General features: G+C 40.2%; 1 protein-coding gene across 4 annotated transcripts; it reads right to left on the minus strand.

The window, feature by feature from the left end:
• Positions 1–40,808: 40,808 nt before the first annotated feature.
• LOC149182876 (uncharacterized) lies at positions 40,809–105,066 on the minus strand. 4 transcript variants are annotated; one of them, XM_089416977.1, is made up of 6 exons: positions 101,902–105,066; positions 101,008–101,165; positions 100,720–100,826; positions 41,353–41,414; positions 41,155–41,243; positions 40,809–40,874 (listed from the first exon to the last, which is right to left on the minus strand). In XM_089416977.1, exon 1 carries the CDS (start codon positions 104,872–104,874, stop codon positions 102,433–102,435), a length of 2,442 nt encoding a protein of 813 aa, XP_089273103.1. In that variant the 5' UTR covers positions 104,875–105,066; the 3' UTR covers positions 40,809–40,874; positions 41,155–41,243; positions 41,353–41,414; positions 100,720–100,826; positions 101,008–101,165; positions 101,902–102,432. The 4 variants fall into 4 exon arrangements, with proteins under 4 accessions (XP_089273103.1, XP_089273101.1, XP_089273102.1 ...); XM_089416975.1 differs by having other exon boundaries at positions 100,715–100,826; XM_089416976.1 differs by having other exon boundaries at positions 100,678–100,826.
• Positions 105,067–144,179: the final 39,113 nt, after the last annotated feature.

The raw sequence follows: 144,179 nt of genomic DNA on the forward strand, positions 1-144,179 counted from the left end.
ATTGACATAGTTTCTATCTTAAAAATTTTGTTTACAAACAATTTATTAACAATACAACTCTAAATATAAACATTGACTTTGTTGCTTACAAACTCACATTGAGAAATGGTTAAGTATCTCTATAGGGAAACATATAGACGATGCCTTCAAAGAAGATGTTTATGAATTAATGTGTTGAGAACATTATGAAGACACTCTTAAAAGTGAGGGCATAAAATTATGAATTGTTTTTGGCCTCTAATACTTGAATTGGCTTAGAATACTTGAATGAGATTGAACATTGAGTTGCAATGAAGATAAGGAATACACAATGGCTAAAGGGAGAAAAGGTATTTGATGTTGTAACATAATCGTGTGCACAAGTAAAACAAGGAAAATTTCAATTGAAATTTTATGTATGGAAAACATAATCCTACATTTTAATTTTTTTTACTATAGGTTGTTAAAATATGCATAACCTAGGTGATGGGTTGTGGTGTGGGAAACAAATGCATATAGTGAAAACTCCTAGAATGGTGAGGGGCTTGCTCTTTATATGAGTAGTGGAAGGTGTTTCAAGGTACTTAATGTTGATTTCAGATGCATAAGTCTCAATAATTTCCCTTCATGGATCCCCCAAATTTATCATTATAAAGAGAAAACCATATTTGCTTTTGTAGCATCTTGCACTATTATTGTTTCATCTTTCTTATTGTTGGAACAAAGGTTGTTTCTTGAAAATAAAAGGCTACATCTCCCATAATCTTTTAAGATGAATTTCACTAAAATGTTCTTTCCAATTCCATTAAATCATCATCACGAGCTTTCCTACTTGTGTGAACCTGGTGTTGTAGTGGAACTCCTACAAATATGTAACTTGCCTCAAAAAGAGTTTTTTTTTTTTGATATATGGTGGGGGGTGAAGAGAAGAGTATGAATATGAGCACTGCCTACGTTAGCATTCATTAGTGTGATGATATCGAGATACTATAAAGAATCTTTCTTGAAATCTTTACCCTTCATCCCAAGTCCTAATCCAAGGATTTGATTTTGAATTTAATCATTTATATACATAGTTGCTTCATCCACATGTTCAATATCCTACAACACAAGGGTAAAATAGCATGAAATTGACTATCTTGTCCTTGTTTTGCACTACACCTATGGAATCTCCTTCAACAATAACAATCTCAACTTCACAAGAATTTGAGATAGTTAAAATCAAGCTTCATGAGGATTTTGTAACTTGAGGTTTACATTTTAACTACTCTGTATGATATTCTTGAATAACTTGGTCCACAAAACCCCTCACCTTTGAATACTACTTCTTTTTTCCCTTAAACTGTGGTTTGGAACTTAGATGGAAACTATGACTATCCACCCTTCCCTCACATGCTCACCAGTAGGATTCCCATCCTTGTCCGTGACAAAACATGACTCACCAATAAGATACCCATCCTTGTTCTTTTGTTTAGTGACCAACTGGAAGAATGGGTTGAAAGTATCTCTTCCAACTTATGAATTTCAATGAAGAGTGTTCAAACACTAGGTTAAGAAGCCTTTAGCTCGCTTTCCAAAATTGAGTTTAGGAATTGGGAACATAAGCTTTTGGAGTTTTGATGATGGAACATGGAGCTTATAACAATGATGTAAAACTATTTTAAAATGTGATGCATCTAAATCACAAAATAAAAGAAAAGATAGATCAATGACTTGAGAAATAGCCTCTTCGAGGGGGCAACCTCCTTTACATCACATAAATGAATGATTTTTGGATGATACAAATGACAAGACCTCCTATCTATATATAGGATTCTAAGGGGTCACAATATAATCAGAGCCTACATAACAATAATAATGTAAAGGCATAACAATAACAATAATGAGCTTCTATGGGGCACAAGAATAACAATATGGGGGCTGCATTAACAATAACAATAAGGGGACTACACTATTATTATAGGGACCTAACGTAAAATGATCGAGAGGTCTTTCAATGAAGTTTTCAAATTCAAGTTTCATGACTTCAAGAAATAGGTTGAAGCTCAATTTGGGGTATATCTAGAACTTGCAATGTAACGTGTTTATGTAATAGTCTAAAGAGGTTTTTAGCATAAATCTAAAACTCCAACTTAGTTGACCTTTTAAAATGGACAATGAATATTTCAAAGCATATTTAAAATATGAAGTGTGTTGAGTTATGAAATTAGTCAAGAGACTTTCATTGTAATTTGAAATTTACTTTGAATACTATGAAATTAACCTTGGCTTATTCATGGACTTTAAATAAAACGAATATAACTTCCCCATATGGAATTTGATTGAGAAACTATTTTTCTAATACGAAGAGGATGGAAAAAAATTTAACTGAGTCATCGCACAACACAAGTGTAAATCTTGTGTCATTCATAATTGATGAAATGCATATTGCCTCATTCAATAGAAGGTCAAATTGCATGTTTTCATGCATGTGGGTGTCAAAACTGAGTTACAAAAGTTGCATTGAGTTTGCAATGCAAGGAAACCTACAAGAGCCCATTTTAGAGGTAAAAATTGCATATTTGGTCAAAAGAAAAAACTCACCAAAACATTTTTTAATATAACTTTGAGCTCCATTTAAAGCATTACTGCGAAAATTATATTATGCATGCTCATCCAACAAGTATGTTATATAGGCTTCTACAATGATAATTGACATTAACAGAATTCAACGACATTTGAGATATTTTAATCCTTGAAAATTTACAATTGACATCTAAAAATACGAATACCAAACACCTAGTGAACTTGTGATCCTCGCTAGAACGCAATTTTGACTAAATTAGAGGTGAAAATAAATTTATTATCCCTAAATAACATACACTATTACAAAGTCAAAGCTACTTAGATACATTAGGTGCAACATCAAGGTTATGATATGTAATATACCTATGGCACACTACATTGATCAACATAATGTAATAAATACAATGTATTAGTAGTCATATGACAATCATTACGTGATTTAGTAATTAAAATGTGATAGTGATAAGTCATGCCCTTTGCCAATGTCACGATATATCATCCCCACGTGTATTTATATGCACGCCATTTTACCTCACGAAGATGTCAATAGATAATGAATAATAATTTGTGTCTCTTAAGGAATATATGGATTCGTCCTTGTCATAATGGATCTTCACTCCATAATCCATGGAATACAATGATTGCAAGAAAGTGATCTTGTGACATGAATATACATCTCATAGTGAAACTAAAACAAGTTTTCATGATTGTGTATTAAAGCAGGAAACGAAAATGTCCATTCAATACACAATTAGGTTAGTCAACAACACTAAATTGTTAATTAGTTTTTAAATAATGAAGCCCAAAAAGTAGAACTTGGATGAAAAGACTTGATTGAAAAAAATAGAAGGGAGTCCCCCCATTTAGTTGACTCATAGCATGTTAATAGCTCAACAAAAGGTGAATCATCAGTTGAAACCATGAAAGTTTGAAGTGCAATGCTAATTTGTTGAGGTAATGAAGGTAGCCAAGGAAGAGGCATGGTCATACTTTAATACATAATTCCCACAAAGAATCTCTTTAGAGTTGAAACCTCATCTTAAGTTGATTCCCAATTTTAGACAACTTACAAGGTAAAATGAAGGGAAATACTGATGGATTTTATTCTTTAAAATGTGATCCCAAGTCTCAAGTTAGAACCATTATCATAGAGTTAATTTAGATCAAAGGTTTTTTTCTTTATGTTAAAAGACCATTCTTTCAACTTCTTGTAATATCTTTTGTGGATGCATGTAGTTGTCCTCTCTCTCTCTCTAGAGATAGCCACCACCATTCTAGTCAGTTTGTGTTCTACAATACTTTGTTGTTTTATTTATTAATAGAAGTTGGGTTTTCATTATGTTACTATGTTTTGCATCATATTTCTCTAGGTGTGTGTTTCATTTCCATTGTTTTCTTTCATTTCATTCATTGTACAAACTAGATTTAGGTACCAACATTGGGTTAATGCTATGGAAGAAGAACTAAATGAATTTGAGAAAAATGAAACCTGAAAACTTGTCCCGTTACCAAAAGATAAAAATGTAATTGGGACTAAGTGGGTATTTAGGAACAAGATGAATGAAGAAGGAAAAACTATCATAAATAAGGCAAGACTTTTTTGTAAGGGCTATGCACAAATTGAAGGAATTGACTTTGAATAATTTTTGCTCCAGTTGCCATATTAGAAGCAATAAGATTGTTCTTGGCATTTGCATGTTCAAAAGGCTTCAAAATATACCAGATGGATGTTAAACCAACATTTCTAAATGGAGATTTAAAGGAATAGGTATCCATCGAACAATCATAAGGCTTTGACTTGTTTGAAAACAAAGGTTATATGTGCAAATTAAAGAAAGTTCTTTATAGGTTAAAACAAGCTCTGAGAGCTTAGTATGCCAGGTTGGACCATTATATTCAATAATAAGGCTCCGAAAGAGGGGTAGTTGAAACCAATCTCTACATCAAGATGTAAAATGAAAATTTACTAATTACACTTGTATATGTGGATGATCTAATTTTTGGAAGCAATAAGGATTATATGAGCCAAGGATTTGCTCTGAAAATGTAAATAGAATTTGAAATGCCAATGATTGTATAATTATCCTTCTTCCTTGGACTAGAGGTTCCATCAAAGAAAATACTGAGGATTCATCTTGTTTTGTCTTCCAAAACCTTTCTTTTGTATTTATAGAACAATCTCATGTCTTATCTCCAAAATTGTTGCATATGCAACACTCTATACTATACTTGAATAAAAGAGAAAATGAATTGTGATTTCTATCATTGAAGCCATTAGTATCTCTAATTCTTTTGTCTACAAACTTATTCATAAAGGTTTGGTGAGAACCTCTGTCATTATCATCACTACAACAAAAAAGGTCATTGGTGAGGGTCATGCCTCTGACGTACCTTTAAGGTCTGTCACCAATGTCGCATATGATGACGGTCCTTAAAAAACGTCGTTGTAAGTGTGTATAGTGATGGTCCTTTAAGGTTTGTCACTAAAGCCATTTTCAATGACACTTTTAGTGAAGGTCACTAAAGGTCCATCACTAATTTTCTCTTTCGTGACATTTCTAGTGACGATCTTTTATTAATCCTCACCAATGCTATTTTTGGTTATTTTTGGTGATGGTCAAAAATGTTCGTCAGCATTGATCATTCCAATGAGTTTTTGATGACGCTATGTTCCCATTACTATATTTTTTGTCAAAAGATAACAATTTAAGACCATTATTGTGGAGTATTTTTCATTGTGTCCCGGGCCATAGTGGTTAGAGTCAGTCAATTTGTTAAGAAGTAATTAGTGTGTATCATTTCCCTCAAGTAATGAGAATAGAGTTTTCCTATGAGTCAACACATGATTAATCTCTATTAGGTTTATTATCTAGCAAATTCCCTTTAGATAAAGTTCCACTAGTGTGTGTAGGAAATATATTATTTAATACATAATCAAGCTCTGTAAATTCTATTAATGAGAGAGACCTAACACTCCTCAACAATCCTGACACACCTTAAAATGCTTTGGCACACACTAACATTTCTTAGCACCTCACATGTCTTGGAACATATTTGTACCTAGAACATCTTGCCATGACTAGGATGCCCAAGCACATGTTGGCATTCCTTAGCACAACATAACACTCTCCTAACATGTGTTGGCATGCTTGTAGTCCCTAGCATTCCCTGGAACACCTTGGCATGCATTGACATACATTAGCATGACTTGGCACACATTGGCACTTGGCATGTAATGGAACCTATTATTAGTGTGCCTAGCATGCCCTTTTTGAAAAAGATAAAGTCTGGACTTATTAACCCTCTCATGTGTTCATTTCCTTGCATTTTAGCGTGGTTCTTCCTTTTGTTGCCTTAACACTCCTTGACACATATTGACATACCCTGGCACCCTACACATACTAGCATGCCTTGGCACCTGGCATGTCTTGGTATACCATGGCACTATTTGGCACATGTTAGCACACCCTCAAACTCCCTAACACGCTCTGGAACTTCTTGACATGCCTGATATTCCCTAGCATTCCTTACCAATTATTAGCTTACCTTTTCACTCCCTCCTTAGCATGATAGCTAGCACCGATTAACACTTTGTGACACACCCTCATATTCATTCATTTCCATCAATTTTGACCTAGTGCTCCCTTGTGTTGTCTTAGTACTCTCTAACACTCCTCAACATGCATTAGCACTCTCTAGAACACCTTAGCACTCTTCGACATGCCCTGCCACTTCATAGCATGCATATATCTCCCTGACACATATTGGAACTTAGCAAGTCTTAGCATGTCTAGAATCCGTTGAGATGCCTTGGTATGATTTGGCATGGTTTAATATTAGATTTATTTGAGATCAATTATTGGAAAGTAGATGAGAAGCAAGAGATGAAGATTTGGCACTTAGAATGCACTAAGACTTGGCACCTATTGGCACCTAGTGTTGGCGTGTCTAGCATAACCCTCTTGGAAAAGGTAAATTGATGCCTTACTAACCCTTTTGTGTGTTTATTTCCTTGTAGTTTAACTTGTTTCTGTTGAGAAATGGCAACAAGAAATTCCAGTTTAATTTGTTCTTGAATTAAACTGAGAATTAAAATCGAATTCTATTCTCATAGCAACTTGTAAATAGTCAATTAAATTTAATTAGCTTAATTAGCTTATGAATTTCGAGTTGGAAGTCTTTCTGTAGTCATGTATATGTTCTCCCTAAATTTTAGGGGTCTAGTATGAGTTTAATTGTGAGTTGTAATTATATAACTCAGTTGATTGAGTTATGTTCAATTAAATTAGTTCCAAATTGTTTGTGGAACTAATAGAGAGTTAATAGTCAATTGGTGCACTAATGCATCCACTAGTGCTACTCCAGTTAACTGAAGATTCCCTCATCAGAAACTCATGCATGTTGATTCTAAGAAAGACCTAGTTGAGACTAGAGTGCAAGGACAACGTACTATCAGTTGTATGATTTATTGAGTTATATAGATCATGCATGCAATTAGGAACTGGACCTAGTTTGGATGGCATACTTTTGCATGCACTGGATTCCCGTTAATATGGGCTATTCAACCATATGAATTGCGCAAGGAAATAGGGGCTTAAAGAGCAGCATAAGAGGATAAGGTTTGGCTTGAGCTTGCTTGTGAGCTGGGAAATCGATCATACTAATTGTTGGGATTGTTCTTCTGAGAACAAGCATTGTATTATCATCTTGGATATCTAATATATGCAATACAGATAATGGGGTTCTAAGTTGTGGCTTTCCCTAGATAAATATTGTGTTATGTGTCTTTGATTATCTTCCTCTTGTAGATTATTGCTTTCATTGATCTTTACAGGCTTCCGTTGTAAAGAGTAGAGTAGATTCTTGTCTTGTGTTTTAATACATTACATGAGCTGTTGAATCTACAGGAAAATCCACATGGTATCGGAGCTAAGAATAGTATACTAGAGGAGATTTCGAAGTTTTGAGTTTTGGGTTACATGTGAAATTCAAATTTGCAATACATACTTCAGGATCGGCAGATGGCGTTCTATGATTTGTGGTTCGAGTATGCCTTGGAAGGAAACTCGAATCTTATAGCCTGGAGGGACCGAATAGAGGTTGTGCTAGAGGAAAATGGCTTGAAGGAATCCATTGATCAAGAAGTTCCTAAGCCAACAACATTAGATGCACAAAATTTGGCCGAATGGAAGAAGTGTGTGGCAAAGGCAAGGCGAATAATCCTTGAGGGAGTTTGAGACCACATTGTCTCGAGTCTCCATGGCAAGGAAACTTTGTATGCTATGTGGAAAACATTGACAGACTTGTATCAGAACAACAGTGACCAAAGGAAATTGGCACTGAAGGACAAACTTCAAAAAATCAAGATGGAGAAAGGTGAGACTATTCCAAAATACTTGACCAAGTTTACTCAATTTCGTGATGAACTTGGAAGTGTTGGAATCACGGTTGCCGAGGAAGATATAGTGAGTCTTGCTCTGCTAGGAATCCAAAAGAGTTGGCATAGTTATCAAGACTTTGTCAATGGTCAAGAGAAGCTGCCAGATTGGGAACGACTATGGTCAGATTTGATGCAGGACGAGATCAGGAGGAACACCAAGGATGGATCTTCAAAAAACATTGATGATGAGGAGAATTGTGCCTCGGTGATTAAGGAAAAGAAGGGGAAAGGGAAAGCCTCCCATTCCAAATCAGATTCTAATCATGGACGTAAGAAGAAAGACATGACGAAAGTTAAGTGCTTTCATTGTCATGAGATAGGCCATTTTGCTACAAATTGCCCACTCAAGAATTCCAAGAACAAGTCCTCAGGAGGAGCAATGGGTGAGGGTTTGGCCTCTCAATTTGAATTGGACTTTTTCATCATTGCATGCATGGTGTCATCAATGATGGGAAGTGTATGGTAATAAGACAATGGAGCTTCATTCCACATGACTGGCGACAAATAGTTATTCAATGACCTCGAGGAGAAAGATCTTGAGATGCATATCAAGATGGGTGACGATGGGAAGTATAGTGTTACTGGATTGGGCACGATTACTTTTCAAAGGGAGCATGGGGCTCCAATCACCTTGAATAATGTTATGTATGTGCCTGGGCTGAAGAAGAACTTGGTATCCGTTTCCATGCTTGAGGATAGAGGCTATGATGTGATCATCTCGAAAGGAAAGGTGTTCCTTCGACAAATAGCCACGGGTCAGGTAAAGAAGATAGGGATTCGGGTGAAGAATCCCTATAAGTTGGAGGTAGAGGAGTGTGCTTCTTTGAGCACAAAACAGAAAAGGTGCAGGCGAGTTGTCGCATAGGCGATTGGGCCACTTGCATCATGGAGATTTGAAGATATTGCAACAAATCTCTATCGGTCTTCCCAAATGTATGCTTGAGCATGCAAGAGGTGTACTTTGGAAAAATACACCAAGTCTCCCTTTCACGACAGAGACAGTCAAGCAGAGGCTATTCTAGAGAGAGTTCATTAAGAATTATGTGGACCATTATCGACAACATCCACGGGAAAACACAGGTATTATGTTATATTTGTTGATGAATATTCTCGTAAATGCTAGATATTTTTCATGCAAAAAAAGGATCAAACTTTCACAAAGTTTTGTGAGTTTAAAGCATTGGTGGAGAAAGAGTCAGGCAAGAAGGTTAAATCTCTATGGAGTGATAACGGTGGTGAGTATGTCTCAAATGAGTTTAAGAACTTCTGTGCAGCGGAAGGGATTAAACGGGAGTTGACGGCACCCCATAACCCTCAACAGAATGGGGTGGTCAAGAGGAAGAACAGAAGCATAGTAGGGGCAACAAGGGCAATGTTGCATGATCAGGGCCTACCACTACACTTGTGGGCTGAGGCATGCAACACAACGGTTTATGTTTAGAACCGTAGCCCACATCGGATATTTGAGATGAAGACACAAGAGGAGGCTTATTCCAGTAAGAGGCTAGATGTTGGTCACTTCAGGATTTTTGGGTCATCAATTTATTTCCATGTGACCAAAGATGCGCGGAAGAAGCTTAGTCGAAAACAGAGTTGAGATATTTGTGGGTTACACTAATACACCTCACAACTATACCAACAGGATGACAGTGGTTTGCAAGGTTGTCAGATTTGATGAGGAGAAGGACATGTGAGTTTCCCTTGAGAGGGAGTGTTACACAGTAATTTGTCACCATTGATCACCGTCCCTGTCACCCCTGTTCCCGTGCATTGGAGGACGCATTTTGGGACCTGTGAGCAGTGACATAACCTGAAAACACTTGCATTATGTTCCCCTGAGTATGTACTTCATGTTCCCTGAAGACACCTTCTGCAAAATATCCCTGAAAAGTGCCCTTTTTCCATTGGCGCGGGTCCACAGTGTCTTACCCGCGCCAATCACTGAGATCCTCAAAGGGGGTGCGACCATTGGTGCTCTGTCTTAGAACAACACCCGCGCCAACCAAGTTTGGTAATGATTTTTGACAAACGCGCACCCATATGTTTTTTCCCTTCAGATCACGAAGTCTTTTGAGGATAAAATCCATTTGATAGAGGTCGAGAGTCATCATCTATCCTTGACATCTATCCGCAGCGGCTTTTCAGAGATAATGTCAATCCACATTGGGTGTCCTGATGCATTGTATCTTCCTCCCTTCTCCATCTATAAAAGTCTGTCCTCATGCATTAGACAAGCTAGTTTTTGGAGTAATGCTAGTTGTGATTATGCTTGTCTTGAGTAATAGTAAGAGTCTTGAAGCATAGGGAGGTTATGCTGCCGGAAGTCTGAGAGAGAGAAGGTCCATTGCAAGATATACATAGTTGCTCGCCCAGCCAGAGGAGAGGTTCAACGTCAGAACCTTGGTTGTATCTTTCTTTGTTGATTATTCATTACTAAACGACTACTGTTATGGTTCCAATCTCATTGTTCATCATGATAATGTTTGGTTTATTTCTTTTCTGACTGAAATATAGTTGTATTTTAGTGGAATTTACGCTTATATTTGCTTCATTCTTTGCATGTGCATGTATTCATAAGCGGGGATCGCAAGGATTGTGACCTGCCGGAGCAAGGGAACGGGAGTATCAACTCTTCTTCGACATTAGCGTTGGACTCCAGGTTGGTTCTCGTAATCCAATTTCAGTATGCAACTAGGAACTTGCATAGTAGCGTGATTTGATTGTTGCTAGACCCATTTTGGGCTAGTGGGATCGCCTCTGTCCGCAGAGGGGATTTACCTCTCCAACAATTTGGCGACTCCACTGGGGAGGAGCTATTTGTTGTTTGATTCATAAACCTTGGACGGAGTCTGAAGCATGGCCAGGCAGCCTTTGAAACGCTATTGCTTTGCATTAGCGGAGTAGATCAACGCCACTTCAGTCGATCTCCGGTTTGGTTTATGAACCGAACGGCTTGGAGTTTGTCTTGCATGTTAGTTTTCTCTTGCCTGCTTGTATAACTGAGCTTTCTGGGTCAGCTTTGAAGTTGTTTTCTGCTCTTAGACCTGTCTGAGTACTGTTGACCAGACCCCGGGCTGTTGTATTTATTTTTTTTTTGGGTCAGCAAACGCGGTTGGCACGTTTTTTCCTCTGACAGTCGCGCCAGTTGGCGCAGGTTGCACCACAGCAACTCGCGCCAATTCCTTGATAGCGCAAGTTGCAGGCTGACAGTCGCGCCAGTCCTGTGAACTTTGCCAGCCTGTTTGTTGGAAGCTCTTTAAACTCAGATTTTTATCTTTGTATATCTTTTACAGCTTCTGGGAGTGTGTTGGACCTCTGTTTGACTGGTTGTTACTTTTATCCTTCAGTTGTTTGCTTATTTCTATCGGTTTTGTATCCTAGCCCTAGATTACCTAGTGGCTTTGCATGTCGAGCCTTCTGTGGGAAGTTTTGATTTGATTATCCAGTCAATTTTTTTGGTTGTTTTCCACACCCGTCTAGTAGTTGTTTAAGCTTGTTGTTCTGTGCTTCGGGCAATTCACTTCTAGCTTGTTTGGATTTTGTTTGACTTCATTTGAACTTAGATCACATGGTTCATTGAAGGTCTGTGTTCTTTTCCTTGTTTTAACAGTTCATCTTGGTGTTTCAGATTTGGTTCTCTTTGCATTGAGTGAATTTTGTTTGTTCATGCTTGTTAATATCTCTTGAGATTTGTTTAAATGCATTATGCCATTTTAAAAGAAGAAAAAACAAAAGATCTTTTTGCATTATATTAGTTAGCATTTATTGTTATTTGTTGCTTTTAAAGAGAAAAGAAAAGAAAAAGTTTCATTTCTTGTTATTAGCTGCATTAGGATCTTTGTTGCTTGTTTATTGTTCATTTTGTTTGTTTGAAAATCTCAACCCTTCTGTAGTTAGAATTCATTGAACGAAATGATATAATTTTGGCATGTAGTTTGCATTTAGGAAGTTTTGAGAGATCACATACGGTAGGACCAAAAAACTGAAACTTAATTGAAGATCAACTGTAAAATAAACCGAATGAACCTAACAACGCATTGGAACCTAACGCACATATTCTAGAGGTCTAGGCTAGAGACGTGTTCCGGCGTCGTAAAACCTGGTAACTATTGCCTCACTGATGGTTGGGTGATTCCTCCTGAGAGACAACAAGTACCAGTACGGACTGAGCTCCCACGTACCGTCGCGTATAAAAGGGAGACCCCACTAGGCTATCATCCTTTATCCATAGGAAGCCGAGTCTGCCGCCTTACAAGCCGTAATGCACTGAACACAGCATTCGGGAAGATTGACTGCAGTACGGGAAGTCCTTGGTTTTCATCTGATTGTCGAGGTGTATAAGCAGTTTTACGGATTGTTTGGTAAACCTTTTTCCTAGAATCTCCAAAGTAGTCACTTTTGATCCTTTTCGGACTCCTTAAAAGAAAAGGTGCCAGTGAGCGTCTTGTCACTTCGTGCTCATTAAACATTCGAAGGAGACTAGAGTCATCTTTTTGTCCTTTTCTCGACTCTTAAAATATGAAAAGGTCAAGTTGTGTCTTTGCGTCCTAAAATTTATTCGGCCACGATAACATTTACCCGGTTAAATTTTGTTTGCGTTAGTTTGAGTAGGGACTTTTGTCTCGGTAGATTCCCTAGGTTTTGTGAAGTTTCATCCTGGCGGAATTACCAATTTCGTCTTCCGAGATACCGGTTGTGAGTGCAACTCTTTCTCTGGTTCCAAGTATACAACCAATTAGTTCTCGTGCCCCCGGCGACGAGACTTACGAGTTTCATTGGAACCCTGTTTGGGAACCTTTTGAGGACAGTGTCCCTTTTTGGGACTATACTTCTCCTCGTGTGTCAGTCCCAACTTCTTCCTCTGACATGGAAGACTTGTCCCCTACTACGACTGACGAGTCCGTTGCGACGAGCGGTGAAATTCCCACCGCAACGGGCCCTACACCTATCAGTAGTACTCCTACTACTGGCGACCTACCACCAGGGTATAAAGCATTGAGGGATACTATGCCCTCTGGAACTCCTTTCACAGGTTCTATCTGGTCACCACACACTTTTCCCACCACGGAGCCTTTTACTCCGCAAAATCGCAGTGTGTCTGTTACCTCAATCACAACCGCTCCAACGGTATGTGCAGCCTCTTCGACTCCTATTTTTAGTCATCCGTCGGCTTCTTTATTCGGAGTCTTTGATCCTATGTCAAATGTCCCAACAGAGGGGCCATACGAGCACTATTTGTCGTCTCAACCGATTGTTGAGGTATCAGTTCCATTGTCAATTAACTGGGGTTCCACCTCTTTTCATGGTGGCCAAGTGTCGTCTGCCCAATCTCCCAGACAACCTCCTCAAGACCAACAAGGGCAGTCCTTCCATGGAAACCCTTTTGCTTCTGGTGGTCCGTTTTTCTCTTCTTATGTTCAACCTTCTGGTAACTCAGGTCAATCTTCTATTCAACAAGCTCAACCTGGTATCCAGCAAGGTTACCCTACTGGACAAATTGGTCAATCATCTGTTAACCCAAACCAACCCAATGTCCAGTATGGTCCGATATCTGGACAAGCTGTCCAACCACTTGGTCAGCCCACCGTCCAGTATAGTCAACCTTCTGGGCAAGTCGGTCAGCCTCAAATCCAATCAGGCCAACCAACTGCCCAGCCCACTCAGCCATCTGGTCCGGTGGGACAACCTTCAGTTGGGCAACAACAACTCCTTTCCCAGCAGGTACAACCTTCTGGGCAGGGAGGTCAACCTCAATATCAACAAGGTTATCCTTCCGGCCAGATAGCCCAACCAACAGGACATCCTCCTGGCACTGCTCAACCTGGTTTTTTCCCCCAGGCTGGACCCCAGACCCCATCCGGTTTTCAAATGCAAGCTGGAGTTCAATCTCAACAGACCTATCAAACTCAGCCTGTTTCTCAAACTCAGTTTGGAGTCCAGCCACCTTATGGTCACCAGCAACCTCAAGGGCAACCGTTGTTTGCCCCGTACCAAAATTACCAACAACTGCAGACAAATCCTTATCAGACTTACTCGCAACCATATGGTGCTTCTGCAGGACCGTTTGGTAATCCATGGACCGCTGGGGGGCAGAACCCAAGTCCCTATGGACCAAATCCTATGGGGCCAAATCTGTCCGGACCAAGCCCTTGGGGGCAACCGCCACCTGGTTGGAACCCTGGTGCTCCATCTCAACAGCAGCCCCAGATGTCCTTTAATCCTCAATTACCTTTCTTAGCAACTTTAGAATTACCGGATGTGTCTAAATTGACTAATGATCCTATTCTTCATAACCCATATTGGCCTCCGGTTCCAACGAAAATTCCCGGTGACTGTCCAAAATTCGATGGTAAAGCTAATGAAGATCCACAAGCCCATGTTATGACTTATCACCTTTGGTGCTCATCCAATTCATGGCTTGACGATTCAATTCGGCTTCGCCTCTTTCAGCGGACTCTCACTGGCTCTGCAGCTAAGTGGTATATTGAGCTCAATCGCGGATCCTTTCAGGATTTTAACTCCTTGGCTATGGCATTTCTCACGCATTTTCAGTTACCCATTCGATATGAAACGGGTACACACCTCCTCACATCCTTAAGACAAACGACGGCTATGCATATCTCTGATCATATCCATGAATGGAGACGGCGTAGACGTATGATTAAATTTTGGATTCCCGACCAGCTTCTTACCGATTGGTTCACGACTTCGTTCGTTCCTCCAATAGCTCGGGACATTGCCATGGGGGCGTGTGTCACTGAAGAGCAAGCTATCGCGCGCGCTCAGTACCTTGACTTGGTTTACTCTCAGTCAGGTACATTGTATGATTATTTGCCTGATGCCCCAAGACCAGGAACATCTAAAGCCCCGCCAACACCAACTGTTGACGGTATTATTGGTTCGGTTAGTTCATCCTCAAAAAAGAATCCCGCGAATCCTGGGAAGCAAAAATCGACTGCTTCGAACGAACCACCTTCCCAGGTAGCACCCATTCCGAATGTTACTTCCGAGGTTAATGCCGTCCAATCCACCACGGCAGACAAAGCCTCGAAAGGAAAGAAGAAAGGGAAAGCGAAGAATAAGCCAGATCAACCCAAGCAGGAAGCCCCTAAACCTCCGCCCGAGGACGGTGCCAAACGCAAACCCAAGTATCCTTGTCTTATCTGTGATGAGGATCACTATACCAAGGACTGCCCGAGGTGGTCCGAAGTTAGTCGTTTGTTGAAAGGTGCTCCAGGGACTCCTACGGTGCTTAAAGAACCCTTTCCTACACAACAAACTCAAAAAACTAAGATGGTGGCTGACCCTTCTCAGCCTCCCTCTTCTTCGGTTCTCAAGTGTTTATGGCTGGCACGATACCTGTTAATATCAGTACTCGAACAAAAGATTATCTGCCATCTACCGGGAAGGAGCCTGAGATACCCTCTAGTGCTCCTCTGTTCAGTTCGGGTCCGCTCCACATTGAGAGACCTACAACTGAGACGCCTCTTCGACCCCCTCCAAAAGGAGTACTCCGGAAATCTTCTTACAACCCAAATGCTCGTGCTGCACAGCACTACAATATCGTTGAGGACTTAGCACAGACTCCGTCGGCTATGTCCGCTTTAGAAGTTCTCCAGAGTTGCCCTTCTCAGAGGAAGTCCTTGCTATCCGCTATTGGTGGCATAGACCCGGCAGATTCGGATTTAATTACTTTTGACTTAGAACGCCATACACAGAGACTGCCTCCCCAAATTGCTTTCCTTATACAGGTTATCATTGATTCCAAAACAATTCATCGAACAGTCATTGATGAAGGTGCTTCTACTTGCATCATGTCTGTTGCCTGTTGGAAAGCCATCGGATCCCCGACGCTGAGTCAGTCTCCCACAACCTTGGAAGCTTTTGATGGAAGAGCCTCTCGTCCTTATGGTATACTCCAACGTTTACCCATCACTTTGGAAGGGAAGACGGTCGAAATGGAAGTTGAAGTCGTTGACGCTACTCTTACCTACAACCTCCTTCTCGGACGTAGCTGGATCTACGCAATGAAAGTTGTTGCTTCATCTCTGTTTCGTATCATTCGATTCCCTCATCAAGGGAAGATTGTTACAGTAGACCAGCTATCATTCTTTGCTTCCTCTTCTGAAGGTAACATCCCTTTTGTGGAGCATACCTCGCAATTATCTGAGAGTCTGGGAGCCGGACTTTTCAAAGATCCTGCCCTTATGGGTGTTTTTCCGCTCCCACCTCCTAACGTCGCCTCGGTTAATATGATTACTACTTGTTCTGATCCGTGGATTATTCCTCCCACCGACCAAGTAGATTCTTGGGGCGACCAGATGCCGTTGAGTCCTGCGGAACTCAACTATGTTGAAATTGTTGCTGCATCGACTCCCTCTTCTGAACCTGCTCCATCTTCAGGGCTTCTCGAAGACACTTCTTCGGACTCTTTAAAAGAAACATTCTCTTCCGATGAAGCTATTATTGAGACTATGTCTCTAGAGGAACCTCCTTGGCATGATTTTCACCATCGTTCCTCGTTTCTACCTGCCCCGCAGAATTTTCTCACTTGTCTCGAGCGGTTTGCTCCTTGTCTCCCATCTCAGATCCTTCAAACACCTATTCAGATTTATCAGGTGTCTTCTGAAGGGAATATGGCAAACATTACGCAAACCCAGCCCATCGACATCTCTGTGAAACCAGGGATTGTCGAGCATCTTCATATTGGAGTCACTTGCTCTCCCGAGGAGATTCAACTTTATTCTAACCTCTTTCGCGAATTTCGTGACGTTTTCGCATGGTCCTACGAAGAAATGCCCAGCATTGATCCTAGCATAGTGGTGCATGAGATAATCACGTACCCAGGTGCTAAGCCTGTTCGTCAACGTTTACGCCCTGTACACCCCCGAAAGGCTGCAGCGATTAAGGCCGAGGTAGAGAAGCTTCTTAGAGCCGGTTTCATTTATCCTATTCCGCTCACAGATTGGGTTTCAAATATCGTCCCTGTCACTAAAAAATAGGGTACAATCCGTGTTTGTGTCGATTATCGCGATATAAATCGAGCCTGTCCTAAAGATAATTTTCCCACACCATTCATTGATCAAATTATTGACGAGTGTGCCGGAAGTGAAATGTATTCTTTTATGGACGGTTTTTTTGGCTATAACCAGATCAATATTGCTCCTGGTGATCAACACAAAACTGCCTTTATCTGTCCATGGGGCATTTTTGCCTATAAGAAACTCCCTTTCAGTCTTAAAAATGTCGGTGCTACCTTCCAGCGTGCAATGTCTTATGCGTTCCATGACATTCGACACATTGTACAGCCTTACCTGGATGATCTCCCTGCTCATTCGGCCAAACGTCAGGACCATCCTAAGCACCTTCGCGAAATCTTTCTTCGCTGTCGATACTACCGAATTAGGCTTAATCCTCACAAATGTGTCTTCTGCGTTGAATCTGGCCGACTTCTCGGGTTTGTTGTTTCCCGAGAGGGCATCCGTTTGGATCCCCTTAAAGTCGAGGCTATAGTGAATCTTCCTCCCCCTGCTTCTTTACAGCAATTGCAAAGCTTGCAGGGTAAAGCAAATTTTTTACGTCGTTTCGTTCCAAACTATGCCGAGGTGGCCAAAGGTTTTACACGATTACTAAAGCGCGATGTCCCTTTTCATTGGGATACCATTGCTCAGGAATCTTTTGAGCGTCTCAAGGGCCTCCTTGTTTCTGCTCCATTGCTCCGTCCTCCGAATTATTATCGCGACTACACTCTATATTTGGCCGCCGCCGACACCACTATCGGCATGGTTCTCGTTCAAGCTGACGATGATGGCACTGAACATGTTATCTATTATCTCAGCCGCAACCTTTTAGACACGGAAACTCGATATGCCTATGTCGAGAAGTTGGCTTTGGCCGTCGTTTGTGCCGTCCAACGTTTCCGTCATTATATTCTGTTGCGTACCACTACTGTGATTTCTGACTGCAACCCCATGACGTATATATTGTCACGCCAGTTGCTGGGGGGCAAGTACTCAAAGTGGATTGTTATCCTCCAAGAGTTTGACTTGGAATTTACCACTGCCAAGTCTAAGAAATCCCTTGTGTTTGCTGAGTTAATTTGCTCTTTGCCATCTTCTTCCCCGACATCTCACGTCGAGGATCAAATTCCGGATGAGTCCTTATTCCTCATTAGCACCCTCGATCCATGGTACGGAGATATAATTATATATCTGCAGACGTCCTCATTTCGTCCGGGCGTGTCTAAAGACGCTCGGCGAAGGATTCGTCATCAATCTCAACCATACCGTATCATTGGAGATACATTATATCGTCTCGGTGCCGATTCTGTTCTCCGCCGTTGTCTTACTCTTGAGGAGGCTGAGCGGGTCTTGAATGACTGCCACTCCGGTGCCTGTGGCGGTCACATGTCCGGATATGCTACTGCCCAAAAAATCCTTCGTGCTGGCTACTTTTGGCCCTCTATCTTTAAGGATTGCATCCTTGCCGTCCGCTCTTGTCATGAGTGCCAGATATACCAGCGGAAGATGCGAGCGCCTCCTGCTCCATTGCACCCTGTTGTTTCCGTCGGCCCTTTTGCAAAATGGGGCGTTGATTATATGACCTGTAACCCTCGCTCGGCCGGGGGGCATGGGTTTATTATCGTTGCCGTCGATTACTTTACTAAATGGGCCGAGGCGATGCCTACATTAACCGAAGACGGTCACACAGCGGCGCAATTTTTATTTAATCATGTTATTTCGCGATTCGGCGTCCCTCAAGCCATCGTCACTGATCACGGGAAGCATTTCCGTAATCATATGATGTTGGAATTAACAACCCAGCTAGGCTTGCAGCACGATAGTTCAACTCCATACTACCCTCAGTCCAATGGCCAAGTTGAAGCTATCAATAAGATCTTGGTTACGATGCTTCAACGTACCGTTGGCATGCATAAGTCTAACTGGCATTTGATGTTGTTCCCTGCCTTGTGGGCCTACCGAACCTCGGTGAAGGATGCCACTGGTTTCACTCCATTTCAACTAGTTTATGGACTAGAGGCTACCCTTCCAATTGAATGTGAAATCCCTTCATTAAAATTAGTTGTCGAGCTACTTCCCAACACCACTCCGTTAGAAGAATGTCTTCTTTATTTAGAGCGGCTAGATGAGACTCGTCGCCTAGCCTCTTTGGCCATCGAAACACAAAAGAAGCGAGTCAAGACTCACTTTGATCAGACCGTACGTCCACGTTCTTTTGTTGAGGGAGATTTAGTCCTGCTCTACGATCAGGCAAAGGATAAGCTAGGAGCAGGAAAGCTCGAGTCTATGTGGCTAGGCCCTTACATTGTCAAGAAAGTTCTGCAGAAAGGGGCCTACGAGTTGATTGATTATGAAGGAAACCCTCTTGGGAAGCCCCGAAATGGGCTTTACCTGAAAAAGTACTATGCGTGATGCTGGTACATTTTATTTTGTACATACATGTACTCTAGCAAGTGTGTTGTGTGTGTGTGTGTGTCAGTTTTCAAAGGCGTAACTGCCACTTATTGTGTTTTTTCGCTTCTTGTGCAGATGTCTGATGCACCTTATGTTGGTTTCGCTGATGGTGCCTGCCGCAGTACTCGCAACTTGTCTTCTGCGGCGTGGGTGATCTACGATCCTCATGGCGAGCTGATAGATTGTCAGGGTGTGTGTTTGGGTCGTACTACTAACAATGTCGCCGAATACTGTGCTGTAATCGAGCTACTTGCTGAAGCAATTAATCTCGGCATTCGTGCATTGGTAGTGAACCTGGACTCTCAACTTGTCGTCCACCAGCTCAACGGGCAATATTCCGTCAGAGACCATCGCATTTTAAGGTTGTATTTACGTGTGAGATTGTTAGAAAGGAACTTTGATTTTATCACATATCAACATATTCCACGACAATTAAACACATTATCTGATGCATTGGCCAATCATGTATTAGATAGACATTTGCGTAATTTGTAACTAAAACATTATACAAGCAAGCACATGAAAAACACAATAATGAACCATAGGCATATGTATATATATACGTGTGTGTCATAATGTTTGCGCCACGCGCATTACATAATCCAAAAAATAATACATGTCCAAAACTCATACAGCCGCTGACAACATGTCTCTCAAAAACGTGCAAAAATGAAACCTAGGCGTCTAATCACGGTGATGCTCATGATAGCATGTCACCGCTCGCACCAAACGTCTCAACAGACGATGGACGCGAGTAGATACTCCCACCGTGTGCCTCTGGTACGCTCTAGGCACGTCTGCCAATCTGGCATAATCTGGAATCCCTCGAGTGAGTGCCTCAAGGTTCTGTACTAGATCGTCACCCGCATCACCCTCTGCCTGAGGGTCGACTGCAGGTTGTGCTCTCCGTGCGTTATGAGGCAAGTCAGCTGGTCGCTCTGCACCAACATCTGCATACATATATATAGCTGTTGTCAGAGACAGGCATGTATTGTAAAAAAAAAACTTAAATACGTAAAAACATCAAAAACACAAAGAGTTCTTACCTAGCTCCTCGTCCCAGTCCTCTCCTGCAGGCAATGGGAGATCTGGATCTCCAGTAAAATCCGTGCCCGCATAGGGCCAGTCCTCGATGACGATCATCTGGTGACGGAGCCAGATAAAGAACTCGGGCCTCCAGGCCATCTGCTGGCCCCCTCCTCCTCTGGGCATGAGTTCTGCCCATCGATTCAATCTCGGCTCCCGTGGCACTGGATCTGCCACTATACCCCCCTGTACCCGGAATATCGGCAGTCGCTCCAGGAAGAACGATACCACGATAGATCCGTATCCGAACTGTTTGTTCCCATCACGCTTACACTTGGTAAGCTGCCTTTTGATGTTTGTCGTCACTGTCGTGGCCCAATCGAACAGTGTAGGTTGGAGACACTCAGTTGCCAGCAGCAAATGATTCTTGCTGGCCTCGTGGGGCGCCTGTACCCCAGCTGTCCGGGTGATAGTGAACAAAATCACTCGTAGCACCAGGTCGGGAACCGTGATAATATCTACTTTGGCACTGTTTGATCCAAACTGTGCCCCAGGACAAACTCTTTCCATCACCTCTCCCATCTTCTCCCCGGAAGGCCTGCTACCAGTCAAGATGGGTCGTGCACCTCGCCGCGATAGACCAGTGATAAAGTAGACATCGGAAACATCTAACTCCAATGTCTGGTCTTTCAGGCGAAATACCTGATCCTCCGTATCCCAAGCATCCACGATAAATCGCAGCAACTCAGGTTGTGCACGTAAGTATGAGGTAAGGAAGAACTTTTTCAAGCCACAGTCTCTCAGAGCATCCATGCATGCATCATCCTCCATTGCCATGGCATCCACGGCATCATGCTCTCTTTCTCTCCATTCTATAGCCATTCTGACGAATCCCTGCAACCACAAAGTCGAAATTTCCATCATTAGATCATTGGTGAAATTAAAACTGAAGAAAATTTGCAATTTCAACGGCTAAATTCATGGCAAATTAAGGTCGCGCGGTTGGCGCGACTGTTTCTAAAATAGTCGCGTGGTTGGCGTGACTGTTTCTAAAACAGTCACGCCAAGGTTGCGACCCCTTTGGGTAGAAAACCCCATTGGCGCGATCCCGAGCGGGAAACTCGCGCCAATGGCGCAACCCTATGAAATTAAAATCCTCTTGCAGAGGACTAATCTATGGATGAAAAACTGAAAGAATGGAATGAAAACAAAGCTAAGGATGAGGCCTCTTACCTGCTTCAGACGACGGCTCGAATGATCTCCTGGATTGATCGCAATCAGCAGTTGAAATTTGCACCCAAAACCCTCCAATGGTAAACTCACAAGGTAAAAAGTGAAAAGTAAATTTATTTTTTACCATTTCACTATTTATAGCATTTTTTGACCTAAAAATACATTAGAAATGATATTTTTTGAGTATTTTTGGAATCTATTTATGTCAAAGTGGGTTTTACGCTATTTTTGTATGATGACAGGGATTGGTGCAACTCAAGCAAATGAAATGAGCTCCTTTTTCTACTTTTTCAGGCTCAGTAAAACATGTGAAAAGGTTATTTTTAAGGTCTGCTTTTAGCTCTTTTCTGACCGTTTAAAGAGGAAAAGATTGCCGAGTTACTCCTCTTGACTCGTTAAACGTTAATAAGGGGCGGTCGTTTTAAGTTCTTTTTGTCGACCGTTAAAACATAAAAAGATTACCGGGTTTTTGTCGTTTCAAACTCGTTAATGGTTACGAAACGACGTGGTTTTGATCGCTTTTTTACTTTTTCAGGTCGAAATCACTATTTATGAAAAGTACTCCTCGATCGTAATGGTTGGGCGGTTCTTTCGGGCATTATTTTATACTTTTTCGGGCCCGAGAGACACAACTTTACGAAAAAGGATACCTCTGGAGTTTCCTTTTCCGCTGTCTTTTCAAACTCTCTAAATGTGAAAAGGCGCCGAGTTCTTCCTTTGTCAGACTCGTTAAAACCTGATGACATCGGATTTTGTCGAAATGACACACCACAAGCACATGTTATCCCCATCAAGCTTGTTAAAAATAATTGGGGTACTCGCCAGAAATGGCGGGGGGAAAAATAGGAACCGTAATAACCGTCGTGTCGGCAGTATGTCGCTCTTGAACATGGCACTTCTCTGCTTTCGTGTCTGGGTGGGGATATCTCATCTCATTTTTTCACTTGCCTCCGTGGATTTGGGTAATCCTGTTTGACCGCTCATCTGCTCATTGCCTCGTCACCATGACCTCTGATGCATTAATGTCAAATACTGCCAATTCCACTGTCGTGCCGCCGATATGTTCAAGAGAAGTTGACCTCTGCAAAGAAACAACCTCCCTCTGACAGCTCGCACAATCTTGATTCACAACATTATCTCTCTGTCTCGTGTCGATGATGTGGGAAACATTATGGCCCACCTTCGATCAAGGTCACTTCCTGTCGACTTCAGCTCATTATCCAGGAAGTTGATCTAGAGACTCCCTTCCGGTGCCTTGGAGCCCGCATGCCTCAATGGCAGGTTCTCCATGTTCGACGAGAGGTTTTCATCATTGGCCTCCGATCGAATGATTCTACGGGTGTTCGATGTCAGATCACTAATTCGCACGCTGTATTTTGTACCTATAATACCTTGAGGGCCATTGTCATTATTGGTGGTACCTCTCGCGTTTGTTAACAGTTTCCAATATTGATTGGTAATCAGACGATGTTCATGCATGTTCGACTTCAGCTCATATATTCGCATGCTTGAACTTGTACTTTTGTTCGGGTCGAGATGGAGCGCAAGACCCTGGATTGTGTCTGTTGTAATCCAGGTGTGATTCTTGATACATGACTCATTCATTGGATGGCTGCGACCATACCTGAGTCGATTCATTGATCCTAACCAAATGGTTGCGTCCATACTATGGATCTAGATTATTATGTACTCTCTTATGGATGGCTGCGATCATACCACGTACATCATGTATTTGAGCTATCAGTTGTATCTCTCAATGCAGATTCTCGGCGGCAGCTACATGTATTCTTGTAAAGCATTTCACCCCTCTCTCTCTCTCGGGCCTCATGCTTTAGGGGGCATCTGTTACACAGTAATTTGTCACCATTGGTCACCGTCCCTGTCACCCCTGTTCCCGTACATTGGAGGACGCATTTTGGGACCTGTGAGCAGTGACATAACCTGAAAACACTTGCATTATGTTCCCCTGAGTATGTACTTCATGTTCCCTGAAGACACCTTCTGCAAAATATCCCTGAAAAGTGCCCTTTTTCCATTGGCGCGGGTCCACAGTGTCTTACCCGCGCCAATCACTGAGATCCTCAAAAGGGGGTGCGACCATTGGCGCTCTGTCTTAGAACAACACCCGTGCCAACCAAGTTTGGTAATGATTTTTGACAAACGCGCACCCATATGTTTTTTCCCTTCAGATCACGAAGTCTTTTGAGGATAAAATCCATTTGATAGAGGTCGAGAGTCATCATCTATCCTTGACATCTATCCGCAGCAGCTTTTCAGAGATAATGTCAATCCACATTGGGTGTCCTGGTGCATTGTATCTTCCTCCCTTCTCCATCTATAAAAGTCTGTCCTCATGCATTAGACAAGCTAGTTTTTGGAGTAATGCTAGTTGTGATTATGCTTGTCTTGAGTAATAGTAAGAGTCTTGAAGCATAGGGAGGTTATGCTACCGGAAGTCTGAGAGAGAGAAGGTCCATTGCAAGATATACATAGCTGCTCGCCCAGCCAGAGGAGAGGTTCAACGTCAGAACCTTGGTTGTATCTTTCTCTGTTGATTATTCATTAATAAACGACTACTGTTATGGTTCCAATCTCATTGTTCATCATGATAATGTTTGGTTTATTTCCTTTCTGACTGAAATATAGTTATATTTTAGTGGATTTTACGCTTGTATTCGCTTCATTCTTTGCATGTGCAGGTATCCATACGCGGGGATCGCAAGGATTGTGACCTGCCGGAGCAAGGGAACGGGAGTATCAACTCTTCTTCGACATTAGCATTGGACTCCAGGTTGGTTCTCGTAATCCACTTTCAGTATGCAACTAGGAACTTGCATAGTAGCGTGATTTGATTTTTGCTAAACCCATTTTGGGCTAGTGGGATCGCCTCTGTCCGCAGAGGGGATTTACCTCTCCAACAGGGAGTTTGAGCTAAATGTGGATGAGGAGCTTTTAGCTCCTAAGGTTGAGGAGCCTCAGATTGATGTGGAGCAACCACATGCAAAGGATCCAGGAGTGGAGACATCCACTCAAGCGGAGTCTTCCAGAGAGGGAAGAAAGCACACCAAAGAGGCTAACATATCGTTGGATGATGCACAAGAGAAAGTGGGAGCACCCACTTCTCAACGCAGGCAGAGGAGGTCACCTGAGAGGTACACTAGATACATGGCTCTTATGGGCGAATGTGTTGTGATAGAGCCATCTTCCTTTAAGGAAGCAGTGCAATAGTCGGTTTGGGTTGATGCCATGGTGGAGTATGACTCCATATTTCGTAACAATGTTTGGGATGTGGTTCCGAGACCGGAGGAAAATTTAGTGGTGAGCTCCCGTTGGATTTACAAGGTAAAGCAAGCTACAGATGGTAGTGTGGAGAAGCATAAGGCTAGATTTGTGGCCCCTGCCTTTTCACAGGTAGAGGGGATTGACTATGATGAGACATTTGCTCCTGTTGCAAGGTACTCATCAATCAGATCTATGTTGGCACTATCAACACAGATGGGTTGGAAGATACATCAAGTGGATGTGAAGACAACCTTCCTTAATAGCATGATTGAGGAAGAAGTGTACATAGAGCAACCTGAAGGTTTTCAAACCTTTGACTGTGAGTCACATGTGTGCTAACTCAAGAAAGCGTTGTATGGGCTAAAGCAAGCACCTCGTGCTTGGTACACCTGGATAGATAGCTACTTCATCGGGTTGGGCTTCACAAAGAGTGAAGTAGATGCGAACCTGTACCACATCATGGTGGAAGGTAATTTTTTATCATTGTACTTTATGTTGATGATCTCATACTAACAGGTGATGAACAACTGATCAAATCTTGCAAGGAGGACCTTGCAAGAGAGTTTGAGATGAAGGACATGGGGATCATGCATTACTTTCTTGGCATGGAGGTATGACGGGGAGATGGGGAGGTGTTTGTGTCTCAGGGAAAGTATGCCAATGAGATACTTAGGAGATTCCACATGGAGAGCAACAAACCCATGGAGACTCCTCTAGCAGGTAACTTGAGGAAGGAGGATGCTACTTCATGTGAAGTAGTGGAGGCTACTGTTTACAGGCAGTTTGTGGGTTCACTCATGTACTTGGGTGAACACACGATCAGATATGTGCTATGCAGTTAACCAGCTTAGTCAATCGATCGTTAGGCCTACCAAGTTGTATTGGAAAGCGACAAAGCATGTGTTGAGATACCTTAGGGACACTTCTCAGTATGGATTATGGTACAGACGAATAGAGGGAGTGAAGCTTCAAGGATTCACCAATGCAAATTGGGCAGGGAGTCCATCTGGCAGGAAGAGCACATCAGGAGGGATCTTCAGTATTGGGTTACCGACAGTTTCTTGGTACAACAAAAAATAGAGATTAGTTGCACTCAGTTCGGCAGAGGCAAAGTACATGGTTGCCAGTTAGGTAGCATGTGAGGTCATCTGGATGAGGAAGATCCTGGTTGGTTTGTTTGGTCAGCAAATGGATCCAACTGTGATTTATTGCGATAATCAGAGTTGTATCAAACTCTCTTAAAATCTAGTTTTTCATGAATGGCCCAAGCATGTTGATATCCGATATCATCATCTTAGAGATTGTGTATTGAGGTGGATTATGTTGTTATAGTACATTCCCACAGAGGAGCAAGATGCTGACATTTTGACAAAGGCATTGTCAAAATGTAAATTTGAGTTTCACGGAGATAGGATCGGGCTAGTTGATAATCCCTTTCTTGTTGAGAGGGAGTGTTGAGAAATGGCAACAAGAAGTTCCAGTTTAATTTGTCCATGAATTAAACTGAGAAATAAAGTTGAATTCTATTCTCATAGAAACTTGTAAATAGTTAAGTAAGTTTAATTAACTTAATTAGCTTAGGAATTTCGAGTTGGAAGTCTTTCTGTAGTCATGTATATGTTCTCCCTAAATTTTAGGGGTCCAGTATGAGTTTAATTGTGGGTTGTAATTAGATAACTCAATTCACTGAGTTATGTTCAATTAAATTAGTTCCAAACTGTTTGTGGAACTAATAGAGAGTTAATAGTCATTTGGTGCACTAATGCATCCACTAGTGCTACTCCAGTTAAATAAATATTCCCTCATCAGAAACTCATGCATGTTGAATCTCAGAAAAACCCAGTGGATACTAGAGTGCAAGGACAGTGTACTATCAATTGTATGATTTACTGAGTTGTATAGATCATGCATGCAAACAGAAGTTGGACCTAGTTTGGATTGCGCAGTTTTGGATGCACTAGATTCCCAATAATATGGGTTATTCAGCCATAGGAATTGCGCAAGGAAATAGGGGCTTGGAGAGCAGCATAGAGGCTAAGGTTTGGCTTGAGCTTGCTTGTGAGATGGGAGATTGATCATACTGAGTGTTGGGGTTGTTCTTGTGAGAACAAGCATTGTATTATCATCTTGGATTTATGATATATGCAATACAGATAGCGGGGTTTTGAGTTGTGGCTTTCCCCAGATAAATATTGTGTTATGTGTCTTTGATTATCTTCCTCTTGTCGATTATTGTTTTCATTGATCTTTATGGGCTTCCGCTATAAAGACTAGAGTATATTATTGTCTTGTGTTTTAGTACATTACATGAGCTACTGAATTTATAGGAAAATCTACAGTTTCTCCCTTTTGTCACCTTGACAGTCCTTGGCATGCATTTTCACACCCTTGCACATCTTGGCATGCCTTAGCACTTGGCACAACTTAGCATGTTTGACATGCTTTCACACTATCTGGCACATGTTAGCATTCCCTAGCATGCCTTGGAACTCATTCCCTCACAACTAGCCTTACATTTTTTCATGACTTGGGAACCCAATCAAGTCCTTGGCTAATGTAGTTCATGTGAAATTGGCTTGCTTCAACAACAACTTCATGAATTGCACCTACTACAAGTAGAATGTGCCTTGTTCACCTAAGAATGACTTCCTGCATCTTTCCCAAGGAATAGATCCTTCTTCTTCAATCATGCTCATGGGATAGAGAATTCACCCATGCTATCTGCAACTATACGATGACATGACTTAATCTATCAAATATATACATACCTATTTTCTCCCTTTTGGTCATCTAGACTTCCTTCGACAGCTTCCTTTCCTTGATTGAAATTTCTTCAGCCATTTTGACATGTTTCACTCCTTTGTCATCATACCATCATCCTTCTAAACAAAGGATCCCACACAAGGTGGAATTATCAGTGAGATATTTGCTTCTTCCAAGTAGAGGTGAACCTTCTAATGAATATTCCAATGAGGATCTTGATTATCCTCATCCTGCAAATGCTTATTTTTAATGATGATGTTGTATGATGAGTTCTTTCTATCTTCTATCATGCATGACTTAATCTATCAAATATATACATACCTATTTTCTCCCTTTTGGTCATCTAGACTTCCTTCGACAGCTTCCTTTCCTTGATTGAAATTTCTTCAGCCATTTTGACATGTTTCACTCCTTTGTCATCATACCATCATCCTTCTAAACAAAGGATCCCACACAAGGTGGAATTATCAGTGAGATATTTGCTTCTTCCAAGTAGAGGTGAACCTTCTAATGAATATTCCAATGAGGATCTTGATTATCCTCATCCTGCAAATGCTTATTTTTAATGATGATGTTGTATGATGAGTTCTTTCTATCTTCTATCATGCTAGATGACTTTCTTCATATATACTACTTATGCTTTCAATGAGGTTACCAAGAACTACTTCCTTTCTATGATGATTGCTACAACCATGTAGACTTCTACTTCAACTATTCTTTCAAGCTTCTATAATCTTTTGATGTCATCTCTATTTTGCTTCAATCATGTGCTTTTAATATGATGTCATCTTCTTAATATGATGCATCATGTCATACTTACAATGCTTCTCACCCTAACAACAATATTTTAACCATATTAGAGGTGTTTTCACCTCCTACTTCTCCTTGCTATATATCTAAGAGACCTTAATAGTGAATATCTTGGATTTCTTCTCATCAGGGTCTTCTACTTCTTCAGTGATATGGGATTCAATTCTTTCTTTCATTTTCTTATTATTTTCCTTCTTGAGTTTCAGACAATCTCTCTTGAAATGCCCATATTCTTGACAGCCATAACATTGGATCTTTGACATATTGGTCTTCTTCTTTTTTCTGAGGACCAAACTTCCCAAACTTTCATTTTCTCCTAGCCATGAAAACAAATGCTTGAACTTGTTCGCTTAGTCCTACATCGCTTTTTCCTTCAACCTAGTTTCTTCAATTTTAACAATGACCAGGGCACTGAATGGGGTGGCTTCCTTCTTTCCACAGATGCTTGATACAAAGTTGCCCCATTCATTAAGTAGTGCATTGATCACCACGTATTCATCTCTTTATTGGGCATTTTTTCTCCCAACTCTTGCAGTTGGTCTTGAATTTGTAACACCCTCATAATATATGAAGCTATCCCTTCTTCCTTTGGTACTTCATCTTGTATATATAAATTCTCAAAGATATCACTTCTCTTGTAGTGCTTATGGAGAGTAACTCAACTAGTTTGTCATAGATTTCTTTTGATTTTTCCAATTTTGCTACATAAGGGATGAGAGAATCTTTTATTGATTTGAAAAGGATTCTTTGAGCCCTTATCCCCCCTTTCATATACTTTGCTAGATCTTGAGCTTCTTCTTTTGGTGGTTCAGTGATTGAACCCTTAACATGTCCAATGACTTCATTTTCTATGAGGATCAAATCAATCCTCTTCTTTCATGCAAGGAAATTTGATGACCCAACCAATTTATTTCTCTCCTTGTAGAATGAATTAATTTTGATAGTAGATTCAGTCATAGATATAAGGATACTTACTTATCAAGTGAAGATGCTCATTTGATGGTGATATCTTCAACTTGATGCCTTCCTGATTTTGATGATAGTTGAAGATGAGAGCTTTCTTGAAGATGACAATACTTCTTCCAGAGATGTCCTTCTTCAAATATGCTTATGATGAGATACTTCCTTCAAATAGAGGGAGATCACCTTGACTCATTTGATGATGATGGTGATGCTTTTTCCTACTTCCTTTTGATGTAGATACTTCAAGATGCTTCAATGTGTAGTCCTTATTTATTTGAGTGGAGGTGGGGTCCTTGAGGTATACTTCTCCTTTTGATGATGATTCAAAAAATGTGTGAGCTTTCCATGAACGTTTTGAGTGTAGAACCCTTCCTTGGATAAGCTAGGGTTTTGAGGTCTTCTTGATTATTTCCTTGTGCTCAGACCTTATGTAACCCTTCTTGATTGTTCAATGTCCTCCTTGATGCCTTGACCTTTCTTGATACTCATTTTGATGGTTCTTCTACAAGTTGTCTTTCCTTGTCTTGTAACCTGGCTTTGATACCATGTTGAGAAATCTAGGATCAGCGAGATTAGGTGATTTCTCTTACTTTGATAACTGCTTGTGATGTATATTAGTTAACTTTATTAGCTTATTCTTTCACTTGATTATAATTAGTGTTCTTATCATCAAACAAATACCAAAAAATAAAGAAAAATTAGACAAGAGGACACAAGATATAGGCTATCAGCCGGGGCCAAAAACTCTCCTCTTGAGAGGAAAACCCGCAAGAAATCTTCTCTTATTATAGAACTTCAAATGACAAATTCCAAGAGCTAAGACTCTTGGCAAAATCCCCTCCAAGACCAAGTGAATCCTTCCTCCTTAATGAGCTTTCCTTCCAGCAACTTGACCCCAACTATTTATGCAACTTCAACCCCTAATTGTTTCTTCTGCAATTTTGACCCCTAACAGCTTCTTCTACAACTTCGACCCTCAACAGCTTCTTCTGTAGAAACCCTAGATTGCACATGTGAGATGAGTTTTCTTCCTTTCCTTCTTCACTTGGATAACCTTCTCCTTCTTGAGTACCCGGCCAACAAACTTAGTCTTTTCACACCTAATTTCGATCTCCTAAGTTAGCTACAATTTTAGTCCTCCTGCTGCAAATGATGCCTGAGTTTCCTCGCATGTGTGAAGGACATTAGCCAAAAAACTATCCCAAAAACTTCTCTTTCTTCTTCTTCTTCTTTGGTAGGTGTTTGGCTTACTTTTTCGTCCTCTGCGCTTCTTAGATCGAACTTATTGAGAGTCGATTGGATGATCTTCAAATGAGGTTGAAGTCTTCTTATATATAGGCTTCTTTATAAGTCAAATTGTTGTCTTTAGGTCGACTTGTCCACTCATGAAGGTTGACTTGTTATTTAGATGATGACAAGGTCTTCGAGGGTTTATTTGACACTTTTTGACTTTATATACATTTCCTTTGCAAGATGTAAAATTCCCAAAAGGGTCTTCAATACATGACAACGACTCAATTGACTTGTAGACTCAATAACAAGCCCTAGAAGCACTCAATGGGTGCTTGACCTATAAAAACGAAAATTCCCTTGAGCATGAAACCCATGCCTCAAGAATGACAACAACAAATTTATTTTTCTCTTTACAACAAATACATAAAGTCATGACTACATATGTCATTATGAAGACTGAACCTAGTTACATATTTCAACACTTGAGTGGTATTGTACATACTTTATAATGTGAGCTACAGAAAAAACACCCATGATGACACCTAACAATAACATATAAAATACATAACACCCAAACCTTCTATAACACTACGACTTACAAAGTTCTTTGTGGCAATCTGAGCATGACTATGCCTTCCTTTGCATCAAAGACCAAGTGTATTCATGATATATGTATAGTCCAAGTAACTGAAATGTTGTAGCTAACATCTATTATTGTTCGAGTTCAAAGGATACACTGAGCTCTCTCATCTTAGAGTATGAACAAGTCCAAAAATTGGCATAATGATAATTCTTACCTAACCAAACATGTTTTTGAAAATGACAAAAGGATTAAAAGTGAGTTGTTTGGGAAAATGTGAGTTGTGAGGTTATATGTGAAGGAGCAAGTCAAAAGAGTTAATTAGATTACAAATGTGAACAAAGGTCCGAATTTTGTGAACTTGTTGTGACTTTAGACTCAGATAACCAAGCTTACCTTTGAAATTCAAGGCATTCATGATGACACCAAGATTCGAACTATCCAAGGAATCTGAATCCTCTAAAGTTTAAGTAAATAAGTTTTTTGGAACAAATGATGAGTTTAAAGAAGTTCATCTTGTTCTTTATGCATCTAGCATCAAAGTCTGGGGGGACTATGTTTCTATGGAGTAAACAAAGAGTTTGAGGCAACATCTATTTCAAAAGAAGAGTTTTTCTATGTACAAGCTATACCAAGAATTCTCAAGAACAATGTAGTGAACCTGTGACAAATCCAAAAGTTGTGTGGTGACATTTGAAACCTATTGTGACACTATATTGAAGTAGCATCCAAAAATTTTTGTGGCATTATACGTTTTATCTGCTTATGTGGCATTGCCTCATATATGTGATGACCTTAAGGACAAAGAACAAAAGTTTGACTTTGTTACAAGGATGATCTTTGGAATTGACCTTAAAAAACAAAGCGATGACATCTTGTCAATAGTATAAAGTAGAAGGGACTGAAATTATAAGAACCATCTGTGTGTTTTTGCAAACTCCGTGAAAGAACTATGATTAGACATTTGAATGCACCTGAAGCTCATCTGAATGGCACAAGTATGTGAAGTTGATATGCTACTCTCCTATACATAAAAAGAAGGAATATTTACATCAATGAAGTTGACCTGTTTATGAAGTCGAAAAGGAACCAAGACAAAGCAAGCAACCTAAAGAAATTCTATGGTTTGTATCCTAGTACAGTGGTTGAAGGATTGAGGCACCTTGTTGGAGAAAGTTGGTACATGATAACTAAAGAAAAGTCATAGAATCAAATCTATGCAAGGATGGGTAAGGTAAGATTGAAAAAAGTGCATATAATCTTTGTTTATTTGCAATTAATGACCTATGTCAATTGTAGTGCATATAATACTAAGATAATGATCTAGTGCTCTCGTGAAAGATAGCAATGCATTATAAAAAAGGGCATGTGTAGATATACTTTAGAAATCCTTGATATGTGAGTGTTTGAAGTTTCTCCTTGCATACAAAGTTTAGGTTTATGAAATCAAGAAATGAAATAAATTCCATCTCATGTATAGAGAACTTGATAATGACATTTCTATGGTTTGCATTAGTATTCTTGTAGAATTTGCAATTCTTAAATGGAAAATGGGGTATCTAGGGTTTTCTAAGGTTTGAATTAGAAAACCCTAGGAATAAAATCCTAACTAGTCATTTCTGTTGTAAAAAGAAAACCTAGCTCTTAAGTATGAAAGGAATGACATCATGTGAGGACAAGGTTGATGAAAAGGTCCAAGATCAAGAGGGAGTTGACTCTCCTCAAAGAGATAAGTTTTTCACACTTCCTTTCTTTAATTATTACTGTTGTTATTTTGTCTATGCACTTTGCCTTTTGTTCTTTCATAGTCTTCTAATAAAGGTTGCAGGTTAAGGCAAGATCTATCTAAGCTTGACTAACAAATGGAAGAAATGAAAGAACGTAACAAAGCATGAAGAGAAGAAGAAAACAATTTATAGTATACATCAAAGAAGTCAATTAGATGGTAGCATGAAAAACAAGGAAAGCAGTTCACATACCTCAACTGGAAAGAGGGAGCTCTGATTGGTTCAATTCAACAACACATTGATTGGGTTGACAATACTAATGATGATAGAGATACTACTAATAATTGGAAGTTGATATGATTTCTTGGAAGAGCAAGAAACATAATTTTGTTGTTGCAATACAAAGAAAGAAGATGCAAAGGTTTGTGCAATCAACCGTGAAGAAGTTTGGCTCCATAAGATGTTTGATGAACTACTTGATGACATGTTGGATTGAAAGTTGCATGAAGAATGTCAGAGAACCAAGAAGCTCGAAGTGCTTTATGATTCGAGAATATGATGCAGATAGGAGCAAACAAGTTACCACAGATCTCCATGGAAGAACAAGTAGTCGATGCATTGATGAAGTTCCTTTTCAAGAATGAGTACTTTTTAGACAAGTTTAGGCTTGTGGTTATTTCTCCCCGTTTGAGGGGGAGTAAGAATCTCCTCCCTAGTTGAGAGGGAGTGAAGGTGGAAAACGTGTTCTCCATGTGTCATGTATTATAGTCAAGACTAACAATCGTAAGTCTAGTAAAGGCATTGGAATGGAGAATGGTGGATTGGATAAGCATCAAGGACATACATTCTTGAGTCATGTATTGTGATTGACTAGGATTAACATCCTAAGTTGGATACATGGACTTGGTAAAAAAAGAACTAGAGGATGTACTTTTCTTTGGATTAGGAAATGGTCCTATGAGGTCATACCTTAGGAACACTCGAGTGGGGTATGTACCTCAAAGGCGGTGGTGTCCAAATTTTATGCCTCCTAGCATTGTGCTCTGATCTAGTGGAGAGATAGAGCTTCTTAGTTAAGGCCTTGCTATTTTGACAATGTCAGTTATGATCATTGACGTTTATCAATCCAGATCCTTTCTTATATGAATATTTCAACTTGAGAGTATCATGTTGTGTCATTGTGAATATCTCCCTAATTAAGGAGTGTTGAAAATGTAACTAGTGTCGGTCTTCATAATGTAATAAAATGTAATTTTTATCATTGACATATTTATTATTATTATTAGTTATTTTTTGTCAAAGCATGTTCTTCATGCTTATAAGAGTCAAAAGGAGTCAACAAGAAATTCTTTTGAGCCAAAGAAAATGGACTGGAGTCATGTCCCATTTGGACATTTGTAACAAAATGAGTTTTGAATTTTAATTGAGTCAAGGTCCACCAAAATGTACAAGTTGGCCCTCCTTGGGAACAAGTCAGATTTTTCTTCCAAGAGCCACCTATTTGACCTCCTAGATAGATATATATAGAGGACAATTTGATCACTTTGGAGGACATTCACTCATCATGATCATACAAATCTTCTACACCTAACTAATCGATAAAAGGACAAAGAAGAAGGAGAAGAAGAGCTCACAAATATGGGAAGGCTTTTGTGAGGAAAAGCCAAAATTATGATCTAGTTGCAAGGCCAAATTTCAGAGCTAGTTATAGGCCCAATGTTTCAGGAGGGAGATTTCAGGAAGGACTGAAAATTCAGAAGCGAAATTTCAGGAAGGCTAGTTCGACCTATGTTGATTTTTGACTTTGGAGGTGACTTGGAGGAGGGTTAGACTTTGAGTTTTGGTGGCAGTTTTGGGTCTTGGTCTTGGTCTTAGATATATCACTTTGACCTTATTCAATAAGAGAAGCATTGTTGTTGGGTTTTCCCCCCTTGCAGGGTTTTTGCCCTAGCTTGGAGCCTAATTTCTGGTGTCTCTTGTCTTTTGTGCACTATGATCTCTCTTTTCTTGTTTTGAATGGTAATTGCTTGATGAATAATAAAGAAAACAAAAGAAGAACATTAAATAATTTCACAAGCAATTATCATGTTAAAAAATTCCCCCTTTCACTGGAGTTTCAACAGGATATTATTTGTTGATCAATGAAGTTTATGAGGGTATGGGGTACACTAATAGATCATGGTTGGAATTGAAGCATACCAAATGCTAGCCTGAGGATGTCCAAGTCACATTCTAGAATATCTCTAGAATAAGTCTTATAGAATCAATGGTTCAATGGGAGGAGGAATACATTGCCCAAGGAACTCAAATTCACGCAAAATTGGAATCGATTAAGAGGATGAGGGTTCCAAGTTCTACTTTGATTTATTGCAATGAAAATCTTCTCCATAACATGTAATTGATGGAACTTTCGAGATTTCCTATAAGATCAAGAACATGTTTCTGCTTCACTTCCATAACATTTTTCCTCCTTTTGCCCTATCTAACATAGTGGAGGTTTTTAGAATCTAAATTCGGATATTCCACAGTGTTCATCTTTACACACATTAAGGTAATTTCACCTAACATTTCTACCATCGATAAGAACACGTTGGATTATGATATTTTCAAAGAACTCCTACTTCTCTCAAGTCATGGCAAGTCTCTTGAGAATGACAATCTTCCTTGTGAATTCTTTGGGGTAAACGATACAAATGGTGATATCTTTGTTGCATGGCCAAGGAGGTTTTTTCCTCGAGGGCTCCAACAAAATATCTTAGCTAAGGGTTCATTAAATTTATAACAAATAATGTGACTACAGACTCCATGGGATCGAAGACCCATCACCCTTGGCGATGCTTATTAGGATTTGGCAAAGGAGATTGCTCTCTACATTTGTAGACTCATTGCTAAAGTTGGCAAGTAGGACTAGACAAGTTCAATGCCAGATAGGTTTACCTTGGATACAACGTCTTTTACATGAGACATCATGGAATGGGCTAGGGAGGTAGATCAACACTCTTGTTTCTCAAAATTGACTAGGACAAAGCTTATGAAAGAGTCAATTGCTCTTTTATTACAAGGATGATATTTTGTCTAGGATTTGGATCCACGTGTTCCTATGTTGAACACTCTATTCTCCATTGCCTATTAGTTTGGTGAATAGGTCACTCTTGTCCTAAATCCCCTTGCATCATTTGATAACACAAGGTTCCCCTCTTGCTCCATTTTTCAATGTGTTTGTTGTTGATATTTTGGGGCATTTATTGGAGGCTAGCAAGATTCAACAAGGGATCAAGGGCATTTCTCTTTGTGATGATTTAGTGATGATAAACTATCATTTTGTGGACAACTCTCTTACAAATCTAGGTTGACCAAAATTGGAATGTAGAATATAAGGGAATATTGGGATTTCTTTTGTGTTTCTTTGACAACTATCAATGAACATAACATACCATGTGTTTTACACTACTCAACATGTGCTCAAGGTTCATGGCTCTTTTGATTTGTGTGATATTATATGTTCCCCTCACTTGCTCAAGCTTTATGGGTCCTCCATTTGCAAAAGCACTTGGGAGGCTTGAAAATGTGTTGCCTAGCTCATCTAATGAAATATCTCAAGTAGTAAGTCAAGTTGAGATTTGGCTTGGTGCTAAATTTGCAGTTGGAAACATTGGAGCCAATGCATCATTAAACTTATGTCATTCCAAGCACTAAAATTGAGTAGGGAGGGCATTTTCTCCCCAAGTAATCTTTGGGATTTTCAGGCCAAGGCCTAGAAGAACTAGCAAGTATCGGCACAACAAAAGGCCCTTCTTCCCTCTAATAAAGATAGTCAGTAAATACATTGGTGGGTCGATTCCTCTAGAGGGCTTGTTCAAATTGAGCATTGATATGTGAGGCCATTAATGGAGACACTTTTGGTTGGTTGCTTAGCACACAACTATGTAGTTTGACTTCAAAATGCTTAATCCTTGTTACATCAAAAACATATCCTTGCACATGTTCCCAACGCTCATTAAACTTCTTCCCACCCAAAGGAAGTGGATTCTCAAGTTGCATAGCCTTTGGTCCATTTGCATTAGTGGCAAATTGTTAAACTTTGCATGGTTTGTCATCTAATAAGGATTGCTAGCCAAGGTTCACTTAGCAAAAAGTGGCCTAGCATATGCATTTTTCTTAGTGCTATATACCAAATCCTTCAATAATAATAAACAAAAGTACACACAATGAATACGATTACTTATTAGGCCAACCACTATTACATATACATTTAACCCCATTGTATCCCCACTTTGGGGTCATATCACTTAGTGTGTGGCAAACTTGAGATAATTAAGCACATATGTTAGGACCAAAGACTTGTCATAAATTTCAAGATCCAGGGATAGTTTTGTTTGAGGAAAAGGTGGACTGGAGAGTTGCATGCTTGGCAGTTCTAGTGATCTAGTACTTTGCTTTTTCAAGAATTTGGCACTGCCTCACACATTATCTGGAGTTAGAAAACAAGCATGCTTTTGCTAATAAAGTTGGTTCTTTGCAATGATTTTACTGTCAATGGGGAAAGGCATGTAACTGTTAGCAAAACATCTAAATATGTTAGTTTATTCAGATTTTATATTTGCTCCAGCACTGAGGAAGATGATATAAATTTCCAATATATATACCTTTCCACCTTTGCTTATTGTATATATCTATGTTGATATACAACATTTTAGAAAATAAAAATATAAAATGATAGTTGAAAACTATCTGTATCATTTTCTGCAGTGATATAGTTCATTCACATAGTTATACATTTTTTATCGAATTTAAACCATCGTTATATACTCATTCTAATATAATTGAATATTAGATTATTCAACTGCATTGCTAAACCACATACCATAAGCTTAGCAGATGGCTTGGGCCATTTTACTATAACAAATGTTACCATATTAAACAGAAATAGAATGCACTCACAAAATAAAGTACATATTCACCTATCTTTGCCAATTGCATGACCTTATAGTCCATAGCAGTCATCACAGGCTGCATCAACTTTAAGCCACCATGAACGACAGAAAGAAAACACAGTAATTTATGGATGTACGTAATAATTCAGTACTCAAATGCAACAATTCAGCCACGGAAGTGTGGTGTAGTGGTGAACAGCAAGGTGATCAGGCTCGTCTTAACGCAGACATAGGTTCAAAACCTTGAGTGGGTGCCACTGAGGCCAAGGGTAAGTCCCAGGGAATTTTAACAGCGTAGATACACCCTCATAGCACAACATCTTAGCCAAAGGGATGTGGTAAGTTTTCATATGCAAGCTTCCCCCAAAAAAAATGCAAGGGACACAAATCTCAGACGGTGCATATCTTGATTCAACGTAGTTTGTTTCTGAAATAACTAAATATAAGAGTGAAGAGACATCTTTATAATGTGTACGTTCAAGAATTTGTTTGATTAAAGACTCGCTGACATGCAACACAAACAAATCTGAATAACAAATCCATTGCAGAAACATAAAGGATCATTTAAGACATCAACGTGCTTATCTCAGATTTCAAGAACATGTTATGGCTCTACCATTGCCTCTTTCTTTATATTCTAATGGAGTTGCAGTCAAGGAAGGATAACATCTGATCTCATTTCTCAAAAAACGTTAAGAAAATTGCTCCAAATGGCTTGTTGGTAAGTATCACTAGTAGTTAGAAGGTTTAGTTCATCTTCAACATACTCTATGTCCATGTTGAATGCACGTTGCAACAGCATTTCTTTTTGCTGCTTTCCAATTCACACCATTGCAATTTGCTTCCAACTGCCCTGAGAAGAGATGTAGTTAGACAAACATTGCCACAAATATATAATCCCCAGAGCATAAACACGTGCTCCACTAGCATCTCAGTTAAGATAAATAAAATAAAAGCAACAGGTCTAAGAATTTCACTTGCACTTTCAGCAGAGTGTAACAAGAATATATAATTGGAAAAAAGAGCAAACAAGAAAACTAGCTCCTTGTAATCCTGATCACACTGAAACTATTATCTATTATTTATATATGCCTTTTGATGTCTTCCAAGGTCCATTCATGATATTTGTATAATATAGATTTGGAAGTAATTTTGGCGAAAGTAAACAACACCAATAAATAGAAGTCATTCAAACTAGTTATTTCCATGCATAACGTTACTAAAGTTCCAACACAAACTCCTGAAAGGTGTTGAAGAGTGTAACTAGGTTCAGTCTTCATAATGACATGTAACTATGACTTTTGTAAATAATATAAAGAAGGAAAATAAAATTATTATTGTAAGACTTGCTTCATGGGTTTCATGAACAAGGGATTTTATTTTAGATGGCTCCCATTGTGTGAGCCTTTAGGTCATAGATTTATGTATGGAACGTATATAAGTCTATAAAGGTGTCAAAAAGCCCTCGACCGACAAGCACTAGTTCTCATCTTCCTATGTCGGCCTCAAGATGAAGCAGAACTCATGTCGGCTCACAATTATGGAGACACAACCCTTCATATACTCAGGTCGGCTTATTTATGAAGGGCAACCACTATAAATAGGCATGAAGGGTCCTCGCATTAGGACAGTTCAGAGTTCGGATTCCTCTGAGATTTTTGGATGGTAATTACAGTGAACAGTTTGGACAACCCTCTGAGATTTGGATGGATAGCTACAGTGAAGAAGTTCGGAAGTCACACAGTGAAGAGAATTCAGATCTCTCTTATATTTTGGGTAACAAAGGACAGTAAAGTTGAGATACATCTCTAAGTTTTTCGGTGGACTGTGGCAGCGATAAATTCGGATCACAGAAGCTTGGATCACAGTTGCAGTGATAAAGTACATAAGGAACTCGGATCTGGGATGAAAAGGATATCACAGTAACAAGGGTTCGGATGTCTGAGAAAGAGTCTCAATGTTACAGCAAAGGAAGACCACTGTGAAGGAAATATGAGGGAGCTATAGTTCTGAGATCTATCACAGTGTCTCGGTGCTGCTACAGTGGTCATATCTCGTTGACATTACATTGACAATGTTTCGGTGCAATATCTAGTAGATCTACAGTTCGTTGAGGTGAACATCTCAGTGTCAAGAATGTCGAAGAGGAAGAGGGGTCGAGAAGAAGAAAAGAGCAGAAGATAGTCTGGAGAACTAGTGTCTTGGTCTTGGAGTGGGTCAAGGGTCTTGGTCTTGGTATTCGTCAATTGGAATCTCTATGAGAAGAATCTGTGCGGGTTTTCCTCTCAAAGAGTGAGAGGTTTTGGCCCTGGCTGGTAGCCTATACTCTGTGTCTCTTGTCTATTTATGTTCATGCATTAGTTACTGTTTGATGAAGAAGAACAATAATAATCTAAGAAGAAGAAGATCTTAATCTAAAGATGTAAAAAGCATTCACAAACAGTTACTAATCAAAGAGAAATCACCTAATGCTAATGCCCTAGATTTCTCAACAAAGGGTACCCAGCTTAACCAGATAAAGACAACAGATAGAGAGATAATATTGATTCTTACTGTGGTGTGTTGGGATGAGTTGCAGCCCTTACAATTTGCTGAAACATATTCCTCACATTTATAGGATCCATCCCTAGAAGCTCAGTGGGGTTAGCACAACGGGTTCAAATGGACAGTTTCAAGACAGAATTAGCCATGAGGTCTCCTGTTCAGGTCTGGCTGAGATTCAAGTCCAGCTAAGTCCCACTGGATTACCAACTTTCTCTTACCAGCTGTTATTGTGGCTGGCAGTTGAGCCACCCTCCGTTTGGATTTTCTGGGGAAGTGGGGGAACTCCATGAAATATTCCTTGGAGAAAAAAAGGATCCATCCCTAGAGTAAACAAGAATCCAACATGTCAAAATGCTGACAATATGAGGGCATACAGAAAATATTATGCATATTCGATATTTGTGTAGATGGTTTAAAAAGTCTCACAAAGAGTATCAAGTTGCAGTTTACTTTCTTCACAATGGTCAGTAAGATTGAACCTTCTTAGCAATCTTTACCATTCAGTGCCAGAAGTATTATTGCCGACACTGCATTTACCTCCAAATCTGAACATAATAAAAACAAGGGTTCAATAGACCCACCATTACGTATTTTCACTAACCTTGGTTAATTGCATCTACCACAAGGAATTGAGCAATGTGTAAGGTCCTGCAGTGAAACAAGATCCAATATTGTTCACACTGAACGTTCCTGCCAAAAAAGTAACCATCATGTTAAAACTTAACATTACAAAAACCTTTCATGTTAGCCTAGCTCACACGTTCATTGTCCAATAGCTTGGAAAAGAAATAAGTCATACCCCTCCAGAATGATGATCGAGAATGATGATGGGCACTCAATACCTGCAACTCCCCAGTTTGCCTTTAATAGAATATAGCCAAAAGTTAGTATTATGACAAAAAAGCAACCACATCACTAAAAATCAAGGATCCTTTAAAATGGTAAAACTACGCCCGAGGATGAAAAATATTACAAGTCATTTATGGTCAAGTGTTATTGTTATGCATTCAATCAAAGTAATCAATGTGTAAACAAGAAAAGCTTCACATTCTAAAAGAAGAACATCTAAAACCCATATAAGAATACCATGTTTTTTTGGCAGATAAAAATGAGTCAAATAAACAGAAATCAACATGCACCAGTTTCAAAGCACCAAATAATAACAAGTGTTGGCAAAAACGTTGCGATTGATGGTCAGAATTGAAAATATTTGCATGTTTAGGTAAAGTATCAAGATATTGTGGAGGTAAAAATGCCTGAATTTTGGCACCATACGTTCAATTACTTAGATGATTTGCAAAACGTTTGGCTACAACAAATTCATGAATATATCTATTCACCAATTTGATAAGTTTAATAAAACTATGGTTAACACATTCACATACCCTGGAAAACACCACATCGTAGGCACCCACGGAATTTGCAGACAGCATGCAACCATAATCTGAGCAAAGGCCTTACAGGTCTCGTGCTTCAGGTTTAAACGTAAATTGGTGGCTATCAATTTTCCCTATCTATACTTTTTTTCTAGATTTTGTGATCTTTTAAATAGTATTTTTTTAATTATGTGGACTTCCCCATGTCCAGATATTTTGAAACTGCCATTTAGAAAATCCATAGTCAAAGCGGCAGTCAGTGAGTTAGACTCATGGACCACTCAAAGATTTGCAAGCACTTGTGGATCAAGGATTTGACTCGTGAGTACTTGTGAGATTTTGACTGGTCAACAGTTCCGACTAGTTGATGAGTCAAACCAATCCATTTTGTTTCCGAGTCAAGTAAAACTTGTGAGTCCCCAATTAGGCCCGCGCGTCTTGTTACTGTGCTAAAAAGTTTGCTAAAGATAGACAAATGCATCGTTAGTGCTCATTATAATCATATCTACTATAATTTCTCATATAATTTTTATCTCTATAGCCTTATCTATTGTTTTCTAGTATTTTCTCATTTGAGTGCATATGCTTCCCTTTTTTTGTAAAAAGTACCTTTTATATATACAGAATATACGTTTTATATATACAGAAAATATTTGCAAGAAGAGCAACAAAAGGGTATATAAATTGATATTTACATCCTCTTCTTTATCACAATTAAAACAGATATGAAATCAGAAGAAGCAAAATCTAACAGTTTCGCACCCTTATCAACATTGACCATGATGCCATCGGCTTCATATGTACCTCCTCTCTCCATAATTGACAAAAAGCAGTCAAACAACTGGCCTCATTATCAAACACAAATTTAAGCATAGTTTCCCAAGAACAAATAATGCTGAAATTCTCAAACAATGCCAGATACCAGCCAAAGAATCAGAAATCACAGATCTCGAAGCCCCCAACAACACTGCCCTCCAATGTAAATGTCCCTAAAGAATATTTGCAAACTGCAACCGAACTTGATCCCAGGAAGATCGCACAAAAGAGCACTCACAAAAAGTGTACTTTGCATTTTCTGCCTTATGATATGAGAGGCAGAGTCCATATAAAAGGGATGCTATTGGCCAATTGAGCCTTGGAAGGGAGACCCCAATATAGATCACCAATCACGAAAACACATGAAGCTTATAATAAACCCACACTAACCAAACACTATGCAATTTCTAAATCCATCAGGTCTCAGTATCTGATGAAGCCCCCCGAGCATTCTAAAGTTCTAAACTAGGCCTATCACATGCCCCTAATGGAAAATGGAGTACTATCTACGTGAAACATGCTGTTAAAATTAGCAACTAGGGCCAAACTCCATGTGAGTCATCTTATTAATGGCAGCTTGATATTTTTCTTGGATCCCTCTCATCGAGAGGTGTAGGATTGATATAGAGATCATCCAATTCCAATAAGTATTCATGGAGATATGAATTTATTTGTGTTATGGGACAATTCATCAAGGTCAGCCAGCAACCAAATAAACCCCACATGTGCTCAACGTTTTAGTATAAATAGAGGTTGCCTTCCAGTCATTTCTAAACACTTGGGATCTCTTCCTCTCTACTTGTCTTTGGGTTTTAGTAGGAGGAGAGGTCCTAAGGGATAACACTGCCCTAATGGAGAAAGGATCTACGCTGCCCTAATGAAGAAGCCCTAGACGCAGGAAGGAAGGGAGATCTAGCATGGTGAAGGAAGCCTAAACAACAGACTCTAACGCAGCCTATCATGCCCTAATATATACGCTGTTCTGGAAGGGTTTGGGACAGCCCTTAGAAGCAGCAAAAGGGATACCCTAACAGCAGTAAGGAAGCTTCCATACACGCTGCCCTAATACGCAGCCCTAGCCACATGTTCTAGCCTTAGCCGCAGGCAAGGGAGAGAATTGGCCGCAGTCAAAGGAGAGCTCTAGCAGCATTAAGGAGGAGATAATCTGCAGTCCAATAAGGTGCCCTAGCCGCAGTCTAAGGAGGCCTAATGAACAGCAAACAAAGGCCCTAATCCGCAGTCTAATCAAGAATATCTAGCTGCTTTTTGTCTCAATACGCAGCCCTTATCAACAGCACAAGGAGGCCTGATGTATGCTGTAGGCGACAGCATGTCTAAGTGCTGTAGGTGCTGTAGGTGCCTAAGTGTGCTGGAGATGACAGCATGGACCAAGTGTTGTAGTTGCCTAGGTGACAGCATAGTGCTGTAGATAAAACAGTTACAAGGCATGAGTTAAGGACTGGGAATTCACTGTCATAAAGAAGAAACAGTGAAGTCTGCTCTCTAGGTTGTATGTTATCTAGTGAACACATGACAGCGACATCTTCAGTTTGATGTATGGCATGTCAGATATATACATGCTGTAATAAATGGAGGACAGTCTTGTGGAAGGCAGTGACAGCCTTCCCTTAGAGGACAATTGCAGACAAATCAAGGCAGACATTGTGACTGTTAGTTGACTGCACTTTGGAGGAGTCTAGCTGCTCTGCTAGGCTGTAAGCCATAGCAAGCAGCTAAGACTGGTGAGTGTAAAGCAGCATATTGGATGCAGTAATGAATGCAGCATGATGAGTGCAGCATTGGGTGCAGATCAGTGATGAGTGCAGCATTGGGTGCAGATCCGTGATGAGAGCAGCTCAGTGATTGGAGCAGCACAGTGACGGGCAGCAGCATGAAGTGCACAGCATGGTCATTAGGTCCAGCACTATGATGATGGGTGTAGCATGGTGCAGCACGGTGAGGTGCAGCATGATGACGAGATGCAGCACGATGATAGGTGAAGGAGTCACCTTGGAGAATCAGTTGAAGCAGCTTGTCTTCAACTGATCTCATGTATCATCTTCTTAGAGATGATCTATGCTCTTATCTAGATAAGTCAAAGTGCTGACTTCTGTTGTAAATGTACTATCTCTCTCTCTCTTTACTGAACTATTGAAAAACATATAAGAAGAATTGATCAAGGGTTTCCCCACATTGGGGTTTGTCCCTGGCTAGTGCCACATCTTGTGTCCTCTAGTCTTGGCTTGTCTTCTGTGATTTATGTTTATGTTCTATCTGCAGTTTACTTTAATGCTGATGTGATTGCTAATCTAGAAAAGATATTGAGCTAACTGTGAAAATTGAATTAAATTGCTCTAAGCATAGAACATACCTAAACTTAACACATACTAAGTCAAAGGGCATCCAAAACTCCCTTCCCAATCGTGCTAGAACAATCATCTTCATCTTGAGCAAATATTCTTGCAAGATGAGTCCAACAATCTCCAAAAAAGTGGGTTAATCCATAGAAGACGATGAAAACTCCTGAGCCATCGAGCACCAATCCTTCCAAGAGTGAGAATTGGCATCCCTACAATTCCCTCAAGAAAAATATATTTTTCCTATTTAGCCTCCTTGCCTGAACGAGTGGAAGATCAGATGTACAAGTGTCTTCCAACTTCCAACTCCAAATTGGCCTTCTGGCCAAGTCCCACCTAACTCAGTTGCCTAACATCCACTAATAGACAAAACCTACCACCTTCCTCCATGTTGCCCAAATATTCCTGAGAAAAAATCCGTTACTTGGGAGCGGGAGCGGGAGCGGAAGCGGGAGCGGGAGCGACCATTTTCAGAAGCTCCCGGTTTGGGAGCGAATCGGGGAGCGATTTTTTAAAAATATATATATTTTTTATATTTTTTAATTTTTGATACATATATGTCAACAAAAACATGTAGAATGATGAAATAGACATAAAAAACATAAAAAAACATAAATTGATCATTGAACCATATCACATCAATCATCTAGAAATTATAATCGTCATCAACCTTAGTAAAATAATAAATTAAAATAACATTCAATTCAATAACATTTATCATCATTGATCACCAAAGTAACAAGTTGTACTTGTAAGCCAAGTTTAACCATTACAAGAAGTAATATCGAAGATATTTCTAAGTCCTAACTTCTAACTGTTAACATGATATGAAATGTTAAAAATTTATAAAATGAAACATGAATAATGAGATGAAATGAAACAACTTTAGTCTTTCACAAAGCATCATATTCATAATTCACAATCATTACCAATGAGTTATAATTGCCAAGGCCCAACTTCAAACTTCAAATTTTCATTGTCACAGTCACCAGTGATATAATGTTTACAAAAAATATCATAATGTCATAACGATATGAAAGAGTCAAGAGTCAAGAGTCAAGGACTCAAAACTCAACACTGAACAGTTATGAAAACTAAAGTGACAAGTCACAAGTCTAATAGAAACTAAAAAAGACAAGTAAACTGTAAATCTACAGGTGGCCCTTGCCACGAGAGTCTCCAGGAGTATAAGTAGGTCTTGGCGGTCTTCTAGGAGTCTCCCGCCCAGACCGACGACCAGAACTAGAGCCTCCACGCGAGGGTGTCGATGGAGGTGGCGACAGCAATGGAACAAGACTCGGGCCCCGAGAACTGGATGGTGGAGGTGGAGGTGGCATGGCTGCTGCAGCTGCTTCAGCTTCATCCCGTACAAGCTCATCTTCTAGTTCTTCCATATGTACAATGCCATCTTCCAAATTGTCGTCCTCAGGGTGATTGTCCCAAATTTTATATGTGGGATCTTCATTAGCCCGATCACAGTAATGGCTCAACAACCTCAAATTGTAGTGCACATAAACCAAGCTTTCTGCTCGGTTTTCGTTGAGCCTGTTTCTTTTCACATTATGTATATAACTGTAGGTGCTCCAACACCTCTCTGCAGAAGAAGAATTTACAACCTGTGCAAGAACTTTCAATGCCAATTTTCGCAAAAGTCCGTCGCCGCCATATGTTTCCCACCATGTGAGAGAATCAAATTTATCTTTGTCGTCCATTGCATGGAAGTTACCATACAAACCACTGCCAGTGAAGTATCTGCCTATTTCAAGGCGCACAGCTGCACATTCCTCCCTGTCAGGCACCAACTTTTCTAATGCATCCAGATATCCTTTAGTTACCTCTCGATCTAAATGGGGTTTGGTCCTAACACCACCCCCTGCTGCAGGTTTGCCCAACCAAGAATCTGAGTAGTATTTTGGCGTAAGGATATACGCCAAGCAATGTAGTGGAAGGTTAAGCCTTTTCCACCGTTGACACACACAATCGTGAATCAGATTGTACAAGTCGGGATCTCTGTTATTAACAATGTCTTTTATTTCCCCCAACATGGTATCCATTTGCTCATACACCTCACCAATCACTGGTTTGTCTGTATCTGCAAACCGAATCATGTTATAAATTGGCTTGGTGAAATCCAATACCTGTCTCACAGTTGTCCAAAACTGCCCATCAAGAGCGGCCTCCTCCACCGTTTCAAAACCTGCAATGTCAGCTACATTTGTAGCCCTTTCCTTTAACACCTGCCAATTTGGACTTGATACCATGCTAGCTAAACCCTCTCTTACCTTCAAAAGGCGCCTGAAGGTGAGGTAATAGCTACCAAATCTAGTCCTCGCAATCTTCAGCAACTCCAATCTCGAGTGACTGCGGAAAAGGCCATGGGTATTGCTATGATTTGTAATAAATTTTATCATTTTTTTTCCTTTCTTGTACAAATCACCAATCCATTGGTATTGTTCATTTTTGTTTTTGACAATATCATGCAACAGAAGGTTCAATGTGTGAACCAAACATCCAGACCAAAATATGTTCGGGTATCTGTCCTCAATAATTGCTCCCGCTGCCTTACAATTAGGAGCATTATCAGTGATGACTTGGATGACATTGTATGGGCCAATACGCTCAATTGTTTCAAGCAATGCTTCTGCAATGTTGATAGCGGTCTTGAACTTGTCTGAGTAATCATGTGCAGCTAGAAAAATGGGACCACTTCGGGACACAGCGAGAACACTTATCAATGGCTTGCCTTTTACATTTGTCCATCCATCAGATACAATGGACACCCCATTGTCAGTCCAAGAACTTGTCATTTTATTCAAAGAATGTGATATTTTTGCTTTTTCATGATCAAGGCCAACTGTTCTTGCCTTGTCATACCCAGGGCTCTTGTATCCTTTAGGGGCATCATTTATGGCAGAAACCATTTCGTGCCAATAAGGTGAGCGTAGAACATTGAATGGTATCCCATTTGCATAGAGGAACCTGTAAATTTTTGAATCCACATCATTCCTACACCCCTCATCAAGGAAATCTGATATGGTTCTACGGCGTAAAGATGATGACCCTGAGCCTCCATGTCCATATCCACTGCCTTGGGAGGATGCTGAAGGAGTTCTTTGTGAGCTTTCAAAGAAACCCCTTGATCTTTTTGCTTTGTATTGGGCGTCCTCCTCTTCCTTTATGTATTTGGCTCTATCTTCTGTTGACACCTTGTCGCAAGTTCTGATTCCTATTTGTTTCTCTCCATCCCATGCCCTTTTCCCGCAAAGGTGTCTTCTCAAACGGGTGTATGAGCCTGTGAAATCAGAATTGCAATGGGGGCAATGAAATTTAGTGGTTCCACCCCCTCTCCCTGCTTCAGGCCTCTGAACATATTTCCACAATGGAGTTTGGTCTTGTTTAGTTTTTTGACCCTCATGTTCACCCTCCTCCACATCCTCCTCACTGGGGTTTTCACCTATTTGACTTCCTCCGGCTTCTTCATCCACCTCTTCAGTTTCAGGCCCCCTCCGTTTCCTACTCTCCACCACCATAATAACCAGAAAAGGGACCAGGAAGAGGAAAATGCCAATAAAAATCCCCAGGTCCATCGTGTTTGATGTTTGTAGGGTTTGAGTCTTGAATCTGCAAATTAATTTAGTTTATTGGGATTAATTCATTTAATTTATTAATTTAATTTAAATTAATGATCTTTAAACTCAAACAGGTAAATTAAACTAACCAAACTAACCACCTAACCAGCTAAACTAACTAAATGATTAAGTTACTTACCTCTGCAAGCTTGCTCCTCGCTCCTTGGCACTTGCTCCTCGCTCCTCAGCTCTGGCTCCTTGCTCCTCAGCTCTTGCTCCTTGCTCCTTTGCTCTCAAACTCAAGCTCAATCTCATTGAAATGATTTTGTTTTGGCCCATTGGGCTTATAAATCCAAAAAAATAAGTTAAATTTTTTGTTTTTTTCGGGTCCGCGGAATTTTTTTCCGCCGAATCGCTCCCGAATTTTTAAAATTCGCTCCCGGAGCGTTTTTTAATGCCCGGGAGCGATCAGGGAGCGATCGCTCCCCGATCGCTCCCGGGCATTAAAAAGCGCTCCGGGAGCGCGGGAGCGATCGCTCCCTGAAGCGCTCCCTCACAGACCAGGGAGCGCAAATTTTTTTACGGGAGCGCGCTCCCGAAAATCGCTCCCGTCCGGGAGCGATTTGGGGAGCGCGCTCCCGACCCGCTCCCGAGCCGCTCCCGCCCGGAGCGCGCTTCGGGAGCGGGTTCGAAGGGGGGGGGGGCGCTCCCCCGCATCACTGGTGCGGCAGATAACATAACACATAATCCAAATAGACTTGTGATTTTACGAACACACTGAATTGAAAGCTATATGTGCCACATCAAAGTCTGCCAAGGAGAACTACTGTCCAAACATATAGCCACCCATTTAGGTGCTAAAATGCTCCCCTACATCACAACATCTATCAAACCAGGGCTTACCACATCCTTGGGCATAACACCAACATCCCAAGGCACCATGGGGAGACCTTAAAGCCCCACCACACTTGGTCCACAAATACGATCGCAACATATACCCCAACTAATGAAATTGGACTCTACTAGGAAACCTAGAGCATTTTGCTCACCAAAGTGAATGAATTTGTAAAAGAAAGATCATTATATTGCTAGCAGAGAATCTCACATTGTACCTACTCAAGACATCAATACCACATGGCAATTGGAGAAAGATTAACACCAAATGGAATACCAAGGTATCTCACAGTAACACCAAGAGGAACAATATTCCAAGCAGTTGGAATCTAGGTAAGCAGCTCATCAAGACCAACCAACCAAAAGTCAATCTTGTGATCAATAACAATAGCCATAGAGGTTTCACAGAACACAGTCAAACAATCTCAAGTAGCCAACACAAACTCCAAGTCTACGGTAACATTCTTCGAAATAAGCTTGATCAGAGCCCAATTAAGTGACTCTGAAAGGCTACCTAAAGAGAAAACCTCATAAGCAAGGTTACAAAAGTCATCTACCATCATATCCAACATTGTCTTGTAGAACTAACAACACAATCCTTCAATTCCACGAGATTTCCCTTTTTGCATTGCGGAAGAGGTAGCACAAAACTCTTCCTTCATAGAGTCCCTATTCAATATATCCTAGTCACCAATGAAACCATGTGAGGAACCACCCTTGTGATTAGCCAAAGGAGAGGCTAATCACAAGGTTGAGAAGGAATTCATCCTGTGGACAAAGGAGGCTAATGTGACCTAGCTGCAACCAAACAAGAGGAGCCGCAGCAAGCCTAACAAGGGTTGAGTTTCTCCATTATTTGGTCAGCTAAAGGAGTCAGTACCAAAAGGGAGAGGAAGGCTGAGTTATGTGATGATGTAGGGTTTGGTTTGGAGATTTAGTTGATGTCTGTGTGTGGAGCAGAAATTTGGCCATAGCAAGAGAAGTTTGTTCTTAGTGTTATACGGCCTACCTGGTCAGTCACAGGAGGAATAAATTGGTCGAGGACTTAAACAGAACAGATCACAGCTGGTTAGGGCTTCTGTAGAGCTGGCAGAGTGAGCAACACGGTTGGGTTGAGGGCTTTCGTAGGACAGAAAAGGACTTGGCCAAGGCCGAGATGAGTAGGTTGAGGGTTTGCTCTATGCGTTGTAGGCAAGCCGCAGCTAAAGAAGGGGAGGTCGAGCATTATTGAGAGTCGTTTTAGCATCTTGGTGGTGGAAAAACAGTGTGGCCGAGCCACAGCTAAAGAAGGGGAGGTCAAGCATTATTGAGAGTCGTTGTAGCATCTCGGTGGTGGAAAAACAGTGTGGCCAAGGGTCTGAAGGATCAGACCACAACAGGAGTCCTAGGGGCCTCAAGGATTGTTGACAAAACAGATAGAGGTTGGCTGAGCAGAAAAGAGGCTAAAAGAAGATTGTAGCAGCAAAGGATTCGGGGTTACAGCAAGGAAAACAAGAGAACTGAGGTCTGTGGGCTAAAGAAACCAACCTAGGTGAGTAAGTATCTTGCTGATTGTGATTTGTAGGCAAAGGACAACCATTTGTATTTGTATCTGGGCAGATGAGGAATTGATGGACTAGGCCTCAGCCTTAGTTGTATCTAGTCGAAGGACAGACTTGTATACAGTGTTGTTAAATTTGGACAACTAGGTCCAAACTCCATGTTCTGATGCTCAGATTAAGAGGCTAATATTTTTGTTGGATTCCTCTTTCTGAGAGGTGTAAAATCCATATAAAAATAGTCTTAATCCGATGAGCAGAACTTATATTTTGAATTTATTATTCTTAATAAATTATATGTGCAAAGGTCAGCCAGTTTTGTAATGTAGGCTCACATGCCCAACAGATGTGTCACACACCCTCATTGATGGATATATATATACAGGAAAAGTTGGAGAGAATTTGATCACAACACAACTCACATCTTCCTCTCTCATCCTAAAAAGTACGAGCTACCTGGAGGACGAATTTCAGCCACACGTGGGAAGGACGAAGAGGATTTTTCTGCTGCTAGGGTTTCGCAGAAGTTTGACCAGCGTTGACTTTGGTCAACGCTTGGTCCAAACAAGCTGAAAACTTGTGGGAGGTTCGATTTTTGAAGGCCATACTACCTGGCACAAAAATCGAGGTCAAAGGGTTGACCGTTTTGTTGCTGCGTTGACTTTTAGCTTGCTGCCCCTGCGTTGACTTTTCAGGACAGCGTTGACTTTTGTAGAACTGACTTGGGTTGACTCATCTACTGGTTGGAGGGTTGTTGTGACACATGCTGGGCTGGCTGACCAAAGGAGACTTTGCTGGTTGAAGCATCCTGTTGACCGCCGAAACAAACACATACATTTTTCTTGTTTCTGATTTGTCTTCTGTAAGATCTGCTTATATGTTCTCTCTGCATTTTGCTTATCTACTTGTATGATTGCTGTGAGAAAAGTGAAATTGCTCTTAGCATAGAACATCTACAAAACTTTACAAGTGTATTATAACATTGTATCAGGGTTCGTAAAGGGCCATGATACTTGGTACGAGACAAGGTTACTTGGGATCAAGAGCGGAAGTAGGGAGCAAGAGCGGGGAGCGACATTTTCAAAAGCTCCTAGTTCGAGAGGGAATTGGGAGCGAATTTTTATATAATATATATTTATATATATTTTGATGCATATATGTCAACAAAAACATGTAGAATGATGAATTAGATATAAAAAGCATAAAAGCATGGATTGAACCATATAACATTAATCATCTAGAAGTTATAATCTTCATCAACCATGTTCACAACTTAGTAACATACAACATATCGTGTCTCATGATTCATCAATCTTAAAGTTTCAAGCTTTCAAAATTCAATATATAACATTTATCATCATTGATCACTAAAGTTGTACTTGTAACCAATGTTGCAGTAATCGTTATCGGGATATTATCGGCGAGGGGAAAAAATCGGAAAAAAAATTGGTAAAAATCAAGAAAATATTCTAACATACAAAATATTCATTTTTTTCAATTTTTTTAATATCTAAAGCATCTACAACATAAAATAAATACATTGGCACATAAATATGATAAAAGAACTAATATATAAGATGTGTAATATCATTTCCAGTGCTACATCAAACATAACAGTGAATCATGTCCTAAATAGTAACTCTTGAGTCCCAACCCAGCCTCAAAATATCAACAAAAAATATAATAATGTATCTCATATCATGAGTCATAATGTCATATACAATGAAATGAACCAAATAACTAAAGTCTAATACCACTGATTTCCTCTTCCCCTCTAGACGTAGATGCCGGTAGAGTTGGCAGTGGACTCTGCTGTGCTCTAGAAGTTGAAGAACTAGGAGCTACAGGATGTAGACCACATCCTCTACTGGTGACAGGAGTAGCCTGGGTAGGTTGTGTCACCTCCTCCTACTAAAAAAAAAAACCTTTTTTCCAAAGATTTTTTGTGAAAAAAAATAATTTAGCGTAAAAATCGGGCGATAATATCACCAAACTCGGAAAATCGCGATTTTTGCAACACTGCTTGTAACCATTACCATTACCAAGTAACCAAACTATATCAAAAAATATCTAACATGAAATGAAATGTTTCAACTTTCAACTTTTACAAGGCATCATATTCATAATTCATTACCAATGAGTTATAATTGCCAACTTCAAACTTCAAACTTAAATTGTCATATATTGTTTACAAAAAATATCATAATAAATATGAAAGATACAACAGTTATAAAAACTACTAGAAACTAGAAAAGACAATTAAATCTATTATCTATTGCTAATGCTTGGGCCTCTTGCCATGAGAAATGTCTAATTTCTGAGAAGGTCATGGTGGTCTACTACTACTGGGAGTCTCCTCCCGCATAGTCAAATGACCAGAACCAAAAGCCACATGCCCTCCACGTGAGGATGTAGATGGAGGTGGCGGCAACAAAGGCAAAGATGTTGGAACTCGAGCACTGCTACTGGATGGTGGGGGTGGCATGGCTAGTCTTGCTTCATCATCATCTTTCAAAAGTTTTGTTTGCAATTCTTCTAGATGTAGAGTACCATCCTCCAAATTATCTTCCTCTGGGTTGTTGTCCCAAGTTGTATATGATGTATCCTCACTATCATGATCACAATAATGACTCAACAACCTCAAGTTGTAGTGCACATAAACCAAACTTTCTGCCCAATTTTCATTGAGTCTGTTTCTTCTCACATTATGGATGAAGTTGTAGGTGCTCCAACACCTCTCTGCAGAAGAAGTATTTACAACTTGTGAGAGCACTTTTTTTGCCAATTTTGGCAAAAGTCCCTACCCGCCATATGCATCCCACCATGTGATAGCATCAAATATGTCCCTATCTTCCATTACATGCAAAGAACCAAACACTCCAGTGCTAGTGAAGTATCTGCCTAATTCAAGATGCAGATTAACACACTCCTCCCTGTCAGGGACCAACTTATCTAATGCTTTCATATATCCCTCTTGTACCTCTAGATATGTATGGGGTTTGGCATTAACCCCACCCCCAGGTGTAGGTTTGCCCAACCAAGTTGGAGAGTAATATTTTGGCATAAGGATATACGCCAAGGCATGTAGTGGAACATTAAGTTTATTCCACCGTACACACACATTTGTGAATAATATCATACAAGTTGGGATCTTTTTCCTGAACAATATATTTTATTTGTCCCAACATGTTATCCATCTGCTCATACACCTCCCCAATCACTGGTGCATTTGTTTCTGCAAAACAAATCATGTTATAAATGGGCTTGGTGAATTGAAAAAATTCCCTCACGGCCCAAAACACACCATCAAGAGAAGTGTCTTCCACTTGCTCAAAACCTTGCTTGTCAACTACGGTTGGAGCCCTGTCCTTTAATACCTGTCGGTGTTGACTTGATACCATGCTAGCCAATGACTCTATTACCTTCAAAAAGCACCTAAAGGTGAGGTAATAGCTAGCAAATCTAGTCTTCCCAATCTTCAATAGCTCCAAACTTGAGTGACTATAGAAAATCCCATGGGTATTGCTATGATTTGTAATAAATTTTAACATCTTTTTGCTGCTTGTACAAATCACCAATCCATTTGTATTGAGGGTTTTTGTTCTTAATAATATCATGCATCAAACGGTTCATTGTGTGAACCAAACACCTAGACCAAAATATGTTGGGGTATCTATCCTCAATAATTGCTCCTACTGCCTTACAATTAGAAGCATTATCAATTATGACTTGGATGACATTGTATGGGCCAATACGTTCAATTGTTTGAAGTAATGGTTCTGCAATGTTGATGGCGGTCTTGAACTTTTCTGAGTAATCATATGCTGAAAGGAAGATTGCACCACCTCTAGACACAGCAAGAACACTTATCAATGGCTTGCCTTTTACATTTGTCCATCCATCAGATACAATGGATACCCCATGCTCATTCCAAGAACTTGTCATTTGACCCAAAGCATGTGTTATTTTTGCTTTTTCATGATCAAGTCCCATAGTTCTAGCCTTGTCATACCCAAGGCTCTTGTATCCTTTGGGGGCATCATTAATGGCGGAAACCATTTCATGCCAATAAGGTGAGCGAAGAACATTGAATGGTATTCCACATGCATAGAGAAACTGGAAAAATTTTGAATCCACATCATTCCTACACCCTTCGTCAAGGAAATTTGATATGGTTCTATGCCTTAAAGGGATGTTTGTTCCTATGCCTCCATATCCACTGCCATGGGAGGATGTTGATGGAGTTCTTTGTCTATGTGATTGTGGGCTATCATGTTCAAAGTCACCCTTTGATCTTTTAGATTTATATTGGGCTTCCTCCTCTTCCCTTATGTATTTGGCTCTTTGTTGTGTTGTCACACTTACACAAGTTTTGATTCCTACTTGTTTACCTCCATCCCATGGCATTGTCCCACAAAGGTGCTTTCTAGCACAAGTGTATGAACCTGTGTAAGTGTTTTTGCAATATGAGGCATGTAAATTTAGTGGTTCCACCCCCTTTCCCTGCTTCAAGCCTAGAAAAATATTTCCAATGGGGTTTGGTTTGCTTTCGTTTTTGTGCCCTCATCTCCACTCTCCTCTTCCTCCTCACCAAGGTACTCCTCCTCTCTAGGGTTTTCAAATCCACCACTACCCACTTCTTCATCATCTTCATCATGATCAACCCTCCTTCTACTCTCCAACACCATAATAACAAAAAAAGGAACCAACATCAAGAGAATGCCAAGCCATATAGCCATGATGTTTGAAGTTTTGATTCTTTGAACTTTGGTGGAGTTATAGTTTCTTGCCTACAATAAAATGGAGGAATGGGAATGGGAAAGAGAGAAGAGAACATTTTCATTTAACAATGAACATATAAAAAACACAAATGCTAGATTAGAGTCAAGATCCTACCTCTTTGGCCTTCAATCCCAAGCTCCAATCTCCCTTGCAAGCTCCTCAAGCTCCCAAGCAATCCTCTCAATCTAACTCCTCAACTCAAGCTCCAATTCCAAAAGCCTTCTCTTGCTCTCTCAATGTGCAAATGGTTAATTATGGGAAGGTAGGAGGGCCTTTTATTTTTTTTGGCCCATCCCCTCCCTCCTTGTCGTTGCGCGGCCTGTCCATTTCGCCCACAAGGAGCGATTTTTTTAAGGCAATAACGGTCGAGAGCGACCGCTCCCTGACTACTCCCGCCTTAAAAAAATTGCTCTCAAAGCGAACGGGAGCGGTCAAGGAGAAAACACTCTCGATAGCTCCCTAATTCACTCTCGAAAAATCAAGGAGCGGTCTTTTTTTAAGGGAGCGTGCTCCTAAGGTTGCTCCCTAGCCGAGCGCACTTCGAGAGGGGGTTTGGGGGGGCGCTCCCCCGCAACCCTAATATTTGTCAAGGTTCACTCGAGTACGAGATGAGCTAGGTGGTGTTGGTATGATTGTACCAGGATTTCACAAGTCATGGTATGGTTTCGAAGATGCAATAAGTGGCAGAGAAAATTTTCCTAATGGGGAAGGTTATGGACTAACTGCATTCAAGAAGAGATCCGGACAAAGACTAGAGATGGTAAATCAGTTGTGATAGTGGACAAGAAGAAGGGCCAAGGAAAGGCCGAGTCCAGTCAAAAGGGCAAGAAGAAGGAGCAGGATCGAGTGCTTCCATTGCCATGAGTTTGGACACTATTCCACTAAGTGTCCTAAGTAGAAGAAGGAGTCCAGTAAGGATCATGTAGTTGCATTAGCGGAGGTAGATGCATTTTCTGTCCAGTTCGAGAAATATTTTTCATTGATTGCTTGCATGGCAAGATTAGCAGATAGCAGTTAATGGTATATTGATGCAGGAACATCCTTCCACATGACTAGAAATAAGAAGAGTTTCAGCCACCTAAAGGAGAAGGACATGTAGTTTCAGATTGAGCTAGGAGATGATGGTTAGTATGCAACTAGAGGAGTTGGCACTGTCAATTTTCAGAGGGAGTGAGGTAATCCTCTTCATCTTAGAGATGTTCTCTATGTTCCAAGATTGAGGCAAATCTTGACCAATAGCTACCCTTGAGGACAAGGGATGTGATATCATCTTCAACAGAGGTAAAGCATACCTCTAGCACTTAGCTTTTGGATGTAAGAAACAAACAGGTGTGAGGGTGAAGAATCTCTACAAGTTGCAGGTAGAGATAGGTGCAGCATTGAGCAACAAGGCAGGGAGAGCTCAAAGTAGAGAATTTGTGGTTGAGCGAGAGCAGGATATAGCTCTCAAGATGGAGCCTCAGCTAGTATCTCAGTTTGACTCTAAGCTAGTTGGCAGTTGGGTTGAGTGAGTAAGGTCTTCTTTGACTTGTGCCTTAGTCAAAAAGACCACAAGCAGTCTTTCCTTAACATGCACAAATTCCTAAAAGTTAGGACGAGTTCCTAAAAGTTAGGACGAGTTCCTAAAAATTAGGATGAACGCATGAAGCAGTTTAACTCATGTGATTAGTTGGAGACTCATTTGTTTGTCTCCTAGTACGAGTTAGAAGTCTCAATGGTTATTTGTGGCTAGGACGAGTTGCAAGAGTCAGTTAGACTCAATTAACTAGTCATCACAAGTCTAAGTTCTAAAGATAAATTTTCCAGATATAGATGGGTCAAAATTCTTATAAGGAGGATGAAGGCACATCTTTGATCATTACTGTTTGCACAAGGTTGTGTAAGCAGAGACTTCTAGCAAGGAGAGTGTGTGAGGAGAAGCCCAAATGCAGGATTGAAGGGAGGAATTCTTGCCAGATTTGCACTAGGAAATAGGGATAATTCCTTATAAGAAACGAGCTACTATTGTGCTAGGAAATAGGGATTCCCAAGAAAAGAAGAAGAGAAGTGGCTTTTCCCAGTTGGGTTCCCAGGAAAAATTGTATTGTGTTCTTGTGTGATTGTGTTCTTTATCTTTGCATATTCTTTTATTTTCATTGCTTATCTATGGTAGAGAAATTATGTGCCTTAATGAAAAGAAACTAGTGTTCAAATTGTTCATTATAGCAGTTGCAGAATTTTCAAGGATTTTCTACACAAAGAGAGCCAAAATAATGTCTTCTGGAGTTTGAGAAGACATGCTAGCGACCCCTCTATTTGTCCCTATCAATAACAATCCCTAGGTCTTCATACTCACATAGGATCCGTGGTTCTAAGATTGTTGAAGTCACAAGAGTGTAAACCTTATCTTCCAAAAGCTTCAGACTCTTGATATGGCATAGAACTCCTGAACTCTTCCCAACTTTGATACCATACTACAAATGAGCTAGATCACTAAATGATAAAGCCCTAGATAGCATTGAGTCACATAACTGAGCTCAAAGAAAGATACTCACAATAACACTGTGATATTATCAATGAAAAATTGGAGCATTTATTTCAACGGAGTTCACATCCTTATATATGATCACTCTATTAAATTATGGTATGTTCAATGCTTAGAGCAGTTTACTTTTTCTTTTTCTTCTTATTAGCCATAGATTAGCAATCACATATACATTAAGTAAAGTGCAGATAGAACATTAAATGATCAACAGAAAACAAGCCAAGACAAGAGACACAAGATGTGGCGGCTAGCCAAGGACAAACCCCAATGCGGGAAAACCCTTCGATCAAATCTTCTTTTATCTTCAATAGTTCAGCAAACAGAAATAGTACAAAATCTGAATTCTGTAATTTTATATCAGCAGCAGCAAACCCTAGATCAGCAAAGTCAAACTTGGTCAAACTAGCTGAAATTGACCTCTAAAATACTTGGTCAATTTCCAGTCAACTTGTCCTCGAACAGCCTGAAGAAACAGCCCTTGAACAGCCCCAAAAGTTCAGTCAATTTGCAGATTTCTAAAGTCAACTACAGCCCTAAACTAGGGCAGTGAATACCGATCAAACCAAAGGTCAGATCACCTCAATTTTCGTACCAAAAATTGCGGCCTGCCTAGGAGAGGCAACCACACCCAATCCGCACTTCTAGAAGATCAGCGCTTGGTCAAAGAGATGACCTGCTGCCCTAGCGTCCTTCTTTCTGCGTCTTCTTTGCCCTAGGACGTCTTCCTTTTAGCCACACGTGTGAGAGAGAGAGGCTCCTTTTATGCGTAGGAGAGAGAGAGAGAGAGAAGATGAGTGAATTGAATTGTCCAAATGAGGAGAATGCTCCTTGTATTTATATGCAAACGTTGAGGTTGAATAGACATCACTATTGGGCTTCTGAGCCTACATAAGTTTGCTGGCCAACCTTGACAATTTGTCCATAATCAAAATAAATTCATATCTCCATAAATACTTATCGGAATCGGATGATCTTTAGATCAATCATACACCTCTCAATGAGAGGAATCTAGGAAAAATATCAGAAGCCATAAATAAAGTGATCCACAGGGAGTTTGGCCCTAGTTTCCAATCTTAACACTCCCTCTCAACTAGGGAGAACTTCATCTGCAATCCGTCAGACCGTCGCTGCTATCCATCCATCAAATGCATTGTCCTGTACAACTTGACCCCACTCTTCTTTGCTCTGTTATGCTCTGCTCGAACTATGAAGAATAAGAAATGATCGAGGATGTATCATACCATCCTCCACTGACCCGAAGTTAGTCTCAGAGTGTGAACCACTCTCACTAATCCCAGATCAGTGTCATTGATCCCAGATCAGTGTCATTGATCCCAGATCAGTATCATTGATCCCAGATCAATGGAGGTCATCCTAGCATAGGGAGTATGGTAGATACAGCGATGCGTCCATCGATAGTACTACTATGGTCCCTATCCTCATTTCCCTGCTCATTGATCAGATAAGAGGTACTTCCCACGAGTCCCAGACTACATGGGTAGGATGCCTCAACAGGAGAACTAATCATCCTGTACACAGGAGAACGAATCATCATGTCTAGTGGATTCCACGGAGAACTAATCATCCTGGCCTACAGGAGAACTAATCATCCTACTCCACAGTCGCCACAGAGAATGAATCATCCTAGCCCACAGGAGAACTAATCATCCTGTTCCACAGTCGCCACGAGGTGTCACAGGGGAAGGTTGAACCTTTACCTTGTACATAGTGCACCAAAAGGGGATGGTGAGTCACCCTGTGGTCACATGTCGCTCCAAGAAGTACCCCGCGCCCCCCTAGAGCTCCCAAAGCTCAATAGATCATACTCGACCCTCATAAGAGGGTCTCTGAACGACACCAAGTCGTTCCCGGAAAGTCAGAAATTTGACCTTTCCTAGGGGCTTTGTCAGAATGTCAGCGATCTGTTCATTTGTACTGATATGTTGGAGCCTTATTACTCCTTGCTGCACCATATCTCGAATATAGTGGTACCTGATATCGATATGCTTGGAGCGATCATGAAATACGGGATTCTCTAATAAACGGATCCCGCTCTGGTTGTCACACAGAATCACGGTGGTATCCAATGTAAATCCAAACAGCTCACTGAAGAGCTTTCGCAACCAGACTGCCTCACAGGAGGCCATGCTAGCAGCAATGTACTCTGCCTCGACGGTGCTCAAAGCCACCGACTTCTGCTTCCTGCTCATCCAGGATATCGAGGCAGATCCCAAAGAGAAACAGCACCTGAAAGTGCTCTTTCGGTCCACCACACTGCCTGCCCAATCAGCATCAGTATACCCAAGTAGTCTCACATCTCCGGAAGTGTATCTCAACCCATGAGTGATTGTGCCATGAAGATATCTCAACAGATTCTTGGCACCAATCTAATGTGAGTGGTGAGGCTCAACCATATGTTGACTCAATGTGTTGACTGCAAAGCATATATCCGGACGGGAGTTCACCAAGAATATTAATGTTCCAACGAGTTGACGACACTCAGTAGCATTTCGTAAAACCGGTCCGGCAGCACTACTGCTTAACTTCTTGAAGTCAAGCTCCATCGAGGTAGTTACGGGCTTGCAGTCCACCATGCCGAATCTCTCCAATATCTTCACCACATATTTTCCTTCAGATAGGAAAATCTCCCCTGGTTTCTGCCAGACTTCTAGTCCTAGGAAATAGCGCATAAGTTCTAGGTCTTTCATCTCGAACTCAGAAGCCAACGCCCTCTTACATTCGTGAATGAGAGGGTCTGCACCTGTTAGAAAGAGGTCATCAACATATAGCCCCAGTATGAGAGGCTTGTCATCTATAACCTTAAAGTAAAGGTTAGGGTCGGTTTCACTCCTAGTGAATCCCAGCTTCATCAAGTAGCTATCGATCCTCTCATACCATGCTCGGGGTGCTTGCTTTAGCCCATAGAGGGCCTTCTTCAACCTGCACACATGAGATTCTCGATCATAAATCTCAAATCCTTTGGGTTGCTCTACATAGACCTCCTCTTTGATCAAACCATGTAAGAATGCAGTCTTGACATCCATCTGATGTAGGTTCCATCATTGCGAAGCGGCAAGGGCTATGATCGAGTGGATGGTGGTATATCGAGCAACAGGTGCAAATATCTCGTCATAGTCTATACCTTCCTTCTGGGAGAAGCCACGAGCGACAAAACGAGCCTTATACTCTTCTACACTTCCATCAACTGCATGCTTTATCTTGTAAAGCCATTTTGAAGTGACAACTGCCTTATCTTGGGGTCTGGGGACCACATCCCAAACATTGTTTTTCATAATGGGCTCATATTCCTCGTTCATAGCATCCTTCCATACTTGATGCTTGATGGCATCTGTGAATGACGAAGGCTCATTTTGGATGATCGTGCTCATGATGGTCAGGTATCCCTGATACCTGTTCGGCTTCTTACTTTCACGGAAGGTTCCTCAGGGTGCAATGTGTCCTTCAGCATCATCAAGTGTCCCCCTAAGCCATGAAGGCCTCTTCCTAGAAGAGGAAGGCTCTTGCGGAGGAGGATCAATAGGATCCATAGGTTCTTCCACATCGGGTATCGTCTCATCTTCCTTTTCCTTCAATTCCCCAGTGTCAGCTTCTTTAGATCCCCTTAAAGTAGGAAGATTGTCTACCTTGCTAAGAGCCATATCTTCGTCAAAGGTGACATCATGACTAATCTCGACTTTCCTTTGACCAGCTACATAGATTTTATAGCCCTTAGTATTTTTGCTATAGCCCATGAAGATTCCTTTCTTTCCAGATGCACCCAATTTATTCTTTTTTTCTTTAGGCACATGAAAATATACATGGCTTCCAAAAATTCTAAAATGAGATATGTCAGGTTTCTTACCGGTGAACATTTCTTCGGGAGTCTTGGAACCCAATGCTTGATGAGGGCATCGGTTTTGTACATATACGGCAGTATTTGCAGCTTCGGCCCAAAGCAACTTCGAAAGTCTTTGATCATGGAGCACAGCACGGACAGCTTCCACAAATGTACGATTCTTCCTTTCCGCCACACCATTCTGCTCAAGGGTATATGGTGTAGTAGTCTCCCTCTTAATGCCAACCTCTTTGCAAAAGTCATGAAACTCATTGGATTCATATTTAGTCCCATTATCAGTCCTTAAAATCTTGATCTTCTTTTCGGTTTGATTCTCGATCAAGGCTTTGAAGTGCCGAAACCAAGAGAACACTTCATCCTTCTTTTTCAAGAAGTATATCCAAGTCTTGCGAGAATAATCATCTATAAAAGTGAGGTAATATAAATATCCTCCCAAGGAGTTCACAGGCATCATACCGGATATGTCTAAGTGAACCAACTGCAATATATCGGAGGTCTTGCTTTGGCTTGAGGGGAATGGTCCCTTTTTTAGCTTTCCTTTGGCACATCCTGGACATACACCTTCTTGCTCTAATTTGAACTCGGGCATCTCGGTCACCATTTTTCTTACATCGGGTAGAGCTTTATAATGAAGGTGAGCAAACCTCTGATGCCATAGTTCAGACTGAAGAGATGTGTCACAAGTCATGACACCCAGCGGACTTCCATCGACCTGATATAATGAATCAACTCGAAACCCAAGAGTAAAAACATCTTTAAAGTTCTTTTTTCATACACGTACCTTGCCATTGCTGAAGGCCACCTTGTAGCCTTTGTCTTCCATTGCCGAAATGGACACCAGGTTCTTTTTGAGATCAGGTACATATAATACATCTTGTAAGTGGATGGTATTACCCTGATTCAATTGAAGAGTGACATTTCCTACGCCTTTCACGGGATATTTTGAATTATCTCCAAGAACAATTTCCAAGTTGGTTTCCTTCTCTATCAGATTATAGAAAGCTTCTTTGTAACCAGTGAAGTGCCTTGAGGCACCACTATCAGTAAAGCCAATTTCCTAACGAGTCTGGGGGAGCAATAGTAGATAGAGCTGCTGGTAGATAATATTCATCTTGCTTATTGTTAACAGTGTTAGATTCATACCTGGAATTTCTTGCCTTCTTGAATGGTTGTCCTCTTCCTTGATTTTCGGCACTTCTTTTACCTCTGCCATTTGACCTGCCATTCCTTTGATTGCCTTGAGAGGGATTTTGATCATCGTCCCAGTGTGAGTCCCTTTTATCAGGGCACTCCCTTGCATAGTGACCCGTTTTATTGCAATTGTAACATCATCCTTTTCTTCCACCCTTAGGTCCAGCCTTTCCTTTGAATTTAGCCCCGGAATTGTTTCTTCTTTTAGTATGAGAAGAAAAGGCAGAGGGATGACCTTTAAGTATGGGCATTTCTTGCTCTTCCATCCTCGTTTCTTCTTGAATGCATCTGGCCATTAATTCCTCAAATCCAGGAATTACGTTATTGTTGAGAAGAGTAGTCTTGAATATACCATTCAGATGGTAGTCCTCCAAGAGTTGTGAGTGTCATTTCCCTGTCAGGAATTACTTCCCCAATAGATAGGAGATCGTTCTTGATCTCGATGATCCTTCAGAAATATGCTTGCACACTCTCATCTTTACCCTTCTTAATTTCCTTCAGCTTATTTCTAAGAAACAAGACTTGATTTGCATCATTAACTTTAAATAAACTCACCAGTCTATTGTAGATTTCTTTGGAGGTGTTCAGCTCGGAAACATAGGCCACCAAGCGCTTGTCCCGGATGCGGATGATCTTCCTTGCTTTGACTTCTCCCTTAGTCCATTTGTTCCTAGCAGCAGTGGATGCATTTGATGGAGGTTCAACAATCCTGCCTCTCACATGGTCCAACACTTCTTGCTCTTCTAATGTTAGATCGAGAGACATCTTCCATCCGTGATAGTCAGACTTCTCACAGAGTTTGTCTTCAGCAGGGAAGTGTGTTGAGGACCCCATGATTTCTTTTTAAGATAGCCTTGCCAACCTTCTCTTCGGTGATTGCTCTTGCTCTTGCTCTTGCTTGGGCTTTGTCTTCACCTCAACTCTGATACCATGTTAAATTATGGTATGTTCTATGCTTAGAGTAGTTTACTTATTTTTTTTCTTCTTATTAGCCATAAATTAGCAATCACATATACCTTAAGTAAAGTGCAGATAGAACATTAAATGATCAACAGAAAACAAGCCAAGACAAGAGACACAAGATGTGGCGGCTAGCCAGGGACAAACCCCAATGCGGGGAAACCCTTTGATCAAATCTTCTTTTACCTTCAATAGTTCAGCAGTGAGAAATAGTACAAAATCTGAATTCTGCAATTTTATATCAGCAGCAGCAAACCCTAGATCAGCAAGTCAAACTTGGTCAAACTAGCTGAAATTGACCTCTAAAATACTTGGTCAATTTCCAGTCAACTTGTCCACGAACAGCCTGAAGAAATAGCCCTTGAACAGCCCCAAAAGTTCAATCAATTTGCAGATTTCTAAAGTCAACTACAGCCCTAAACTAGGGTAGTCAATACCGGTCAAACCAAAGGTCAGATCACCTCGATTTTCGTGCCAAAAATTGCAGCCTGCCTAGGAGAGGCAACCACACCCAATCTGCACTTCTAGAAGGTCAACGCTTGGTCAACGCTGGTCAAAGAGATGACCTGCTGCCCTAGCGTCCTTTCTGTGTCTTCTTTGCCCTAGGGCATCTTCCTTTCAGCCACACGTGTGAGAGAGAGAGGCTCCTTTTATGAGTAGGAGAGAGAGAGAAGATGAGTGAATTGAATTGTCCAAATGAGGAGAATGCTCCTTGTATTTATATGCAAATGTTGAGGTTGAATAGACATGATTGTTGGGCTTCTAAGCCTACATAAGTTTGCTGGCCGACCTTAACAATTTGTCCATAATCAAAATAAATTCATCTCCATAAATACTTATCGGAATCGGATGATCTTTAGATCAATCCTGCACCTCTCGATGAGAGGAATCTAGGAAAAATATTAGAAGCCATAAATAAGGTGATCCACATGGAGTTTGGCCCTAGTTGCCAATTTTAACACACTGTTAAATTGGCAACTAGGGCCAAACTCCATGTGGGTCGGCTTATTTATGGCAGCTGATATTTTTATTGGATCCCTCTCGTCGAGAGGTGTAGGATTGATCCAAAGATCATCCGATTCCGATAAGTATTTATGGAGATATGAATTTATTTTGTTTATGTAATTATTATCAAGCCGACCAGCTCTTATGTAGGCTCTAGAAGCCCAAACGTCGTGTCTATTCATCATCTACACGTTAGTATAAATAGAAGAGGATTTGAAGTCATTTGGCAGCTCACTCTCTCGTGATCTCTCTTCATCCTGTTTTGGGTTTTGATGGAGAAGAGATCTAAAAGGAGTGCCCTAATATCTACGTTGCCCTAACGAAGATGAAATGCTGGACATCTAGACGCAGTCACAGAGGATCCTTATACGATGTATAAAGGTGATCGTAATAAGCCCTAGCTGCAGTGATAAAAGGAGGCACAACCGCAGTTGAAATGGAGCCATCCTATACGCAGTCCTGTTTTCGCAAAGGATAAAACGCAAAGGTTATACACACTCTTGTTCACGGAAAGAAGCCATAGCCGCAATCATGATGGAGACCTAGCCGTAGTCTTGAAGGAAGATCTAGCCGCAGGTGAAGAGGAGACTCAAACACAAGTCCTAGCCGCCTTGAAGAGATATCTAGCCACAGTCAAGAAGGCCCTTATCCACAGCAAGAGAAGGAGCCTTAAGACAAGGAGAAGGGTCTCTGTTTTAGGGCCGCAGGTTAGGGCAACTTCAGCGAAGAAGAGAAGGACGTTAGGGTCATTCTCATGACTGTTTTGAAGTGCAAATGAACCAGCATTAAGGCCACATTACAGGAGTCTACTTCCGGGCTGTTTGTAAGGGCATTTGTGGCAAGGTTTATCTCTGTCTTGAGCAGCGGATTGCACAGAAAACATTGCGGATGGACTGAGCCCTTTTAGTGAGCTGTTGGGTGAGTACAGGGGCTGGTTCTAGCCTTATATTCCAGCGTTTGACAACAGCTAGGAAGGGAGACAATACCGCAGTCTATTATGCCTGATCAAGAGGCTGTGTTGAATCTGATGGGTGTGAATAGGGTGCTGTAGCAGACGGAGTTTGTGCCCCAACCAGTGTAGTGATGAGGCTGTTCATGAGGACAGTTTAAGGTGACCTATCTAATAAGCAGTGACAACTAGAGCAACAGCATGATGATTAAGAGCAGCAAGTTATGTACAGCGTATAACTCAGCAGTAAAGCAGCATGGTGCAGCTCAGGAACATGGTATGATGTTGCAATATGATGAGGTGCAGCACATGGACAAGATACAACAGAATGATAGGTGAAGGAGTCACCTTGAGAATCAGTTGAAGCAGAATGTCTTCAACTGATCTCATCGCTATACGAAATGATCTATGCTAGATCTAGATAAGTCAAAGTGTTAACTTCTGTTGTAATTGTACTCTCTCTCTCTCTCTCTTTCTCTGCTGAACTTTGAAGATAAAAGAAGATTTGATCAAAGGGTTTCCCCACACATTGTCGGGTTTGTCCCTGGCTCGCGCCATATCTTGTGTCCTCTTGCCTTGGCTTGTCTTCTGCATATTATATTTATGTTCTATCTACAGTTTATCGTAATGCTGATGTGATTGCTAACTGTGAAAATTTAAATAAATTGCTCTAGCATAGAACATACCATAACTTAACATGGTATCGGAGCTGAGGTGAAGACAATGCCCAAGCAAGAGTGAAATAGCAATCACCGAAGACAGTTGGGACAAGACAGAAGGATCAATGGGTTCCTCATAATTCACCGAGGGTGAATTCAAAGCAAAGAATGTTATCAGAATGGCGCAGCGGAAGATTTTGATGGTCCATTTTAAGATTACTTCATTGGGAAGTTCGGATCTAAGGGTGGAAGGAAAGGCGGATGCCTTGTTGAAATAAGTTCGGTCGTTATGCGAAGGAGTGCCCGAATGGCATAGACACATCTCTTGATGAAGATAACAATCATTCCTGGGACATCTTCAATGATCAAAAGAATGATTGGTAATGCAGGTCATCAAGGAAATGGTCGACTCTTCCACGAAAGCAAGGAACCCCAAAATCTCTTTTATGTAACTGATCGAACCTGATGTCCATCTCGGAAATGGAAGTCAAAGGTTGCAGGGTGGCACTTATCGATGGAAAGGTACGTGTTTGAAAAGAGATCCTTTAAAGATGTTTTTGAGTTCAGGGTTGTATCAAGTTGCAGGAAGTCCACTGGGGACCATGTCCATTGACTCAGCTCTAGAGGTCTGTGAGTCAAATGGTGACTAGGATGCCTGAATTCAAAAGGAAGCATGAAGGTACATGTCTGAAATGTACCAAAGGAAAATATTATAAGGGTACCATTCCCCTCATGCAGCAGGTTCACTGGTTTGGAACAACCCGAGGAGTTTGAGAATCATGATCAAGGAATCTCATGTATACAGGTGGAAGAAAGCCCTCTATGGCTTGAAGAAAAACACCTCAGGCATAATATGGGAGGATTGATAACTGTCTAATACAGCTGAGATTCACTAGGAGTGAAACCGATCCAAACCATTACTTGAAGGTTGTGGATGATAAACCTCTCGTACCGGCACCTATGTCTAACAGGTGCAGACCCTCTCATTTATAGGAGACAGAGGGAGTTGGATTCTGAATGTGGGAAGAAAAGATGCAAGCTTGTGACTGCCTCGAGGATCTTAACTTTCAGAAGTTATATGGTAATGATGTCGGACCAGATTTGGGAAATGTTCTTGGAGAACCTCCGTCCAGACATCTGTGTTGCAGTTAGCATGGTGAGCTCATATTTGGTTGATCCTCACTAGATTAGTGCCAAGAATCTTCTAAGATATCTTCAGGGCACAATCTCTCATGAATTGAGATACACTTCCGGAAATATGAAACCACATGATTATTTCGAATGATGAGTGGGCAGGAAGTATGGAGGATTACTAGAGCACTTCTCAGTGCTGTTTCTCTTTGGAATCTGCCTCGATATCCTGGATGAGCAGGAAGTAGAAGTCGGTGACTCTGAGCACCACCAAGGCAGAATACATTGTTGATAGTATGGCCTTCTGTGAGGCGGTCTGGTTGCTGAAGCTCTTCAGTGAGCTGTTTGTACACATGATGAATACCACTGTGATTCTCTGTGACAACCAGAGATGGGATTCGATTATTGAGGAATCCCGTATTTGACAATTGCTCCAGCAGATAGACATCAAATACTGCCTTATCTGGGATATGGTAAGTCGATGATCAAGGAGGCTCCATCGCATTAAGATGATGTATAGGTTAGAGCCCCGTGGAAAGACAAAATTTTTGATTTTCGCGAATGACTTGGAGTCGTTGAGAGACCTTTGTAAAAGGGTCCTACATACATTGAGCTCTGGGAGCTTTGGAGGGCTTGCAGTTCTATTGGAGCAACATATGACCACAGGGTGACTCACCCTCCCCTGGTGGTGCGCGCTGGAACAAGATGATTCGCTCTCTTGTGGGACAAGATGATTCGCTCTCTTGTGTAGCAGGATGATTAGTTCTCCTGTGAGGCCTGGATTGATGTGTTCTCCATGGCGATTGTAGCAGGATTGATGTGTTCTCCTGTGAGGCCTGGATTGATGTGTTCTCCATGGCGATTGTAGCAGGATTGATGTGTTCTCCTGTGAGGCCTGGATTGATGTGTTCTCCATGGCGATTGGAGCAGGATTGATGTGTTCTCCTGTGAGGCCTGGATTGATGTGTTCTCCATGGCAGCCTGGATTGATGTGTTCTCCATGGCGATTGTAGCAGGATTGATGTGTTCTCCTGTGAGGACAGGATTGATTAAGTTCTCCTGTCGAGGCATCCTACCCATGCAGTCTGGGACTCATGGGAAGTACCTCTCATCTGATCAATGAGCAGGGAAATGAAGTTAGGGACCATAGTAGTACCGATGGACGCATCGTTGTATCTACCGTACTCCCTACGCTAGGATGTCCTCCATTGATCTGGGATCAATGATACTGGTCTGGGACCAGTGGTAGGAGTTGTACATACTATGACGCTGACTTCGGGTCGGCTGAGACTGGTCTGGGACCAGTGGTACATACTCTGAGACTGACTTCGTGTCAGTGCAGGACTGGTCTGGGACCAGTGAGAGTCGTACATACTATGACGCTGACTTCGGGTCGGTTGAGACTGGTCTGGGACCAGTAGTACACTCTCTGAGCCTGCGATACTGGTCTGGGACCAGTGGTAGGAGTGGTACTTACTATGAAGCTGACTTCGGGTCAGTTGAGACTGGTCTGGGACTAGTGGTATGTACTCTGAGACTGACTTCAGGTCAGTGGAGAATGATATGACTCATTCTCAATCAATTCTTCTTCTTCATAGTTCAGCGGAGATGAGCAGAGCAGAGCAGAGCCAGCAGAGCAAAGCTAGCAGAGCCAGCAGAGCAGAGCAGAGCTGAGCAAAGCAGAGCTAGCAGAGCCAGCAGAGCAGAGCTAGCAGAGCCAGCAGAGCTGAGCTGAGCAGAGCAGAGCAAAGCAAAGCCAGCAGAGCTGAGCAGAGTAGAGCAGAGCCAGCAGAGCTGAGCAAAGATGGGCAGAGCAGTGCAGGGCACTGATGGCAGAGATAGTACAGTCGAACTTATGGATCAATGGATGGAGTTCTCCCTAGTTGAGAGGGAGTGTTAAATTGGCAACTAGGGCCAAACTCCATGTGGGTCGGCTTATTTATGGCAGCTGATATTTTTATTGGATCCCTCTCGTCGAGAGGTGTAGGATTGATCCAAAGATCATCCGATTCCGATAAGTATTTATGGAGATATGAATTTATTTTGTTTATGTAATTATTATCAAGCCGACCAGCTCTTATGTAGGCTCTAGAAGCCCAAACGTCGTGTCTATTCATCATCTACACGTTAGTATAAATAGAAGAGGATTTGAAGTCATTTGGCAGCTCACTCTCTCGTGATCTCTCTTCATCCTGTTTTGGGTTTTGATGGAGAAGAGATCTAAAAGGAGTGCCCTAATATCTACGTTGCCCTAACGAAGATGAAATGCTGGACATCTAGACGCAGTCACAGAGGATCCTTATACGATGTATAAAGGTGATCGTAATAAGCCCTAGCTGCAGTGATAAAAGGAGGCACAACCGCAGTTGAAATGGAGCCATCCTATACGCAGTCCTGTTTTCGCAAAGGATAAAACGCAAAGGTTATACACACTCTTGTTCACGGAAAGAAGCCATAGCCGCAATCATGATGGAGACCTAGCCGTAGTCTTGAAGGAAGATCTAGCCGCAGGTGAAGAGGAGACTCAAACACAAGTCCTAGCCGCTTTGAAGAGATATCTAGCCACAGTCAAGAAGGCCCTTATCCACAGCAAGAGAAGGAGCCTTAAGACAAGGAGAAGGGTCTCTGTTTTAGGGCCGCAGGTTAGGGCAACTTCAGCGAAGAAGAGAAGGACGTTAGGGTCATTCTCATGACTGTTTTGAAGTGCAAATGAACCAGCATTAAGGCCACATTACAGGAGTCTACTTCCGGGCTGTTTGTAAGGGCATTTGTGGCAAGGTTTATCTCTGTCTTGAGCAGCGGATTGCACAGAAAACATTGCGGATGGACTGAGCCCTTTTAGTGAGCTATTGGGTGAGTACAGGGGCTGGTTCTAGCCTTATATTCCAGCGTTTGACAACAGCTAGGAAGGGAGACAATACTGCAGTCTATTATGCCTGATCAAGAGGCTGTGTTGAATCTGATGGGTGTGAATAGGGTGCTGTAGCAGACGGAGTTTGTGCCCCAACCAGTGTAGTGATGAGGCTGTTCATGAGGACAGTTTAAGGTGACCTATTTAATAAGCAGTGACAACTAGAGCAACAGCATGATGATTAAGAGCAGCAAGTTATGTACAGCGTATAACTCAGCAGTAAAGCAGCATGGTGCAGCTCAGGAACATGGTATGATGTTGCAATATGATGAGGTGCAGCACATGGACAAGATACAACAGAATGATAGGTGAAGGAGTCACCTTGAGAATCAGTTGAAGCAGAATGTCTTCAACTGATCTCATCGCTATACGAAATGATCTATGCTAGATCTAGATAAGTCAAAGTGTTAACTTCTGTTGTAATTGTACTCTCTCTCTCTCTCTCTTTCTCTGCTGAACTTTGAAGATAAAAGAAGATTTGATCAAAGGGTTTCCCCACACATTGTGGGGTTTGTCCCTGGCTCGCGCCATATCTTGTGTCCTCTTGCCTTGGCTTGTCTTCTGCATATTATATTTATGTTCTATCTGCAGTTTATCGTAATGCTGATGTGATTGCTAACTGTGAAAATTTAAATAAATTGCTCTAGCATAGAACATACCATAACTTAACACACACTCACTATGAAAATCATTTACACTTATGGATTTGGCATAGACCACTCTTCGCAAAAGTGCAAGAAAAGTATAAACTATAACCTGAAGCCATATGGTAACGCCGTTAAAAGTGTAAGCCTTATATCTTGGCATGTACCACTCACTGGGATGGGTGGATTGAAAACTGATCACGTACACCAGGTGGGCACGGCTTATTGGGCACGAACTAGAGCTTAATGCACTGAGTATAGCATCCAATGAGTATAACTTATTTTAAGCACTGACTGACCGTAGCTTCTAGGCACTGACTGTATCAAGCCTGGTTTCTAAGCATATTGATTAGCCAAACCAATTAGCCGAGTCGAATAGTCCAGTCAAAAAGCCCAGCCCTGTATCACTCAAAGAGGATCCAAGCTCATTCACCTCGTCCAACCCTGGCTTCACTAGTCTGCTGGGGTGCAAGTATATAAAGTGATGAACTTGGACATCAACTGGGCGTTCAACTCGAGGCCAACTGGCACTGACCGGTGGGTAATGAGAGGCTTATCGGTTCACAGACAGACAGACAAGAAGGCAGTGGACCACCACCCCTCCTCTCGGAAGATGTGGCCCCTTGAAATGGTAACGCCTTTCTTGTCAGATGTGGCTACATATTGGGCCATGAGGTGGGTATGATGGGGACGTGTGAGAAGGTTATGATGGGGACGCTTTTCTCGGAAGATGTTGGCTGATATGGGTTGAATGGAAAGCGGACTGAAAGCGGACTGCGGATTGAATACGTACTGGGCCATCCCGGGGGAGTGAACTGGTAAGGTGGCTAGGTCAGGTGGTAGGTTCTGGTGTCTAGTGTTGATTCGTGGGTCCGGCGGACCACCTATCTCGCTCGGTCGATGTTGCCTCATATTGGGACGTGAGATGTGCTACTTATTGGGTTGGGACATTAGATTGGGAATGATGGGGACGCCTCTCTCGGAAGATGTATCGGTTGGAACGCTTTTCTCGTAAGATGGGTCAGTGCTTGTTGGTAACGCCCTTCTCGCAAGACTCATCAGTTGTGAACGCCCCTCTAATTGACTAATCAGCATCGCTCAATCAATGACTATCAAGCATCAGTCCCTTGCGAAGCGGCCTACTCCATAAGATGTTACCGATCAAGTGAATCAATCTCATAAGTGACTTGCTCGCGTAGCGGCTCACCCCAAAAGAAGTGTTCGATCAAGTGAATCAATCTCATCACTCACTGTACGCCCCGCTCTGCCAATGTGTGCTTTTTCCGTCCTTCCGGTGTACCGCCTATCTCTGTGATGTTACCTCATATTGGGACGTGCTATGGGCAATTATGGGAAAGCATACAATATTGAAAGAAAAACATACTATTTGAAGATAAAACATGTTGACTAAATACTAAAACATCAAAACCAAACATTCTTCATAAGCTCCTTCTTGAAAATAGTTAATAGACCAAGTAGAGATCCATAAAGCTACTTCGTAACCCTCAGAAAGGCGTAGCTCCTAAGTTGAATTCCCGCATTCCTAAATTCTACCCTCCCAAACTTCCAAATTAAGAATCTCCCGAATTATTGGACAACCATCCATGTTGAGCTACATCCACAATGCTCCAACAAATTGTCCCGTGACCCTCTAAGCCCCAAGGGTTAGCTCAGTTGGGAGGTCACAGGGTCAAATCTCCTCGACGCCCTTAGGGTTAGGCCCTACTTGTTTGGCTGGCGGGTAGATCCCTTCAGGTTGATCTACCTGGATTTTCTCGTGGATGTAGCGGCCACCCAGTGTTGGCGAACCAACTTATAAGGGTATAATACCAAGATTTGCACACTCTAAACTACTTGAGTAGTGATCCATGAAGAACATTATCAACATTAAATCCAATTATGTTTTCGAGTAGATGTTATGAACATAAATATATATCAATTAATAAATAATAATATGTATAATTAATAATTATGAAAGGATGTGACTCTTAATGAAAGGTCACTTCCGTTTAAATATATATATATATGGGGCCCTAATTTTAATCTCATATCATAATTTCTCATTTTTTTTAACTTTTTTAAATTCATAAAATGCTCTTTTTTCAGTAAGATCGTCATCACTATTACCATTTGATGGATCTTCAATAATGGCCACATTTACTACTTGTGGTTTGTGTCTGAGTTTTCCATTGAGAACATCAATGGCTCTAAATCTACAATTCCAAGCTTTGTGAGCCATTTTCTTACAATAATTACATTCCATCTCCCCTTTGCCTTTAGCTAATTTGTATCTTTAGTACAAAGCAATCTAAGGTTAACCATCATTTTCTATATCACTTACAATGGTTCTCTTTTCTTCAACTAAGAGAACCAATATCATGTTTTCTAGAGTTTAAGAAGACATGCTAGTGATCCCTTGATCCATCTCTATGGCAATAACAATCCTAGGTCTTCACACTAACATAGAATTTGTGGCTCTAAGATTGTTGAAGTAGTAAAAGTGGAAATGTTGTCTTTCAAAGGCCTGAGACTCTTGATACGAATTCGAACTCCTAGACTCTTCCCTACTTTGCCACCATGCTACAAAATGAGCTAGATCACTAAATAGTAAATGATGAAGGCTCGAATAGGCATAATCTGTTAGAATTCCATGCACCCCAAGTCTGGTCTATGTTTTAGTTGTTCGATAATGTAGCTAGATTTGGCCTTAATAATTACCTTTGCACTTATGACATTGTATATTTTTGTAAAATGAAGAAAATAATTATTATTTTAAGCAGGGGTTTCATGCTCAAATTGATTTGTCTTCTAGGTCAAGCATGTTCTTCATGCTTCTAGGGTTTGTCAAGTCAAAAATATATTTGTCATAAGTCTTGGAGTCAAGTCCCATTTGGACTTTGATAAGAAAGTGGAAAAAGAATTTTGTTTTGAGTCAAAATGTCATTTTTGTTCATACAGGACCAAGTCGGCCCCGTTTGGAGCAATTCGACCTCCTCGAATGTGTATATATAAGAGCATCTCGACCTCATTTGGCATTCACCATCATGCAAGTTCAATCATTTGAGAAAGGAGGAAAATCAGCAAAAAAGACAGGGAGAAAAGTCAAAGACAAGGAGAGAGAAAGCTAGGTCAAATGAGAAGGAAATCTAACCTAAAAACTCCCACATGTGCGAAATTTCATAATCGCAAGAGGGTCGAAATTGCAGGTATGTTGCAGGAGGCCGAAATTCTATTACAAGGACCGAAATCTTAAGTTTTACCAATTTTGGAAGGGTTTGACCATTGTTAACTTGTGGAAACTTTGACTTGTTGGAAAAGCTTGGAAGGAGGGTTGACTTGGGAATTGTGAGTGGACTTGGTCCTGGTATTTGGGCCTTGGATTTCTCATTTGATATGATTCTACAAGAAGAGAAGAAATTATTTTTGGGTTTTCCCCTTTGAGGGGTTTTTGCCCTGGCTTGGAGCCTACATCTTGTGTCCATTGCCTTTTATGATCTCCATGGCTTATAGCCTTGATAATTGTTTTATGAAAAGAATCTTATAAAGAATAATAAGAAGCTAACATAAGTTCACAAGCAGTTATTAAGGATAGGAGAATTGTTTCAATTGTTGCCCTACTTGATTCTCCAACATGGTATCAGAGCTAAGGTGAAGAGAAGGCAGCTTGAAGATCATTCTTGTTGGCATAAGAGGAGGTTGCTTATCAAAGGAAATCATTTGCTAAGGACACAAGGAAGGGCATAAGGAAGAGGATCTATTGACCTAGAAGGAAGAAGACTATAAGCTCTCATTGAAGGCTCTCTAGTGCACTCCATCATCTTGAAGAAGAACATATATCTTTCTCTCTCTTGAAGGCTCTTTGCTATTGAATAACATCTTTTAAGTCTCTTGAAGGTTCTTGAAAGCTTCAAGATAGTTGAAGGCATCATCTAGAAGGACACTCATTTGACAAGTACCATATTATCTTCCATGTCTCAATCTACAAATCAAATGACTTCATTTTGCAAGGAAAGCAATAAGCTCAATGGATCAACAAACTTTCTAGCATGGAAGAAAAGGATTGATTTGGTGCTCATAGAAAATGAAGTCATGGACTATGTTCTTGGCAAAATTACTAAACCAGAAAAAGAGAAGACTCAAGAATTAGCAAGATACAAGAAGGGAGAAGTGAGGGCACAAAGGATTCTTATTGAATCTATAAAGGATCATCTCATTCCCTTTGTTGCTGATTTGAGTACATCTAAAGCAATCTATGATAAGTTGGTGAAATTGTACTCTATAAGTACCTCAGGTCAGAAAATATCCTTGAGGAATCAACTATATAAAACAAAGATGTCAAAGAATAAAGATATGACCACATATCTTATGAAGATCTTACCAGTACCACTGAGGGACCAGTGGCAAGGGCTTGGGGAACTCATCTCCGATTCAGAAATGACTACTTGTGTACTAAATGCTTTGCCATTTAAATTGAACGGTTTTGTGACTAGTGTCGACCTATGGGCTCAATGTATCTTGGAAGAAACAAGATTGAAGACAAAGGAAGACGCCGAAGCAAATAAAAAGTCTCAAGCCTTTGTTGTAAAATCGAAGAAGAAGAAAGGGAAGTTTGGAAAGTCCAAAGGAAAACAAGATATGTCGAGAAGATACAATGTTATGGATGTAATGAATATGGACATTTTAAGAGGGATTGTTCAAACAAGAAAAACAACAAAAGGAAAGAAAGGAGTGGAGCTCACATGGCTAAAGAAAAAGAAGAACCTGAGAAGAAGCCGAAAGGTGAAGATCCCAAGGATCTATACTATTGAAAGAAGCTCCATTTCTATTAGGTTTATTTGCAATTTGTCTTTCTTCGTGAGAAAATAGTAGTTAGAGTAGCATGCACCGTTGCATTCTCTAGAAGAGTCTTGGTTTTTGTGAAGCATGACATCATAGAAGGAAACATATGATAGTAGAAGATTTAGAGTCTACATGATCAAATTGCTTTGGAAGAAGTCATCTAGCTGACAAGAATGAGAAGATTTGGACCATCTTGCACATCACAATTCATCCAAGTATTTTCTAACATAATGTTAGAGGTAGTCATTTTGCAAAAAGGATCACCAAGATCCTCCAATAAGAACCATCATTTAGGGGAGGTTCTTTAATATTTGGAAGAAGCATTATGACATGACTAATATATATTCCATTTAGTATGGAAACAATAATCTTGAAGGATGAAGGGATGATGATGGTCAAGTTGCGGTTTGAAAGGCAAAATTGAAGTATTTCTCCTCTTAGGAAGGGAAGCTTATCTTCAATAAGGATAGAAGCAAGCTCATTCAAAGAAAAGACGACTAGATGGTTGTATGCATATCTTCAGTAACTCTTCTCTAGAAGGTAGAATTCATGTCTATAGGAATCTTGCAGAAAGAGTTGGTCATAAGAATGTGCTCAATAACATGAGCATGAGAGGTCTTCCATGTGGTTACTTGATGCTTGGAAGGAGGAGTTTGGTATGCTTTGGAATGGCTAAAGATCAAGACTCTTCCATAAGATAGCATGGCATAGACATGATGATATTGTTCAAACATCCAAATGGTCTATTAATGAAGCCATGGAGGTGATCCATCGTCTAACAGATCCTGACACGGCCAAGTTGGTTGAGATCTGTCTCACTTCCACCTTTTTCTGTTTTGAAGGTGAGTTCTTTGAGCAAACCTGCGGGGTTGCGATGGGTTCCCCCCTTTCCCCTGTTGTTGCTAATCTGTTTATGGAAGATTTTGAGTCCAAGGCTCTTCGCTCTTCTCGGCTCTTGCCTAAGCTATGGAGAAGGTATGTGGACGACACCAATGTCATATGGCCTCATGGGCAGGTTGAGCTTGATCTCTTCTTTGATCATCTCAACAGTCAATCCTCAGCCATTAAGTTCACTAAAGAGCAGGAAGTTGATGGTTGTCTTCCATTCCTGGATATTCTTATTTCTAAGAATAGTGATGGTTCCCTCGCCCATCGGGTTTTTCGTAAGAAAACTCATACGGAGCAGTATCTTCATGCCAATTCCCACCATTTCCCGGCTCAAAAGATGGGTGTCCTCAATACCCTTGCCACTCGGGCCCTAAGAATCTCCGACAAAAAGAGCTTTGAGGAAGAAAAATCCCATCTGCTTGATGTCTTTGTTGAGAATGGTTATAGTAGATTCTTGGGTCAGAGGGCTTTTCTTAAGGCTTCTAAGAATTCTCTGACTAAGAGGGAACCGAAGGAGCGGACTCCGGGTGTCCTTCTTCCGTATGTTCAGGGGACCACTGATAGAATTGGAAGGATTCTCAGGAAGCATAGTATCCCTGTGACCTTCAGGCCCCTGAACACCATTCGTGGGTCCCTAAGATCTGTAAAGGATCCGATCGACCCTAAGGATATGAAAGGTGTTTATTTGATCCCTTGTTCCTGTGGGACCCCCTATATTGGGGAGACCGGTCGCTCCATCAATCAAAGGATTAGCGAGCACGCTGCGGACCTTAAGCATAGGAGAGCTAAGTCTTCTGCTTTAGCCGAACATGCTGAAAAAACCAGTCATCATGTTTGTATTGAGGAGGCTAGTGTTATTGCTAGGGTTTCGCATTTCCATCATCGTAAGTTTAGGGAAGCGCTTGAGATTGAAAAGAGGCCTAGCAATCTTAATAGAGACGATGGCTGGAAAGTTAGTAGATGTTGGGTCCCTGCTCTCTCTTCCTAGTTGGCTTCCTCCCTCCTCCTTAGGATTTAGTTTTGTCTTTTATTATTTATTATTTAGTTTTATTTTATTAGTATTATTATTATTATTTTACTACTTATTATTATTATTATTATTATTATTATTATTATTATTATTATTATCAGTTTTACTACTATTATTGTTTATGTATTTATTATTATTATTATTACTATTTTTATTATTATTATTTTCTATTTATTCATTAATTATTATATTAATATTATTATTATTATATTTTTATTTATTTATTATTATTATTATTATTTATTTATTTATTTTTAACTGCTTTATTATTAATATTTATTTATTTTTATTATTATTATTATTAGTATTAGTTGTATTAACCTTTAACTAACTATAATTAATTTATTTTATTTTCTAATCCTTATTTCCTCTTCCTATTTTTATTTATTGGATTTTTTGATCCTAACTAATTAACCCGGTGCGTAACTTCCTCCCTTTAATTTTTACCTTACTAATGATACCATTTCTATTTTTTCATTTATAAAAATTAAATAAATAATTTATTTACTATTATATTTGTTAATTTATATTTTTTCATTTTTCATTTATTTATATATTTATTCCTTTTTAATAAATAAATAAATAATTTATTATTATTTTAATTCTTCGTTTATATTTTTATTTATTTAATAAATTTAATATTTATTAGTTTTATTATTCTTCAATTCGTTATTTATCTTATACCTAATATAACTAAATATGAATGTATTTACCTTACTAATGATACCTTTCATTTCTATAAATTAAATAATTTATTTATTTTTTGCTATTATATTTATTAATTTTTTCATTTATTTATTTATTTAATAAATAAGTAGTTTATTATTATTCTTAATTTTTATATTAATAAATAATTTATTATTATTTTTCTTTCACCTAATATAACTAAATTTATATTTTTTATATGAATTTTATATATTTTTATTTACTTTTATTACTATATTTTTTAATATATATGTTTTTTCATTTATCTAATTAATAAATAGGTTGTTTATTGTTATTCCTCATTTATATATTAAATAAATTAATTATTTTTGTTACACCTAATATAACTAAATTTTATATTTTTATATAAAAATTTTATATATTTTTATTTTATTTTTATTTATTAATTTAATTAAGAAATAAGTAGTTTATTATTATTCCTCATTTATATATTAAATAAATAATTTATTATTATTTTTCTTACACCTAATGTAACTAAATTTATATTTTATATATTTTCATTATTATATTATAATTTATCATTGATATATTTGGTTATTTATTTATTTATTTTTTACCTAATTCAACTAAATTTGACCTTGCTCCTTGAGTCAACCTCTTGCCCAGGTAACCGTTGGTGTCTCTGCTCTAGCTATTTAAACATGCTAAGCTGGATCTGTTCTTCAACTTGTCCTGACGATGAACCACACTGGTTGGTTCGAAACGCGTCGACAAATGATATTCCTTGTGATTTTCGACGAAGAATTCTTTCTAAATCCAAATGGTCTCTTAAAGAAAGAAAGAAGTTTGACAATGACAACTTCAAGGAGAAGATATTGTAGCTTGCTGATTAGTTCATTCCATGGGCACTTTGATTGAAAATTGAAATCATGGAGAAGGATTTTTGTACAAAATGGAGATAGACCATGCGGAAGGATGTTGATCTCAAAGGAAACAAGTAAGCAAAATCTAACCTCTTAACAAAAGGCTATCATGATGTGGTAATTATGATTTGATATTAATTATTTGGTTAGTATATGACTTTGCTATCTAGAAGGACATGATGTATGATAGTGAAGACAATGTGTATACAACTGCCTGGTTTGAACTCAATTCAAAGAATACATGGATTGAGTGGATGGTTTTGGTAATCCTTAGAAGATTATATGGCTAAGATGTCTACACCATCTTGGCAGAGAAAGGTAGCAATACAAAAGATAACTTGATGATCATGTTTCAATGACAAGAAAGATCACTTTCTTGATAAATAGAGGAAGCTATGACTAGCTTTACATTAATTGGGTCAATGTAATGCCTTCGTTAATGACGATTGGAAAGGTTGATTGCCTGAACCTTGTCACAAGTTGAAGGAAGAATTTGGCTCCATAAAATCCAAGAAGGTAAAAGCTCAATATGATGAGATGCAAATAAAAGGAGGAGCCTATAGATTTTCCTGTAGATTCACAGCTCATGTAATTTCCTAAAACACAAGACAAGAATCTACTCTACTCTCAAATAGCGGAAACCAATGATCGATGAAAACAATAATCAACAAGAGGAAGAACATCAATGCCACATAACACAATATTTATCTGGGGAAAGCCACTACTCAAAACCCCTACTATCTATATTGCATTAATTAGAAATCTGAGTGAAAATATAAAACTTGTTCTCACTAGAACAATTACTGCACAAGTATGATCAACTCGTTGCTCACAAGCTAGCTCGTCTCCAAGCCCCTATTTCCTTGCGCAATTCCTAGAGGAATCAACCTCTATTTAATGAGGAAATCCTTCTTCCATAATTGGGCAATCCAAACTTAGGTTCTCAACTGATTTCATGCACCATCTGTACAACTTGGAAAATTATACAACTGATAGTACATTGTCCCTACACTCTAGTCTCAACTGTGTCTTCCTCTGAAGAGACATGCATGAGTTATTCTTGAGTGAATCTTCAGTTAGTTGGTGTGGCACTAAGGAAGCACTGGTGCACCAACTCACTACTAGACCTCTACTAGTTCCCACAACAGTTAGAACTAGTTTAACTGACTATAACTCAATTAGACTGAGATATCTAGATTCTAATTACAACTCCAATAAACTCAATCTGGACCCCTAAAACTTAGGGATCACACTTACATGACTCCAGATAGACTTCCAACTCGAAATTCCTAAGTTAATTAAGTCAATTTAACTTAATTAACTATTACAAGTTGCTATGAGAAAATAATTTGATTTTAATTCTCAGTTTAATTCAAGGACAAATTAAATTGGAATTTCTTGTTGCCATTTCTCAACAGAGCCATGCAACTACTTCTTCAAGATCTCCATGGAAGAAAGAGTACTTGATGTATTGATGAAGTTTAAGATAAGCTAAAGAGCTTGTGGTTATGTCTTCCTAGTTGAATGGAAGAAATATCCTTTATACTTGAGAGGAAGTAAGTAACCTCTCCATGGTTGAGAGGGAGGGATGTTAGACATCATATTCTCCATGTGCCATGCACTAGACCAGGACTAACAATCGTATGTCTAGTGAAGGCATTGGGAGGAAAAATGGAGGATTGGATAAGCATCTGGGACCAGTACTCCTTAGGGATTGGAAGTCCAAGATAGGAAGTAGTCCTATGGGTTGACACTCTTTGAGGATTGGACAGGGTACCCAAGATAAGAGTGGTCGAAGAGAACTGATATTCTTTGAGGATTAGGAATCCAAGATAAGAATAGACCTTGAAGGACATGCCCAATGAACATTTGGATAGGGTATATGCCTTGAGAGGTGGTGTGGTGTCTCACGTAAAACCTCCCAGCATTGTGCTTTGATCTAGTAGAGAGATAAAGCTTGTTAGTCAAGGCCTTGATATGTTGACAATATTAGTTATGATGTTGATGCTTGAGAATGGATTATCAATTTGATTCTTCTTATGAGAATATTCCAGTTTGAGAGAATCCTCATAACGGTTATGTAATTACGAATACCTCCCTAGTTAAGAGAGAATGTTGGAGAATGTAACTAGATTTGGTCTTCATAATTACCTTTGTACTTATGACATTATATATTATTGTAAAAAGAAGAAAAGAATTACCATTTTAAGCATGGGTTTCATGCTCAAATTCATTTGTCTTTTAGGTCAAGCATGTTCTTCATGCTTCTAGGGTTTGTCAAGTCAAAAATAAATTTATCATAAGTCTTGGAGTCAAGTGCCATTTGGAATTTGATAAGAAAGAGGAAAAGGAATTTTATTTTGAGTCAAAATGTCCATTTTGTCCATACAAGACCAAGTCGGCCCTATTTGGAGCAATTAGACCTCCTCAGATGTGTATATATAAGAGTAGATCGACCTCATTTAGCATTCACCATCAAGAAAGTTCAATCCCTTGAGAAAGAAGGAAAACCAACAAAAAAGACAAGGAGAGAGAAAGATAGGTCGAAGGAGAAGGAAATCGGCCCTAAAAACTCCCACACATGCTAAATTTCAGAATCGTAGGGGGGCCAAAAATTGCAAGTCTGTTACAGGGGGCCGAAACTCTGTTGCAGGGGCTGTAATCTGATGTCTGGCCAATTTTGGAAGGGTTTGACCATTGTTGGCTTGTGGAGAATTTGACTTGTTGGAAAAGCTTGGAAGGAGGGCTGACTTGGGGCTTGTGAGTGGACTTGGTCTTGGTGTTTGGGTCTTGGATTTCTCATTTGATCTGATTCTATAAGAAGAGAAGAAATTATTTTTGGGTTTTCCCCTTAGAGGGGTTTTTCCCTAGCTTGGAGCCTACATCTTGTGTCCATTGTCTTTTATGATCTTCATGGTTTATGGTCTTGATAATTGTTTGATGAAAATAATCTAATAAAGAATAATAAGAAGCTAACATAAGTTCACAAGCAGTGGTTAAGGATAGGAGAATTGTTTTAATTGCTGCCCTAGTTGATTCTCCAACATTAGTTGGAAAACATAAACACACTAAAATGCCTAACTTTAAAACAACTTGCACAGCAAAAAATACACCAACAATTAAATCAAGCACATAACACTGAAATTTAATTGCCAAAATTAATTTCTTATAAGTCCTTTAACAAGAAATCCAAGGGCTCTCGTACCAAGGATAGTGGCCCTTTACAATCCCTGAAAATGCCCAAAAAACACAAGTACGAAATCCTTGGGCTAAGGCTAAATCCTTCAAGCCCTCACTACCCAAAATCACTCAGTCCAACTTCTCCTTTAATGGACTTTCCACACAGCCACCTTGTTGTAGCACCTTAGGGCTTCCCATCCCTCCTTAAACACTCGGTCCACCTATAATCTTCCCTCTTTACAAGTATGTCCTGTTGTGACTACCTCCTATAGCCCACGACCCTCACACAAGCCCCTCAATTTGCCCTTATTACCTTCTCATGGGGGGCAATTGTAACGCCTAACAGCTCATGGCCCACAAATATTGTTAAAACTGGCAACTAGGGCCATGCACCACCTTGGACAGCTCATATGATGGAGATGATATTTTTATTGGATTCCTCTTGTCGAGAGGTGCAAGATTGATCTAAAGATCATCACATTCAAACAAGTATAAATGGAGTTATGAATTTATTTCTTCTATGGACAAATTGTCAAGGTCGGCCAGAAGTCTAACGTAGGCTCATGAAGCCCAACAGACGTGTCTCTTCACCCTCAACATTGTGTATATATAGAGGAGTCATTTTCCTCATTTGGACACACATCAACACACATCTTTCTCTCTCCTCTCCTCATTGGTTTGTACAACAAACGGGAGCATCTCTTTCCTTATGCGTTGGCTTGGGTTGACTGGAAATTACAGGCTGAAAATCGCAGATCTGTTTTTGGGCTATTACAAGGACGTTGACCAGCATTGATCGAGGGTCAAACTTCAACTTTTGACTACGTTTTTCAGGCAGGAAATTCATTTTTCGTTGGTCGTAGCTATTGGCACAGAAATCGAGGTGTTTGCAGTTGTTTGACCAACATTGGCTGCAGAGTCGTTGACCGCAAAGTTTACTGTGCGTTGACCAAGTTTGACAAAGAATTTTTGGACTGTTTTGGGGTGATTTGGACTGTCTTTGGAGGTCGAGTTGACTGGGTTTGACCGAGTTGATTTGGAGGAGACTTTTTGCTAGTTTGACCAGCGTTGACTTTCTGGTTAGGGCATCCTGTTGACTGCAATTTGACTGGACTGTTTTGACAGTGTTTGGGCAAGTGAATTTTGTATATTGTATTCTCTCTGCTAAACTTTTGAAAAATAATAAGAAGATTTGATCAAAGGATTTTCCCCACATTGGGGTTTTTCCTTGGCATCTGCCAAATATTGTGTCCTCTTGTCTTGGCTTGTCTTCTACTTATTGTTTATGTTCTACGTGCATTTATTATCAATGTTAATGTGATTGCTAATCTAGAAATTGATATCGGGCTAATAAGAAATATTGAAGTAAATTGCTCTAAAGCATAGAACATACCATTGTTATCTAAAATTAAGATGGTATCAGAGCTGAGGTGAAGACAAAGCCCAAGCAAGAGTGAAGAGTAATCACTGAGATTTGTTGGACAAGGACAAGATTCAATGGCCTCCTCATTTTACTTCAAACCTGATGACAAGCTCCATGATAAGTTTGATTATCATGCATGGAAGATGTCTGTTGATTAGACTTTGGAAGAGCATGATGTTATGGACTATGTGCAAGGAAAGATTATTGAACCTCCTTCAAATGCACCGGTTGTTGCTAAGACAAAGTACATGAAAGGTGAAGTCAAAGCTAAGAAGATCATCAAGGATTCTATTCATAAGCATTTAGTTGTTACATCTCCGATTCGAACACATCTAAGGAGAGATATGACAAGTTGGTTGGTATGTTCAAAGCTAGCAATGCAAACCAATGTGAAAATTCCTAATCCTCAAGGAACCCTTACTGCAGCAAATTTTAATCTACTCCACCTACTTGATTTTTTAACATTATCAAGTTATTCTTCTAAATACTGAAGCAAATTACCTCTGCAACCTACACTAATTAAATGTTTGATCTCATGAAACAGAAAACAGAGCAAAGAACAAGATACATAGGACACTTAGTCATTTATTTCCAAAGGCACAGGAAAGGAGATAAGTTGTAAATTTGCTTGCTGATTTTTTGCTGAATAATTCTCACTGTAAAAAGGCAATTTTCAGAAATAAAGAAGAGCTCTCAAACTGGTTTCCCCAAGAGTTTTAGGGGGTTTTTCCAGGGTCAAGTTGACCAAAAATATCAATGTTTTAATGTGTATTAATGGCTGTTTTTTTATTGCTGATTTCTAATTCTGCAATTTCCAGCATTAAAAATTTCCAGAATTTGTGTTTTCAGCAATATTTATTTTTTTTCAGTCTGTTAAATGTATGGTTATGGGAATGGGCATTTAACTACATGGGAGAAATAAGGAGAAACTGAAAACCGGGGTGGGAAAACAGAAATTTTTACATGGTATCAGAGCTTGAGTGCTGAAGGGCAGTTTGGGACAGCAAAAGGAAAAATTACAGTTGCTGATTTTTCACTCAGAAAATTCCAGCAAGCTGATTTTTTCATAAACAGCAGTTTTATCTTTACTACAGCAGTGTTATTTTTCAGTTTTAGGACAGCAGGATGTCATTGGGATTGAGGGTGGAGGATAGGCTGGATGGGCACAGCGTTTGGAAGGAGAGAATGCAGAGTATCTTTGAGGAGGCAGAAGTCTGGGATATCATGGTGCATACCGCACAGAACCCTGTTGTTGTGCCCACTGATGTTACTCAGTTGGCTGAGTATAAAAAGAAGAACAATAAGGGTAAGAGGCTGATTCTAGACGGAATCAAAGACCATTGCATTCCTCATGTGAGAGGAAAGAGCAATGCCCATGAGATGTGGACAGCATTGTCCAATCTTTACCAGAGTACCAATGAGAACCGAAAGATGGTACTGAAGGAGAAGCTGAAGAACATTAAGATGGGTAATGATAGTGCAGCTGGATATCTCACAAAGATTACTAATGTGAGAGATGAGTTGGCAGCGATTGGAGAGGCCATTCCACCCACTGAGTTGGTGCGGATTGCAGTGAATGGCCTCCCCCGTTCATGGTTGAACTTTGCTGATGGGGTTTGTGCACGTGAGACCCTTCCCACATGGGAGAGGTTTTGGGATGATTGCATTCAGACAGAGATCAGGAAAGGACAGCTTGGGGCAGCCAAGCCAGTTGAGCAGGATGAGGACGTAGCACTGGTGGCAGGAGGCAAGAAAGGCAAAGGGAAGAAGCAGGCTTCCACAAGCGGTGGTGGGGGCAAAGGCAAAGGTAAAGGTAAACAGGGGAACACACAGAAGGACTATTCCAAGGTGAAGTGTTGGAATTGTCAAAAGATGGGACACTATGCAGTTGTGTGTCCAGAGAAGAAGAAGAAGAAGGGGAAGAACCAGGACGTGGCAGCTTCAGCAGAGATTGAGGACTTTGCTAGTCGTTTTGACCGAGAGTTTGCGTTCACTACGTGTGAGTCCTCTAGTGCAGGATCACCTGCCACACAGGTTCAGAGGGAGCATGCTTTTCCCTCGATTAGCGGAGCATCTACAGGTATCTGGTATGTGGACAGTGGGGCTTCACGTCACATGATAGGAGTCCGTGAGTACTTCTCAGAGCTTTCAGAGAGTGTCACTGATATCGAGGTAGTACTCGGTGATGACAGAGTTGTTAGAGCAGTCGGGGGTGGGGATAGTGACATTTCAGAGGGAGTCCAAACCTCCCTTGAAGGTGTCAGAGGTTCTTTATGTGCCAGGGATGAGGAAGAACCTCATATCCGTCTCAGCTTTGGAGGACAGAGGATATGAGGTACTGTTCAGGGGAGGACAGGTGTTGATGTATCCCAGGGGCACTCCAGCTGATTCAGCTAGAGTGATAGGTGTACGCCATGCAAAGGTGTACAAGTTTGCATTTCAGCCCCTTTTGGCATTGAGCAGTAGTACCGACAGCAGAGCTAGCAGTTCTGAGCTGTGTGAGATTTGGCACCGCAGGATGGGTCATATGTATCATGGAGCCTTGAGGACATTGCGGGAGATCACTACAGGTGTGCCAGATTTCAGTACTGATCACTTTGATACTTGCAGAGGTTGTGCGATGGGCAAGTTTGCCAAATCCCCTTTTCCCAGCAGTGACAGCAGAGCGACGGGGATACTTGATTTGATTCATTCCGATGTGAGCGGTCGGATGTCTCATGTTTCCTTGAGTGGATATGAGTACTATGTCTTATTCATTGATGATCACTCCAGGAAGACCTGGATTTATTTTTCGAAGACCAAGAGTGAGGTCTTCAAGCGGTTTCAGGAGTTCAGAGCTCTTGTGGAGACTCAGACAGGTCGAAAGATCAAGTCCTTGAGGTCGGACAATGGAGGAGAGTACACCCTTGGAGAGTTTGTTGACTATTGTGCGGAGGCAGGCATTAGGAGGGAGTTCATTGTTCCTTACAACCCCCAGCAGAACGAGGTTGCGGAGAGGAAGAACAGATCCATCATAGGGGCTGCCAAAGCCATGTTACATGATCAGGGGTTGCCATTGTTCTTATGGGCAGAGACCTGCAACACAGCTGTTTACTTGCAGAACAGGAGTCCGCATCGTGCCTTGGGGCACATGACTCCAGAGGAGGCTTTCTCTGGGAAGAAGCTTGATCTTGGTCATCTTCATATCTTTGGATGCATTACATACTCCTATATACCCAAGGAGAAGAGGACCAAACTAAAGCCCACCACAGAGAAGGGTATCTTTGTGGGCTACAGTGAGACCTCAAAGGCCTTTCGGATTTACATTCCTGCACAGAGGAGAGTTGTTGTCAGACGGGATGTGAAGTTCGAGGAGGACAGGGCCTTTAGGAGGTCACGGGAGTTAGAATATCTGGATCAGCCAAACCCTCAGCAACAGTTGAGTCAGTCGCAGGGATCCAGTGGGCAGGGATCAAGAGGATCCGGAGGTACATCTATGAGGATGTCAGGTCCATCAGTGAGCAGTGGCTCATCGAGCCAGAGGGGTGGTGCTCCGGGCAGCATGCAGAGCAGTTCACTAGGGAGTCCACTGATGGACAGTTCACACGGTACCTCAGCTTCTACAGGTTCAGGTGCAGGCAGAAGGACAGCAGACAGACAATCAGGAGTTCAGGCTACTGATGATGATGAGGAGGAGGAGTTTCATTCTCCTATGGGAGAAGCATGCTCAGGGAAGAGGAAGCCCAAGTGGCTTCAGGACACCTTGAGAGATGCCACATCTGTTGCTGAGCCGAAGAGGCCGGTCAGAGAGAGTAGACCACCTGAGAGGTTTTGTAGTTATATGGCGATGGTTACCAGCATCCTTGACTCTGAGCCTTCTAGCTATGAGGAGGCAGCTAGCCAGCAGGTCTGGAGAGAGGCCATGCAGGAGGAGTATTCTTCTAACATGAAGAATGATGTTTGGGAGGTGGTGCCGAGGCCTGAGGGCAAATCCGTGGTTACTTCCAGATGGCTTTACAAGGTAAAGCATGTTGCAGATGGAAGCATTGAGAAATTCAAAGCGAGGTTTGTGGCTAGAGGGTTCTCCCAGGTAGAGGGAGTTGATTATGAGGAGACCTTCGCTCCCGTGGCTCGATATACTTCGATCCGCTCCATTATATCGATAGCAGCAGAGATGGGTTGGAAGATCCACCAGATGGATGTGAAGACCGCATTTCTCAATGGCTTCATACAGGAGGAGGTGTACATTGAGCAGCCACAGGGCTTTGAGGTGCATGGGAAGGAGTCCCATGTGTGCAGACTGAAGAAGGCCCTTTATGGCCTGAAGCAAGCTCCCAGAGCTTGGTACTCCAGGATAGATACATATTTGCAGGGGATGGGTTTCACAAAGAGTGAGGCAGATCCGAACCTTTACTTTATTGTGATTGGTGAGGAGCCTCTCATTCTGGTACTGTATGTGGATGACTTGATCATTACAGGTGCAGAGAGACTCATAGAGCACTGCAAGAGAGATCTTGCGGCGGAGTTTGAGATGAAGGACATCGGCTTGATGCATTACTTTTTGGGTTTGGAGGTGTGGCAGGAGGAGGGGCATTTCTTCCTGGGGCAGGGGAAGTATATTGTGGACATCCTTAGCAGATTCCACATGGAGGATTGTAGACCCATGTCGACACCGATGATCACCAACTGGAAGAAGCTTCATGCTTCGGATTCCGAGTTGGTGGATCCCACATTGTACAGGCAGCTGATTGGTTCCTTGATGTATTTGGTCAACACTAGACCAAATATCTGTTTTGCAGTCAACACGATGAGTCAGTTTATGTGTGAGCCTAGGAAGGTTCACTGGGTGGCTGCAAAACACATTTTGCGGTACTTGCAGGGGACAGTGGATTATGGTCTGGACTACAGGCAGGGAGATGGAGTGAGATTGGCAGGGTACACTGATTCTGATTGGGCAGGTTGTGCTTCTGATAGGAAGAGCACTTCAGGGTGTTGTTTTGGGTTGGGTTCAGCAGTAGTGTCATGGTTCAGCCGGAAGCAGCAGTCAGGAGCACTGAGTTCAGCGGAAGCAGAGTATATGGCAGCCAATCTAGCTAGTTGTGAGGCTATCTGGCTTCGCAAGATGTTGTTTGGCTTATTTGGTCAGCCGTTGAGACCTTCAGTGATTTACTGTGATAATCAGAGTTGCATTAAACTCACGGAGAATCCAGTATTTCATGACAGGTCAAAGCATATTGGGATCAGATATCATTTCATCAGAGACTATGTTCAGAAGGGAGCTGTGAAGCTTGAGTATATTTCCACTGATGAGCAGGTTGCAGATATTCTTACCAAAGCCTAACCACGGGGCAAGCATGTCTACTTCAGAGACAAGATGGGTGTGGTGAGGAACACCTTCCTCGGTAAGAGGGAGTGTTGAAATTTGGTACCGGAGGACAGGTGGTTCCCTAAGGCTTTGATCTTTGGCCTAGGGAAAAGTGTCCAAAAGAATTTAATTTTTCTCCTAAAGTAACTTTATAATTTTATAAAGTTAAATCTAATTTAAAAGTGACTTTAAGTGATAAAGTTACTAAGTCTAATTTTAAAGTAACTTTTATAAAGTAAATGAAAAATTAGAAAGGAAAAGTGACTTTGGAAATAAATGACTAAGTGGGTCTTTATTGAAGTGGGGTGAATTAAAAAATAGAAAGTGAAATTTAAATGAGCATTTAATCTCAGCCATTGATCTAAATCTATTTCAGCCATTGGATTTAGAGATCACCCAAAAGTCACTTGGAGTTATATTAAAGGAAGAAAAGGAGGAAAAGGTCATTCATTCTTTTATGAGCAGATTGGGAGAAGGAGAGCAAGAGAGCAAGAGAGATTTCTGAGCAGGGAGGAGAAGGAGTCAGCAGCTTGGCACACATTCCAAGGCAGCAGTTGAGCAGATTTGTACAGCTGATTCAGCACATAGTGAAAGGCAGATTTTTGCACAAAAATCGAGGAGCAGTTTGCTGATTTTTCTGCACACAAAATGGAGGTCGTACAGCATTTATTGTTGTCCTGTTTGCTGTAATTTCCAGATTGTTGTGAGGCACAGGAAAGGAGATAAGTTGTAAATTTGCTTGCTGATTTTTTGCTGAATAATTCTCACTGTAAAAAGGCAATTTTCAGAAATAAAGAAGAGCTCTCAAACTGGTTTTCCCCAAGAGTTGTAGGGGGTTTTTCCAGGGTCAAGTTGACCAAAAATATCAGTGTTTTAATGTGTATTAATGGCTGTTTTTTGATTGCTGATTTTTAATTCTGCAATTTCCAGCATTCTGAAAAATTTCCAGAATTTGTGTTTTCAACAATATTTATTTTTTTCAGTCTGTTAAATGTATGGTTATGGGAATGGGAACTTAACTACATGGGAGAAATAAGGAGAAACTGAAAACCAGGGTGGGAAAACAGAAATTTCTACACTACTATCCTCAACAATGACCGGATTCCAGGTTTTGATGAATTGTTTACTACATGTACTCAAGAAGAAACAAGGATGATGGAGAGAGACATGCCTTCAAATAGAAATGATCCTACTGCATTCTCTGCTCATGCTAAAAGGAAGAACAATGCAGGTTCAAAGAAGCAATGTCAAGGAAGACTGGGATTCAAAGATGGAAGAAAGGGTAGATGCTTCATTTGTAACAGGTTTGGCCACTATGCTAGGGAGTGTCCTAATAGAAGGGATACACTTCGGGATGATGACAACAACAACCGCAACAATTTCAGGGACAACAACAACTGCAACAATTTTAGGGCAACAACAATCAAAGGAATGGCAGGTTCAACAACAAAGGAAAAAGGAATGCTCCCACTACTCAACATGGAAATGGTCGACCTCCCAAAAGATCAAGAAACTCCAAGTATGATGAATCTAATGTTGTAGATAACAAGCAAAAAGAATTCTATCTTATATCTGCCCTCTCTACTGCCTCTCCTCCAAATACCTTGGGAAATTGGTTGATTGATAGTGGTGCCTCAAGGCACTTCACTGGGTATAAGGAGGCTCTTTCAAATCTGATAGAAAAATATACAAATTTGGAAATCATTCTTGGGGACAATGCCACCTATCCCATGAAAGGAGTTGGGAATGTTACTCTTCAATTGAATCAAGGTAACATCATTAATCTACAAGAAGTACTATATGTACCTGATCTAAAGAAGAACCTGGTATCTATCTCGACAATGGAGGACAAAGGATTCAAGGTGGCATTCATTGATGGAAAGGTACGTGTTTGGAAAAGAAATTTCAAAGAAGCATTTACTTTTGGATTCAAGGTTGATAGCCTATATCAAGTTGGAGGAAGTCCATTGGGAGCTATGTCTTGCGACACATCTCTTCAATCTGAATTATGGCACCAGAGGTTTGCTCATATACATTATAAGGCTCTACTCAATGCAAGGAAGATGGTGACAGGCATGCATGAATTTAAAGTAGAACATGAAGGTGTTTGTCAGGAATGTGTCAAAAGAAAACATACAAGGGGACCATTCCCCTCAAGTGATAGCAAGACTACCGATATTTTGCAATCGGTTCATTCTGATCTATCTAGTATGTTGCTAGTGACATCTTTGGGAGAATATTTATATTATTCTATCTTTGTGGATGACTTCTCTCGCAAATCTTGGATTTATTTGACGAAGTGTTCACATGGTTCCGCTCTTTCAAAGCCTTAGTTGAAAATCAAACAGGGAAGAAGATCAAAATATTGAGGATTGATAATGAAACCAAATATGAATCAAATGAGTTCAATGACTATTGTAGAGAAGTTGGCATTAAGAGGGAGACTACTACCACATATACTCCTGAGCAAAATGGTGTTGTTGAAAGGAAGAATTGTTTTATTATAGAAGCCAATCGTGCCATGCTTCATAATCAAGGCCTTCCGAAGTTCCTATGGGAAGAAGCTGCCAACACTCCCGTGTATGTTCAAAATAGATGCCCTCATCAAGCATTGGACTTCAAAACTCCTGAAGAAGTTTTCACCGGTAAGAAACCTAATGTTTCTCACTTTAGAATTTTTGGTAGCCCCGTGTATTTTCATGTGGCGAAAGAAAAAAGAAGCAAATTGAATGCATCTAGGAAGAAGGGAACATTTGTGGGCTACAGTGAAACTTCAAAGGCATATAGAATCTATGTGTGTGGTCAAAGAGAAGTGGAGATAATTCATGATGTCACCTTTGATAAAGATGTTGCCCTTGGGAAGATTAGGAACCTTCCTATTCCAAGGAAGGACAAATAAGCAGATACAGGAAAGCAAGGAGAGCGCAGGATAAGCTGATGCCCGATGTTAAAGAACCAATGAATCCCATTGATCCACCTCCTGATGAGCCCTCCTCCTCAAAAAGGAGACCCTCATGGCTTAGGGACACTCTCGAAGATGTCGAGAGACATATTGCACCCAGGGGAACTTTTTGTGAAAGTAAGAAGCCGAATAGGTACCAAGGGTACTTAGCTGCCATGAGCACCATTGTTCAAACTGAGCCTTGCACATTCGAAGAAGCTGTGAAGCACCAAGTTTGGAAGGATGCTATGAACGAAGAGTATGAGTCGATTATGAAGAATGATGTCTGGGATGTGGTCCATAGAGCCAAAGAAGAATCTATTGTCACCTCGAAATGGCTCTAAAAGATCAAGCATGGACCTGATGGAAGTGCTGAAAAGTTGAAGGCCAAGTTTGTTGCTTGAGGTTTTTCTCAAAAGGAAGGTGTGGACTATGACGAGATATTTGCACCAGTTGCCCGATATACGACCATTCGTTTGATCATTGCCCTTGTTGCCTCTCAAGGATGGAATTTACATGAAATGGATGTCAAGACCGCCTTCTTGCATGGTTCACTGAAGGAGGAAGTCTATGTAGAACAACCCGAGTGGTTCGAAATTCTAGATCGAAAGACACATATATGCAAGTTGAAGAAAGTCCTCTATGGGTTGAAGCAAGCTCCTTGGGCTTGGTATGAAAGGATCAACAGTTATCTGATGAAGCTGGGTTTTACAAGTGAAGTTGATCTGAACATTTATTTTAAGGATGAAAATGATAGACCTCTCATCTTGGTACTTTATGTGGACGATCTCTTTGTGACAGGTGCACACCCTCTTATTTATCAATGCAAGAGGGAGTTGGCTTCCAAATTCGAGATGAAGGACCTAAGATTGATGCACTACTTCCTAGGCTTGGCGGTCTGGCAAAAGCGAGGTGAGATTTTCCTTTCCCAAGAAAAATACATTGTGAAGCTACTTGAAAGATGCGAGATGGTGGATTGTAAGTCCGTGACTACTCCGATGGAACTTAACTTCAAGAAGTTATGTGAAAGTGTTGTTGGGCCCGAGCTGGGAAATCCTTTTGAGAATCGTCAACTCATGGGGGCTTAATGTTCTTGGTGAACTCCCGTCCGAACATATGTTTTGCAATGAATACATTGAGTCAATTCATGGTCGAGCCTCATCACATACATTGGATTACTGCCAAGAATCTCTTGAGATATCTTCGGGGCACAATCACCTATGGACTGAGATACATTGTCGGGAATTTGAGGCTCCATGGTTATTCTGATGCTAACTGGGCTGGCAGTGTGGTGGATCGTAAGAGCACATCGGGATGTTGCTTCTCACTAGGTTCTACTTCGATATATTGGATGAGCAGGAAGCAGAAATCGGTTGCTTTGAGCACCGTTGAGGCCGAATATATTGCTGCTAGTATGGCCTCCTGTGAAGCTGTTTGGTTGAGGAAGTTCTTTACTGAGCTGTTTGGGCATGTGCTCGATACCACCGTAATCCACTGGGACAACCAAAGTGGGATTCGTCTTTCTAAGAATCCTGTGTTTCGTGACCGCTCCAAGCATATTGATATCAAGTACCACTTTATCCGGGATATGGTACAACGAGGAGCAATAAGGCTCCATCACATTGGGACTGATGAACAGATCGTAGATATTCTTACAAAGCTCCTGGGTAAGGTCAAATTCTTAACCTTTCGTGAACGACTTGGAGTCATGGAGAGACCCTCTTATGAGGGTCCCATTTGAGTTGGATATTGAGCTCTGGGAGCTCTGAGGGGCTTGGGGGTACTTCTTGGAGCTATGAGCGACCATAGGGTGATTGGTTCACCTTCCCCTAGTGGTGCGCTGTGTATAGGGTGAGTGGTTCACCTTCCCCTGTGATACCCCATGATGGTGGATATATGCATAGGATGAGTGGTTCACCTTCCCCTATGATACTCCATGATTAGGATGAGTGGTTCACCTTCTCCTGCCGATACATCCTACCCATGCAATCTGGGACTTATGGGAAGTACCTCTCATTTGGCCAATGGGTAGGGAAATGAGGATAGGGACCAAGTAACACTGATAGACCTAAGTTGCAGGAAACGCAGGGGTAGAGGGCGTTTCAGGTGGGGAAACGAAACGAAACTCGTTTCCGCGTACCGTACGGCCTGGAAACGCGCTTCCGGCCGTACGGTCACGTTTCCCGAAATGGAAACGTGGCCGTACGGGCCCCGTTTCCCCAAAAAAATCACTTGTTTTTTAAATTTTTTTTTTCTAATTTGTTTTTAATTTTTTTTAGGGTTTCTAAGCTGTTCTAGAAACCATTTCTAAAGTTATAAAAGAGCAGTGTCTCTCATTCTCTCATCACACTATTCAGCAAGGAGTTTCTCTTGGAGATTGGCAGTTGTTTCAGCTAGGGTGTTTTGAGCAGTGAGCAAAGTAGATTTCAGCAGCGGGAGAAAGAGATTTCAGCAGCAAGAGAAGGAGATTTCAGCAGGAGATTTCTGTAGCAGCAGATTTGGCTCAGCTACAGCCATATTTCTCTTCTCTTTTCTGGCATTTCCGGGTAGTTTCAACCACAGAAAATTAATTTGGGTAAGCCACATTCATTTTGTTAGTTTTTTCTTACTATTTCTTCAATTTTTCTAGGGTTTATGCAGCTAAAAATATGAAAAACGTTTTTTATTTATAGATTTGTTTTTTAAATTTATTTTTGCAGCAGATTTGGCTCAGCTACAGCCATATTTCTCCTCTTTTCTGGCATTTTAGGGTAGATTCAGCCACAGAAAATTAATTTGGGTAAGCCACATTCATTTCTTAGTTTTTTTCTTACTATTTCTTTAATTTTTCTAGGGTTTATACAGCCAAAAATATGAAAAACGTTTTTATTATTTACAGATTTGTTTTTTTAATTTATTTTTGCAAATTTGCAGCAATGGCTTCCAGCCAAAGTGCAGCTGCAACTTCAAACCCTAGGGCCAACCCAAGGGCTGAATATTATCCTCTTTGGAGGCATGTGACGAAGCTTCAAAAATGTGGAGGTGGTGGCTCATGGGAATGGCGATGCACTCTTTGCAATAATATGTACAAGGGTTCCTACCCAAGAGTGAAGGCGCATCTATTGCATGGAGGAGGACAGGGGATTGTGGGTTGCACAAAAACATCAGATCCGTTGGTAAGGAGGGCATATCAAAGAGAGCAAGATGAGGCGGATGGTACTAAGAGAAGGCATGATGACCTTACTCAAGCTCCATCTAACATTGAGCCAAGGATTGTAGCTGAAGCAAGAAAGAGGAGAGTTGGTCACACTCCAGAACATGAACAACCAGCACCCAAACATACCAGAGGCTCAGGGGCATCCCATTCAGTTCAGGATAGCAGAATTGCTAGATTGGTGAATGTGCAAGCAAGAGAAGAAGCTGATTCCAGAGTGGCCAGGTGCATTTATGCATGTGGTATCCCATTCAATGTTGTTCACTCTCCTTACTGGCAAGATATGATAAGGGCAGTTAACAAAGCTCCTCAAGGGTACAAGGGGCCCAACTATGAGAAAGTCAAAACCCAGCTTCTCAGAAATGAGAAGGAACTTGTGGAGGACATTTTAGCTCCAATTCGTTCTTCCTGGAGTAGCTCTGGGGTTACCATAGTCTCAGATGGTTGGACAGATATGAGGCGCAGACCATTGATAAATATCATTGCCACTTCCCCCAAAGGAGCAATGTTTATCAAGGCAGAAGACTGCTCAGGAGAGGTGAAAGATGCACAGTTCATTGCTGATGTTATTATAAAAGCTATTGAACAAATAGGGCCTAACAGGGTGGTGCAAGTTATCATGGATAATGCACCAGTTTGCAAAGCTGCAGGTTTAATTATTGAGGGGAGGTATGACCACATCTTTTGGACACCATGCATTGTCCATAATCTGAATCTGATCTTAGAGGAGATCGACAACAAAGTTTCCTGGATAAAGGAAGTCACAGGGGAAGCAAGGGAGATTATCAAATTCATCACCAACACCACCAGTCTCAGGCCATATTTCGAGAGTACTCCAAATTGGAGTTGTTAAAAGTTGCTGAGACAAGATATGCCTCAAACTTCGTGATGTTGCGCCGCCTTGTTGAGGTTAAGCATGCATTAGTTTCTATGGTGGTGAGTCAACTTTGGATTGAGTGGAGACAAGCAGATTCAGAGCGGGGATCTATGGTGCGTAGATTGTGCCTTGATGAGGATTGATGGAGCAAGGTAGATTTCTTGCTAAAGTTCACAACCCCTGCATTTGAGCTTCTCTGGAGTGCTGACACTGACCAACCTTTCTTGGGAGAGGTATATGATGGCATGGATTCCATGGTTGAGAAAACTATGGAAATCATTTCGCAGGAGTCTCCACAACTTCTGTTTGTTGATGATCATTTTGCTGGTTTGATCAAGAAAATCATTGTTGACAGGTGGAACAATTTCAATACACCATTGCACACTTTAGCACATGCTTTGAACCCCAAATTTTATGATGAGGAGCTTATTGCTAAAAGCAATGGGAAGAGGAAGGCACCCCATAAGGATAGAGAGGTGGCTACTGGGGTGAAAAAAGCACTTATGAAAATGTTTCCTTCTCATCTACATAGGGAGGTAAAGGAGGAATTTGCCAGTTTTGCTGCAGGAATAGATGATTATGCAGATATATCAGCTTTGGAGGAGAGAAGCACCATGAATCCAGTTAGGTGGTGGATTTGTCATGGAGCAAATGGTGTACATTTGCAAAGCCTTGCCATTCGTATTCTTTCACAAGTGGCAAGCTCTTCATCAGCAGAAAGGAATTGGAGCACTTATGGTTTTATTCATTCTGTGAAGCGCAATAGGTTGGGCTCACAGAAAGCAGAGGATCTTGTTTATGTGCACTCCAACCTTCGCCTTGCATCTCGTAGGGGTCCAGAATACAACAGTGGTCCTTCTAAAGAATGGGATGTGGATGCAGAAAATCCTGATTTGGATCTCTCTCTTGCTGCCCTGAATATTGAGGACGATTCTAGAAGTGGAATTGGTGCATCATCTTCTTCAGCACCACCATCCACTGTTGAGCATTCTGCTGCTTCTATTTTTTATGAGGATTGTTATGATGAGGATTAGTCTTTTGTGACTTGTCTCTATAGTTCTTGCAGCCTTATAGTCTTTATTGTACTTGCAGCCTCATATAATAATATAAATAAACGCTGATTTTGGATTTTCCAGTTCCTATATTTTTATTTTCATTATGTGATGACTCATGAGTAAATGTGATGTAAATTTAATCTTAATATTAAAATGTTTAAGTAAATGTATCATTAATGCTTTATGATTGCACATATATATATTAATAATTTTTAAATATTTTTAATATATATATATATATATATATATATATATATATCGCGTTTCCCCGTTTCCAAAATTTGGGGAGGTCGCGTTTCGTTTCGCTTCCGGTTTCCAAAACTCGTTTCCGTTTCCCCGTTTCGTGCAACTTAGTGATAGACGTATCGTGTACTACCGTACTCCCTATGTTAGGATGTTTGATATTGATTTGGAATCAATGGAGAGTGGTATGATACACTCTCGATCATTTCTTCTTCATTATTTCTTCATGGTTCAGTAGGGATGACAGGGATGGTACAGATTGACAGATGGTTTGGCAGGTGGAGTTCTCCCTAGTTGAGAGGGAGTGTTAAAATTGGGAACTAGGACAAACTCCACCTTGGACAGCTCATATGATGGAGATGATATTTTTATTGGATTCTTCTTTCCAAGAGGTGCAGGATTGATCTAAAGATTATCTCATTCTTACAAGTATAAATGGATTTATGAATTTATTTCTTCTATGGACAAATTGTCAAGGTCGGCCAGAAGTCTAATGTAGGCTCATGAAGCCCAACAGACGTGTCTCTTCATCCTCAACGTTGTGTATATATAGAGGAGTCATTTTCCTCATTTGGACACACATCAACACACATCTTACTCTCTCCTCTCCTCATTGGTTCGTACAGCAAACAGGAGCATCTCTTTCCTCATGCGTTGACTGGAAATTACAGGCTGAAAATCACAGATCTGTTTTTGGGCTATCACACGGACATTGACCGAGGGTCAAACTTCATATTTTGACTGTGTTTTTCGAGCAGGAAATTGGTTTTTCTTAGGCCGCAGCTCCTGGCACAGAAATCAAGGTGTTTGCAGTTGTTTACCAGTGTTGACTGCAGAGTTGACTGTGTTGACCATGTTTGACCAAGAATTTTTGGACTGTTTTGAGGTGATTTGGATTGTCTTTGGAGGCTGAGTTGACTGGGTTTGACCGAGCTGATTTGAAGGTGACTTTCTGCTGGTTTGACCAGCATTGACTTTCTTGTTAGGGCATCCTATTGACTGCAGTTTGACTGGAATGTTTTGACAGTGTTTGGGAAAGTAAATTCTGTATATTGTACTCTCTCTCTTTCCGCTGAACTTTTGAAGAATAATAAGAAGATTTGATCAAAGGGTTTTCCCCACATTGGGGTTATTCCCTGGCATCTACCAAATATTGTGTCCTCTTGTCTTGGCTTGTCTTCTGCTTATTGTTTATGTTCTATCTGCATTTACTATTAATGTTAATGTGATTGCTAGTCTGGAAATTGATATCAGGCTAATAAGAAAAATTGAAGTAAATTTCTCTAAAGCATAGAACATACCATTGTTATCTAAAATTAACAAATATCTTTCCCCAGCTAGGTCCTGTAGACCTTTCACAACCTCAGCCTGCTTCCTTCTACTGTGGCTTGAGCAAAACAGGCCTTCTCTGCCTTTGCACAGGCCTCGGCCTGTTGCTCCTTGTTGCAGCCTGTTCCCAACCACAGTTCCAGACCTTTCTAGGGCACGAACTGCCTTTAATGCCCTCAACTGCTCGCCTCCTCCTTGTGCCCTTTTCCTTCCTTCCCCTAAGAATAACCTAACGGCCTCCTTCAAGATTTTTCCTAACAGATTTGCCCCATGAACTAATTTACTCACATCCTTCAAAAGTACCTTGCTGCTCCTTTGCAGGTCTACAGTTTCCTCAGCAAATCAGAACCCCAATCAAGAAGAAACATTTGTTATTCTCCTCTCCAAAAAAAAATTCAAGCCTCTCCATTGGCTTCTAATTTCAAAGGCTGCAAGACCATGGCTTATCAGAATACCATGGGTCTACAAGTACAATGCCCCATCACTTAGCTCATACACTCATACAATCACTTCCATGAGTGTTTTCTTCTCACATACCCAGCGCCAAGGGCACATGAGTATCTCCCGATGCTACCAAGATTTCACATAATTGAGCTCAAAGAAAGAATCTCACAATAACACGATATGATATTATCAAAAAATAAAAGATGCATCTATTACAATGGAGTTCACACCCTTATATATGATTGCTCAGTAAGTCATTTCCACTTACGAATGTGGGATAGACTGCTCTATACAAAGTGAATAAAAGCATAAACTATAACCTAAACTCATAAATTAACTTTAATAGAAATGTAAGCTATATATCCTAACATAACCTCTATAACAGGACTCAACATGATGGAATTTTAGGCATATCACATGATACATCACAAGTAAGTTCAAAAACTCCGAATTAAATAACTTTCTACAAATAGTTTGGGAATAACGATGGCATATCATATTGAAATGATGTATTGAAACCTATGAGAACTTCAATATCCATGAAATTTCATTATTCAAATTTTCATAAAATAAGTTTGAATTTTTACATTATGACTGGAGTCCAGTATAAGGGACTAGATCAACCTTACAACTTTGCGCACAGGTGAATTATCAGCTATGATTTGCACCATATAAGAGGGCCCAACGATCTTGATAATGTCATGGAGAAATTCAGCAATGTCATATGCCTTTATATCTAGAAATATATCATTTACCGTCAAAATAATGGTATGATTTACCTAAGAATGAGATGCGTCAATGGCCTATATTTCCCACTTGTTAAGCCATAAGACAAGGAAAACCACTAAATTTATCTAAAATTTTAAAAATGACCTATCAAACAATACCGTCTTATTTGCAAGTGGCTTAGTTCAGACCTTTTTTTCATAATGTGGGCTCTTTTATTCTCTGACAGTAATAAAAATCGCCAGCAACATGTCATGCCAATAGAGGAGAGGAAGCCACGCTAAACAAAACTCCAAATGCTCTTTGGCGACCTGAAACTGTTTTGTGCACTGCTCCATCTCATCTTTACCTATAACGTAATCCATTGAATAATAACGAAAAGAGAGATATCAGTACCACTAGTGTAACCAGATCATTGATCTAAAAATAGCATTCTACATTATTCAGCGTCACTGCAATACCTCTCACACTCAAATTTCAATAGAGCTCATGGTGTAAAGTCCGACTGCATGTGAGTTTTCCAAAAAGATGACTAGCAGATGATCTTTCCTTTTTTTATTGCCAGGTCCCTCAAGATGTGTACCGGTCACACAATTTTTAAGTTTAAAAAAAGGGTCTGGTTGATGAAGATCTTGTTGTATTGGAAATTGTGACTGGAAGCTTAAAAAGATAGCCCGTTGAAAGAGTCTCAAGTGGCCTTCCTTGCAGAAAGAATATTTTCAGGAACTGGCGGTGTTTAGTGGTTTGTCTAGAGGGTTCAGATCACTGCCAAACCAACAAGTTCTACTTTCAACATGAGTGATAGGCCATGGCAAACCAATAGAAGGTACACCAGTGATAGTTGCCTGGGGGACTTTGTCCTCACATTGCAGATTCTACTTTATATATGAGAATGAAGGCACAGCAGTAAAGGGCTCCAAAATGACAGGAAGTTTAGGAAGTTGTAGTCAATTCAAATATGTTTAGGGACTTCGTGCTATTAAGCCCAATATTTCCATTTGCAAATACAGACTCCATACTATTAAGAAAGAACCTTAATATGCTAATTAAAATACTAGAAAAAAATAGAAAGAGGTAAGAATTACCCGATTAGACTTCTCGTTAATTGGATCCCTCGGAATTTAACTTGGTGTGTAAAAGCTGCAATCAGGAGCTTTTGTTTGCGAGAATACTTCACTGGCTGTAGCAGTCTTTGTATTCATTGTGTTGTTCAGCACCATGCTTCCTAAAAGTGACCTTCACCGCAAGGCCAATTGACTAGCCATTGTATGCATCAGAACCAGACACAAAGCCCTTTAAGACCATCTCATTATGCATCTTGTGAACTTCTTGAACAGTGCCTTTCTTGTCAAGCCCGTCGATGAGCACATTCTGAATAGGGGCCGTTGTCAAAAGTTCTCTTTCTGCCATCTCCTCATAAAGTTTTAGAGCCTCGTACGGTTTGGCTTCCTTACAGTATCTCTTAATGAGGATATTGTATGCAACATGATCCACACACAAACCATTTCTTTGCATCTTCAAAAAGAGTTCATGAGCTTCTTGTGTTTTCCGTTTCTTGCAAAGGACAGAAATAAGTTCAGTATAAGTGAATTTGTTAGGAACAAGAGCTTTCCTTATCATTTCATCTTGTGAACTTCTTGAACAGTGCCTTTCTTGCCAAGCCCATCAATGAGCACATTCTGAATAGGGGCCGTTGTCAAAAGTCCTCTTTCTGCCATCTCCTCGTAAAGTTTTAGAGCCTCGTGCGGTTTGGCTTCCTTAAAGTATCTCTTAATGAGGATATTGTATGCAACATGATCCACACACAAACCATCTCTTTGCATCTTCAAAAAGATTTCATGAGCTTCTTGTGTTTTTCGTTTCTTGCAAAGGACAGAAATAAGTTCAGTATAAGTGAATTTGTCAGGAACAAGAGCTTTCCTTATCATTTCATCATGTAACTCAAAAGCTTCAGATATCCAACCAGGTTTGCAAAGTCCATTTATAAGCAAATTGTAAGTAACAACATCAGGTTTGAAACCATTTGCAATCATTTCAAACTTTAGCTTGAAAGCCTCTGAGATATTGCCTTCTTTGCAAAAACCATGAATGAGTGCATTGTACGTAAAAACATTTGGCACCAAGCCGAATGCAGCCATTTCATCACGCAATCTAAAAGCCTCTGTAATATTTCCCATGTTGCAGTGCCCATCAATGAGAGCATTAAAAAATACATGATCTGGATTGATAGCACTTTCAAGCATTCTCTGAAAATAAGTATTTGCTTTACTAAGATCTCCATGCTTGCAAAGACCTCTAATAATTATTTTATAAGAGACAAGATCTGGCGCAAGTCCTGCATCTATCATGTTCGCATACATCCTGCAGGCCTGTTGTAGTTCACCTTCTCTACAAAATCCATTAATAAGTACGTTGTAAGTAATTAAATCGGGTAGGAGATCCCTTTTTATCATTTCCCCAACCAGTTTGAAAGCATATCCCATATTTCCTTCCAAAACAAATCCATTGATAAGCACATTGTATGCAACAGTATCTGGCAAGACTCCTCTTCCTATCATTTCTTTCCACAGCTCTACTGCCCCTTGCATGTTGCCCTCGAAGCAGCACCCGTTAATCAGGATGGTGGAAGTAACTAAGTTAGAGGTCTTATGCCGGTCCAATATTTCAATTGAAAGCTTCTTTGCCTCCTCCATCCGGCCTCTTTTGCAAAGCCCATTAATGAGTATATTACATGTAAAATGATTGGGTTGGAAACCATTTTGCACCATTGTATACACTAATGCGAGTGCCTTTTCCACCTCGCCTCTCCTGCAGTACCCGCCCATCAATGTATTATACGTGACACGATCGGGACAAAGACCGATCTCAAAAATATCCTTTAGAAGCTCATTTGCCCCCTCCATATCACCCAACTTACAATGCCCATTCATGAGAGTATTATAAGTAAATAGATCGAGACGAAGACCCTTCCTGACCATCTCGTCTTTAATTCTAAAAGCAGCCCCAATTTTGCCTTTCCTACACAAAACATTTATTTGAGCATTGTATTTGATCACTGTAAGTCGATGACCATGAGAAACATGCTTCATAGCAGCGCTTTTTATGAATCTATTACTCCTCGCGGAAAAATCTGAACCGGCAGAAGAAATGTTGGTCTCCTGACACAGTTCAATACCCTCTTCCTTCTTTGTACCTACTAGTTTCAATTCCTCCCTTCCATCCTTGTAATAATCCCCATTCATTGGCATTTTACAGTTTAAATCAAAAAACAAACCACCGATTCCCTCTTTCCTCCTACATTTACAGCCCAAACTCCTAGATTTAACCCAATACATTTCTCTAGTGCTCCTCGATTTTTTCTCCTGCACCATCGTAATGTCAAAATCTGAAAACAGCCCTACTTTCTTCAGACTTATCAACAGATTATTGTAACTCCTATCAGAATGACCAAACCCACACCCACATATGACATTAAACACTGCAATAACCTCATCAAACATCTTAGCCCTGGTTAACAAATCAATCAGCATATCCAAAACCATTGAATTCTGACATTCATTCACCAAATACTGAGCAGTTTCCAACACTGAATCCTTACCCTTTTCCATCACAAAACGCTGAAGTAAAGCCTGGGCATATGCCCACATTCTACTTCTGCTCACAATATCGATTGTAACACAATACGATTCAACTGTGTGTTGAAACCCTAGCTGTTTTCCTATCCATAGAAAAAACTCCAGAGCAACTCGTGGTTCGTCTTTATATCTTGACAGCACTGTGACGACTCGGGAAGCCGTCAATCTGGGCACCATATTTTGTAGAAGATTCCATTGATTGTGACGCAGAAACCCGCAAACTTGATCCACGATATCAGACTCTGAGGGTTTTGACGGCGAGACTTCATTGCTTTCTGCCTGAAAACCATTGTTGTATGTCGAATCTGTTTCTGACAGGATATTGAAAGAACAGTAGCAGATTTGTGACGGATGTGAAGTGAAATTTATAGTTTTACAGTAAATGGAAGGATTTCTGAATGCGATTGGGAGCATTTTCCTCATTGTCTAGTGCATCCATCACAATGCAGTCTGCTCGATAGGATTTTCTGTCAAGGAATTGGTTAAAATTTAGCGGTCGTATAAGTGATTAGTCTAGATTTGGCCGGAGTAATTTACCAATGGCCTCTGTAGGTAACGTTAGGGACACCTTCTTTGGTAATATTGATTTCTTGAGAAGGTGTGGCCTAATTCTAATTAAGTCAATGATAAGCATGGCGTGTGTTAGAGTAAAAAGTTGCAGGGTAAAGCTTAATTCATGACATTTCCTCGGCGTTCATGTCTTACCATGCAAATTTTGAAGTAGTTTGTTAAATAATATAATTTATTAACTTGAATTTATTATTACAAGTTATATTTATATAGGGATAAATTAATTATTTATATATATATGAGGATTTATATTTATAGTAATTTCAGATTATTAAGTGTGAAGAGAGATTAAATCTAAAGTGTAAATTTTTTTTTTAAGTGTAAAATTTGAGGAAAAATTTACACCTTAAGAGATTTAATCTTTTTTGGCATTTGATAAATCTAGAATTAACATGGATCTAGTGTATATAAACTATTTTATTTGTTCTTTTTATTTTTATTTAACCAAGTCAAAATGTCTAGATGACATAACATAACAGGACATTACAACATTTCTTCCATATTGCCCTGTAGAGTGTCTCTCAGTGCAACAAAAACAAAACAAAAAAAACTTTTATTTCTAGAAGACAAAAAATACACATTATTGGATCAGTTTAAAAAGTATTGATCAAAGAGGAGTCCAAAAAAGAAACATAGATCAACTAAATCATTCATACAAGTGTTAAAGATGAAATTCCATGGCTATGGTCTCTTGTCCATCTAGTACCTCATAAATACCAAAGGACCCTGATGGAAGTTGTAAAGCTTTCTTAGATAAGGTGTCCGCTTTCATGTTTAGCTCTCAGAAAATATGTGGCTGAATACCAATCAAGCTTCCCTAATTCCTTGTTGATATGATTCAGAATGTGTTCCAGGCAAGGGGTATCAGTGACTGCCTTTCTTTCTTCATCAATTTTGAATCTCCCATAATCTGTAACTTCTTATTTTTCTTATAATTTTCCACATATAACAACGTCCATAGGGTTGTAAGCTTTGCTTTCGTGTTCGTGCCCAGTCCAGGGGAGTAGCGAATCAACATATGGTGGTTTTGATGAAAATATATGACAACACGGACACCACATATGGGAGGATATCCCTGACTAGCCCCATCAAAGAAGGCCCAAGGAAAGTTTAGGAGAAGAGGAGGCATGAATGAGACTTTATTTTTTCTTTTAAGAGTGTTCTTGAAATTTTTGCAGACTCCCTCAATGATGCCCATCATAACCTCAATAGGAATATAAGAATCACGAAAGATAGATTGCTTACGAGCCGACCAGATTGAGTTCACAAAAGCAACAGAAAGAACAAATTTTTATCTAACTAAGATATGATTCACCCAATCTTTAACACAATCTGAAAGAGTGTCCTTATTCTAAATTGAAGAAACAGGGTTAAAAAGATTTTTTATCAGACCAAAACTTGAATTCTATAACTGCATGAAATAAAGACATGTGAGGTTATTTCAGCCTAGACTTTACATAGGGCACATTTGTTTGGGCCCAACCACCCCCACTTTTGGCCATTTTCCCAAGTTAAAATCTAGTCACTAAAGGTGAGCCAAAGAGTGATTTTGACTTTCAGTGGTCCATTGTATTTCCACATAAAATACCACCATCATTGCCTCTCACCTACAAAATCCAATTCCATCTTTGAAGAATAACCCAACTTAGTTGTGTACTCACAAGACACAATGTTCTTCTAGCATGTTAGAATGTCATCACATTCTAGATCTAGGCAAATAAAATAATATACAAGGAAATCGATATAACTACTCCATTCAATAGCAAGATTGTCTTAAAGCCCCAATCTAGCGATCGATCACCATGCTCAACACCTGATTTCATGAGGCTAATCAGATTAAAAACATAATACCGAGATTGTGAAGGTGAGTGAGTAGAGATTCAGAGAGAAAAATGTTGTCCCTAGTGTCAATCTTAGGATCCCTGCCAATGCAAACATTCTTACCATTTATGACTTTCCAAGCAACCCAATTCCTAACCAGTGGGAAAGCCCTCACCAAAGATCTCCATACTATTGAAGCATGTAGGACATTCTTTGACACGTCTCAGATCCATTTGATTATGGAATTCCCCCCCTGATCAGGTGCTCAAAATTATGCTCAATAATCAAAGTTGTCATAATGATGTGGAATTTGAACAACCACGTAGTGCTCGTCATCCTGAATCTCATGCAACTTGTTTCGTGTGAAACAGACACCGTATGCTCCCAAAAACGTGATTTGTTCATTTTCCCAAACAAGCAAATTTGTTGCAGGAGCTGACAGGGATGCTGACTGGACATCCGTACAACCCCATTAGCAAAAATAATATTCCTTGGAATATTTTGTGGAATATCCTCATAATATTCCTTGCAAGTGGCGAATCGGAAGGTGACAAGTGTCATAATTTCATTAGTCTACGTGTTTTGGGTTTCGACCAATAAGGAGGCGACACCTGGCTAAGCCGAAGGCCGTCACATCTCCTCCTAATGGTTGATCAAAATTTTATTAGCAAGACAGGTCGGAGGTCAGGCTCGACCCCGCGACCTCCCACACAACAAACCAAAGGACTAACCACTTCGCCTACGCATTGTTTCTTAACTAACATATCACAGGCGAGTCGATGATTAAAGAATCGGCCCCAGAGCAAAGCTAGGGTGCGATGCGATAATCACAATCGCACATCGCAATAGGGAAAGGTTACAGAATCGACCTCGACAGGATCAGGTTGCAATTGCAATATCACAATCGCATATCGCACAATGCAAGTTTTGTTATATGAATTACCCTGGCTCCACCGATTGCGATATATCCCAGATGTGATACATATTATACTGCAGTTGATAGTTTTATCAAGTTTGTCGCTTATCGCAATCGCACATTGCCCACGACCGCGTTCACAAACCATAAGACCCACTGATTCTTGCCGATTGCGATTTGCGATGGAGCTGTCGAAACCGTCGCCTTAACCAACGGACCTAACCACCTTGAATGTGATCACTCGACCTTAACCATTGAACCTAACCACCTTGCATGTGACCACTCGGCCTTAACCACGAGATAGGCGAGGAAGTTGGCGGGACCGCCAATTTCGGCGAAACTACGATAATTAACTCCAGATAATGAATTTAACTGGCAGTTAGGCAGATTTGGAGCAGGAAATTGTGGAAAGGCTTGTAGAAGTCATAGCTAAGGAAATTTTCGACCAAATGAGGAGGAGAAAGAGGCCGAGGTACCATTTTTTAGTATTCTAGACTCATTGGAGCAGGTTTCAGAAGCATTGGAGCATTGTAAACACATCTTTTTACACTTTTGAGCATAATAGAGAGGCCCAAGCCATTGGAAGCTAGACCAAGGAGACGTAGCCCAAGAGGGGTGAACTCCTTTATCATGTTCCTGTTGTAATGTGTTTTTGATGATGTTCTGTACATGTTTATGTTGTTGTTCAGTCTCTTATTTATGTTAAATTGCTCATAAAATTAACATAAAAACTCATCATTTCACTTGCAAAAATTCATGAATCCTTAAGCACAATGAAATCATTTTGTTTCTAATATAAAGAGGTCTTAGCACAACAATATAATACTCTAAATCAAATCATTTTTGGTATTAGAGCTCTAGGTTTTCTTTGTGAAAGAAGAATTTAATTGTTTGCAAGTTTATGTCATGCTTACAAGGCTAAAACTCAAAAGAGGAGAAGGGAAGCTAGTTGGAAACCCTGAAGTTGGGTCAAGGGAAAGGAGAGCAAGGTTTCCACAATCTCCAACACCAGTTCAGCCTCGAGTTGCAGTTGAGGCTCCAGAGATCATGTCTCATGAAGGAGAACCTATAAACATGATAGAAGATGAGAAGACCTTCAGAAAGGATTTCTTTGATATGACAGAGATGGTGAAGGTCCTCTATGAAGAGAGGAATACCAAGTTGTAAGGGGAAAGTTCCAAACCTCCCAAAGGAGAAGGCTCTTTAGGAGGAGGTAATGGAAATGGAGACAAACCTCCACCCTCTCCACCATCTTCTTCATCTTCTTCTTCACAAGCATCTTCACCCTCTTCCACTAACACAACCCTTACTCATACCCATCATCATACTTCAAAAGGAACTGGTAAATCATCTTTTTTTAAACTTGAAGTTAAATTTGAGTTGCCCATGTATAATGGTGAAGTGAATGTAGAGAATCTTGATAATTGGATTTTTCAGTTGGAGGTCTATTACATGATTCAAAACCTTCAAGAGGATGACATAAAGATTCAGTTAGATTCCTTGAGAATGGAGGGTGCAGCATTGGTATAGTGGGAATTAAAGACCCAAGAGGAGATTAAAAAATATGGTAAGATCTCAATTTCTTGGAATGATTTCATTGTTGCAATCAAAATAAAATTCTACCCTCTAGCTTATATGAAAAAAGCCATCATGAATTGGTGGAACTTTAGACAGCTTAAAGGTCAAAATGTGCAAGATTACACCCAAGAATTCAGAAAAAAGGTCTTCGATGTTAGGCGTAGATTTGCAATCATAGGACACATTGTTGAAGTACATAGGGGGTTTATACAGTTAGCTTAGGCATACTATCTTAATGTTTAATCCCAATAATCTAGATGGTGTGTGTGTGCAAGCCACTCATCTTGAGGCAAGAGGGAAAAACACCCCAGAAGAAGGTAGTAAAAAGCCATTTAAGGGTAAAGAGAAAGAAAAGGGTTTCAAGGGAAAGAAAAATGCATCCATTAAAAAGGAAGGAGAGAAAACAATATGTAAACATTGTTCCAGAGAGGGTCACGATGAAGCTCATTGTTGGAAGCTTCATCCCGAAATGAAACCAAAGAAATTCAACAACAAAGGAAAAGAAAAGACAGTTGTCGTCATTCAAGAGGATTTGGGATCTGATTCAGGTGATGAAACTAAAATTACAACCATGGGGATAAAAGGAAAAGAATCCATTGCTAGCACTAGTATATCAAATTGTCACACTAGCACTCCAAATGAAGAAACAAGGATTGAATTATTTCATGTGAGAGTAATCTCAAAACATACAAAAATCGACACACTTTTTGATAGTGGGTCTCAAGCCAACTTGATATCTGATAACTTAGTCAAACAACTTAATCTTGAAACCATTTTACATCCCAAGCCATATCCATTGGGTTGGATATGCAAGGACACAAACTTATAGGTTACAAGAAAATGTATTCTTTGGTTTGCAATCACAACAAACTTCATTGATAAAGTTGAATTAGATGTTGTACCGCTTGATATATAAGGAATTGTTTTGGGTAGTCCTTACCTCTATGACAGAAAAGCAATCTTCTATCGTCATGAAAACAAGTACCACTTGTTCAAGGATGTTGTGGAGTATATTGTGAGAGCTCATCGCAAGAAACTAAATCTTTCATTAGTTAATGCAGGGCAAATGAAAAGACTAGTGAATTCAAGTAAGAATTTAGTGCTTCTTGTGATCAAACCCAATGCTCATATTGATTATGAAGCGTTTTATGGTTGTAATTCAAATTCAAAAACTAATTTGGTTGATGTTGCTAACCATGATGATGAGGTGTTTCAAAAAGTAAAATGATTTCCTTCCAAGAGGAGAATCCAACATGAAACACCATTGCAACAAAAGTGTCTTCTTTCTATCATTGACATGCATCAGATGTCAAGAAGGGAAAGTGCAGAAATAACAAAGAAAATCCAAGGATTGTTGAACAAAAGGATCATCTAACCTTCTCCTTTACCATGTGGTGAACCTCTTATTTTGATGCCCAAGAATAATGGTAAGCACTTCATTGAATGGGATTCAAGAAGTGGTTTTCATCAAAGTAGAGTTATTGAAGGAGACATATGGAAGACGACATTCAAAACCAAGCAAGGTTTGTTGGAATGGCTTGTTATGCTTTTTGGTCTTTTCCATGCTCCTACTACTTTCATGCATATGAAGAAAGATGTGTTGAAGCCATTTCTAGACATGATAGTCTACTTGGATGACATTTTCATTTTCAGAAAATTTCATTATGAACATGTCATGTATGAGAAATAAATACTTGATGTCTTATGTCAAGAACATTTGTTATTGAAGATGTCAAAGTATATGTTGGATAAAACTTCTTTGATGTACTTGGGCCATGATATTGGAGAAAATGAGTTGAAGTTAGACTTCTCCAAGATTGATGCCATTATGGATTGGTCAATGATCAAGATAGTCATTTGGATAAGAGGTTTTTTGAGAGCAACCCAATGTTGGAGGAAAGATTTTGTTAAGTTTTCTTCTATTGTAGCTCATTTGCATTCTTTGACAGTTGTGCAAAAGGTCTTCCAGTGGGGAGGCAAACAACAAGAGGCATTTGATGCTTTAAGACAAAAGCCCAGTTCACCTTTATACTTATTCTTCTAAATTTGAAAAAATCACTTGAGTTTCATGTTGATATATGTGACTATGCCATGGGCACAGTCTTTATGCAATATGGTAAGCCCATTTCATTTCATTCAGAAATTTTCATTGGTGAAGTGTTTAAGTTGCAGCGACAAAGACACTTCCATTGGATGGGTTTTCTTCTACTATTCCACTCGGCCAGAAGGTATAAGAAAGGTATAAGAGACAAGTTTGTTGATGTGCTTTCTAGGCCTATAGTTTGTATAACTACTTTCATCAAGCATCACGTTGTTTTACATGAAAGTTATGTTAAAAAAAATACATACTTTCAAGATGTATATTCAAGCTTGAGTTAAAGTAATCAAGTAAAGGAATTTGTTTACCATTTGCATCACAATGTGTTGTATCATATTGGTAAGAAAGATGTTGTTACTGATAGTAACATGGACAAAGCCAAAGGGTTCATTGAACGACTCCAAATGGTACATAAAACAATGTAAGATCAACTTGAAAAGGGCAAAGGCAAGCACAAAGCAAGGCATGGCAAGCATCGTGTAGATCGCAAGTTCCAAGTCAGTGATAAATGGATCACTATTGGAAAGGTGAGGGAATTGTACCCTCACCTGCTGGACAGCTGAAAGTGATATTTTGGGGTCCAAAAGGATTTGAGTGGGGAGGAGTGATTAAATGTTCAAACTTATGCTCAAAAATAAAATTTGTCATAATGGTGTGGAACCTAAATGAACGTGTAGTTCTCGACATCCTGAATCTAGTGCAACTCATTTCATGCGAAACGGACACTGTATGCTCCCAGAAACACGATCTGTTCATTTTCCTAAACAAGAAAACTTGGTGCAAGAGTTGACAAGGATGTTGACTGGGCATCCGTACAACCTAGTCAACAAAAATAATATTCCTTGGAATATCCTTAGAATATTCCTTGCAGGTGGTGAATCGGAAGGTGACAAGTGTCAGAATTTCATTGGTCCACATGTTTTGGGTTTGGACCAATAAGGAGGTGACATGTGGCTAAGCCGGAGGCCGCCACATGTCCTCCTAATGGTTGATCAAAATTTTATTGGCAAGACAGGTCGGAGGCCGGGCTCGACCCCCGCGACCTCCCACACAACAGACCAAAGGACTAACCACTCCGCTTACGCATTGTTTCTTAACTAACATATCGTAGGCAGGTTGACGATTAAAGAATCGACCCCAGAGCAAAGCTAGGGTATAATGTGATAATCACAATCGCACATCGCAACAGGGAAAGGTTACATAATCAACTCTGACAGGATCAAGTTGCGATTGTGATATTGCAATCGCATATTGCACAATGCAAGTTTCATTATATGAATTACCCCGGCTCCGCCGATCGCGATATATCCAGCATGCGATATAGATTATACTGCAGTTGATAGTTCCATTAGGTCCACCGCTTATCACAATCACACATCACCCATGACCGCGTTCACAAACCATAAGACCCACTGATTCTCGCTGATTGCGATTTACGATGGAGCTATCGGCACTATCGCTTTAACCGCCGGACCTAACCACCCTAGATGTGACCACTCGGCCTTAACCGTGAGATAGGCGAGGAAGTTGGCGGGACCGCCAATTTCAGCGGAACTACCAAAATTAACTCCAGATAATGAATTTAACTGGCAGTTAGCTAGATTTGGAGGAGGAAATTATGGAAAGACTAGCAGAAGTCATAACTAAGGCAGTTTTTGACCAAATGAGGAGGAGAAAGAGGTTGGGGTACCATTTTTTAGTATTATGGACTCATTGGAGCAGGTTTCAAAAGCATTGGAGCACTGTAAACACATCTTTTACACTTTTGAGCATAATAGAGAGGCCCAAGCCATTGGAAGTTGGACCAAGGAGACATAGCCTAGGAGAGGTGAACTCCTTTATCATGTTCATGTTTTAATGTGTTTTTGATGATGTTCTATACATGTTTATGTTGTTGTTCAGTCTCTTATTTATGTTAAATTGCTCATAAAATTAACATAAACATGTACAAAACATCATCACAAATATTGGCAAAATAAAGGCAATTATTTCCAGGCCCAACCACCCAATAGCTTTGGCTTTGTGACATAATTCCATTTGACTAAGGGAATGCCAAATTTCTGCCTTCCGCTAGACCATAAGTAACAAACTCAGAGACTACAAATTTTCTCCATAACTCCTTTAGGAATAGTCACAATTGAGGGCCAATACACTGGAATGGCTTCTATAACTGATTCGACAAGAACCAAAAAACCCACTTTGGATAGTAATTTATTTTCCCATATGCCTATTCTTGCTTCAATTTTCATAATCATTCAAACCCAATACGTTTTCTTATAGGTGTTTGGCTTGAGACGAAAGCCAAGATACTTAAACTATAGTAGATGAACTCTGAAATATAGAAAATATAAATGTATTTATTTATTATTGAATGAATTATTGATGATTACATGCCTTCATTGATCCAAATTTATGCAGGAACGAAATGAAATACAAATTTAAACATAAACACAAATCTATAGTTAAAATTAAACTTCAATTAATTAATAACAAACCTTGAAAATTGGTTACATGTAGAATGGAAACCAAGTAGCTCAAGGGACAAAAGCTTACCTCTAAGAAGAAATGTGACGGCTACATGTCTTCTGAATTGTGTTACAATGAGGCTCAAAGACATTTTTAGTATTGAGAAATAAGAGAACACCCTAAATATCCAAAAAATCTAACCCTAGGAGATGAAGCACCAAAAGTTTGTGGGCCCTATTGGGGTTAGTCGGTACATCAACTTCTAGGGATCATAACTTTGGCATACGATCTTTGTTTGACGTGTATAATACCTCACTGGGAATATCTATATGAGGACAATAACTTTAAACTTCAAACCCTACTGGAGGCTTTGGGTTTGTCCGTTTTCCAAAAAACTGTCGTTTAGGGCCTCAAAACGACTTTGGAAGTTTAGGACCCAAAAAAATGCCAAAAATAGTAAATTGTGCTACAATTAAGGAAACTAAAAGGAATAGTTTTGGGGTCCACGTGGAATAGGCAGGTGGCCACCAATATCCACCTAGATCAACCCTCCCCCCTTAGGAAGCAATGGTCCCCGTTGCATTGAGTGCCTCTATGAGATGGGGAAACATTTGTTGAACTTGGTCCCTGGTGAGCCACTCGCCTTGGTGCAAGAGTTGGCCAACTTTGACAACTTAATATAGTTGGATCCTCTATTTGCAAGTGTTCTTGATCTATGTGTCCATGACCGAATTAGTTGTGGCTTGTTCAATGCAGTCTGGGTTGAGCTTTGTTGGTGTTTGCTACTCAACAATGTCTGATGTGTCCAGCAATGGTGGAAAGTATGGTTGAAGGTGGTCCACATTGAATATGGGGTGCAAGCCAAGGAATGGGGGGATACTGAGCTCGAAAGTGTTGTCTCCCACAACCTTGGTGATGGTGTAAGGCCTGTATCAGAGTGGTTGAAGCTTTCAATGGGTTCCGACAAGGCGTCCTTTCTGCAAATGCAACCAAACTTTGTCGCCCACCTAAAACTTATGTGGCACTCGATGTTGATCATGTTGTTGTTTGTACTTGACATTGGCTTTATCCAAGATGTCGTGAACCTGCTGGTAGATGTGTTGAATTCGCTCAATAAACTTGGTGGCTTTATTAGCTTCAGACTGAACATGGGCATATTGTTCCTATGTAGTTGCAAAAGGTAGTGCAACATTAAGGGGACATAATGGTTGAAATCCCAGACCCACTTGAAAGGGGTTGTGACTAGTCAAGTTATGGAGAACTTTGTTATAGTTGTGTTGCACACGAGGAAGACTCCCATCCCATGTTTGTGGATGCTTAGAGTTGCACATGCATAGTATGTGCACACTCATCCTGTTGACAACCTCTGTTTGGTAATTAGTCTGGGGGTGGAATACAGTCGACTCGGTGAGCTTGATGTCCAACAATGACCAGAGGCTCAACCAAAATGCACTTAGGAACCTGCTATCCTAATCTAATATAATGGTCCGTGTGACCCCGAAATGCATCCACACTCGTTCAAAGAAGACTTTGGCAGTGGATTCTACTACGATAATCTTCTTGCAGACATCCAATATGGCCATCCTAAAGAATTTGTCGATGACCACAAATACACAGTCCTTACCATTCTTGGTAGAAGGAAGACCAGACATATAGTCCACGGAGATGGATTCCCAGGGCCGACTAGGTGTAGGCAGAGGAGGATGCAAGCCTTGCTTCTTAATGGTTGGCTTGGAGATGGCACAAGCAGTCCAAGGTCTGATATATTTCCCAACGTCCTGTTGGAGATTTGGCCAATAAAAATACTTATGCAGTACTACCATTGTCTTATTTACACCAAAGTGTCCTGCAACCCAACTGTAGTGTGCCTCCAACTCATCTTGGTGCGCTCACTTGAAGCAACACAAAGGTGTCCCAGGTAGCATAACAGTGCGTCCTAGAGGTAGAAGTCCAAAACTTTCTTGTTATCCATCAAAATCTAGTATGTGGTGGTGAATTTTGGATCATTTTTGTAAATTTATGTCCATCTAGAAGTCTCATGCCCAAAGAGTTGAGGACAAAGTTCAGCGCCACAATCGGTGGCCAACTGAGGCAATATGCAACATTATTGGTGTTGTCTTTCTTGTACTTAATGTTCAAATGGAACTGTTGAAGATATATGGACCATTTCTGATGGCAGTTGTTCTGCAACTTCCCTTGTGTCTATATAATCTAGAGAGGTCAGTGATCTATGTGGATGATGGTATCCTTCTCCTTGATGTAATGTTTACACTACAAGCAAGCCTACATGATGAAATACATATCTTTATCATGGGGGGGGGGGGGGGGGGGGGGTTATTTCTGAATTGTATCAGAGTGTCTCACTGTGATAGGCCACTGGATGCCCTCGTTGGGTAGAATTGCATTAATAGCATAATCAGATACATCTATCTCAATTTCAAATGGTTGTTGCAGGTATGGCAATGTGAGCACTGGTGCGGAACAAAGGTGGTGCTTCAACTCAACAAACACCTTCTATTGTGACTCGAACATAAAAAACTTTGATTTCGCTTTGCACTTAGTAACTTAACTCAAAGGCCAAGTGTTATGAGAGAATCTCAACACGAACCTTCAATAGAAATTGGCAAGGACCAGAAAGTTGCGAATCTATGTTAGAGTGGTTGAGGTTAGCCAATCCTCAATGAATTGGATCATAGATGGATCCACATGCATGCCTTTCTCATCAATGATGTGTCCCAGATATTAGACTTGGTTCATGCCAAAGGTGCATTTCTCCAAGTTGGCACATAGTTTGTGTTGCCACAAGGTTTGAAGGACTTATCGAATATGTTGCAAGTGTTCTTCCCAATTCTTACTGAAATTGAGGATGTCATCTATATATACAACCACGAATGATTTGGAGAAAGGGCCATAAGATGTCATCAATCAGCCTCATAAAAGTTGCAAGGGCATTTGTCAACCTAAAAGGCATGACCAACCATTCAAAAAGGCCCTCCTTGGATTTGAAGCTGGTCCTCCATATATTTATGGGTTCTATTGTAACCTGGTGTTAGTCGGACTTCAAATCAATCTTGATGAAGCATTTGGCCCCCTTGAGCTGGTTAATAAGGTCACCAATTTATGGGATTGGATACCTATTCCTGACAGTGATTTTATTTAATGCTTGATAATCAATGCATAGTCTCCATGTCCTGTCCTTCTTCTGTACAAGTACAATTGGGCTTCCACAAGGTGAGGAACTTGGTCGGATGTGCCCTTTTTGTAGCAACTCCTGGATTTGTTGTTTGATTTCTTCATTTTATAGAAGAGAGCAGCGATATATGAGCCCATTGGGTAGAGGTTCCCAAGGGGTCAGATTGATTGAATGCTTGACCTGACAATGCAAAGGTACCCCTGTGGGTGAGGAGAAGATGTCCATGTATTCTTCCATGACCTTATCCACTTGCTTATGCTATGTGGAGGAACCCTTCTCGGGGACCATGGAGGTGGCCACGATCTTCCCCTTACTTTGAAAGTGAATTAGAAAGATAATAAAACTTTTTGGTTTGGGAGATGATCTTACTGCATTGCTTAGTAGAGATAAAAGAAATGGTGGTAGGCGGAACTACCTTTGATATCTTGTATATCTTACTGCCCAAAGTAATAATAACGGTGTGAGGCCTGGACTCATAGACAACATGATGCTTCCACAAGTATGGTTGGCCTAATAATACATCACAAACTTCTATAGGATCAACATCACATAGTACCTCATTTGTGAAGGGCTTGATGTTGTAGGGCAGGAGACATTGATGGATGACGCAAAGATCTCACCCTTGGTGGAGCCATCCAATGGTGTATGACTACGGGTGTGGTTTCTTCGGTAGGCCCAACCACTTCACAACCTTGTTGAAATGATTTTCTTTTGGCTCCCACTGTCAGCAATGAACTGCAGCGGAGAACCCTTCACCCACATTTATGAGTGGAAGAAATGCTCCCCCTCCTCGAGGTCTTTAGGATCAATCTTCTAGACCTTGGTGATGGAAATGGTGGCATTGGGCTCTACATCAATAATTTTCTTCCCCTTGTCGTTCCCCTTGCCAGGTTTTGACTTAGAGTTGGAACATGCATCTAACTCTGAAGCTTTCAACTCGACTACTAGTGACTGCTTGGTGGGACACTCATTTGTGTTGTGAGTGGGACTCTTGTGGAACTCACACCATTTCCCTATGTATGTCTTCATCTTCATGGTATTATTCTTTGTTTATGGCTTTCATGGGTTGTCCTACTACCTTGGGTCTGTCTTGTTTTGTAGTTTGGGGGTGATGTCTTTTCCCTGCTTCGGGTTCGCAGATCCATAGTCTCGCTTCTTCTATTTAAATTTCTACTTGATATTGACGAAAAATCGGTATGTGGTGCCAAGCGAAGAGATGTCTAGGAAATCCATCTCTTCCTGGATGTATTTGTGCAAACAGACACAATACTTGAGTAATAGATGTCACTCAGAATTCTTGATACCCAACTTCGTGCATAGGGTATGAAAAATATTTGTGAACACTGGCACATCTTGGTCTCTTTTGTAACAACCCTGGTAAAACTTTCATGTAAAAAAAAATATAAGGCCAAGGTCATGGGACACATATTCCAAGTTGAATGGTGGGAAAAACATCCTAGTGGGTGTTCATTTCAGTTATTATGGCTAAAGGAAATCGGCAAAGGTAATGACAAAGACTTTGGAAATGCAAAGAGGCATTACTTAGCATTTTTATGAAAATAATGGAAAATAGGAGAAAGGGAAGGTGGAGAGTCATTGGTTGCGTGTGAGGATGAAAATGAAGGAAAATGGAGGAACTTGAAGAAAATAGAGGTCTCATTGATAAAAAGGCTTCTTAGGATCGGATGGTAGCTTTTGTCAGTTCTACCTTTTTTCATTTTAGTTTTGTAGCTCTCTCTCTATTCTCTCTCTCTCTCTCACTCTTGGACACTTAGAGTTTCTTGGAGCAGTTCAACATTGGATCAAGAAAAGTAAAGAAGGCAAAGGAAAGCAAGGATCAAGCAAGGAAGAGCAGAATCTAGCAGCTACAATGGGATTTGTTTGCAAGTATTGATTTGCATGTGTGATTTCTGTTAGAAAATTATATATGACAGAGAAATGCAAGACATATAATATGCGGAAAAACATAAACACATAAAACCAGAGAGACACAGATATACGTTCACCCAGTTTGGGCTACGTTCACCTCGAACAACCAATCCTTCCTTTCTATTATCCAGCAAAATGAAGAGACACAACCTACAACAGATCCGTTGTAATATCCTCCATTTTCTCTCACAGTCTCACCTCTCTGTTTCTTGCTCGGAGAAATACACATCTATTAAGCAGCCTCAATACAATGTCATCATACAAAGAGAGGGGTTACCTTCTAGGGCAAAACACCCTAAACTAAACATAAATTCTACCATCAGATCATCAGCCTAATGAATGACCCAGAATGACTAGAAATTACTATACTTTTACAAGGCAATTTTACATCTATTTTTAGCTTCAGGGGCGTTTCCCCCGAAACCCCCGCCGAGGGATCGCTGGCCCCCGGAACTCCCAGTCGGGGGGGATAGCACCCCCCCCATGTGCAGGGGTGTACAATATTGTTGGGGTATACATCCAGCTGAAACAAAGACCTCTAAATTAGGATGATAATCATGCTCCACACCCAACAGTCTCCCACTTGGAGAATGATTGTAGCAACTCCACCGCTGCTTCATTTGTTGGATAATGACTCCTCTTTGGACCTGATTATTTCTCATCTTCATCGTCATCCTTGAAGACCAATTGAAACTGAGCATATTCTCAGTTTCTCCCTGGTTACAACTTTTGTTAGTATATCTGCAGGATTCTGGCTAGTGTGTATCTTTTCCAACTTTAACTCTCCATCTTCCAACACTGATCGTATGAAATGGTACTTGAGTTGTATGTGTTTAGTCTTGGAATGAAATGCTGAGTTCTTTGCAAGATGAATGGCACTTTGGCTATCACTGTATAACGTGCCCATATCATGCTTCTTACCCAATTCATTCATAAACCTTTATAACCATATCATTTCTTTACTAGCCTCTATAGCAGCAACATACTCTACTTCTGTTGTTGAAAGTGCAACAACACTTTGGATTTTTGAAACCCAACTGACAGTTGTTCCACCTATAGTAAATACATATCTTGTAGTGCTCCTCTTGTTATCTCCGTCACCTGCCATATCTGCATCAACATATCCCTGTAGAGAAATGTTTGAACCACCAAAGCATAATGCTTGATTTATGGTACCTTTCAAATATCTGAGAATCCATTTCACTACCATCCAATGTTCTTTTCCTGGATTGTTCATGTATCTGCTTACAACTCCCACTGCATGTGCAATATCAGGCCTTGGGTAGACCATTGCATACATTAAGTTTCCAACTGCTGATGCATATGGAACTTTAGACATATAATCCATGTCTTCTTGGGTCTTTGGGAACATCTCCTTTCTAAGTTTGAAATGGTTAGCAAAAGGTGTATTAACTGGTTTTGCATTGTGCATATTAAATATTTTCAACACCTTTTGTATGTACTCATTATGAGACAATGTTAATTTGCGATTTTTCCTGTCTCTAGTTATTATCATACCAAGGATTTGTTTTGCAGCTCCCCAATCCTTCATTGCAAATGAATTTGCCAATTTTTTTTTGAGCACATTTATTTCCTGCATGTTAGACCCTGCCACAAGCATGTCATCTACATACGATAACAATATAATATAGCTGCCATCATTTTGCTTTTTCAGATAAACACACTGATCAGAGTGACATCTAGTATAACCTTGTTCAGACATAAACTTGTCAAATTTTAGATACCACTGCCTTGGAGCTTGTTTTAAGCCATACAAGCTCTTCTTCAACCTACACACTAGTTTCTCCTTCCCTTTTACCTCATATCCTTGTGGCTGCTGCATATATATCTCTTCCTCCAAATCCCCATGGAGAAAGGCTGTCTTTACATCTAATTGCTCAAGATGCAAATCTTCAACTGCTACTAGACTTAAAATAGTTCTGATTGAAGTCATTTTAACAACAGGAGAAAATATTTCATCAAAATCAATACCTTTCTTCTGTGCAAACCCTTCACCACAAGTCTAGCTTTGTACCTCTGTTTTCCTGCATCTTCTTCCTTCAGCCTATAAACCCATTTATTCTGCAACGTGGTTTTACCTATAGGCAACCTGACTAAGTCCCAAGTCTGGTTATGCATTAAGGAGTCCATCTCTTCTTCCATGGCTAGCTCCCACTTCTTCCTGCTTTCACCTGCATTGCTTCTTCATAACATTCGAGTTCACCAGATTAGTCAACAATAAATAATATAATGAAGGAGAGTATCGTTCAGGGGGTATACTTATTCTGGTAGATCTTCTAACACCACTTTCAGGTGTTTGGGGTGCTTGTTGTTGTTGTGGTTGTTGATTATTATTATTTTCAGGCACCTTTACTTTTTCAATGATCTCATTAAGAACCGTGTATTCCTTGTTTTCTTTTTCCTGTTTCTTTTCCTGCAACTGATTCTTATACAAGACCTTTTCATTGAATATTACATCTCTGCTCCTAATGATTTTGTGATTTTCATAATCATATAAGCGATAACCAAAATCATTAACACCATATCCAATAAAGGTACATTTATTTGATTTTGCCTCAAGCTTTGTTCTATTTTCTTTATTAATATGGACAAAGGCCTCACAACCAAAAGGCTTTAAAAAAGAGTAGTTTACCTTTTTACCTGTCCATGCTTCCTTTGGAACACCACCATCCAAGGAACTTGAAGGCCCTCTGTTTATTAGATAAACAACAGTATCTACAGCATCTGCCCAAAATTGTAAAGGCAATCCTGCATGCAATCTCATGCACCTTGCACGCTCCATGATTGTTCTGTTCATCCTTTCTGACACACCATTTTCTTGTGGTGTTCTTGGAATTGTCTTCTCTCTGCAAATTCCATGTTCTAAATGGTACCTATCAAACTCTTTGCTGCAATATTCACCTCCATTGTCTGATCTAAGACACTTCAATTTCTTTCTTGTCTCAATCTCAACCAAAGCTTTCCATTTCTTGAAAGTATCAAATACATCAGATTTATTCTGAATACAATAAATCCAAGTTTTTCTAGTTGCATCATCAATAAAAGTAACATAATAACAAGAGCCATCGAGAGATGATACCTGAGCAGGTCCCCATACGTCTATATGCACAAGCTCTAATTTTTTGCTCTTCTTTTCTTTCCCAACTCTGAGAATCTGACTCTCTTCTGTTTTCCATAAATGCAATTCTCACATAAGTCCAAATCAACATTCTTCAAACCCGGCAACAAATTCCTTGAGTGAAGAATCTTCATCCCCTTCTCACTCATGTGTCCGAGCCTATGATGCCATAATGCTGCATCTGCTCCTTTGGAAGTTAAAGCATTAACAGAGTTAGAAATACCATTGCATAAATACAATGTACCAACCTTTTCACCTTTTGCTATTACCAGGGCTCCTTTGGTGACCTTCCAAGTTTTATCTGTGAAAGTTGTCACATAACCTTCACCGCCTAACTGCCCTGTTGAAATCAGATTTTTCTTCAGATCTGGAACGTGCCTTACCTCCTTTAGTAGCCATTGGTTTCCATTCTGATGTTTACAAGAACCTTACCCATTCCAACAATTTTATAGGGTTTATCATCACCCAAACGGACTTGTCCAAAATCTCCTTGAACATAGTCATGAAATATTTCTTATCAGGTGTGGCATGGAATGAGGCCCCTGAATCTACCACCCAGGAATCAATAATATTTTCGAAAGAAAGAATCAAAGCATATTGTAACACCTCACCTGTCACATTTGCTTCATGATTGTTTTCTTACTGTGCATCTCCTTCTTTTCCCTTCCGAGATCTACAATCTTTCTTTAGGTGTCCTTTCTTTCTGCATTTCCAACACACTATCCCCGATCTGGACTTGGATCTGCCTTTCCTTGATTTACTGCGATATCCTGAGCTCTTTCCTTTTTCCATTCTTCTTCCCCTAGACTCTGCACTCAAAGAATTACCCGATGTCTCACCGGAGCTTTTCCGTCGCATTTCCTCGCTAAGGATAGCACCGACAACATCATCAAACTTTAAAGTACTAGACCCAGAAACAGAGTTACTAATGGCCATTACTAAACCATTCCAACTTTCTGGCAATGAGCACAACAATAACAGAGCTCTAACTTCATCATCAAAGTTTACCCCTACAGAACTTAACTGACTTGTAACTGTATTAAAATCATTTAAATGGTCTGCAACAGATCCACTTTCTGACATCTTCATATTAAATAATCGTTTCATAAGAAATACCTTGTTTGAGGCTGAGGGTTTTTCATATAGTTTCTCCAATGCCTGAATCAAACCCTCTGTCGTTGTTTCCTTCGAAATGTTGAAGGCGACTGACACTGCAAGGCACAACCGTACTGTTCCGAGTTCCTTTCTATCGAGAATGTTCCATTCTGCATCTATCATAGCCGTCAACTTCTTTGCTTTTCCGCTCAATGGTAAGTACAGATCTTTCTGATACAAATAATCTTCCATTTGCATCTTCCACAGCGGGAAGTTTTGGCTGTTAAATTTCTCGACCCTGAACTTACCATCTTCCGCCATTTCTCCCACTCGAACAAGGAACCCTTCTTTCCTGTGAGTTTATCAGCCAAATAGACCTTCGACTCTGATACCAATTGTTAGAAAATTATATATGACAGAGAAATTCAAGACATATAATATGCAGAAAAACACAAACACATAAAACTAGAGAGACACAGATATACGTGGTTCACCCAGTTTGGGCTACATCCACCTTGAACAATCAGTCCTTCCTTCCTTTCTATTATCCAGCAAAATGAAGAGACACAACCTACAGTAGATCCGTTGTAATATCCTATGTTTTCTCTCACAGTCTCACCTCTCTATTTCTCGCTCGGAGAAATACACATCTATTAAGCAACCTTAATACAATGCCCTCATACAAAGAGAGGGGTTGCCTTCTAGGGCAAAAAACCCTAAACTAAACATAAATTCTATTGTCAAATCATCCGCCTAATGAATGGCCCAGATTGACTAGAAATTACTATACTTTTACAAGGCAATTTTACATCTGTTTTTAGCTTCAGGGGCGCTACCCCCAAAACCCCCGCCGGGGACCGCTGGTCCCCAGACCCCCAGTCGGGGGGAATGGCACCCCCCCGCGTGTAGATGTGTACAATATTCTTGGGGTATACATCTAGCTGAAACAAAGACCTCTAAATTGGGATGATAATCATGCTCCACACCCAACAATTTCCTTGTTAGTTTTGGCATTCATGGCTATGTCTATGTGTTATTGGTTCTCTTGATGTCATCAACATGGGTTTTTCGAGGTGGTTTAGTGTTTTTCAGCCTAGCCTTGCCATTTATGGATAACAATGTTGTGATGGGGTTCTCATGTTTTGGTTGAGTTGGATTATCGGATGGATTTGAAAATGAGAGAGTTGGATCTCTGAAAGAAAGAACACATGGCCTAGTGATCCCTGAACCGGACTATGGATTGCAATAAAGCCTTGTCCCAATAACCCCTGAATTGGATTGTGGGTTGTGGTAAAGCTGGATTTTGTGTTGCCTCGGTTGGCATAAGAATCCTCGACCAGTGAATGATGGGATATACGGTAAAGCCTAGAGGTGGGGGCCCTTGATCAGGCCTAAGAATCTTTGGCCAGTGAATGTAAGGATATACAGTAAATCTTGGAGGGTGGTGTCTCGATTATGGCCCAATGATCCCTAAATCAGACTGTGGATTGCGGTAAAGCCTAGAGACTAGGATACAATAAAATTCCTCACAGTGTAGGTGGAAAAATCTGGTGGCATCCATGCTTATTTGGTTTTTTTTTGTTATGAATCCCATATTCATGCTTGGAATATGGCACGGGGGTGATTCGCTGAAAGAAAGATTTGGTTTAGTCAATCTATGGTTGGGTGGTTCATGGAAGTCCCAAACCTGGTTGGATTTTGCATTCATTAATAAAAGTTCCTTCTCCTTGATATTTCATGTGCAAATGTACTAGTTTATATGTGGATTCTATGGTTGTCGTATCCTTATTATTTCTGTTGTTTATATGTTGGTTATGAGTATGTTTTATGATAGTGACGATGTATGGCTTTCATCATGTTTTGATTTGTAAATGAATGAACAATGAATATATGACCTAATATATGATAATGTAGCTAATGTGACAAGGCATCAATGTTTCTTAGTGATTCTCAGATATGTTGTTATGACTTGTAGAATGCATACTTGTGACATGTTTGATGAAATGTATGTCATGGCTAGTAGGGGTACAGTCAAGTATTTGCATTTGTATCATTGATTCGATGTTACTTTTCATTTCTGGAAGTTTCATGGAGTTTTGGACAGTGGCCTAAGTCTTGGCCTTGAAAAAGTGGCACAGAATCTAGGGTTGCAGGCTCAGAACTAGCTGAAAAATACCCTAGTCGCTTGCATGTCCTTACTATAAGAGTGACTAGAGGTCCCTAGTCGCATGCATGCCCATGTATTGGGAGCGACTGAGGCTCTAGGTCAAAAAAATTCTAGGTTGTCTTAGGGGTTGATCACCTAGAAGGGTTGGTTGGCTCCTGAGGGTTTTGTAGCATGTGTAGAAGGCCAGATTGGTTGAGTTGTGTCAGTTCCACTTCCTTAACTGTACATATGGAGTTGAATCAGATCATAGTAGCCTCTCGTCACATATTTACCCAGTGGACTGGTTAACCTTGGTAAATGTGGGAGGAGGGTGTTACAGAATGGTATTAGAGCATGGTTCACCCCTTGGACTAGATGGGCAGTGTGTGTTGGTTGTGAAACCATTTCGATTACATATGTGTTCCTTATGTTTGTGGTCTATGTTCTTGTTGCATATGCATCACATTGGTCATAGTTGTAGTGGTGTCGCCATGTGAAAGTTGATGGTGTTATTGATTGGGTGTGGTTGTCATGAATGCATGTCGGTTATGCATTTGTTATGCATGTCAGTGTCTATAGGTTGTTGTGCATGCATTGTTATGGTTATGGTTATGCATGCATAATAGGTTAGACATGCACTATGAGGTCATTGTATGTAGTTATGTCATCATGATGTTGTTGATAAGATATGATGTTGATATGTTGGTTAAGATAGAGTAGGATATGTAGACTATTAGAGCGAGGTTGTAACACTAGACTTTGGGGTAAGAGCAAATCGTCATATAGGTATTTTATGTTTGTCATTCTTTTGTTATTGTGGTTACATGTATGATAAATGCTAGTTTACCAGTGTAGTCATATGTATATGTGTCAGATAGGCATGAATGGTAGTAACTTGTTGTTATATACATTACGGTCATACACATGAAGATTATGGTCATATCATCTAAGATATTGATATTATATGTATTGTGCTAATTTGGATTGGCCTATGCAGATGGTTATTGTTAGGATATTCAGTTATGAGTTAATATATTGTGATATTGTGTTATACTAATCTAGACTGACTATGCATATGTGATTGTTATGCATGAATGACAATTGTTTATGAGCTTATGATGTGAACATGTTAGCTAGTTACTTTTATGGATATCATGACCTTATTTATGTTTGAGTTGATATGTTGTGAAGTTATATCGTGCTAATCTAGATTGATTGGACAGACAATATAGCCTCCCATGAGATACATTAAGGTATGAGTTTGCTTATGTTGTCTATTTGGTGGTTGAATGTTTGATTATGTCGTTCATTTGGTGTTTGAGTGTTTGATTAATTGCATGATATGAGTGTGTGCCTATAAGATTGCATGATGGAATGATCTTATTTTGAGATGGTTGTACTAACGCATTGTGTGATGAGACAATTGATATGTACTTGAGTGTAAGTAGGCGATAGTTGTACCATTATGTATTATGACTAAAGAATATGATTTGAGTGTTGAGTATGACATGGTTGTTATATATGGTAAAGGTTGATTTCAAATTCATAGACATGATACCTTGATTTTTGGAACATGTGATTAACATGTGTGAACAATTGCAGGGAAACATTCTTGGCATTAGCATGACAAGGTAATAGTTGATGCATTTATATAACTAATAGTTGGGTGATGTGATTGAAGATAGTAAGACTCGATTGCAATAAGGTAAAAAGGTAAAAGAAATAATTGGGTGAAAACTCCTTTAGCTATGTTTGGAAACCGCAATTCCAAACGAATGAATGCTTTGAATACAAAAAGTTTTCTTAACCTAGATTTTGTCTAACATTATGTAGATATATGTTATATTCCTAAACATGTATTTGACAAGTATAACAATTGGTTTCCAATTATGGCTGGATCCATCAAGAAATTCAAATTCCTTGAGAGATGGTATGTATGTGTTTAGTTATAAGGCAACGTGCTTGGCACAACAAGGTAAGATAATTGGTATATTGTTATATTTGTTTATACACTGAAAGTTATGTGTGTATGGTAGTATGATGTAGGGAATTGCATGGCATAGAAACTGTCATGAAATCTCAAAGAAGGCTCAGGTTGATCTTTCCCTTGGAAGCACTGGGAACCATGGGATTGAGTCATGGTGTTTGTTGGTAGTCTTGTGCTTTTGGTGTTTTGTTATTTGCTTGCGTTTAATTTGCATTTTTGTTTATGTCTTGTGTGTAACAAACGTGATGAAAATTCCATGTTATATATATATATATATATATATATATATATATATATATATATAGGCCACGGATGATGGGGCACGTATTCCAAGCTAAATGGTGGGGGAACATCCTTGTGGGTGTTGATTTGATTTATTACGAATAAGGAAATTGGAAAAGGCAATGGCTAAGGCATTAAAGAAACAAAAAGGTATTTGGCACATTTATTTATGAAAATAATGAAAACTAGGAGAAAAGGAAGGTGAAAGGTCACAAGTTGCACGTGAGGGGGAAAATGAATAAAATAGAGGCCTCATTAATAAAAAGGCTTCTGAGGATCAGTGGGCAAGACTTGGCCAGTTTAGTGTTGGAGCTCTCTCTCATTATTCTCTCTTTCATACTCTTTGACACTTAGAGTTCTCTTGCAACACTCTTGGAGGGTGTGGCATACTTGGACTCTTGGAGCAAGAAGGCAAAGGAAAAGAAGAAAGTGCAAGGAGGCATCAGGATCAACAACTACATCAGATTTTCTTGTAGGTACAAAGTTGCATGTATGTTTCCTTCACTAGTTTTGGCATGCATGGCACATGCATGTGGTTTCTTGGTTGTGACCTGTCATTGGCATGAGGATTGCCTGGATTGACAGTGGATTGCCTAACCTTGGCATTTCTTGGATAGCCATGGTGATTGTGGGTTTATTTTCATTGCATTGTTTTGTTGGTTCTCATGGTTCCTTTAGCTTGGGTTGAGTTATTAGTTCTTGGAAGCCTTGGTTGGACAAACGCTCTAGAAGCCCTGTAATGGCTTGTGTTAAGTTATTAGTCTTGGAAGACCATGTTGGATAAACGCTCTAGAAGCCTTGTAACACCTTGGGTTGAGTTACTAGTGCTAGAAGCCTTGGTTGGACAAACACTCTGGAAGCCCTTTGGTGGGTTGAGTTAGTAGTCCTAGAAGCCCTGGTTGGACAAACACTTTGGAAGCCCGGAAGATGTTGTGGGTTGAGTTACTAGTCCTGGAAGCCTTTCTTGGATAAGCGTTATGGAGTCCAGTGACAGCCATGGGTTGAGTTATTAGTCCTGGGAGCCGGGTTGGAACAAATGATCTGGAGCCCTGGAAGGCTGGGATAGAGACCGATCTGATGATGGTTTGTCGATGTCGATTGTGAGGTGGAACCAATGTTTGATGGATTGAGGTGGATGGACTCTGGAAACCCTGGATGAGTTTTGATTGATGTGTTCTATGAGATCCCACATTCATGCTTGGAATATGGCACGGGGATGAATCGCTGAAGAGAGATTTGGCTCATCCATTCTACGATTAGGTGGAAAGTAGAAGTCCCATCCTGGGTTTGGATTTTGCATGATTGATGAAAGGTGATATCTCCTGGTATTTCTATGAGTATTATGATGGATTATATTTGGTGTATATGGCTGTGCTTTTATTGGTATTTATGTCCCTATTATGTTGGTTATATGTATGTATTTTATGACAGTAGTTATGTATGGCTCTCATCATGCTATTACTTTTTATTGAATAATCAATGTTTCTATAACCTAATGGATGAAATGGCAACTAATGTGATAAGGAGACAATGCTTCATAGAAAACATGAGATAAGTATGAGACCCCTATGCTCAGATATGTTATTTACACCTATAGGTTGCATATTTACTAAGTGTTTGATGAAATGCTTGTTATGGATAGTAGGGGTTTGGTTAAGGTCTTGTTGGTCTTATTGTTTTTGCTTCATTGTTTCCCTGTAATTTTATTGATTTCAAGCTATCATTCCATTCTGAGAAGTGGCCTGGGCTCTGGGCCTGAAAAAGTGGCTTAATTCTCAGGGTCGCTGACAAAAAACTAACAAGTTTGGTCCACATTCCCTGGAATGGAGGCTTATGAGAGCAACTTTGGGTTTCTGGTCGCTCCCTTGCCCATAACATGAGAGCGACTATGGCCTAAAAGGTCCAGAACAACAATGGGATGTAGGGACATGCTAGCTGAGTGGCTGACTTGTCTTATGAGGGTTCTGTTGATGATGTTGGATGAATGTGTGTGATGTTCTACCAATTCCATTTCCTTAAGGTTACCTAGGAGGTCGAATCATATCATAGTGGCCTCTTGCCGCATGTTTACCCCAACTGGACGATTGCTTGGGTAGACGTGGGAGGAGGGTGTTACAGAGTGGTCTCAGAGCATGCTTGCGCTCTCCTTGGGCTACGTGTTGATCATGTTTTCATGTTGGTTTCATATGTGTTCTGTATGCATGTGGTCCATGTGCTTGTGGCAATTTCATTGTGTTGATCATGGTTGTAGTGATGTCTCCATGTGAAGGTTGAAGGTGTTGTTGTGGAGTATGTCTTCATGTGTGCATGGTTGATTATGCATTGTTATGCATGTTTGTGTTCACATGTTATCAAGCGCACGTGATGTGGTCGTTGTTGTCATGCATGAGGTCATGGTTTGTGCGGTTGATATGGTCATGCATTGATGATTGGACCCTAGCTAGAATGAAGTGAATATGGTTTGGTACTCATGTGTTATATGTCTATATGCAGTTGTTATGCATGTATGGTCTTGGTTATAGTTATGCATGAATAATAGGTAAAACATGCCTTGTGAAGTCATTGCATTCAAATTTAGGTCAGTACGGTGCTATTGGTTGTCATTATGCTAATGTGTTGGCTAAGATAAAGTAGGAGATGTGGATCATCATATGAGGTTGCAACATTTCACCTTGGGGTGAGAGAAGATCGTCATACAAGTATTGTATGTTTGGCATGCAGGTATGTATGTTAAGGATTGTCATATGCACTAGGTTTATGTAGATTCCTTTTGATGTTATGGTTGCATACATGATAGATGCTAGTTGATTAGTGTAGTCTTATGCCCATGAGTTGGATAGTCAAGAATGATGGTAACCGTGGTTGTAATCATTGCTATTGTTGGTTAGGTTAGATAACTTTATGATTATGTTATATGATATGTTGTTGATGAGTATGTTATAGGTTAACTTGTTGTCGTTATATAACAATTATCTTGACGAGTAGGTTTTATGTTGTTAATGAGCATGATATATAGCTTATTATTGTTATATGATATTAACTTGATAATTAGGGTTATTCATTGAGCTCTTGATGTTGTAATTTGGATTGGTCATATGTGTGATGGTTATGTTCATTGCATTGAAGATCTTGATGTTATATGTATTATGTTAACCTGGTTGACCTATGCAGATGGTTATGGTTGCGATATTCAGGTATGAGCTGACATATTTGTGATATGGTGTCATACTAATCTAGATTGATCGTACATATGTGATTTCTTTGGTGTCTATTACGTCGTCTAGTTGACTTATTTAACGTGGTATGTTTCCAATTTGGTTGAATGTTCGATGAATTTCATAATATGATTATGTGTTCCAATAATATTGTGTTAATATGGTTTTACTAACATATAGGTGTTGAGACAGTTGATATGCACTCGCGTGTAAGTATGTGATAGTTGTAGCATTATGTCTAATGACTATGAGTTGACTATGAACTATGACATGATTGTTAGTCTTGGTAAAGGCTGATCTCAAATTGATAGATATGATTGTATTGATATTTGGAACATGTGGTTGACACATGTGAGTAGTTACTGGGTAACATGTTAGGTATTAGCATGACAAGGCAACACTTGATGTGTTTATATAACTAACAATTGGGTGATGTGGCAGTACATAGTAAGCCTCGATTGCAGTGAGGTAAAAAGAGTAAAAGAAAGGAATTGGACAAGAATTCATTTGCCTATGTTTACTAATTCCAAACGAATGAGTGCCTTGCATATAGGGAGTCTTCTTAACCTTGATTTTGTCTGACATGATGTGGATATGTGCTATAGTCATGAACATGTACTTGACATGTATATTAGCCAGTCTCTAGTTGTAGGAGGATCTGTCAAGGGAATTGGAGTCCCTTGAGAAATGGCATGGATGTGTTTAGTTATAAGCAATGTGCTAGGCACAAAAAGGTAAGGTAACTAGTGTATTGTTATGTTTATTTATGCACTGAAAATTATGTGTTGATGGCAGTGTGATGCAAGGAGTTGCATGGTGAAGAGATTGCCACGAAATCTTGAAGAAGGTTCGGGTTGAGATTTCCTTAGGAACCATGGGGATTGAGTCATGGTGTTTGTTGCTAGTCTTGTGCTTTTGGTCTTTTGGTGCTTTGTTGTGCTTGATTGTGGTTTTGTTTGCAACTTGTGCATGGCTATGCCACCTGGGTTGTGGTTTCATTATTGGTTTCATGGTTTCCTTCTTGGTTGTTTTTTGTCTTGCCTTTTATGTTTTGAGTGTCTTGGGAATTGTTTGGGAAAGAGGAAAGTTAATGGAGATCAGAGAGAGTTGTGTGGTACTCAACTAGTAATATAAGACACGGATGAAGCTCGGTGCATGAGTAAGCGCAACAAAAGGTAAGACTATGATAGTCAGTTGGACTGGTTGGGTCCATTGCGGTAAATGGATGGCAACATTATAGTCATGAGAAAGGTAACCAGAAAAGGTAAAGTAAATGGATTTGAGGTGTCAGTTTCCTTGGCTATGTTGGGAATGATTATTCTAAATGTTGTGCATGCTATGCACAAATAAGGAAGTTCTCTTAACCTTGACCTTATGTTGGGATCATGATTATGTTGATGTCTATATGCGTATACATGTATATATGTATGTCATTGGCTAAACAGGTGACAATTATTTTTATGCTAATGATTATATATGTATGTATGTATCTATGTCATTGTCTGACAGGGTTGTCAGGGATCGTTCTTATGGAGGAATGATTACTTATGAAGGAAAATGACATGAAGAGGTTCCTGGTATTATGAGGAATCAATTGGGAAGAGTAGTCATGACAAATATATGAGGTTAGTATCATGTGGTTTTGAGTTGATATTATGTGATTATACTATGTCTATGCTTATGTTATGACAGGTAACACTGAAGGATACATCAACAAAATGAAAGTAGTGTGGTTTGCGGCATGTTGGGACAAGCATGGATAAGACACTGGAAGCAAGGTTGCTTGGTAGAGGTAGTGTGGTTTCGGATGTGTGGTATTACTATTGTGCATATGTCATACATGTTGTACATGTTGCATCTATGATGATTGTGCACATGTAGTATTGTGCATATGTAGTGTGTGTACATGTTGTTTATGCAATTTTATGCACATGGTGTAGTATAAATAGTGTTGTATAAATGTTTCATATTCAATGATGGGTATAGATGGTGCTATGTACATGTTGGATATGCGGTATTGTGTACATATGCGGTCTTGTGTGCATATGGTGTTGTGCACATGTTGGATATACAATGTTGTGTACAGATGATGCTATGTACATGTTGGATGTGTAGTGTTATGTACATGTGGTGTTGCATGCATATTGTACATGTGGTGTTATGTACATATGGTGTGGTGTGCATGATTGTACAAGTGGTGATGTGTGCATGTAGTGTTGTGTACATGTTGTACAAGTGGCACTATGTGCAGGTGGTGCTATGTACATATCATGCACGTAGCGCTGTGTACATGTGGTGTCGCGTATATGTCATGCGTGTGGTATTGTGCACATGTGGTATTGTGTACACATTGTACAATGGTGCAGTGTACATATGGCATTATGTACACGTTGTGTAGGTGGTGCCGTGTACATGTGATGTGGTGCACACGTTGTGCAGGTGGTGCTTGGTACATGTGGTATTGGTGTACGTGTGGGATTGAGTGCATGTCGTACATGTTGTGTTACGGGCGTGCGGTACTATGTATGTGCATTGTGTAGTCATGGTGTCGTGACATATGCATTCATTGTGTTGCACTCTAGACACGTATTTGTATTGTGTTGTACACTGGATGTAGGCTTATGTATTGTGTTGTGGTGTACAATGGGTGTAGGTGTATGTATTATGTTATGCACTGGATGTAGGTGTATGTATTGTATTGTATACATTGGGTGTAGGTGTTTGTGTTATATGTCAGGTGTAGGTGCATGTATTTCATGGAGTTGTATGTCGTGTGTGGTCATATGTGTGTGATGCACACTATATATATGTGCATCTGGTTGAGTAGAAGGCACTGGATGTTTGTTGGGTGTGGCAACTGATCCAGTGTGGGTACGAAATAAGAACAAAGGCAGAAGTAAGGATCGATGAAGGATAAGTATCAATATTTTATTTAAGCTTTATTATACATGTGGTTTATGATTATTGTTTATAATGATTACATGCGAATTATGATTCTTGTTTATGATGGTTACATGTGATTTATGATTTTGATGGTTATGTTTTGAGCTAATTTGATGAGATATTTTTATACATGTTGATTTGGTCAAATATGCTAGTTTGACTTGTTGTGACATGAAGTGAACAAGATTGCAAATGTGCCTTATTGACGAGATACCGATGAGGTATGATGTGAATTTATTTCAATTTATTTTAAATCTAATGGAAGTTATGTGCTTGGTACAGGAATGCATGAAATGCCTAGTTGGCTGATTAAAATCAACTACAAGAATTAGCAACGTCAGCAAAAGGAATTGGAAAACACAGTAGTATGCTGGTAAAGAATTTCAGGAGTAGGGCCATTGAGGGACACTGGTACCTAATAGTGTCCATTGATTTCCATGAGCATGCTATGACCGGTATGATGGTTTTGAGGTAGGGATATGCCTTGGTTGTTGTATCTTTCAATGTGAGGAAGCCTTGCCAAGGGATGGACTACTCGGGATGGGGGTGCCAACGGAACTTGGAAGGTGAGTGACTGCACGAAAGGGTTGACCGAATTTCCCAAGGGACTGTGTAGCAGAGAAGGGAAGGTCGGGGATGGATTTGTTTTGTTCATGAGCATTGCCAAATGGAATCAGATGCACATTGGGAGTGCGCCCTGGAACAATGAGCTGGTAGTTGTTCATTAAGAAGACAAGTGGCGTAGGATTATAACGCTGGACATTGGATGTAGTTTGACTTTGGCAATGGATTTTGGACTTCTTGGGAAGGATATGAATCCTGGTATTACTAGAGGGTGGAGGTGTGAGCCTTTGGATTCCCTTATTGCGAATGTAAGAATCATATCTTTTTATTTGCTGGTTGAGAAAATGTATATATGCGTATATTATTGTAAATACTGTCGAGATGGATTTATAAAGCTCCACATGCAATATGGTTATTTGCTGGTTGAAGCAAATGTGTGTGTATATGTGTTTATTGTAAATATCGCAATGAGTTCTGTTATAAAGCTCCAGTAAATGGTATGATTGTCATGTTTCGTAAGTGGTCATTGTAAATACTTCAACGAGCTGTGTTATAAAGCTCCATGGGTAGTACGTTTTGTTTTTAGTAGTCTTGCTGGTTATAGGGGTCATTGAACACCGAAGACGGTGTTCCCCCAAGGGGGAGGGTTCTGTAACAACCCTGGTGAAACTTCCATGTAATATATATATATATATATATATATATAAGGTCACGGATGATGGGACATGTATTCCAAGTTGAATGGTCGGGGAAACATCCTAGTGGGTGTTGATTCAGTTTATTATGGCTAAGGAAATTGGCAAAGGCAATGGCTAAGGCATTAAAGAGGAAAAAAAGGTATCTTGGCACATTTATTTATGAAAATAATGGAAATTAGGAGAAAAGGAAGGTGAAAGTTCATAGGTTGCATGTGAGGGGGAAAATGAAGAAAATAGAGGCCTCATTAATAAAAAGGCTTCTGAGGATCAGTGGGCAAGACTTGGTCAGTTCATTGTTGGAGCTCTCTCTCATTATTCTCTCTCTCATACTCTTATACACTTAGAGTTTTCTTGGAGCACTCTCGGAGGGTGTGGCATACTTGGATTATTAGAGCAAGAAGGTAAAGAAAAAGCAGAAAGCGCAAGGAGGCATCGTGATCAACATCTACATCATATTTGCTTGCAGGTACCGATTTGCATGTATGTTTCCTTCACTAGTTTTGGCACGCATGGCACATGCATTTGGTTTCGTGGTTTTGATCTGTCATTGGCATGGAGGATTGCCTAGATTGACAGTGGATTGCCTAGCCTTGCCATTTATTGGATAGCCATGGTGATTGTGGATTTATTTTCATTGATTTGTTTTGGTTGGTTCTCATGGTTCCTTTAGCTTAGGTTGAGTTATTATTTCCTGGAAGCCTTGGTTGGAAAAATGCTCTGGAAGCCCTGTAATGACATGGGTTGAGTTACTAGTCCTAGAAGCCCAGGTTGGACAAACACTCTGGAAGCCTTATAGCATCTTGGGTTGAGTTACTAGTCCTGGAAGCCTTGGTTGGACAAATGCTCTAGAAGCCCTTGGTGGGTTGAGTTACTAGTCCTGGAAGCCCTGGTTGGAAAAACGCTCTGGAAGCCCAGAAGATATTGTGGGTTGAGTTACTAGTCCTGGAAGCCTTGGTTGGACAAACGCTCTGGTGCCCTACGATAATTGTGGGTTGAGTTACTAGTCCTAGGATCCGGGTTGGAATAAATGCTCTAGAGCCCTGGAAGGCCAGGATAGATACTGATCTGATGATGGTTTAGTGATGTCCGACCGTGAGGTGGAATCACTGTTTAATGGATTGAGGTGGATGGCCTATGTAAACCCTGGATGAGTTTTGATTGATGTGTTCTATGAGATCCCACATTCATGCTTGGAATATGGCACGGAGTGAATGGCTGAAGAGAGATTTGGGTCAGCCATTCTACGGTCAGGTGGAATGTGGAAGTCCCATCCCGGGTTTGGATTTTGCATCACTAATGAAAGGTCATATCTCCTAGTATTTCTATGAGTATTATGATGGATTATATGTGGTGTATATGGCTGTGATTTTATTGGTATTTATGTCCCTATTATGCTGGTTATATGTATGTATTTTATGACAGTAGTTATGTATGGCTCTCATCATGTTATTACTTGTTATTGAATGATCAATGTATCTATGACCTAATGGATGAAATGGCAACTAATGTGATAAGGGGACAATGCTTCATAGCAAACCTCAGATAAGTATGAGACCCCTATGCTCAAATATGTTATTTACACCTGTAGGTTGCATATTTACTAAGTGTTTGACTAAATGCCTGTCATGGCTAGGAGGGGTCTGGTTAAGGTCTTATTGGGCTTATTGTTTTTGCTTCATTATTTCTGTGTACTTTTATTTATTTCAAGCTATCATTCCATTCTAGGCAGTGGCTTGGGCTCTGGGCCCGAAAAAGTGGCTTAATTCCTGGGGTCACTGGCACAAAACTTGCAGTTTGGTCCACAGTGACTGGCATGGAGGTATATGAGAGTGAATTTGGGTTTCTGGTCGCTCCCTCGCCCATAGCATGAGAGTGACTATGGCCTAAGAGGTCTAGAACAACAGTGGGACATAGGGACAAGCTATCTGAGTAGCTGACTTGTCTTCTGAGGGTTCTATTGATGATGTTGGATGACTGTGTGTGATGTTCCGTTGATTCCATTTCCTTAAGGTTACCTAGGAGGTCGAATCATATCATAGTCGCCTCTTGTCGCATGTTTACCTCGGTTGGATGGTTGCCTGGGTATATGTGGGAGGAGGATGTTACATTGTGCATGGCCATGCCACTTTGTTTGTGGTCTCATATTGCTATTAGTCTTTCATGATTTTATTCTTGTTTGTTTCTTGTTCTTGCCTTTTATGTTTGAGGGTCTTGGGAATTGGTTTGGAAGGAGGAAAGTTGATGGAGTTCGGGGAGAGCTGAGTGAATTCCAATAGGTAATGTAAGACCCGGATGAAGAGCGGTGCATGAGTAAGGGAAGTTGAAGCCAAGAGTATAATACTGAATTGGATTGGTTGTGTTCATTGGTGTAATTGGGCGGTGGTGGGAAAATCATGAGAAAGGTAATATGAAAGGTAAAGTGAATGGATGTGAGGCTTCCAATGCCTTGGCTATGTTGGGAACTGTTGTTCTCAATGTCGTGCATGTTGTGCACAGATAAAGGGATTTTTCTTAACCTTGACCTTATGATATATGGTAATTATGTTGTGATCATGATTAGGCTAATGTGTATATATGTATATATCTATGCACGTATGTCATTGTCTGACAGAGTCGTCAAAAATCATGATTGTTTTATGTTAATGTTTATATGTGTATGTATGTATGTATGTATGTCATTGTCTGACAGGGTCATCATGGATCATTCTTGTGGAGGAATGATTGCTTATGTAGGTGAATGGCATGAAGAGGTTCTTGGTTTCATGAGGAATCAAGTGGGAAGAGTAGCCCTGACAGATTTATGAGGTCAATATCATGTGGATATGAATTGATATTATGTGTTTATACTATGTCTATGCTTATGGTATGGGCAAGTAATGTTGAGGGATACATTAGCGGAATGGAAGCAGTATGATAATTGGGATGCTAGAATATGCATGAATAGTGGAAAGACACTAGAGACAAGGTTGCTTTGTAGAGTCAGTTTGTGGTCTCTGGATGCACAATACTACTATTGTATATATGTTGTACATGTTTCACCTATGATGTTGTATGCATACAATGTTATGTATAGGTGGTGTTGTGTACATGTTGTTTACGCAATGTTGTGAATAGATGATGTTGTGTGCATGTTGGATATGCGGTGTTGTGTGCATGTTGTACATGTGGTGCTATGTACATATGGCGGTGTGTGCATGATTGTAAATGTGGTATGGCATGCATGTGGTGTTGTGTACATGTCGTGCATGTGGCATTGTGTACATGTGGTGTCATGTATATGTCGTGCATGTGGTGTTCTATACATGTGGTATTGTGTACATCTTGTACAAGCGGTGCTGTGTACATGTGCCGTTGTGTACACGTTGTGCAGGTGGTGTCGTGTACATGTGATGTTGTGCACACATTGTGTAGATGGTGTTGTGTACAAGTGGTACATATGGTATTGGTGTACATGTGGTATTGTGTGCATGTCATACATGTTGCGTTGCAGGCATGTTGTATTATGTATGTGCATTGTGTAGTCGTGGTATCATGACATGTGTGTGTGTTGTGTTTTACAACAGGTGTAGGTGTATGTATTGTGTTGTACACATTGTGTAGGTGTATGTATTTTGTTGTGTTGTATGTTGGGTGTAGGTGTATGTATTGTATTGTGTTGTACACCAGGTGTGGGTGTATGTGTCGTACATTAGGTGTAGGTACATGTATTGTATGGTGTTGTACGTCGCGTGTGCCAACCAATCTGGTGTGCATATGAAAAGGATCAATTAAAGGATAAGTATTAATATTTTATTTTAGTTTTAATTATGCACGTGGTCTATGATTCTGATTTATGATGGTTACATGTGATCTATGATTCTAGTTTATGATGATTGCATGTGATTCATGACTTGGATCTATGATGGTTGTGTTTTGAGCTAGGCAGATGTGATGTGTTTATACATGACGATTTGATAAAACAACTAGTTTGACTTGTTGTGACAGGAAGTAAAAAGGATTGGAAGTGTACCTTGTTGACGGGCCACCAATGAGGTATGATTTGAATTTATTTCAGTTCGTTTTGAACCTAATGGAAATGATGTGTTTGGTATAGGAAAGCATGGAAATGCTCGGTTTGGGTGGTTGAATATGACTACAAGAATTAACAATAAAAGTGAAAGGAATTGGACAGGCAACAATATGTTGTTAAAGCACTTCAGGAACAATGTCATTGTGGGACACAGGTACCCAATAGTGTCCATTGATTTCCATGAGTATGCTATGACCAGTATGATGCTTTTTAGGTAGGGATATGCCTTAGTTTTTGGACCTTCCAATGCGAGGAAACCTTGCCAAGGGAGGGGTCACCCCGAGGGACTGTGTAGCAGAGAAGGGGATGCCCGTGGAACTTGGAAGGCGTGTGACTGCATAGAATGGAGTGACCAGATTTCCCGAGGGACTACGTAGCAGATAAAGGAAGTTCGGGGATGGATTTATTTTGGTGATTAACATTTCCAGATGGAAACAGATGCACATTGGGAGTGTGCCTTGGAACAATAAGTTGGTAATTGTTCACTTAGAGGACAAGTGGCACAAGATTGTAGCGTTGGACATTGGATGCAGTTTGAATTTAGCATTAGATTCTAGACTTCTTGGGAAGGAGGTAAATCCTAATACTACTTTGAGGGCGGAGGTGTGAGCCTATGGATTCCCTTGTTGTTGGTGCAAGCATCACATCCTTTTATTTGCTAGTTGAGCAAATGTGCATGTGTATATTATTGTAAATATTGTATCAAGCATGATTTATAAAGCTCCATAAATAGTATGATTATTTTCTGGTTGAAGCAAATGTGTATAAGATTATACGTGGTTTTTATTGTAAATACCATAATGAGTTGTGTTATAAAGCTCCAATAAGCAGTATGCTTGTCATGTTTTAAATCAATAGTCATTGTAAATACTACAATGAGATGTGTTATAAAGCTCCATGGGCAGTATGCTATGCTTTTCAGCTGTATTGTTGGTCATAGGTGTTATTGAACATTGAGGACGGTGTTCCCCCAAGGAGGAGGTCTCTGTAATAGCCCTGGTAAAAAATTCATGTAAAAAAAATTGTAAGACTAAGGTCATGGGACACGTATTCCAAGATGAATGGTAGGCAAAACATCTTGGTGGGTGTTCATTTAGGTTATTATGGCTAAAGGAAATTGGTAAAGGCTTTGGAAAGGCAGAGAGGCATTATTTGGCATTTATTTATGAAAATAATGGAAAAGAGGAGAAAAGGAAGGTGAAGAGTCACAGGTTGCATGTGAGGAGGAAAATGAAGGAAAATAGAGGAAATTGAAGAAAATAGAGGCATCATTGATAAAAAGGTTTTTGAGGATCAATTGGTAGTTTTTGTTAGTTCTACCTTTAGTTAGTTTAGTTTTGGAGCTCTATCTATTCTCTCCCCCTCACACTCTTGGACACTTAGAGTTTCTTGGAGCACTTCAACATTGGATCAAGACAAGTAAAGAAGGCAAAGGAAAGCAAGGTTCAAGAAAGGAAGAGCAAAATCTAGCTGTTACAATGGGATTATTTATAGGTATCGATTTGCATGTGTGATTTCCTTGCTAGTTTTGGCACACATGATTATGCATATGTGTTCTTGGTTCTCTTGTTGTCATTGACATGGCTTTTTCATGGTGTGACAATGCTTTTCAGCCTAACCTTTCCATTTATGGATAGCCATGGTGTGATGGGGTTCTCGTGTTTTGGTCGAGTTGGATTGCTAGATGGATTCAAAACTAAGTGAGGTGGATCTATGAAAGAAATAACACATGGCCCATTGATCCCTGAATTATATTGTGGATTGCAGTAAAGCCTTGGCCTAGTAACCCTTGAATGGGATTGTGGGTTGCGGTGAGGCCGAATATTGTGTTGCCTCGATGGGCCTAGGAATCCTCGACCAGTGAATGATACGGTAAATCCTAGAGGTGGGTTCCCTTGATAAAGCCTAGGAATCCTTGGCCAGTGAATAACAATATATAGGGTAAAGCCTGGAGGGTGGTGTCTCGATTATGGTCTAGTGATCCCTGAATCAGAATGTGGATTGCGTAAATCCTAGAGACTAGGAGACATTAAAATTCCTCACGGTGTAGGTGGGGAAATCTGGTGGCATCCATGCATCTTTGGTTTTTTTTTTTGTTATTAGTCCCACGTTCATGCTTGGAATATGGCACGGGGTTGATTAGCTGAAAGAAAGATTTGGTTTAGCCAATCTATGGTCGGGTGATTCGTGAAAGTCTCAAACTTGTTTGGCTTTGGCATTCATTAATAAGAGTTCCTTCTCCTTGATATTCCATGTGTAAATGGACTGGTTTATATGTGGATTCTATGGTTGTTGTATCCTTATTATTTTTGTTGTTTATATGCTCGTTATGAGTATGTTTTATGATAGTGATAATGTATGGCACTCATCATGTTTTGATTTGTAAGTGAATGAAAAATGAATATATGACCTAATAGATGATATTGTAACTAATGTGATAAGGCATCAATACTTCTTAGCGATTCTCAGATAAGTATGAGACCCCTATGCTCAGATCTCTTGTTATGACCTGTAGAATGCATACTTGTGACGTGTTTGTTCAATTATTTGCATTTTTATCATTGTTTTGATGTTACTTTTCATTTTTGGAAGTTTCATGGAGTTCTGGGCAGTGGCCTGAGTCTTGGCCCTGAAAAAGTGGCAAAGAATCTGGGGCCGCAGGCTCAGAACTAGTTGAAAAAGACCCTGGTCGCTTGCATGCCCTTGCTATGAGAGTGAATGGAGGGCCCCAGTCGCATGCATGCCAATGTCATGGGAGCGATTGAGGCTCTAAGTAAACAAAATTCTAGGTTTTTTCAATGTTTGATCACCTGGAAGGGTTGGTTGGCTCCTGAGGGTCTTGTAGCATGTGTAGATGGTCAGATTGGTTGTGTTGTGTCGGCTCCACTTCCTTAATTGTATGTGGGGATTTGTATCATATCATAGTAGCCTCTCGTCACAATTTATCCCAGCAGACCGGTTAACTTGGGTAAATGTGGGAGGAGGGTGTTACATCTTTCATGTCATAGTGTGGTCAATTTTATGTACTTTTCTTCATGGATCTCAAGAGGGTAATATTATTCCTTGATGGTGTCTCAAAAATAATTCCAAGTGGATGCGACTAAAAATAGTGAGGATTCATTCTCATCCCTTTGTTCATAATAGGCTTCCCATTAATCCTTGACGTGGGGGGTGACTTGGAGGAGTGCAAAAGTAATCATTTCCCTATTGGAAAAATTATGGACCAAAAATTATTCTTCCAATATATTTAACCATATATCTACGACATCTGCATCTATTTGGCCTTCAAATATAGGAATGTTAAAGTTAACTTGTACCTTAAAGGGGGCGTCACCTCCAAAGTGGTTATTGAATTAATATGCATTGCCCATTGATACCCGCTGAAGGATTTGGGAAAAGTAATCCATCATCTCGTTCCTTTGTCACTCGAGGGGCCTCTTCTAGCAACATTTTTAAAGGATCTACTATTGCCTTGTTTTTCTTTTCTTCCACCATTGGAGGGTGTCGGGGTTGGCGAGGTCGATCTTGCAAGGGTTCCACTAGTTCAAGTCCTAACTCCTTATACCTCGACCTCATTGGGGATATTAAAAAAAAAACAGAGAAAGAACAGACCGCTTTGATACCACTAATATGAATTTATGCAGGAACGAAATGAAATACATATTTAAATAAAATCATAGAGCTATAATGAAAACTGAACTTCAATTAATAAATAACAAATATTGAAAATTGTTTACATGCATAACGAAAACAAACTAGCTCAGACGATGATAGCTTATCTCTAAGAAGAGATGTGACAGATGCATGCCTTCTGAACTGTGTTACAATGAGGCTCAATGACCTATTTATTATTGATAAATAAGGGAAAACCCTAAATATCTGAAAACCTAACCCTAGGAGATGAAGCACCAAAGGTTTGGGCCTCGTTGGGGTTAGTTGGTACATCAACTTCCTCGGGTTTGTAACTTTGGCATACGGTATTTGTTTGATGTGTATGATACCTCGTTAGAAAAATATATCAAAGGATCACAAATTTTGTCTATAAATCAATTTTTCAAGGCTTGAGTTTGCCTATTTTCTAAAAAAACATTGTTTAGGGCCTCAAAATGGCCCCAGAAGTTCAGGACTCGAAAAACTGCCAAAATAGTAAATTGTGCTACAATTAAAGAAACTGAAAGAAAGAGTGTTGGGGGTCCCATTGGAAGAGTTGGGTGGCCACCAATATCCACCTAAATCATTTGTGATAGTGCTCCTAAAGAGATAGTGACTAGTCACGAAGGTTTGATTGGTCATGTCTACTAACTTTTCCCTTCATAACTAATAAATTTTTATTTATTGATTCATAACATTACCCCTTCCTTAGAGATGGCTTGTCCTCATAGAAGGGGTAATGATTGTTATTGTTACCGGAAGTTTTCTATTTCCCATGAAGAATATTCTTTTGCAAGTTTTTTCTATTTAGTGAGGTATTCCTTAATAGTTTTGGAACTTTTGTAGCGACTATAACCACCCTCCAAAATTTTGGCCCGCACCCAATTTCGGAGCCTCCCTTGAGAGTTTTACTTGATGACTACACACACTCGGGTTCACTCCATGAACTTATGTGAGTATTAGCATTCGCCTTGCTTGTTCATTTCACCAAGTCTTGCATGTTGATGTCAAATTCATGCTTGCGACCATGTTTTGGTTATGCCCAAAGTCCTCGCTTTGTGTGTACTTGTTGTGTTCGCTATGAAAGCATCTGTTGCACTTACACACAGAGTCATATCCACTGTCACAAAAGCGTTGTGACAGTCGATCAACGATCAATCACAAGTGTCACACTTGTCGCTTGCACCGTCGATTAGTCATGTTGAACATGTGTGTCGAGTTGGTTTGATTCGTCTCATCATCAAGTCATGCTGGCGTGTGTTTGTAAGATCACATTTGCATCTTTCACTTGTTCACACACTTAGTCATTTTGCTAAAGTTCTGATGATCAAACTTCCCTCTGATAGCTGGACCATTACCCCGCCATTG

The sequence above is a fragment of the Pinus tabuliformis genome, chromosome 3_2, assembly GCF_031772625.1.
Source record: "Pinus tabuliformis cultivar Carrire ecotype Pingquan chromosome 3_2, CPIR1, whole genome shotgun sequence".
Classification (NCBI taxonomy): domain Eukaryota; kingdom Viridiplantae; phylum Streptophyta; class Pinopsida; order Pinales; family Pinaceae; genus Pinus; species Pinus tabuliformis.

Excerpts from the sequence above, each read along its gene's own strand:
- LOC149182876 (XM_089416974.1), bottom strand. The coding sequence starts at position 104,874 with ATGAGGAAAATGCTCCCAATCGCATTCAGAAATCCTTCCATTTACTGT.